Source organism: Salvelinus namaycush, chromosome 12, assembly GCF_016432855.1.
Source record: "Salvelinus namaycush isolate Seneca chromosome 12, SaNama_1.0, whole genome shotgun sequence".
NCBI classification, from domain to species: Eukaryota; Metazoa; Chordata; class Actinopteri; order Salmoniformes; family Salmonidae; genus Salvelinus; species Salvelinus namaycush.
In genome coordinates this window covers 41,128,711-41,258,277 of record NC_052318.1, presented here as the reverse complement: position 1 = coordinate 41,258,277, position 129,567 = coordinate 41,128,711, and the positions used below count along the sequence as shown (strand labels likewise).

The 129,567-nt window shown below is 41.7% G+C and overlaps 4 protein-coding genes across 6 annotated transcripts; 3 read left to right on the top strand and 1 right to left on the bottom strand.

Annotated features, from left to right (window-relative positions):
* The first annotated feature begins 6,074 nt into the window (after positions 1-6,074).
* On the top strand, positions 6,075-35,812 carry LOC120057226 (AMME syndrome candidate gene 1 protein-like). Its single transcript, XM_039005760.1, has 6 exons — positions 6,075-6,799; positions 18,752-18,862; positions 33,137-33,251; positions 34,084-34,174; positions 34,301-34,397; positions 34,704-35,812. The coding sequence occupies exons 1-6, from the start codon at positions 6,354-6,356 to the stop codon at positions 34,816-34,818; spliced, it is 975 nt and encodes a 324-aa protein (XP_038861688.1). The 5' UTR covers positions 6,075-6,353; the 3' UTR covers positions 34,819-35,812.
* A 7,586-nt stretch (positions 35,813-43,398) lies between these two features.
* Positions 43,399-93,266, bottom strand: LOC120057225 (transmembrane protein 164-like). Its single transcript, XM_039005759.1, has 6 exons — positions 92,115-93,266; positions 65,425-65,474; positions 62,864-62,930; positions 50,293-50,371; positions 46,666-46,766; positions 43,399-43,780 (listed from the first exon to the last, which is right to left on the bottom strand). The coding sequence occupies exons 1-6, from the start codon at positions 92,550-92,552 to the stop codon at positions 43,577-43,579; spliced, it is 939 nt and encodes a 312-aa protein (XP_038861687.1). The 5' UTR covers positions 92,553-93,266; the 3' UTR covers positions 43,399-43,576.
* A 12,230-nt stretch (positions 93,267-105,496) lies between these two features.
* On the top strand, positions 105,497-116,786 carry LOC120057224 (FUN14 domain-containing protein 1A-like). The gene is made up of 5 exons (XM_039005758.1): positions 105,497-105,599; positions 108,793-108,943; positions 109,067-109,142; positions 115,052-115,180; positions 115,397-116,786. The coding sequence occupies exons 1-5, from the start codon at positions 105,581-105,583 to the stop codon at positions 115,472-115,474; spliced, it is 453 nt and encodes a 150-aa protein (XP_038861686.1). The 5' UTR covers positions 105,497-105,580; the 3' UTR covers positions 115,475-116,786.
* A 2,304-nt stretch (positions 116,787-119,090) lies between these two features.
* LOC120056589 (lys-63-specific deubiquitinase BRCC36-like) lies at positions 119,091-124,487 on the top strand. 3 transcript variants are annotated; one of them, XM_039004780.1, is made up of 8 exons: positions 119,091-119,309; positions 121,984-122,103; positions 122,284-122,371; positions 122,482-122,570; positions 122,663-122,718; positions 122,911-123,042; positions 124,020-124,063; positions 124,203-124,487. In XM_039004780.1, the coding sequence occupies exons 1-8, from the start codon at positions 119,205-119,207 to the stop codon at positions 124,349-124,351; spliced, it is 783 nt and encodes a 260-aa protein (XP_038860708.1). In that variant the 5' UTR covers positions 119,091-119,204; the 3' UTR covers positions 124,352-124,487. The 3 variants fall into 3 exon arrangements, with proteins under 3 accessions (XP_038860708.1, XP_038860710.1, XP_038860707.1); XM_039004779.1 differs by lacking the exon at positions 119,091-119,309 and adding an exon at positions 119,357-119,692; XM_039004782.1 differs by lacking the exons at positions 119,091-119,309; positions 124,020-124,063; positions 124,203-124,487 and adding exons at positions 119,349-119,692; positions 123,195-124,013.
* The last annotated feature ends 5,080 nt before the right edge of the window (positions 124,488-129,567 follow it).

The window sequence follows — 129,567 nt, the reverse complement described above, 5'->3', positions numbered from 1 at the left end:
ATGCCTACCTAGCCATATGTTCTATCTGATAGGTGACAGAAGGCAATTTATAGTGAGGTTTGTGTTGCATCTGTACATGGCTCTTGGTTGAGCGAATGAGGGAGAGATGATTTTATTATGCAGTCAGTGTTTGCAGAAAATTCAAACGAGTTCTAAGTTCAGGTGTAATTACTTCCCTGACCTGAATATATGAATGCCGATGAGGCTGTGCAGCCAGTCAACCAATGGATTTATCTGGAGATGGCAGGAAGGCATTCCTCTACTGAAGGTTGCCAACAGTGCGAACTGCTGAGGCACATAATTTAGCATCAGACGGTGTCCTTAGAATACTATTGGTTGGTAGTGTCCTATCTGACTGCCAAGCATGCTTGAATTGTGATCTAAATATTTTTAGACGTGCTATTTTATCATGTTTTGTATACACATCAGTATTAATGGAGCTCAATTCAAATATGGAGGTAGTTGTCACCATGATCAGTCTGAATTGGTTGACAGGGTGCCTCTGAGGCTGCGTTTACACAGGCAGCCCAATTCTGATCTTTTTCCAATAATTGGTCTTTACACCAATCAGATCAGCTCTTTTGCCAATAATGGGGCAGCATGTGTAAATGCTGCCAGAGGTTGCCAGATATGGAAATGTTGTAGCCTATTTGTTGCTGAGTAAAACGCTTTAATTTAGTCAGGTGTGGGGGGGGGAAATTTGAATCTAATGACCCGACTGTCTGGGTCTCTATTGTTATTGAGGACCATGCCCCTCTGCCTTTGAAGAGATTAGATGTATGACTCATATCTGTGGAGGCATATGCCTAATGGGGGAAATTAGTTTCAAATTAAGAGTACCTGGAGGCCTGTTGCTCACATCTTCTAGACAGAATCTAGACAGCTAACGTTTCTTGCTGCCTTGTCTTAACCTTTAATGTCAGAAATGTTCACCATTACAACCATATTTGAGGCTGTTACATAGATCACAAGTGCATATTGTAATGTTATTGGAAGTCATTTCTATGAACAACAGCTTACTTTATCCATACTTCTACAAGTGTGGATTAACTCTTTTTCGTATGACAAGTAATGCAGAACAAAATTGTTTACTGTCAGGTAATCCTCTTTCCAATTTGAGGACAATACATGAAATCTGAATGCTATCTGGCACGTTCACAATCTGGTGTTTATCAAACTACCTCTGTGCAGCTGTCCAACTGTTTAAAGATGCCTCAGGCAGGCACCAGAGAATCAACTGTACCTTCCTGGAATGTGGAGAATGCTGCCATTTCAACTGCACGCAAGAGACTGACAATGCCTACAGGAGAATACTTTTAACTGTTTAAATACCATTAAAAAAAAACAACCTATGTCTCCTGGGACAATCATTGTTTTTCGTGATGAAATGCATCACATTAAATCAATATCTGAGAGATGGACAATTTTGGCCACCCTCTAAATCAGTGGTATGGGTCACCAAATGAATTTATATATGGGGGAGATTTTGTTTTGAATGCAGCCTAGTACTGGTGCAATTCACCTATCTTCCACATAGGGAAGAAATTCTAGGTGTAGTACAGATTATTTTATGGGACAATATAAGGTGCCTTCGGAAAATATTCAGACCCCTTGACTTTTTCCATATTTTGTTACGTTACAGCCTTATTCTAAAAAAATTTTTTTTTTAAATCCTCAAATCGATAATACCCCATAATGACAAAGCAAAAACAGGTTTTTAGAAAAGTTTGCAAATGTATTAAAAATAACAAACATACTATATTTACTTAAGTGTTCAGACCCTTTAACTCGAAATTGAGCTCAGGTGCATCCTGTTTCCATTGATCATCCTTGAGATGTTGCTACAACTTGATTGGAGTCCACCTGTGGTAAATTAAATTGACTGGACATGATTTGGAAAGGCACACACCTGCCTATATAAGGACCCACAGTTGACAGTGCATGTCAGCAAAAACCAAGCTTTAAGGTCGAAGGAATTGTCCGTAGAGCTCCGAGACAGGACTTTGGGGAAGGGTACCAAAAAATGTCTGCAGCATTGAAGGTCCTCAAGAACACAGTGGCCTCCATCATTCTTAAATGGAAGAAGTTTGGAACAACCAAAACTTCCTAGAGCTGGCCACCCATCCAAACTGAGCAATCGGGGGAGAAGGACCTTAGTCAGGTTAGTGACCAAGAACCCAATGGTTACTCTGACAGAGCTCCAGAGTTCCTCTTTGGAGATGGTTGTCCTTCTGGAAGGTTCTGCCATCTCTGCAGCACTTCACCAATCAGGCCTTTATGGTAGAGTGGCCAGACCGAAGCCACTCCTCAGTAAAAGACACATGACAGCCCGCTTGGTGTTTGCCAAAAGGCACCTAAAGATTCTACCACCATGAGAAACAAGATTCTCTGGTCTGATGAAACCAAGATTGAACTATTTGGCCTGAATGCCAAGTGTCACATCTGGAGGAAACCTGGCACCATCTTTACGGTAAAGCATGGTGGTGGCAGCATGCTGTGGGGATGTTTTTCAGTGGCAGGATTGAGGGAAAGATGAACGGAACAAAGTACAGAGAGATCCTTGATGAAAACCTGCTCCAGAGCGCTCAAGACATCATAGTGCGGCGAAGGTTCACCTTCCAAATGTGTATATACAGTTGAAGTCGGAAGTTTACATACACCTTAGCCAAATACATTTAAACTCCGTTTTTCACGATTCCTGACATTTAATCCAAGTAAAAATTCCTTGTTTTAGATCAGTTAGGATCATCACTTTTATTTTAAGAATGTGAAAGGTCAGAATAATAGTAGAGAATGATTTATTTCAGCTTTCATTTATTTCATCACATTCCCAGTGGGTCAGAAGTTTACATACACTCAATTAGTATTTGGTAGCATTGCCTTTAAATTGTTTAACTTGGGTCAAACGTGTCGGGTAGCCTTCCACAAGCTTCCCACAATAAGTTGGGTGAATTTTGGCCCATTCCTCCTGACAGCTAGTGTAACTGAGTCGGGTTTGTAGGCCTCCTTGCTTGCACACGCTTTTTTAGTTCTGCCCACAACTTTTCTATGGGATTGAGGTCAGGGCTTTGTGATAGCCACTCCAATACCTTGACTTTGTTGTCCTTAAGCCATTTTGCCACAACTTTGGAAGTATGCCTGGGGTTATTGTCCATTTGGAAGACCCATTTGCGACCAAGCTTTAACTTCCTGACTGATGTCTTGAGATGTTGCTTCAATATATCCACGTAATTTTCCTCATGATGCCATCTATTTTTGGAAGTGCACCAGTCCCTCCTGCAGCAAAGCACCCCCACAACATGACGATGCCACCCCTGTGCTTCACGTTTGGGATGGTGTTCTTCGGCTTGCAACCTCCCCCTTTTTAGATGTTCTTTGGGTGGTGGACCATTCTTGATACAGACGGGAAACTGTTGGGTGTGAAAAACCCAGCAGTGTTGCAGTACTTGACACAAACCGGTGCGCCTGGTATGTACTACCATACCCAGTTCAAAGGCAGTTAAATCTTTTGTCTTGCCCATTCACGCTCTGAATGAAACACATACACAATCCATGTCTCAATTGTATCAAGGCTTCAAATCCTTCTTAACCTGTCTCCTCCCCTTCTTCTCCATTGATTTTAGATTTAACAAATAACATCAATAAGGGATCATAGCTTTCACATGGATTCACCTGGTCAGTCTGTCATGGAAAGACATGTTTTGTAAACTCAGTGTATACTTCATTGAGTACAATTCTACTCCAATCATCTTGCCAATTCATCACTTGTGCATGTAGAAACATTTCATTGGGCTATCACACTGTCATATCAGGATTCTAATCTGACTACAGATGAGACAAACTTCCAAAAATACCAATAACTTCTCAATCAATGATTTGTTCTGGGACCAGGGGGTGGCCAGCTCATTGTAGCAAGTATAGTTTGCTGCTCTCGCAAATAACCATTTGCAATATACAGTAGTTCAAATGAAGATGGGTAATACGGTGCAAAAGGATTGGGGGCTTCAAGCTGATAATTAATTCAGCCTAGCAGTTTAGAGGGCTCTGCATGTGTTCTCTCCAAACCTGCTGCGTCTTTATCTGCTGAGCGCTGAGAAACCTCGCTGTCATCCTCCATTTTAAGGACTGACTCAAGCAGCTAGCCATCTGCAGTGAAGTATACCTATACTTTTAGGGCAAGCATGTCACTGTCTGACCTTGGTATCACTCTCACTTACACTATGATAGAAGGGGTTTTGGGTGTTGTGATCTTACTGTTGTCATCTGTTGAGTAAATTATAAGGACACTTTCCCAATATAAAGCTGATCCGTCCCTGTCCCGCTGACTCTAGTTCGTAACGACACGACACGACTTCAGGTTTAAGGAAGGTGATGTCATTGCATGACGGGCTAGAACTCATTAGATAACTAGTTCACACCTGCTGCAACCCCAACAACTGGCAGAACCGAAAGTATGATTTTCAGCATAACACCGGCACCACTGTAACGCTGGTTCATTTATAGCCTAAAACCAGGCAGGTATGTCTATGTACCACCTTACGTTACACTAAGTATTACACTGTACCTGCCTATAACACCAATGTAATAAAGAGGCACTCTGACATTTTGATTGGTTACTTAAACAGCATGGAGGGGACCAAGCAATATTTGGTGTAGCCTACATTGGTATTTTGATATAGGTCACTTTTCACGCAACTTCGATACAAAGTGATTTTCGTAGCAGATTAGGATATAATTTTCGCTAAACCTTTTCCTAACCTTAACCTCAGTATCCTATCCAACCTGCCACGTTAATTATTCTAACCTGCTGCATAAATTCTCCGAACCCTCTACGAAAAAGACACTTCGATATCGAAGTGGCATGAAAAGAGTGTTTCCCATTTTGATATGGTATTGTGAGAGCAATCGAATCCAATTTCCAAGTCTGCTATTCCAAAATCCCTGGCGCGGCAAGTCGATTCTGGAGGGTAGCAGAGACATTAACTGCAGCTGATGTGACTTCATGGCAGGCGAGAATGGCTGACAGAACATTATCCGACTACAACGACATTTATTTGAAGGGATGCATGTTTTCTTTCTCTTAGAGAAGACGCATACAAATTGTCTAACGAAGCATAAATGGTAAAATATATATCCTTACGCAGTTGAGGCCGAGCTGATTAGAAGCTGAGGTGGATAGCCCACGCAGCAATTTTTTTGCGTAATTCGCAGCAAGAATTCAGATTTGACAGACAGAAGATACTGTGAGACTATACGCATTATGCGTAGGAAACGATTCCAAAACATTTCCTGGATTTTATTTCGGCGTTGAGAATACGAAAGATATTTTTTACTAACCCGTGTTCTATCGCTGTGAATATCAGTGACTACAGATGATCACATTCCCCCCCCCGAACATCACAGAAGCTACCAGGCTAATGGTAGCCGCTGTGAGGAGCTAGAGTAACCAAACCCCGGGGATTTCAGAGTTGGAATAGAATGCTGCTCTATCAAAATGTATTACATTCAACGGATGACAAGGTCCAAAACAAATCTACAGCAAACTTTCAGCGCTGATATGACGCTGGGGTTTAAATAAGATTTTTGAAATTGTCCGAGAACTGACACAAAATACAGGTGCAAACTGATCAGCTGGTTTGTTGAAATTACTTGGTCAGCGCTGACGCTGTCTGATGATGGATCAAACTGCATAGCCAAATGCCATTTTACTTTGCGTCGACTTGACGTTTGGAGCTGCAACACATTGGGTCAGTTGTCTAACAAGAAGTTCGGATGAAAGTAAACATCTGGTGCAATGTTAAGCTACATGGTGCGAAGCGTAATGTACTATTCGTGCTAAAGCGTATGGGTCCTGCGTACTCAAGCTCCCGACTCCCACACAAAAAGGATTCTCTGTGCTGCTGGGGGTGCAGTGCAGTAGCTGTCACAGCTCCACATCTGGCTACTGGCTGTCTAGCTAATTAGCTAGCTAACTGTCTCAAACTCAGTGGTCTCTCTGTTGGGTAGCTAGTGAATTAGTTCCTGTATCATTCGAGAGAAAGATTGCTTTGTGAAATCACTTCGGTGGTTATCGTGTTTCGAAGAGGCCTGCCTGTATTTTGGACAATATCTGAGATCAATCGAAACGTTTGAATTGGTCCAGTGCTGTTTTCTAAAGGAAAACACTTACGGATTTTGCGTAAGGCACGTGTTTTTTAAAGGCAGAGTTAGGGTGACATTGCGGTCTCTTTATATCGAATATAACGTCGCCCGACAAAAAAGGGAAAGTGGGACATTGTCCATCATACGTATTAACGCAGTGGGATTTTTACGTCTGGTCCGCGTTTCCACCCACCCCTCCCGCGTTGACGGTGATGGGTCGGAAGCGGTGTGTCGGTGCAGATTGTTCCAAGATGGCGGCTGGGTGCTGCGGGGTGAAGAAGCAGAAGCTGTCGGGATCCCCCGGGTCGGGGGGTCCTGGCGGAGTGGGGGCGGGTAACGGGGTGGTAGGGACTGGACATTGTGGCTCGGACTTGGGGATTGGTTCCTCCTCGACTGTGGTGGCAGGGAACATGAATCGAGTGAACGGCCTGGGGGGTCCTGGGGGTAGTAGTAGTAGCACCAACGCATTGTCCCCAGCCCCAGGAGGCTACAACTCAACTGGCATCTCCCCGAATCTTAGCCCGGGATGTGGTTCGGGAAGTGGAGGCAGGAAGATGGTTGTTTCAGCGGAGATGTGCTGCTTCTGTTTCGACGTGCTTTATTGCCATCTGTATGGATACCAACCTCCCCGAACACCCAGGTTTACAAACGATCCCTAGTAAGTTATATTATTATGTTGTTAGCCAGCTAGCTTGGTAGTTAACTACCGGTGCTATTGTGAACATTATCATCGACTGTCTAGTTAAGATAACTAGTAGTATCTAATGTTCTTAGCTAGCCAGCCAGTTACATACGATAACGAAACAATTACAATGTGGTAGTTTAATAACACAGTCTGTTATTTGAATTATGCAACGTTGGGAAGTTAATATATTGCTGCTGCTACTTGGATAAATAAGTTATTTTCACTAGGTGGTGTGGTGCTCATGGATGCTAGCTAACGTCTGCTAGCTAGCTAGCTCAACAAAGAAAAAAAGTAGCTAGTTAGCGTTAATGGCTAAGTTAGCTTGGTAGCCAGGAAGGGCGAGCGTTGCAACTTCCCAGTTGAGAAAGTTTGGAACACCCCACACAGCGCGTGGTGTTTTTGTCATTGTATCTATTCTAGATTCTATTCCGTCATCTAACATAGAGATCTAGAACGTTGATAGCGAATGTGTTTGTTAGCTATATGGCTAGCGCGCTAGTTGCCGCTGTCTGAGCAGCCAGCATTCAGGTTAGCGAGCTAGCATACCTCAGCCAGGGAAACTTTAAAGGGGACATCTGCAGTTGCTAAGTAAATTTTTGGACTAATAAATGAATTATGTACCCATTGATTCCTGAAGAATATAACTTAGAAATACCGTATGAGCTTAGATCAACTGTCATACCCCACCAGAACCCAAAATATAAGTTTGTTTTACGGCAATGTTTGTAAACAAAGTAAATCTAAACTAACACTGCATGGCCACAAAACATGCTTAAAACTATACATTTGTTATCATTGATGGTCAGACCTTTTATCAATAGCTGTCTATGAATTTGAGTGGTTACATTTCTCCAGCCCCATCCCTCATCTTTTATTAACCCTATCAGTCCCGAGACCCCAGCAAATATTTGATTTTAATTTATCTGTATGTCCAGCCCATGTTAAAAATTTTCTTCCTTCAGCACAACAAGTATAACACACAAATAGTTGCATTCTTGAGTTTTAGTGAGAAATGTCAATAAAAAAATATGTTCCAGAAAACCTGATTTAAAATGTATTTATAAGAATGCTGTAAGTACAGAAATAGTTTGCTCACCGGGAAATTAATATCCAACTAGTCAGTGACAACTGTGTGGAGTTTGCGACAGCAACTATGTTGGTTTATAGAGCTCGCCAGCTTGCAGTCATAAAACCCGGAAATGAGTTACCTCTGGTTCGTTCGGCCATCCCTATGGGGAAAAAATGAATGGCGAAAGAATAGGGTTTTGTAATAAACACCGAAAATAAGGTTTGAGGTTAACACAGGCTTAGGAGATCTCATACGTATTGCTCTATGAGATAATAGCACTTTTTCCTGGGATTTCCTTTGATCTTCTATGTAGAATAACCCCTAACCTTCTAACGACTGTTGTGTAGCTCGTAGAGCAAAACATTTGTGTGTTTGTGGCAGTCTCTGCTTTTCATAGATATTTTTTAATAGTTTATAGTAAACATCATTCGGACTTTACAGACATTTTTGTAAAAAGACCCGGCCCAGGGCCCCTTCCGGGATCTGCCCTTTTCTCACAAACACAGCTCTAGCTCAGCCCCCGTTAATCACACAGGCTGATGGTTGGTATCTATGGATGCAGAAGAAATTGACTAATCCAATGTTACCCATAAGTCTTTAGCTTAAACACACAATGTTTGAAAGGGGTTGGACTTCCAACACTTTACAGTGGGACTCATTGGGTTAAATGAAACGGGTGGGGAGTATGGTTGGTTTGTTATCGTTTAAACTGCAGGTTTCCTCTTTAAGAAGTTGGCTTGCTAGCTAGTTCAACCGGACACTAGCTATGGTAGTTCGCTTAAAGCGAGTAACCAAGCCAGTAACTCATGCCAACAGATATTTTATTTTGTTAGATTGGGCATACCGTTACTTTATTTGTCAAACCGCTGACACTGAACCCTGGAGCAAGCTGTTGTATTCTCACGCAAAACATAATTATTTTATAAAAGGTATTTTTCCACATATGTGTTAAGTTAAAGCCTCAAAGTACAAATTGACTGTAGGTAGATTTGGCAACCCCAGAGATTTTATTCAAAACTCTAAGAAAATGTGAACCATGTGCACTAGGGCTGGGAATTGCCTGGGACCTCAAGATATCACAATACCTAGGTGCTGATTGCGAATTTTTTATTTTTTATTTTTATTTTATTGTGTTGATAAATTTTATTTTATAGTGAAATTTAATCAATACTGTACATTGCTATACTGTACATTGCTTGTTTACAAAGACATAACACAAACAATGGATTAATAGCCTACAACCTTTGTTTTGGGTTATGATAGTGCAATACAGTTGTCCTAAACTCAAGGCATAAGGTAGGCTAGCTATTAAAAATATTGCCTAGTCAGACCATTATTACTGTTCCAGCTGGCCGCTAAGCATTTTATTAGGTAGGTAATATTAAGTGTAGCACAGAGAATTTTCGACCAACCTTTTTACTTGGCGATACTTCCTCAATTACTGACTTGGAAGACAAAATACGTCTTATGCTATATTTTGCCATGACTTATGCCATCTGAGTGAGTGACGAACAAATACAATAGGGGCCCCCTGGAGGTCAGGGCCTCTAGGCCTTGGGTGCTCGGTCAGTAATTCAGCAATGATTACTACAAGGTTTAGATAGCTGGCTAGACTAACTTACGTAGCGATCTTTAAAATGACATGGGCTAATTAATTGACTGTCAGTGACTGACATAACAAGAGGAGAACTGCTGATGCACAACCACATTTCGAAATTACAGGGTTGGTGCGCCAAAATTGTTTTTGTGGTGTGGGGGACCCTTGGTGTTCCTGGCACCAGTTTAGCCTACACACTTAGTTAGGCCTACGTAATTGGGGCGGCAGATAGCCTAGCAGTTAGGAGCGTTGGGCCAGTAACCGAAAGGTCGCTGGTTAGAATCCCCATGCTGGAAAGGTGGAAAAATCTTCCTTTCTGCCCTTGAGCAAGAACGTCAACGCCCAACAACAACTTCTCCCCAGGCGCTGATGATGTCGATTTAAGGCAGCCCCCTGCATCTCTCTGATTTGAGGGGTTGGGTTAAATGCGGAAGACACGTTTTGGTTGAATGTATTTAGTCGTTGATTTAGGTTTCCCCTTTCCCTTCCATTGTCATCAGTTATTACTGGCAACCTAATAGCCAGTGTGGCTTTAGGGGGCTGTTGTCATGGTGGCCTTGCTCACAGTAAACATTGAGATGCTATTTTTATTGCGATGTGAATGTACTTTTCTCCTCTAAGGCTGTTAAAATGGTAATTGGCCATTACAGATAGATAACTCAGAGGTATTCTCTGCATACTAGTGTGCAAAACCATATTTTAGCAGATAAGTAATTTTCAAACCAAATATGTCTGAGCTGCCTTTTTGCAGTTTAAATGTGTTGGGATGAATACATTCTGTTACGGTAATATCTGAATAAAGGATAGAATATTGTGGTCGCGTCACCACCCCAAATAATACCTTAGTCATTTGTGATAATTTTGTATCTTGTGACATATTGTTTCTTATATGTCCTGCTAGTCAAAAAACACTTTTGACAGCTTTCGCACAAAACCCCGAATGGCCCCAAAATCATTGATGCATTTCAGCATTGTTGCTACCATATACATTTCACGGTGATTCTGTCTACACTCTATTAACTAGAATGCTAGCGCTGCTGTGCCTTCATTTGAAAGTAAAATGAACATGCTGTCCATTATCCTATGTATTTCTAGATGTTTGAAACTTCATAAATGGGAGGCCTGGAGACAAACTATCGATGCCATTTATTTCAACATTGTTTTCTTCTTTATAGAACATCCATACATCAACATGCAGCTCAAAACATTGTTATGCGTCAAGTCTTTTTGAGATATTTTTGTTAGGCGCACAGCATTTGCCATAATATCTCATACAGTGCCTTCAGAAAGTATTCAGACCCCTGGACTTTTCCCACATTTTGTTACGTTACAGCCTTATTCGAAAATGGATTAAATAGTTTTTCCTCATCACTCTGCACACAATACTTTCCTGATGCACTCTAGATACAGGTTTCTGCATCCTACCTTTTATCAGCATTCCTTTTGGAAGTTGCCTGACGTTTCTATAGGTATGTAAGGGAAAGAGTGCATATAACATATTTATCTCTCCTCTCCCTCTCACACAAATGCATATGCCGGATCACATGAAAGTATATGCTTCCCATTTTTGTAATGTTGGATAGAGGAGGAGTAGAGCAATTGGTTGACAGTTGGACACGTGATCTCATTTCTCAGTTTACACTCACAGGGATTTCTTGAATGAGAGTTTAATGTGTGTGTGTACATACATACATACATACATACATACATATTAGTGAGAGTATCCGGGTTGCTATTGGTCTATTGAATTGAAGGGTATTTTCCCTTGATTCTGAAGTCCAGTTTTCAGCTAGTGTGTAATGCTAACCAACATCTTGTGTATGTTGTCATACTCCGTATTCACCCAAGCACGATGCAGAAGAAGAATAGTCTGAATCGGTATGTTCTTTGAGTGTGACATGAAGCAGCTAGTGCTCAGGGCCATGGGGATAATGCACTGTAATCCGTTGATCTGTCTGATGCCCACTGTCTCTGGATTTAGAGGTCAAAGGAAAGTTCTGCCTGATGTCAGGAAATGGGACCGAAAATCCAAGCATGGAGTGGTAGATGAGAGGGGTTGGAGGAGGTTGGAAACCCAGCCTTTTATTTTCCTTCAAAGGGAAATTCCCCCATGAAATGATTATTTTATATCCAGTTCCGCTGTTCTGGAAAGACTAAACAAAACCTGAACAAAAATACACTTGAGTATATAGCATTAGGAACACCTGCTCTTTCCATGACAGACTGACCAGGTGAAAGCTATGATCCTTTATTGATGTCACTTGTTAAACCCACTTCAATCAGTGTAGATGAAGGGGAGGAGACAGGTTAAAGAAGGATGTTTAAGCCTTGAGACAATTGAGGCATGGATTGTGTATGTGTGTCATTCAGAGGGTGAATGGGCAAGGCAAAAGATTTAAGTGCCTTTGAACGGGCTATGGTAGTAGGTGCAGGCATACCGGTTTGTGTTAAGAACTACAACGCAGCTGGGTTTTTCACGCTCAACAATTTCCCGTTTGTATCAAAAATGGTCCACCACCCAAAGGACATCCAGCGAACTGTTGGAAGCATTGGAGTCGACATTGGCCAGCATCCCAGTGGAACGCTTTAAACAACTTGTAGAATCCGTGTGGCTGTTCTGGGGGCAAAAGGGGGTGGAACTCAATATCAGTAAGGTGTTCCTAATGTTTTGTCCACTCAGCTCAGGTTGGGCTGTTTTTCTTCAGTAGAAGGCATCTCATACATTCATATTTTTTTAAGGTTATATATTCTTAAATGTGAAATTGATCACCCTGAGGTGGTTGTTTGCAGGAGGCAACAGAATACACACGGTTCCAGCCCCTCCAATCGGTGCTGACATTAGTATGGTCCTAATGTAGAGTGCTGTCTGCAGTCTCTGTCCATCTATGAAGACAATGAACTGAAAGCCCCGCTGTTTCTATCTATTTTAACGCAGTTGACATCTTTATGCTAATGTTCGTATTGAATAGCAAGGGCTTTCGCTTTGTTGAGATTGCACTCAGGTCCTCTCCAAATGTACCCCCACTTGCGTTAGCCCGTAAGTCCAAAACGGAGACGCGAGTAGTCTGATCCATCCAGGCGAGTGCGTTTACCACCAGGAGGATTCACCTGATCAGGTGGGCGGGACCAGCTCCAGGAGGAAGAGGGTTGTTGCTGTCTTCTGGGCATGGCCCATAACCATGGTTGTATAATAAAGCTGCTCTGCCGGGGCTTAAATGAACGTTAAATTTACCCTTGTACCTCAAGCCTCCAGCTTGGTTTATTCTAGACTACTAGAATGTGTTAGTTGTACTGGGCCTGGTTGTTTCTGCTTGAGGAACTGATGTGAGGAATATGACACCAGTCCCTCCCATCCCCCATCTGATCTCTGCACACACTCCTGCCCACAACACCAGCTCCTCTTGTGACCCATACATTCGTAGCCAAGGGAGTGTAATATGTGCATGCATGTGACTTACAACTATTTTCTTAACTTGGTAGATACTGAGCCAATACAACAATATTGAATCTCCTGAATAGTCGCGCCCCCCCCCCCCCCCACACACACAGTGTGAAAGCTGGCACTGGGCCTGGGATTGTAGTGTAATGTACAATTGTGACTGATGTCATCAGGACTGATTAGTAGTCGGTCTGCAGTGTGAAGGTGGCTGTGTGAACTGGGCTCCAGATGTAGCAATGCGCATGAAAACGCCCCTGCAGCTTTTTCTACTGATTCCACTGTTTGGGATGGCACGGGCCTTCTTTTTATGGGCTGATTGGTACAGAGCAAAGGATTTGAATCAACTCTTAAAACAGGATGTGATGACATAAAACCTATTTATCTGAACTAATGTGTAGGCTTTCCCTTTGTTTGACTTACTGCTTTAAATTAAGACTGAGTGACTAACTGGGCACAGTTAAATATGCTTGACAACGCTTTTTAAAAGCATCCTTTGTTTGATGTACTTTGCAGAGACATAGCGTGTCCTCAGAGTTTGACCTCTGCAGTGCAGAAAGTTGGTTCTCCGACTGGATTCCATCCCAATGTGTTTGTGTGCCCGAGTTGGCAATGGATGAATACCAAATGGGAAGTGACGGATCACCCTTTTACACGTCATTTAATTGAAACCGTTGAGGATGTCTGCTCTTCACTCTTCAGACATAAAGAACAGTCGGGGTGGGGGTTGGTATGGTATGTGAGGATAGCGTTGGCTGTGGGTGTGTGGGGAATGGGTGATGAGTGGAACCGTCAAGGTCACAGTATGGCACGTGATGCGATAGGACAACCCTTTAGTATGTGGCCGGCAGGCTGGGATTACTGTTCAGAATTGGCACACTGAACCGAGTGGGACATCTGGGAGAGTAGAGCGAGAGGAAAAAGAGCCTGAATAGCGCGATGAGCACCTTTTTATAGGTGCCCAGAGAATAGCGTTACAGCATCTGAATGTACATCTTCAGTGGACAGAAAGACCATCATGCTGCTCGGTTGATACCTGCCTGAACATTGAAGACAATTTTCTGGTTTCTAGCCGATTAAACACAGGCCAACTTCGCAGTCTCCCTTTCATATCTGCCCTATTGTCCTTTTTTAAAAAAAAATCATCGCTCCACCATGGGGTTTTAGACAGATTTTCGTTTGCTTAGACCTCATGGTGTGATTTGATTCATCAGCAGTTTATTAATAGAAATCAATGTTTACTCGCACGAGTCTGGCTTTTTTTAATACACTGAACCCATCAACCCTGGCTGCATGTCAAAAATGTACTCCGTCGACCCATCCCTCCAGAACACACACCATAGAAGAAGGTTTACTTAGCAGGCACAACTGACCGACCGCTCACTCATGAGACCCATCATGGATTCTTGTCAGGAAAATATCTGATAGACAAATGTTCTAACTGAAAAAATTATTTCAGTTTTGAAATGGAACTCCTGCTTTTGTCAGACCAGTGGAAGACTATTGATAAATGTGTTCTTTCACCCCTCAGAGTGGTGCTTGGGGCAACAACTGAAGCTCTTGTTGGCTGTCCTTGCCTCTGCCTTCGTTTTCCCATTTGGCTCACACCACGGCCTCTCTCAGGCTGCTGCTCACCTTGTTTGCCAAGGGGTTCCTCGGCCAGATTAAAAGCGATTCATCTTGAGGGAGCTGCAGGCTAGCCTGACTGACTCACTGACTGGCTGTCTGGAGGAACTTGTCTCTCTGAAGTCATCCCATTACATCAGAGCTAAAGTTGTCTGTCTGCCTCTCCAGAGATCACTTCTTATTAGGATCGACTGACATCAATCTGTCTTTCGTTTCCCCCTCTCTCAAGCATGTTTATGCGACGCATCCGTCTCTCACACACACTCACTCTGACAGATTTTTCTGTTGTGCAGTCTCTCGCTCTCTCTCCTACCTATCTCCAGTCTTCTTTCAGACTGAAGGTCACTGTGAAGTGGTTGTCCACCGTTCTGTTTTTTTTCAGACACTTATCGAGTGCTGTCTGTGCAGTCCAGAGAGGAGTGGATTTAAATGTAGATTGGCTGATCCTCAGTTTTGATTATTCGGATCCCCGTTAGCCGACGCCAATGGCGACAGCTAGTCCTCTCTCTAAACAGATCTTGCTGATAAAAATGTTGATTAGTAAGCAACACCTCCTTTCCTCACTCTGTATAATTTTCTCTCCCAAGACCATCTTTCCTCCCTCCCCCATGCATTGCCCTGGCTTTTAAATATACACTATATATATATACAAAAGTATGTGGACACCCTTTCAAATTAGTGGATTTGGCTTTTTCAGACACACCTGTTGCGGACAGGTGTATAAAATCGAGCACACAGCCATGCAATCTCCACAGACAATACATTGTCAGTAGAATGGCCTTACTGAAGAGCTCAGTGACTTTCAACGTGGTACCATCACAGGATGCCACCATTACAACAAGTCAGTTTGTCAAATTTCTGCCCTGCTAGAGCTTCCCCGGTCAACTGTAAGGGCTGTTATTGTGAAGTGGAAACGTGTAGAAGCAACAACAGCTCAGCTGTGAAGTGGTAAGCCACACAAGCTCACAGAACGGGACAGACGAGGGCTGAAGCGCGTAGTGCGTAAAAATCATCTGTTATCGTTCTCTGGAGTGATGAATCACGCTTCACCATCTGGCAGTCCAACGGAAGAATCTGGATTTGGCAAATGCAAGGAAAACGCTACCTGCCCCAATGCATAGTGTCAACTGTAAAGTTTGGTGGAAGAGGAATAATGGTCTGGGGTTGTTTTCCATGGTTCGGGCTAGGCCCCTTAGTTCAATTGAAGTGAAATCTTAACGCTACGGCATACATTCTAGACGATTCTGTGGTTCCAACGACAATGCCCCGTGCACAAAGCAAGGTCCATACAGATATGGTTTGTTGAGATCAGTGTGGAAGAACTTGACTGTTCTTGTGGCTAAATGAAAGCAAGTCCCTCAGCAATGTTCCAACATCTAGTAGAAAGCCTTCCCAGAAGAGTGGAGGCTGTTATAGCAGTAAAGGGGGGACCAACTCCATATTAATGCCCATGATTTTGGAATGAGGTGTTTGACGAGCAGGTGTCCACATACTTCTGGTCATGTACATGAAGTCATGAACCTCAAAGGCGTTGATATTAAGAATAGTTCTATTTCATTTTTCTGGCCCTCTCTTTACAATGGTCATCATGAAATATATATCTACCTCTACAAGTTGCTCTGTTCAACAGCTGTATCTTCTTCTGGAGAACTAAGTTGATACTGTAGACTGGAGATGCCTATTTATACTCAGCTCTGATCATAGACATCTGCTTAGCTGTGAATGAGGCTGGAACCCTTTCATCGTCTTCCTATCTGCCCAGATTGTGACTTAGTAATGTCTGTACAAACATAGTGTATTAACCTAGGCAAGGGTCTGCCTTTTGTGTTGGGCTATATATTTCTTTTGATATGCTGTGTGTATATATACTTAGCTAGCGACAGTAATCCTGGGGTTTATTGAGAAAAGGTCTTGTGATTTTAGGGCAAAGAGGTGGAGCTGCTGCCAGGCTTTTAGTGGATTAGTTGGACACCCTAATCTGCAGTATTTCCTGCATATGAGGATCTTGTGTCGATGTGTTAAACATGTATGTTTTAGTGTTTTGTTGGCAAGAGACTAACCATAACAAGGCGATCAGTTTACAGAAAAGGCAAAGTAGTATATCGGTTGGTGCAAGGAAATGTTCTTGACTGCTGCCTCATTTGTCTGTCTGTCTCAAATGGATTTTGTCTCCCAATGGGCAGTCGAGCTCGAAATGTGGTGCTGACTAAGTCCAAATGGCCGTAATTAGAGGACAGAGTAAACTGGACAGGTTTTCACAGCCACAGAGCTGCTTTGAAGGAAAATTTTAACTTTTTTTTATCCAGAGAACACCTGAATGTAAAACAGAGATGATCTCTCTAACAGCAAAATACACTGAACAAAAATGTAAATACAACACGTGTTGGTACCATGTTTCATGAGCTGAAATAAAATATCCCAGAAGTGTTCCATACACACAAAGCTTATTTCTCAAAAATGTGGTACACAAATGTGTTTATATCCCTGTTAGTGAGCATTTTTCCTTTGCCAAGAGAATCCATCCACCTGAAAGGTGTGCCATATCAAGAAGCTGATGAAACAGCATGATCAGTACACAGGTGCACCGTGTGATAGGGACAATAAAAGGCCACACTAAAAGGTGCAATTTTGTCACACAACACAGTGCCACAGATGTCGCAAGTTGAGGGAGTGCGCAATTGGCATGCTGACTGCAGGAATGTCCACCAGAGCTGTTGCCCGAGAATTGAATGTTAATTTCTTTTACCATAAGCCGCCTCCGTCATTTTAGAGAATTTGGCAGTACGTCCAACCGGCCTCAACCGCAGACCACGTGTATGGCTAGTGGTTTGCTGATGTCAACGTTGTGAACAGAGTGCTCCATGGTGGCGGTGGGGTTATGGTATGGACTGGCATTAGCTACGGACAACGAACACAATTGCATTTCATCTTTAGCAATTTGAATGCACATAGATATTGTAATGAGATCCTGAGGCCCATTGTTGTGCCATTCATCCGCCACCATCACCTCATGTTTCAGCATGATAATGCACGGCCCCATGTCGCAAGGTTCTGTATATAATTCCTGGAAGCTGAAAATATTCCAGTTCTTCCATGGCCTGCATACTCACCAGACATGTTACCAATTGAACATGTTTAGGATGCTCAGGATTGACGTGTACAACAGCGTGTTCCAGTTTCTGCAAATATCCAGCAACTTCGCACAGCCATTGAAGAGGAGTGGGACAACATTCCACAGGCCGCAATCAACAGCCTGATCAACTCTTTGGAGGAGATGTGTCACGCTGCATGAGGCAAATAGAAATAGGCCATAGAAACCCATTTCATGAAGCTCCCGACGAACACTTCTTGTGCAGACGTTGCTTCCAGAGGTAGTGAGTGTTGCAACCGAGGACAAACGATTTTTACACACTTCAGCCCTCGGTGGTCCTGTTCTCTGAGCTTGTGTGGCCTACCACTTTGCGGCTGAGCTGTTGTTGCTCCTAGACGTTTCCACTTCACAGTAACCGCACATACAATTGACCGGGCAGCTCTAGCAGGGCAGAAATTTGAACTGACTTATGAAGGTGGCATCCTATGACAGTGCCACGTTGAAAGTCACTGAGCTCTTCAGTAAGGCCATTCTACTGCCAGTGTTTGTCTATGGAGATTGCATGGCGGTGTGCTCGGTTGTATACACCGGTCAGCAACGGGTGTGGCTGAAAAAGCCGAATCCACTAATTTCAAGGGGTGTCCATATATTTTTGTATGTATAGTGTATCTGTGACCAACAGATGCATATTTGTTTTGCCGGTCATGTGAAATCCATAGATTACGGCCTAATACATTTATTTCAACTGACTGATTTCCTTAATTTAACTAACTCAGTAAAATCTTTGGATTTGTTCCATGTTGCATTTATTTTTGTTCAGTATATAACAGAATGTAGCCATCTTATTTTTAGTACTTGCTACACGTTGTCAATCAATATGTGTCAGTGAAATGTTAGGTGAGGAAAACCCTTTGTCGGTGTCCAATATCACCACTAGGAATGTGAGAAATCAATGTAAATATTGTCTCAATTGTTTTTCTCAACCCTAAGTGGGTCCTGAATCTTCAAATTAACACCCAATAGAGGGTAGGCCTAGTTTTTACATGATGTTCTAATGTGTTCAACTCTAAAGGTCCCAACATTATCTTCCCTTCTTTCTCTTTCAGCCCGCTGTTCGTCACATGGAAAATAGGCAGAGACAAGCGGTTGAGGGGATGTATAGGTACATTTTCTGCCATGAACCTGCACTCAGGACTCAGGGAGTACACCCTTACCAGGTAAGCCTCTCTCTTGATCATCATGCCCAGAGGTCCAAGCCTGTACTGCTCTTTCCTTTAGGCTAAACCACTGCAGTCAGGCTTTTTCTCCAAACAAAAGTCTCCCTCAGTGGAAGTTAAAAGTAGAGCAGCTGGTTCCGACCCGTCAAGCGCTATGAGGCGGAGGGTGGTGAGCAGTGACGGGGGAGACGAGTGTAGGCGCTAGCAGACGCACCGTGTCTGTGTTATCTCCCTGTAGTCTGCTGGGATATCTCCGGAGGGACTGGCTGACTGTCACACTTTTGCCTCATAGGCATGAACAACAACATAGAGGAAGGGAATGAGGGATGATGACAAATCCTTTTTGTGGTATTGAAGTAAAAAAATAAATATCTGGGTGTGAAGTGGATTTATCTTTTGTGTTTGTTCTTATTATTCCGTCACTGAAAGACCCCCGCCATCAGAGTAACAATTCTGCTTTGTTGGATTATGTAAGGAAAGGGCTCATTGATCGGGGACAAACGGCATACCAGCTGGACAGGAAAAAATGACTGTTTGAATGGGCAGGGGAGGGGGTGCACATAAGGCTGAGCTGTAGCTCTCTATTGCTTTCTCACACACATATAGTGACATACACACTCACTCACAGACACACACTGACATCTGGAACTGGGCTCCTATTGGCTACAAGTTAAGACTCCTGCCAGCCTCCTATTGGCCAGCGCTGTTGCTAGGATGATTCCACACTGAGGCCTACAGAGGAGGTGATGCACTGCAACAGAGAGATCAATCTTTCTGCTGTTACAGCAAATGTCAAGTTGGACTCGACAAAATCAATTCATTTATTTGATCTGATAACATAGAAGCCCTTACAATAGCATTTCAGCAACAAAACTTTTTTTTAGTTGACATGCAGAGTTTCCTGTAGCTTTTGTTTTTTAAGTTCATCGTAGGTAGTCAAGGTTCAAGGATAATGCTTTTTAAAGTTTCTTCTGTGGACTGAACTGTACCTAGGTACCACAAATTTCAGCCCTCCCGTTTTCTTTTTAGTTTTTAGAGGGGGAGAGCAGCGTGTTGTCAGGGGGAACCAAAAAACAGGGCGAAGCGTCCAGATGAGGATGCCAGTAAAGCTGAGGGTTTTCTTCACTCAGTATGAATGCCTTCGCACGAATGTCATTAGTGAGGCTTGGGTTTCTTCTGGGGAAAAAGGGGGCCTTTTTATATTCAACTCTAACAGTAATGTTATAAATATTACTGTCTTCTTTGATCAAAAGAAGGATAATCCTTCATGTTTTACATTTACATTTAAGTCATTTAGCAGACGCTCTTATCCAGAGCGACTTACAAATTGGTGCATTCACCTTATGATATCCAGTGGAACAGCCACTTTACAATAGTGCATCTAAATCTTTTAAGGGGGGGGGGGGGGGGGGGGGGTTAGAAGGATTACTTTATCCTATCCTAGGTATTCCTTAAAGAGGTACTTTTACATGCAAAAGTAATTATGCTATGATTTTCTAGCTTGTTTGTCTGAAAATAGCTGTATCTGATCATGTATTTTGCTGAGCCGAACAGACAGGGCAGCTTTAGTTTCTGTCTCAGAGCTCATGCTAACTTAACCCATGGTCGTTTTTTGTTTTCAGACACTTTTCCCTCCAGCTGCATTCCAGGGAGATCTCATTATTATTCTCATTATTCAAATTTGAAGATCTCATAATGCCATAATCTCACCAGGCAGAACAGAATGCATGCTTAGGAAGATGTTATTGTGTCAAACACACAGTTCGTTTCTGACTGTGCCTTTTCAATCCTCCCAACAAACAATTGTGGTTCGCCTCTGCTGCTGATACCTTTTTGAAACCAATGTTTTAAATAATGTTTTCAAAGAGGAGAATGTCCATGGCTGAGGGAGAGAATGATTATTATACAGTTGCCTGGAAGCCGCTATTGTACCAAGTAAGCCATGTCCTATAATTATCCAGTTAATGTTTCGGGAATTTAGGCTATACCTCAGCAATTCTACAGAACACCCCTCCCACTCTTACCATATACAAAACTATAACAAGGAGCTTGTGTGTGTGTGTTTTCAGTTATGTGTACGTCAAAGGACATTTGGTGCTGAATAAATCATGCAACACATGCACATCCAGAGGAGGAACAGCCCCAGGGACTTCCAGGAAGGTTTTACCTCCCTGAGAGATGCTGCTCAGTGCTCAGCCTGGCTCTCAGACATGTATGTAACTCATTTACACTGTCATGGCCAGTTCAGATGCAGCTTTGCCTGTTTAAAGGGCCCCAACAGTCATTCTGATTGACATGTAAAATAGCCTTTTGTGTGACTAAAACATCACACACACAATTTGTCTGATTTAAAATGTTCAACATTTGAGAAAAAGTACTTATTCTCTCATGTCAAACTACCAGGAAGTCTGAAAAGACAGACTGGGCTAATGTGGCGGGGGAGCTCACCTTGACTTGGTTATTATCAAGCAACAGCCACTTTACAATAGTGTATCTAAATCTGCAGTGTTGCTGCGAGATTATCTCAAGGAAATCTGCTGATACACAAAGCAGCTCACATTGTTTTCGCAAATTATTAGTTTATCGTGTTTGGTTAACAGCATCAATATAGACAATGTTGACCATATAATTTAGCTAACTAGCCCAAATAGAATTGTCAGCAGTGTTTATCAAGCTAACTAGGTAGTTCATCTTGGACAATTTTACTTTCAAATCAAATTTTATTTGTCACATGCTTTGTGAAAGAAAGGTGTAGACTTAAAGTGAAATGCTTACTTCACAACAATAAAAGAAAAAGAAAAAAAGAAGTTGAAATGTAAAAAAAAAAAAATCATAACACATAGAATAAATACACAATAAGTAATGATAACTTGGCTATATATGCAGGGGTACGAGGTAGAGGTAGATATGTACATATAGGTAGGGATAAAGTGACTAGGCACCGGGATAGATAATAATCAGTAACAGCAGCTTATGTGATGAGTCAAAAGACTTAGTGCAGATATTCCGGGTAGCTAATAGTTTGCTAAATAACTGTCTTATAGCTTGGGGGTAGAAGCTGTTCAGGGTCCTGTTAGTTCTGGGAACCGCTTGCTGTACAGGTGAGCGTCTGGGTACATTTCCAGGATGAAGCTCCCGATCAACAGTCATTGTGCTGATGTTGCTTCCAGAGGCAGTTTGGAACTCGGTAGTGAGTGTTGCAACTGAGGACAGACGGTTTTACATGCTTCAGCACTTGTCAGTCCCGTTCTGTGCACTTGTGTGGCCTACCACACAAGCGGGCAGAAATTTGACCGACTGACTTGTTGGAAAGGTGTCATCCTATGACAGTGCCACGTTGAAAGCTATTGAGCTCTTCAGTACGGCCATTCTATTGCCAGTGTTTGTCTATGGAGATTGCATGGCTGTGTGCACGATTTTTATACACCTCTCAGCAACGGGTGTGACTGAAATAGCCGAATCCACTAATTTGAAGGGGTGTCCACATACTTTCACATATACAGTACCAGTCAAAAGTTCAGACCCACCTACTCATTCAAGGGTTTTTCTTTGTTTTTACTAAACTCAGCAAAAAAAAGAAACGTCCCTTTTTCAGGACCCTTTCAAAGATAATTCGTAAAAATCCAAATAACTTCTCAGATCTTCATTGTAAAGGGTTTAAACACTGTTTCCCATGCTTGTTCAATGAACCATAAACAATTAATGAACATGCACTTGTGGAACGGTCGTTAAGACACTAACAGCTTACAGACGGTAGGCAATTAAGGTCACAGTTATGAAAACTTAGGACACTAAAGCTGACTTTGAAAAAGAAAGATGCCCAGGGTCCCTGCTCATCTGCGTGAATGTGCCTTAGGCATGCTGCAAGGAGGCATGAGGACTGCAGATGTGGCCATGGCAATAAATTGCAATGTCCGTACTGTGAGACGCCTAAGACAGCGTTACAGGGAGACAGGACGGACAGCTGATCATCCTCGCAGTGGCAGACCACGTGTAACAACACCTGCACAGGATCGGTACATCCGAACATCACACCTGCGGGACAGGTCAGGATGGCAACAACTGCCCGAGTTACACCAGGAACGTACAATCCATCAGTGCTCAGACTGTCCGCAATAGGCTGAGAGAGGCTGGACTGAGGCTTGTAGGCCTGTTGTAAGGCAGGTCCTCACCAGACATCACCGGCAACAACGTCGCCAATGGCCACAAACCCACCGTCGCTGGACCAGACAGGACTGGCAAAAAGTGCTCTTCACTGACAAGTCGCGGTTTTGTCTCACCAGGGGTGATGGTCGGATTCGCGTTTATCGTCGAAGGAATGAGCGTTACACCGAGGCCTGTAATCTGGAGCGGGATTGATTTGGAGATGGAGGGTCTGTCATGGTCTGGGGCGGTGTGTCACAGCATCATCGGACTGAGCTTGTTCTCATTGCCTGCAATCTCAACGCTGTGCGTTACAGGGAAGACATCCTCCTCCCTCATGTGGTACCCTTCCTGCAGGTTCATCCTGACATGACCCTCCAGCATGACAATGCCACTAGCCATACTGCTCGTTCTGTGCGTGATTTCCTGCAAGACAGGAATGTCAGTGTTCTGCCATGGCCAGCGAAGACCCCGGATCTCAATCCCATTGAGCACGTCTGGGACCTGTTGGATCGGCGGGTGAGGGCTAGGGCCATTCCTCCCAGAAATGTCTGGGAACTTGCAGGTGCCTTGGTGGAAGAGTGGGGTAACATCTCACAGCAAGAACTGGCAAATCTGGTGCAGTCCATGAGGAGGAGATGCACTGCAGCACTTAATGCAGCTGGTGGCCACACCATATACTGACTTACTTTTGATTTTGACCCCCCCCCCCTTTGTTCAGGGACACATTATTCCATTTCTGTTAGTCACATGTCTGTGGAACTTGTCCAGTTTATGTCTCAGTTGATGAATCTTATGTTCACACAAATATTTACACAAATATTTATACAATATATACAATATTTACGCAGTTGACAGTGAGAGGACATTTCTTTTTTTGCTGAGTTTATTTTCTGCATTGTAGAATAATAGTGAAGACATCAAAACTATGAAATAACACACATGGAATCATGTAGTAACCAAGAAAGTGTTAAACAAATAAAAATATATTTGAGATTCTTCAAAGTATCCATCCTTTGCCTTGATGATAGCTTTGCACACGCAAAGCTGTCATCAATGAACAATCTAAAATAAACAAATCCAAATATATTTTTTATAACACTTTTTTGGTTACTACATGATTCCATATGTGTTATTCCATAGTTTTGATATCTTCACTATTATTCTACAATGTAGAAAATAGTACAAATAAAGAAAAACCCTTGAATGAGTAGGTTGGTCTTGACTTTTGACTTGTAGTGTGTGTGTGTGACAATCAATGATGTCAATCAATGATGCCGGGGCGGCAGGGTAGCCTAGTGGTTAGAGCGTTGGACTAGTAACCGAAAGGTTGCAAGTTCAAATCCCCGAGCTGACAAGGTACAAATCTGTCGTTCTGTCACTGTTCCTAGTCCGTCATTGAAAATAAGAATTTGTTCTTAACTGACTTGCCTAATTAAATAAAGGTAAAACAAATAAAAAAGAAGTTTGTATGATTCTCCCGTTTGGCATGTCTCTTGATGTAATGACACTACAACAGTGTCAGAGTATCGGGCAACTATCCACCATGCTTTTGTTCCATGCTGGCTAAAGACCAAATAACTAGCTTACTGCAGGGGGGAGGGGAGAACCAGTAACTTTATGATCAAACTTTATCATTGTACAAGCAACAGTAAAAGGAAATAAGGCGGTATCTAATTTTATGCAAAGTGTATTACATTTGGTTATTGTTTTAGTCATATTATATCTTAAACATCTTTGTCAGGGTTAGCGAGCGTTAACCATTCTGATGGCCTCAGAATGGTTAAACAATTCATTAAAGAATGCATTCATGTTATAGTGGCTGGGTACAAGCGGTTTCAATGTTTCTCTGTCTATGTGTGTTCCTCACGTGATCTGCTTTTGTGCCAAAAGGGCCTTGCTGCAAAGCTTCACCCGCCCAATGATCTGTCATGCACCGTAGGAATGTCATACATTAGTGTGTGTTTGCTGTACTGTTTTATATATACTATGAAGTAACTGACCACGTTTGGGAGGTCAAGCTCATCAATTCTCTCATCACTTCCATCATTTATCTTTGGGACCATAGATCCATTCATTGTAGCAACCGGTATTAAACATATTCAAATATTTAGTTGATAGATGACAATCGGATCACTGTTTGGCATCCATCTGGTATTATACTGTGTTTTATGGATGAGCCTCAGCAGTGTAGGTCTGTAGAGAATAAACTGCTTAGTATCCTGCTCCACCTCTCACTGTTAGAGGATCTTACAAAGCATGTTGTGTCTCTGTAATGTGTTATGCGTGCTGTCCAGAGCAGCCATTTTGTAGAGAGTTAGATCATCGGTTTGTTTTAGTAGACGGCCCTCGTGCTCTGAAACTACCAGCCAGGCAGACTTGTCACGTCCCTGTTGTACTCCCCTCTCTCTCTGCTAGTACTGGAACTGGTGATGACTGCACCAGCAAAGGAATGTGGACACATCAACTTAGTGGATGCAGTGTTGTTTGTATTCAGCTATAGGCCTAAATGTAGCTTAGAAACGTGAACATGTGTGAAACACAGGCTTGGCTTAATACTATTTGGATAAAAGGGTCAGCTCAGGAAAACTACAGGTTTATTTGTATAATGACTCATCTGATACTGAGGGTAAGCCTCACTACTCTCCTGTAGTTCCAGAGGTATGTGGGCAATGTTTGTGTGTGCATCCATATTGAGTCTACTGTCTGAGGAATATTTGCCAACCCTGCCCCTCTAATCAATCAGTTTGATCTGCTGCTCTGCCACCAGCAGCACGAAGCATTCCCCTCTCTCCCATGGAATCTTTCAAGGGAGCTGCAGAGAATGGATGCAACACGGGCATTAGAATAATTTCTCCAGCCATGGCTGTTGTTTAGCCACTGAGACTCTTAGAGCCGATGTCATAGCTGGTCAGGACATTATAGAATGTGGGTGGACTGTCTATAATCCTGTTTATCGTGACGAAAATGATCATGTTTTCCACCCACCTCGCCATGAACCATGTTGTTAACACAGGAAATGGCAGGACCAGTGAAACACGAGAAAGGACAGATATTGGGAGGGCCTGACTCGTAGGGGATGTGTAATTTGTTGCTAAGGGCCTCTGGGTAATGAAGGATGACCAGCTGAATGCTCTAGAGTTTAGATTGTAGCCTCAAGTGTTTTAGTTGAGGCTTAGCTGTTTGTTCTGTAGTTGGGTGCTGTGTTGTCTTTCTCAATAGACGAAATGATACTCACATATACACAGAAATGGGTTCCCTGGACTCCGCCTTAGCTGACCCTGTAATCGAATCAAATTGTATTTGTCACATGCGCCGAATGCCTCAGGTATTATCGTGAAATGCTTACTTACGAGCCCTTAACCAAGAATGCAGAGTTTTTAAAAAGTAAGAATTTGCTGAATAACCTAAAGGAAAAATTTTAATAAAATAGCGATAACAAGGCTATATACAAGATAATGGGTACGAGCTTGTCGAGGTAATTGATTTATGTACATGTAGGTAGGGGTAAAGTGACAAGGCATAAATAGTAAACAGAGTAGCAGCAGTGGAGTGTCAGTGTGAGTTTGTGGATAGAGTCCAGTGAGTGTACATCGAGCCTGTGCAAGAGCGTCAGTACAAAAACGAAGCTATGTATAAGAATAAAATAAGGGGGTCAATGCAAATAGTCCTTTTGGCCTTATGGCTTTGGGGTAGAAGCGCTATGGTGCCGCTTGTAGCAGAGAACAGTCTGACATTTTTAGGGCCTTCCTCTGACACCGCCTGGTATAGACGTCCTGGATGGCAGGAAGCTTGGCCCCAGTGATGTACTGGGCCGTACGCACTACCCTCTGTATGCCGAGTAGTTGCCATACCAAGCGGGGATGCAACCAGTCAGTATTCTCTCGATGGTGCAGCTGTAAAAGTTTTTGAGGAGCTGAGGTCCCTTGCCAAATCTCTTCAGCCTCCTGAGGGGGAATAGGTGTTGTCGTGCCGTCTTCAGCCTCCTGAGGGGGAATAGGCGTTGTCGTGCCCCCTTCATGACTGCTTGGGTGTGTTTGGACCATGATAGTTCCTTAGTGATGCGGACACCAAGGAACATGAAGCTCTCGACCTGCTCCATTACAGCCCTGTCGACGTGAATGGGGGTGCACTCGGCCCTCCTTTTCCTGTAGTCCACGATCAGCTCCTTTGTCTTGCTCACGTTGTGGAAGAGGATGACCTGGCACCACACTGCCAGGTCTCTGACCTCCTCCCTTTTGGCTGTCTCGTCGAAGTTGATCAGGCCTACCACCGTTGTGTCGTTGGCAAACTTAATGATGGTGTTGGAGTCGTGCATGGCCACGCAGTCATGGGTGAACAGGGAGCCAGGAAGGGACTAAGCACGCACCCCTGAGGGGCCCCTGTGTTGAGGGTCAGCGTGGCAAATGTGTTGTTGCCAATCCTCACCACCTGGGGGTGTCCCGCCAGGAAGTCCAGGATCCAGTTGTGGAGGGAGGTGTTCAGTTCCAGGGTCCTTAGCTTAGTGATGAGCTTGGAGGGCACTATGATGTTGAAAGCTGAGCTGTAGTCAATGAACAGCATTCTCACGTAGGTGTTCCTTTTGTCCAGATGGGAAAAGGCAGTGTTGGAGTGCAATAGAGATTGCGTCAATCCTTGGATATGTTGGGGCGGTATGCATATTGGAGTGCGTCCAGGGTTTCTGGGATGATGGTGTTGATGTGAGCCATGACCAGCCTTTCAAAGCATTTCATGGCTACAGATGTGAGTGCTACGGGCGGTAGTCATCTAGGAAGTTTACCTTGGCGTTTTTGGGCACAGGGACTATGGTGTTCTCTTTGAAACATGTTGGTATTACAGACTGGGTCAGGGAGAGGTTAAAAATGTGAAGTGAAGACACTTGCCAGCTGGTCAGCGCATGTTCTGAATACGTGTCCTGGTAATCCGTCGGACCCTGCGGTCTTGTGAATATTAACTTGTTAAAAAAGTCTTACTGTCAGACAATGTGTGATCATGCTACGGAGAGCACAGTTGCCCAGAACAGCTGGTGCTCTCATGCATAGTTCAGTGTTGCTTGCCTCAAAGTGAGCATAGAAGGCATTTAGCTTGTGTGGTAGGCTTGCGTCACTGGGCAGCTCGGGGCTGGGTTTCCCTTTTGTAATCCGTGATAGTTTGCAAGCTCTGCCACATCCGACTAGCGTCAATCGGTGTAGTAAGAGTCGATCTTAGTCCTGTATTGATGCTTTGCCTGTTTGATGGTTCGTCGGAGGGCGTAGCGGGATTTCTTACAAGCATCCGGATTAGTGTCCCAGTCCTTGAAACTGCCAGCTCTAGTCTTTAGCTCATTGCGGATGTTGCCTGTAATCAATGGCTTCTGGTTGGGATATGTATGTACGGTCACTGTGGGGACTACGTCGTCGATGCACTTATTAATGAAGCCGGTGACGGATGTGGTAAACTCCTCAATGCTATCGGATAAATCCCGGAACATATTCCAGTCTGTGCTAGTGAAACAGTTCTGTAGCTTAGCATCCGCTTCTTCGGACCACTTCCATATTGAGCGTGTCACTAGTACTTCCTGTTTTGAGTATTTACTTGTAAGCAGGAATCAGGAGGATCGAATTATGGTCAGATTTGCCAAATGGAGGGTAAGGGAGAGCTTTGTACGTGTGTCTGGAGTAAAGGTGGTCCAGAGGTTTTTTCCCCTCTAGTTGCAAATGTGACATGCTGGTAGAAATCAAGGAAAACGGATTTCAATTTTCCTACATTAAAGTCCCACTGCTGTCTTGTCAGGTCCTCTCTGCTCATCATGCCATCAGCGTGCTCTCGGATCCTGAAAAGTCAATTACTCTGAGAGTTCACTTGCTGTGTGATGTCAGCCACAGACAGTGAGCTGGCCTGTTTTATGTCTTCATTATGTTGCTTCTCTCCGGCGTCTCCCACTAGTAAGAAAAATATCCGGGCCGGTTTCTGCTGAGCTCAGCTTGTCACTCCCAATCCCGGACTGGAAGAAGCAGAGTCCTATTTAACACACTATGGAGGTAAAAGGGATGCTGTTCAGTGTTTTAGTTTGTTGTTACCAAGTGAGTGTTAGTGAAAGCATGTAGAAGAGACAGACCCCTGACAATGCCATCACCACATGGTTATTTCACACTTATGGTTGAATTAGGCAAAGGGTGTGGTATGTTATGGCACATGGACTGTAAGTACGAACTGACTCCATGAATCTGTCTTGTCTGCTGTCATGACACGGGCAGGAAGATGCTGTCTTCATGTGCAGGAACGGTTGCAACTTGCAGCAGTCTTTTGTTAGGGTGGAGTGGGGGAGAGGGAGGAAAAATTAGAATCCCAGGTGGGGGTGGAAATGAAGTCTGTGGGTCCAGCCAATATGGAGACGCACCTACCAACAAGTCATTTATATTTTACATCCCCACAGATGGGCTGTTTCTGAAGCTGTTTTATTTTTACTGCTGTACACACATTTTCTATACATATACTGTCTATACACACCATTATACACTGAGTGTACAAAACATTAAAGACACCTGCTATTTCCATGACATACTGGCCAGGGGAATCCAGGTGAAGGCTATACTCACTTATTGATGTCAGGAGACAGGTTAAAGAAAGATTTTTAAGCCTTGAGACAATTGAGACATTGATTGTGTATATGTGCCATTCGGGTGGTGAATGGGGAAAACAAAATATTTAAGTGCCTTTGAATGAGGTATGGTAGTAGGTGCCAGGTGCACCGATTTGTGTCAAGAACTGCAACGCTGCTGGGTTTGTCACGCTCAAGTTTCCCGTATGTATCAAGAATGGTCCACCACCAAAAGGACATCCAGCCAACTTGACACTGTGGGAAGCACTGGAGTCAACATGAGCCAGCATCCCAGTGGAATGCGTTCAAAACCTTGCCCAACAAATCGAGGCTGTTCTGAGGGCAAAAGGGGGGTGCAACTCAATGTTAGGAAGGTGTTCTTAATGTTTTGTACATAGTGTGTGTATATACAGTACCAGTCAAAAGCTTGGACACACCTACTCATTCAAGGGTTTGTTTAATATATTCTACATTGTAAAATAATTGTAAAGAAATCAAAACTATGAAATAACACATGGAATCATGTAGTAACCAAAAAAGTGTTAAACAAATCAAAATATATTTTAGATTCTTCAAAGTAGCCACCCTTTGTCTTGATGACAGCTTTGCACACTCTTGGCATTCTTTCAACCATCTTCACCTGGTATGCTTTCCAACAGTTTTTGAAGGAGTTCCCACATGCTGAGCACTTGTTGGCTGCTTTTCCTTCACTCTGCAGTCCAACTCATCCCAAACAATCACAATTGGTTTGAGGTCGGGTGATTTTGGAGGCCAGGTCATCTGATGCAGCACTCGGCATCACTCTTCTTCTTGGTCGAATAGCCCTTACACAGCCTGGAGGTGTGCTGGGTCATTGTCCTGTTGAAAAATGATAGTCCCACTAAGCGCAAACCAGATGGGATGGCGTATCGCTGCAGAATGCTGTGGTATCCATGCTGGTTAAGTGTGCCTTGAATTCTAAATAACTCACTGACAGTGTCACCAGCAAAGCACCATCACACCACCTCCATGCTTCACGGTGGGAACCACACATGCATAGTTCATCCGTTCATTTACTCTGTGTCTCACAATGACACAGCGGTAGGAACCAAAACTCTCATATGGACTCATCAGACATATTTCCACCTGTCTCATGTCCATTGCTTGTGTTTCTTGGCCCAGGCAAGTCTCTTCTTCTTATTGGTGTCCTTTAGTAGTGGGTTCTTTGCAGCAATTCGACCATGAAGGCCTGATTCACACAGTCTCCTCTGAACAGTTGATGTTGAGATGTTATTTGGGTTGCAATTTCTGAGGCTGGTAACTCTAATGAACTCATCCTCTGCAGCAGAGGTAACTCTGGGTCTTCCTTTCCTGTGGCGGTCCTCATGAGATATAGTTTCATCATAGCTCTTGATGGTTTTTGCGACTGCACTTGAAGGAACTTTCAAAGTTCTTGAAATGTTCCATATTGATTGACCTTTAGGTCTTAAAGTAATGGGCTGTCGTTTCTCTTTGCTTATTTGAGCTGTTCTTGCCATAATATGGACTTGGTCTTTTACCAAATAGGGCTATCTTCTGTAAACCCCCCCTACCTTGTCACAGCACAACTGATTGGCTCAAACGCATTAAGACAGAAAGAAATTCCACAAATTGACTTTTAACAAGGCACACGTATTCATTGAAATGCACTACCTCATGAAGCTGGTTGAGAGAATGGTAAAAGTGCAAAGCTGTCATCAAGGCAAAGGGTGGCTACTTTGAAGACTCTCATATTTTCATTTGTTTAACAGTTTTTATTATTTTTGGTTACTACATGATTCATAGGGGTGGCAGGTAGCCTAGTGGTTAGAGCATTGGGCCAGTAACCAAAAGGTTGCTAGATCGAATCCCCGAGCTGACAAGGTCAAAATCTGTCGTTCTGCCCCTGAACATTGCAGGGGCATCTGATACAGCAACCTTTCTTATGTGTTATTTTATAGTTTTGTTGTCTTCACTATTATTTTACAATGTAGAAAATTGTAAAAATAAAGAAAAATCCTGGAATGAGGTGTGTTCAAACACACTATTTATATTGTGTGTACTATATGTACACTGTGTGTGTGTGTATGTATGCAGCTCTTCAAATTACTGGATTCGGCAATTTCAGCAACCCCCGTTGCTGATAGATGTATAAAATGTAGCATACAGCGATGGAATCTCCATAGACAAACACTGGCAGTAGAATGGCCTTACTGAAGAGCTCAGTGACTTTCAACCTGGCACCGTCAAAGGATGCCACCTTTCCAACAAGTCACTTAGTCAAATATCTGTCCTGGTCAACTGTAAGTGCTGTTATTGTGAAGTGGAATCTTCTAGCAGCAAAAACGGCTCAGCCACAAAGTGGTAGGCCGCACAAGCTCACAGAATCGGACTGCCGAGTGCTGAAATGCGTAGCGCGTAAAAATTGTCGTCCCTCGGTTGCAACACCCACTACCGATTTCCAAACTGACTCTGGAGGCAACGTCAGCACAATGACTATTCGTTGGGAGCTTCGTGAAATGGGTTTCCATGGCCGAGCACCCGTACACAAGCCTTAGATCGCCATGCCAATGCCAAGCGCCGGCTGGAGAGGTGTAAAGCTCGCCACCATTGGACTCTGGAGCAGTGGAAACGCCTTCTCTGGCGTGACGAATCACGCTTCACCATCTGGCAGTTTTGACGAACGAATCTGGATTTGGCGGGTGCCAGGAGACCACTATCTGTGGCTGAATGGAGCAAATCCCCGCAGAAATGTTCTAACATCTAGTGGAAATCCTTCCCAGAAGAGTGGAGGCTGTTATAGCAGCAAAGGGGGAACCAACTCCATATTAATGCCCATGATTTTGCAATGAGATGTTCAACAAGCAGGTGTCCATATACTTTTGGTCGTGTGTGTAACCTGGGTGGTTCGAGCCCTGAATGCTGATTGGCTGAAAGCTGTGGTATATCAGACCGTACGGGTATGACAAAATATATATATTTTTTTACTGCTCTAATTATGTTGGTAACCAGTTTATAATAGCAATAAGGCACCTCGGGTTTGTGGTATATGGCTGCATTGCGTCGTGCCAAATAACAGCCCTTAGCCGTGGTATATTGGCCAAATACCACACCCACTCTGGCCTTATTACTTAAATATATTCCGGACTCTGACATTGCTCGTGATATTTATTTTTTCTTTTTGGATTATGTGCGTATTATTACTGCACTGTTGGCGCTAGAAACACAAGCGTTTCGCTGCATCTGTGACCAATAAACATAGTTTATTTGATTTGAATTATGGAAGATGTCACTTAATGGCTAATGCCATCTGTCTTCTGAAAGGATAAAGAAATATGCTTGCATGGTTTCCTTATTTAAATGTTCTCTTACCAAAGAGATTTGATCTTTATTTTCATTATAACCATAATGCCCTCGGCTTAGTGTGAGATGAAATGCAAATATAACTTTGGGTAGACATTGTCCTTGATAATCTGTTGGTCTTCCAGTTGGAACTGGTTCAAAGTAATGATGCTTATTTTCGCCCTAAACGTCCCGTGCCTTTGTCTCCACAGTGCCCTTAAAGACAGCCGCTTTCCTCCCATGACGAGGGACGAGCTGCCACGCCTCTTCTGCTCAGTGTCTCTGCTCACCAACTTCGAGGACGTCGGTGATTACCTTGACTGGGAGGTAAGAGACTGAAACAAGACAGGTAGCTATTAATTCATCTTATGCAATACTCTTCAGTCATTGATTTTTAAATTGAAATGAAATAGCCTTCACATATGTGAATCCAGCAGTTTAGATTGCCTGTGCCTCGGAGAGCAGTACACTCCCCACACAGAGCACACTGTAAAAGACAATTTCCAGTGTGAAGTAGAGATGAGAATTGGATACGTCGAGGGCTCTGCTGCAGTGGCACCTTCATGTCCTGAATGAACTGGACCCCATTGCAGCCTTGAGATTCACACTGCAAGGATGATTTAGGCAGACAATCAGCATACACACACACACACACACACACACAGACACAGGCAATATGTGGTGAGGACATAAGCAGTCACCTTGTTGACCCAGAGGGGCTATACTGCAGGTAGTGGGCCCCAGGGGGGTAGGGTGGAACAAGGGTTGTGACATGGGTTGGTGAATTGTGTATCACCTACCGGTTTGGATTATAATGGGAACAATCCTCTGAGCTACCTTGACTGGATCGTGGCCCTGTGCCGAGTGTGCTGGTTTACAGGGACACATCCTGTCTCCTCCATCCATTCACTCTCCTATTACCATGGCCCTCCCCTTCATTCCTCACCCTAAACCTCCAATTCCCTCGCAGCCTCTCACCTCCCCCCCTTTCACACAATATAATCCAGTATGTTAGGCTTAGTGCAGCAAGACATATTTAAACACTCTAGTAGGTTGGACAGTGTGGCCGAAGACATGTAGTTCGCATAGATATTTCTCTCTGTTGGTCCTGTCATTAAAGTGATGTCTCTTCTCTCTCTTGCCTTTCTCTGGTCTGTAGGTGGGTGTTCATGGCATTAGGATAGAGTTTTTCAATGAAAAAGGATCAAAGCGCACCGCCACCTACCTACCAGAGGTCGCAAAAGAGCAAGGTAAGTGGAATCCTGTGTCCACCTTTATGATCTCTGAATGACTGGAGGTGTTTGTTGTAGAGAGAAGTGGTATTCAAGGGGGACATGAAGGGGGATATTCAAGAGGAATCAACCTTCTCTGTGCAGGATGGGACCACATTCAGACCATAGATTCCTTACTACGAAAGGGAGGCTACAAAGCTCCCATCACAAATGACTTCAGGAAGACCATTAAGTTGACCAGGTAAGAGGCTGCTCTCCTTTCACACCGGATGCTGTCTGACTTCCACTGCTGGCTTGGGTTTTGCCTTAAGTGTAAATTCTGGAAGTGGAAGTGTTGCTCACTGCTGGGAATATGTGACTGGTGCATAATTACTGTAGGTGACCCTCCCAAAGCCCACCATGGTCCTGTTTGCCACTGTTCCTACAGGGAGATCAGTGACCGATTACTGCTAGAGCATAGCAGCATTAGGAAGTAGAGATTGTAGTGCCGCTGCCAGGTAAGTTGGGGTAACTGTGCCTTCTCTAACTTCTCTCTCCTCCTGCTCAGGTACCGTAGCGAGAAGATGACGATGAGCTATGCGGAGTACATCGCCCACCGCCAGCACCATCACTATCAGAACGGCACCGGGCATCCTCTACCCCCATACAACCATTATTCCTGACAGCGAGCCGCATGACCAATCACTGAACCTCTCTGCGGACCTTTTCCCAGGAGAGCCCGCCCCCTCCTGGTCTAGCTATCTCTACTACTGTACCATTTTATGATGATAGTTTCCGTTGCCATGCTGACGCTCTCCCAGACGTTGACGTGGCAACGGGTGGCAAAATAAGCATAAATTGATAATGACGAGAAAAAACAAAACTTTTTTTCCTTTTTATCCTCCTATTGATTTAGTTTTTGCAGCATATATATTCATATCTATAACCCCTTTCGTTCATATTTTTGACAAGTAAACGAATACTAGATTTTCTTAAACTTTGATTATTTTCAAAGAATCCTAATCAGGTTTTTGATTCTGTGGATGGAAGCAAGTCATATATGGTGGACTAGTCTTGCATAATGGTATATGCTCATATTTTGTGTAGGCTTTTCTACAGTGTTCCCTTCTATTAGGAAAATGTGTTTTTCTGTTGAATCCCTTCTTAGTAGCCTGATTGACATTGTGTGTATCATGTAGCAAGCCATCAGCAGTTCTGGAATGTTGCATCATTTCCTCAATTTTGCGATTCCTCTCAAAAAAGTATTGACTGTTAAGGTTGGTTTGGCCTTTGTAAACCGTTGTAGTGATGTAATTGAATAGGTGTTGGGACTTGTATACCCAAGATTTTACATTGTGGGGTTGTGATGCCACACAAACAATATTAGCTGGTCTTTATTGCGTTACCCTACAAACCTGTTTGCTTTTCTGTGTGTGGTTAGCTGTTTGTTAAGTGCACATCTGACAGGACATTGACAGTGCTAGATTAAATTAGGAATAGGATCTTGTCAAAATATTTCCCACGATGCTTGACAGAGCCTTTCATTTCCACCCGGTTGTTCATGGTGTTTTTGATAAACACTTCTAGACTTTATTATTATTATTATTATTTTTTAAATTTAACCTTTATTTAACTTGGCAAGTCAGTTAAGAACAAATTCTTATTTACAATGACGGCCTACACGGGCCAATTGTGCGCTGCCCTATGGGGACTCCCAATCATGGCCGGTTGTGATACAGCCTGGATTCGAACCAGGGTGTCTAGTGACGCCTCAAGCACTGAGATGCAGTGGCTTAGACCGCTGCGCCACTCTGTAACTTTAATTGAATTTGTCCGGCTACAGTTATTATTTTCCCTCTCATTAAAACTTGAGAAATGTATGGAGGAAGCCATTTTAGCTTCAAATTAGGTTCTGTTCTTTGTCATTTTGAATCGGGCGAGGAACGAATGTGATCTACAGGGCTGGAGGATGTGGTTGGGTTGGAGAGTTGACTGCAGAGTGCAGATAAATAATGATCCAAGTCATTGACCTCTGAGAAAAAGGCCTTCATCCTGTTATTCCATGCCAGTTGGTTTGAGAGGAAAAACCAATGAATGAGACTTGAGTCTAGTGACGGGCACATGCTAAAACTACTAAAAGCCATATTCTCTTTTTAATGCATGCTTTGTAAGAGTGGTCGGCTTTTGCTGTTTGCTTTTCTCCCCTCTAAGTAACTTCTCTGTGTTTACTTCCTCTACGAGTCAACTTTATTCTGGTGGCTTTGGTCCCAAAAGTTGTTTCCCCTCCGATTGTGCTCTGTGCTTGGTCCTGGTTAGGAATCTGGGCCGTGAGACATTATCTGGCCTTCCTCTAGTTACTCTGTAGACATGGGTTAGCATCAAGGTTTGAACTCCTTTGTCCTGTTTGTGGCCTCCTCACCTCCACTGGTTCGATACCATTTTAACTGAAGCTCGTGGCCACAATGACACTTAATTCTGCTTGATGTAATCAATGTTTACATCCACATATGTTACATGCTTGATGGCTGCCCGGTTGCCATAGATGTGCACTTTCATGTGCTCTCGTCAAACGTTAGGAGCTGCTGTGGAGGCTACTGGACTGAGTAGCTAGCTAACGTTAAACCCCTGGCTCAGATCGTCGTCGGTTGAGTTGTTCAAATCACCCCTCCGTTATTTCCTCTTCATGACATGCTGCTGTTGAGGTGCTTGCTGGTTTCAGGACAAGTTACTCTCCATCTCTGTGCCACTAGAAACCATGCATAGGTTGTTGGTCTGTTGTCAGCTGGTTTGCAGCAGCTTTTGGCTGAGTTGGTGGGGACCGATGCAGAGGGAACAAGTAAAGGGTGGATCAAGCTGCATTTAATCAAACTCTACATAAAGAGCCAGGGCTTTTAAAAGAGCAGGGAATACATTTCCCCTCCCCCTCCAAGTATTCTTCATTGTCAGTCACATCCACGTCCAGTAGTTGGTATGTTTTAACAAGTGTCGTTGAGGGTTATCTCGTGACCTCTGTGTAGTGTACAGGATTTGATTTGTGTTTTTTGTGGTGACTGACAGTTTTGAGGGGTGCTTGTAAAAAAAATATTAAAAAAATATATAAAAAACACATTTTCGTAACAGCCTTTACCAACTGACAGTAGGGTAAATAATTTTATTTAATTTTTATATGCAAAATGTTAAGGGCTTTTGGCACTCCATCCACAGTAACCCGAAATGACCCAGATTTCAGTTGTGTTGCCTTAAAAAATGATTAAATAAATGTGGACCGGTAAAATGGTGCCCTGAGTGTTCCTCTGTCCCGTACTGTACTGTCGTCTAACCCTGACCTCAACCTACAGGGCAGTGAAGGTGAACCGGATTCACCCATTCACCCTCGGATAGACACGTTATCGTAGTGGGAGGCAGATGGGAAACTTTTGTGGTCAGACAGGCTACTTCATTAATATAGCCTAGTGTAGAAGTGGTTCAGATGTGCAAATAAGCTAATCTCACCTGTTCACTGTGGTTCCCTGCTCAGAGATTGGATGGCCTTTCCATCATATCCTCTTGGGGTCAGGGAACTGATGCCTCAGACCATGCTGCTTAGTAATATTGACAGGACAAATTGGCATACTTAAAGAGAGATTTTGGCCTTGTAGTTTGTCACCAAAACAGTTTTCAGAGAACTGTGGGAAAAGCTGTCCTTGCTGCTGAACAGTCAGGTACCCATTTTTTGGTCCATTAAATACAGCACAACCTGAACTTTTTCTGGTCATGCTGCAAAACCAAGTCCACCGCTGTCTTTTACATGCTTGCTGATTTATATGTATACACAAATGCAATCCATTCTGTTGCATGTGTGTATGTGTATAAAACATGCAGAATGGTTTAATCCATGACATGCTTGATCTACGACGTAGAGACTCATAACTCGTAAAAAAAGAGAAAAAATAAATAAAATGGTGCTATTGGACCTCGTGTTGGGGCGGTCGCGGGTTTCGTGACTGGTCATGCGGACTCATCGATCAAATCCGACTTATTATCCTTGATATATGCAGATCTGTTCAACAGGTGTTTTTCCCTACCAGTGTAAGTCAACACCCTGCAGGTTTGAAAGGACAAGAAGTCCCAACTAACCCCCCTCTACCCCCAACTCCCTGCCTCATGGCCTTGGGGTTGAAGGTGAAATCTGTCGTTCAGTAGATGGTGTCATCAGAAGGGAACATTCTCTCCTGCGCTGGGACAATAAAGAGTTGGAGTGAACAGGGCTGTCACCCCTGACACTCCATCGTAGGCCCTTTCCTTGCCAAGCCCACGACTGGATGTTCCAACAACACTTCATGTTTTACCTCTGTGTTAAATTGTTGTTACAGCTGTCCTGTACCCTATACTCATCCATGGGGTTGATTAACAGCTTAAAGGAAAGGTTCTGACTGAAGGCTCTCAACTCTGGCTCTTACGAACTGCCTCAAAGGAAGTCCAGCGTTTTTAGCCTTCTTGAATATTGTCATGCATGTACAGTAAGTCTCTATAACAGTGGTTTCTTTAAGCTAAAGGCCATGTTGCGACTTGGCTGGACACGAGGGTGGGTTTAACTGGCAGGTTTAGTGACAGCCGGACGAGTGATTGCTGACGTCATCAGGATGCTCACATAATTATTGTATAATGTTTGACTGAGACCATTTGTTATCATTAATGTATATCAGAGGAGCCTGGTGGGAGGAGCTATTGGAAGATGTGCTCATTGCAATAAATGTAATGCTATCAAACATATAAAAAACAAGTTTGACCATGAGCCCGTCCTCCTATAGCTCCTCCCACCAGCCTCCTCTGAAGTACGTTACTTTCACATGGAAATATGGAAATGACTGAACGTTGTCATTTTTTTAAACTTCAAGTCAAGATTCATGAATACCAGTCAAATGTGATTCTGACTGCTCATTTGCAGCGCACCTCTGCCCATTGTTCATACTGACACAACTAGGATAATGTTAAAGACAGAATGTCATTTGGTTCCATACCGGGGTTAGGGTTTAGTCCCAGCATTCCTTGTATGTGTATGCATATATCTTTGTTGAATGCTTAAGCTCATATTACCTTTTGTATGTTCGACCGAACCAAAGATGCCTCTGGCCACGTCCACATGCTGCTCTTCAGGCCTGGCTTCCTGTCCTTCCAAAAAACACCCCTGCAAGAGACAAAATAACTTTTTTTCTGTCTGTTTTTCTTTTTTTGTACGATTTCTAACTTTCTTTCGGAACTGCTTATTCAATGAATTTTTGATTCTGTTTGAAGCCTTACCAGGCATCAAGGATAGTGAAATTACCTGGTTGCACAGTTTATTTTGTCACAGATTTTTTCATTATTTGTGCAACAAAAAATAAAACCCCATAGCGTGCCTCCTAGATTTATGGGTTTCTATGTGTTTTTTCCTAAAGACCAGCAGTTATACTTCATATATAAAAGATGAGTTTCTCTTTTTTTATGCCATTAAAGATGAAAAAGCCTCTTTTCTTTACTCTGGACCCAGTAGCTGCACTGGAATACAATCGCACTGATATACAAATGAATAAAACTTTTATAAGAAAATGTACTTTAAGAAAAAAAAACTTTTGTACATCAATTATTTTCAAAAACATATTTTGGATCTAGTTTCTAAATTAATTGTGGTTTTCTATGTTCAGAAAATTTCAGACACCAAGTTGAGACATGTTGCTGTGCAGAGTGACAGTCTCTGCTGTGGTGGGATAACCGGATGTGGGGTTGCCTGGTGTAACCCCTCACACCCACCTTTTATTTCTTCTACTTTTAATTTTTGGTTCACTTTCTCAACTTTAGTAACTTGAAAATGTTGATGGAATAATATGAACTGGGAAATAAACTACTTACCTTTAGAGCTAGATCCCCCTTCCCCATTGAATTGCTGTTAGTGTGATGAGACTTAATGGGCATTTATGATAGTATGGCAAAGAAAAAAACTACCCACCCCCAAAAAGTGTGGGGGGAAAAAAACATATATATTGATGGGTTATCAGTGGGTATGTGAGCAATGGCTGTGGAGATAATGTAGTTAAACATTTATTACCTTTAAATCATTTATCCAATAAAAAATTTAAAACCAAGTGAAAATATACAAAATTGTGTGTGCATGTTTTGTGTAATGGGTGTTTTATTACAATCCAACATGGAGTTGGAGCTTGATTGAATGTTATACAATACACAAGGTTATATTTACAGCTTGGATAAGAATATTGGTGGTAGAGATGTTCCCACTTACTATTTTGAGCACTATATAAACCCAATGAAATGTTATTAGTTCCTGAGCTATTCACTGAGATGACCATTTAAGGGCAGAAATCACATGTATTGTCAATACATCACATTGCACATCCACCCAGAAAAGTGTAAAAAAGTATACCATATCCCTTGTTTGGGCACAACAATCCCTCATTACAAAATGGGATCAATCGAAGTGATAGGGAATAGGAAATTGTATTTAAAAACAGATACTTCCCTTAAAACAGGGGTTCCCAAAGTAGAGCTATACAGGTAATTTGCAGGTAATCAAACAGATATTGTTTAATGTATGTGATTGGTTATATAGAATATGTCTATATTTGGGTAGATATATGACCTGAAATTGGGCTGCCCCTTAAAAATAACCAACACTCAGAATGTAGATTGAAGTGTAATGTATAGAACAGGCATTTGATAGAGAACTGACATTACACATACATTTCATCCGCAACCTTGATAGCAAACCACTGAATATGCCCCATGATCAATAAAGGCTCTATTCAATCTGTATCACTGAAGTCAACATATGTAGCGTTTACCGCTAACTCAGGAACATTGCCTTTACATTTAAATCACGCTGTAATGCCGAACTTCTGCAATACGGATTTAATAGAGCCCTAAATCTCTTTAATGAATCATCTCTGAAGGCCATCTCTACCTTTCAGATCCCCTCAACAGGCACAGGACATCGCTCCTCTCACCCTTTTGACAACTGTGCTGTATCCAAATACAGCGCATTCAGAAAGTATCCAGACCCCTTGACTTTTTCCACATTTTGTTATGTTACAGCCTTATTTTAAAATGGATTAAATAAAACAAATCCTCAGCAATCTATACAAAATACCCCATAAAGACAAAGCAAAAATGTTTGCACATTTAAAATAAAAAACAGAAATAACTTATTTACATAAGAATTCAGACCTTTTGCTATGAGACTCTAAATTGAGCTCAGGTGCATCCTGTTTCCATTGCTCATCCTTGAGATGTTTCTTCAACTTGGAGTCCACCTGTGGTAAATTCAATTGATTGGACATGATTTGGAAAGGCACACACTTGTCTATATAAAAAGGTCCCACATTGCATGTCAGAGCAAAAACCAAGCCATGAGGTTGAAGGAATTGTCTGTAGAGCTCAGAGACAGGATTGTGGCGAGGCACAGATCTGGGTAAGAGTACCAAAACATTTCTGCAGCATTGAAGGTCCCCAAGAACACAGTGGCCTCCATCATTCTTAAATGGAAGAGATTTGGAACCACCAAGACCCTTCCTAGAGCTGGCCACCTGGCCAAACTGAGCAATCAGGGGAGAAGGGCCTTGGTCAGGGAGGTGACCAAGAACCCAATGGTTACTCTTACAGAGCTCCAGAGTTCCTCTGTGGAGATGGGGGAACCTTCCAGAAGGACAACCATCTCTGCAGCACTCTACCAAATCAGGCTTTCACGGTAGAGTGGCCAGACGGAAGCCACTCCTCAGTAAAAGGCACATGACAGCCCGCTTGGAGTTTGCCAAAAGACACCTAAAGGACACTCAGACCATGAGAAACAACATTCTCTGGTCTGATGAAAACAAGATTGAACTCTTTGGCCTGAATGCCAAGCGTCACATCTGGAGGAAACCCGGCACCCTCCCTACAGTGAAGCATGGTAGTGGCAGCAGCATGCTGTGGGGATGTTTTTCAGCAGTAGGGTCTGGGAGACTAGCCAGGATCGAGGGAAAGATGAACGGAGCAAAGTACAGAGAGATCTTTGATGACAACCTGCTCCAGAGCGCTCAGGACCTCAGACTGGGGCGAAGGTTCACCTTCCAACAGGACAACAACCTTAAGCACACAGCCAAGACAACACAGGAGTAGCTTCGGGGCAAGTCTCAGAATGTCCTTGAGTGGCCCAGACAGAGCCCAGATTTTTACCCGATCAAACATCTCTGGAGAGATCTGAAAATAGCTCCCCAGCCAACCTGACAGAGCTTGAGAGGATCTGCAGAGAAGAATGGAGAAAAACTCCCCAAATACAGGTATGCCTAGCTTGTAGCGATATACCCATGAAGACTTGAGGCTGTAATTGCTGCCAAAGGTGCTTCAACAAAGTACTGAGTTAAGGGTTTGAATGTAAGGGGTCTGAATACTTTCAGAAGGCACTGTAGATATTTGGATACAGCACAGTTGTGTTATTTGTTTATTTCATACTTTTGCAAGAATTTCTAACAACCTGTTTTTGCTTGGTCATTGTGTATAGATGTATTAAATTGTTTTTTCCCATCAATTTTAGAATAAGGCTGTAAGCTAACAATTTGGAAAAAGTCAAGGGGTCTGAATACTTTACAAAGGCACTGTACATCAAGCTACCTTCCTGTAATTTCCCCTCATCCATAATGATCCGACAGGACAGACACTAGTCTGCATTGTCTGTAAAAAGGCCCCTTACATTCTATCTTTCACCTCTGCAGTAAAACCAGTGATGGAGAGATGGGCCAAAGATGCAGGAGCCCTCTCATTTATACCACTTGATCCAGCAAAGACGTGAGGAACAGGTTTCTCCTTGTCAGCAGAGGCTGTGACCACAGATATGACAGAGACAGCTGCTTCACAACTGTTACTCTTCTAACAAACAAAATATCACAAAGTGATGGCTTTTACAATGGATTAAACATGTCAAAGATATTATCTTAAATACAAACACAAAATGGCAACTTGACCCATGCCTGGGCCAACTGTCATGGCAAGCACAAATTAAGAGTTTGAAGTGTACAGTAACAATGACAATTCCGTGATATGTGGACTAGCCCCATTTTTTGGAACATAACTACAAAAGGCAACTTTAGAAAAAAAAAAAAAAAAGAGTAACTTTTAGAAACATGAGTAACTCAGGTTCAGGAAATCTGACCAAAAGAAAAAGCAAATTTCCCCTGGCCAGCTACACACCAATTACTACCAACTGCAGCAGTCTTCCCATCATATGTGCATGCATACAATGCAAGCCATCCCTAACACAAAAATAATAACTTTGTTTAATTTACCCTGAAATGCCTAATTCTTTACAGTAAAAAAATAAAAATAAAAAGGTAAGTGGTACAAGATGCATTAAAAATGTTGATAGAAAATCCCAACGTAAGAACAGGCATTGGATTTAAAAAGGCTACGTCCGTGTGAGTCTGTCTGTCGGTCTGTTCAGTCGACCTTGCTGCGCAGTCTGGCGGTGTCCAGCAGGTACCTGCAGGTGGGGCCGGTGTGGTAAGAGAAGAGGGTCAGGGCCTTCCCATGGACCAGGGTCAGCAGGGTCTGGTGACCCGCAGCCCAAACCCGGTACCAAGGCCCGTAAAATGGGTCAGACACCGCTGGACACAACATGTTATTCAGGTTGACCTCGGTCATCTGGGAAGATGGAGAGAAAAATACAGAAGTGAGAGACAAGCTAGCAGAAACAGAGGCCTTGCTTGGTGTTTGTTTCATTCGTGACTTCAGTCAGGCTATAAGAGAGAAGAGCAGTCAGCTGTGTCACGCAGCTCATTAGTCATGCTAGTGTGTCATGTACAGTGCCTTCAGAAATATGTACACCCCTTGACTTACTCCACTTTGTTGTGTGACAGACTGAATTCAAAATAGATTAAATAGATTTCTAACCCATCTACACACAATACCCCATAATGACAAAAATGTTTTAGAAATGTAAACAAGTATTCACACCTCTGAGTCAATACATGTTTGAATCACCTTTGACAGCGATTACAGCTGTGAGTCTTCTGGGTAAATCTAAGAGCTTTGCACACCTGGATTGTACAATATTTGCACATTCTTTTTAAAATTATTCAAGCTCTTTGAAGTTGGTTGTTGATCATTGCTAGACAGCCATTTTCAAGCCTTGCCATAGATTTAAACCGATTTAAATCAAAACTGTAACTAGAGCACTCAGGAACATTCAATGCCGTCTTGGTAAGTAACTCCAGTATATTTGGCCTTGTGTTTTAGGTTATTGTCCTGCTGAAAGGTGAATTTGTCTCCCAGTGTCTGTTTGAAAGCAGACTGAACAAGGTTTTCCTCTAGGATTGTGTATGTGCTTAGCTCTATTCCGTTTATTTTTATCCTAAAAAACTCCCTAGTCCTTGCCAATGACATGCATACCCATAACATGATGCAGCCACCACCATGACTGAAAATATGAAGAGCGGTACTCAGTGATGTGGCTCCTATCACAGAGTCACCGTTGGCCTCATGTTGAAATCCCTGAGTGGTTTCCTTCCTCTTTGGCAACTGAGTTAGGAAGGACGCCTGTATCTTTGTAGTGACTGGGTGTATTGATACACCATCCAAAGTGTAATTAATATTAACACCATTAATTTAATTAATTAACACCATGCTCAAATGGATATTCAATGTATGTTTTGTTTTTGTACCCATCTATCAATAGGTGCCCTTCTTTGCGAGGCATTGGAAAACCTCTCAGGTCTTTGTGGTTGAATCTGTGCTTGAAATGCACTGCTCAACTGAGGCACCATACAGATAATTGTATGTGTGGGGTAAAGAGATGAGGTAGTCATTCAAAAATGATGTTAAACAGTATTATTGCACACAGAGTAAGTCCATGCAACTTATTATGTGACTTGTTAAGCACATTTTTACTCCTGAACTTATTTAGACTTGCCATGACAACAGGGCTGAATAGTTATTGACTCAAGACATTTCAGCTTTTCAGTCTTTATTAATTTGTAAAAATGTCTAAAAACATAATTCCACTTTCACATTATGGGGTATTGTGTTTAGGCCAGTGACAAATCTCAATTTAATCCATTTTAAATTCAGGCTGTGTAACATTTTTGGGAGGAAAAAGTCTGTAAATACTTTCTGAAGGCACTGTATCTTTACTCAAGTACATCACGCAAACTCTCTATCCAGATCCTGTATCCATCCAGCATCATGTTGAATCCTATTAAATCACATTCTATGTTTCATCTTACTTTACTGCCTGTGTCCTGTACAATGCTGTTTCAATTCGGGATGCACATTTTGGTCGATTCTGCTGCCGACTAACCGACCCTAATAAACTTGTCAACAAACGGTATAAAAATGTCCAAAGAGTAAAATGACGTGACCAACAGGAAAGACTATGGATGTATACAAGGAATAGACATTTTTCCATTAAGAGCTTTAAGCTTTGTTTTGCCTTCAATAGACTGAACTGCTGTTTGTGGTGCACCAGCGGTTTGCGGATCTTGCATGTTAATGGTAACATGCAACAATAGCAAGCCTATCGTCTTACAGTCAAAAGGCTATTTATAGCCTGTTATTGAACATGAAACGGCTGTAACAAAGCAGCTAATAACACGTAATTTTCAAACATTTACCAAAATGCAATTAGCGGGAAACACAGTTCTAAACAGCGCATCTTATTATTATTATTTTTTAATTTAACCTTTATTTAACTAATGCGAGCGGTTCCATATGTGACAGATAGAAAATAAATAACTAGGATGGTAATATGACTAGGATTGTGGCTTTCGCTTCTGGACAACGGAAGAAAGTTGATATGAAAACCAATAGAACATAAGAGAAAAGCTGGTTAAATGGCATAAGGAAGTCTTTATAAAATAATTGCTTCCAAATTTCTATGGTTGGATTTTGGCTAGGTTACTTTGAAGCAAGGTAAGACATTCCTCATTATTTGAAGTAAATTAAAACGTTCAGGTTCCAAACAATTAGACTGCCAGAAGCTCCCATTGTAAAGTGGTGGGTGACGCGCTGATAGCCTGCCTACCGTTGACTATAGCCTATGCACTCAAATGGAGAATGGGAGGCGCGCTTTAATTACGAGTTGAGATTGAGCAATAGTAGCTCTTAAAATTGTGACCATCAAAATAGTTAACATGCGATTGCATTTAGAATTGTTATGTCTTGTGCAGAAGACGTCTGTGGTACTTCAGACAAGTGATGGGCCAATTCAATCCTCAAACTAAACTCTGTATGCTGTGATGTGATAAAATACATGACGACTAACGACAATACACACGCGTTAATTTAATCACTAAATTATGCAAATGTCCCTATTAAGGTAAACACGACCAGTCAAATCTACTTTCGGCAGCTACACATTTAATGGTTAACCTCCCTAGCATCAATATATGATCTATGTCTGGAGGGTACAAATCTTGTCAACATCCTGTATTTCTGTGTCATGTGCCTCATGTTACTGGCCTCTCCTTTAAGAGCAAGGGGAGCCGTTTCACCGAGTGTCCAGTAGAGGGCTCCCTCAATTAGTCTCTTACCAGGCCCAGGCCCTGCAGGAACAGGAAGTGATAGAGGAACAAGATGCCAGTGGAGAGGATAGCCCACCACATGTCCCCTAAGGGCTCCGGCTTGTACACACCTGCAGTGGGAGAGAATAGACAATGTATGAACATTATACAAAAAACAGAGCTGAAGATCCAGTTATGGATCGCTTTCAGTTTATTGGCTGGGAGATTAATCACTATTGGTATTCTTACTCCCCCTTCAAAGAATGCAGCGGATCTTTTTCTTCAAGAGACCATGCTTTCCCACTTTGTTCAAAACCAGTGCTGACTAGGGATGGTGGTGTCTAGCTTGTTTGCTGTTTCACAAGCATAATCACATGGAGCCTTTGCATTCATGAGGCCCTTCCTACCCCTAGATCCCCATGTACCCCTCCTCTCTCTGAGCCTGTGGGTGTCTCTCCAACAGAGGATTGATTGAAAACAGGTCCATGTGTTGAGGCATTTTTCCACCCCTGTGCTCTAGTCGAGACAGAGTCAATGAAGTCCGGGCCAGAGAGAGACAGCCCAGCAGCACAGAGCCAGGAACAGAGTGGAGGGGTGGAGAGGGGAGGGGGAGCTGAGGGAACAAGCCCTCTATTCATTGTTCCCTCGCTTGCTCTCAACCCAAAGCCCAGTGGACTAGATAGCACTCTGCCATCACAATGCACAGAGAGCCAGTACAGACACCCAGATACACAGAGATTCCTTATCACCAAGTCATCATGAGCTTGGCTAGGACTCTGAGCTCTCTCTTTGTCTCACTGCCATTTCACATCAGCCATTGGAGCAGAATGCATAGACATGGAGTTCCCCTCCCCGCTTTTGGGACTCGGGGCAGAGTGACTCACAAATTCCACTGTATAATTGACAGAGCAGTATCCTATCAAATACAGATGTTGCCACCAGGAAACATGAAGGCATAACTTACTGTGAACTCCTCTACAGTACAGCTATGGGCTTGGTTGTACTGTAGTTGTGTTTAGCTCACCTCCACCCAGCTCTTTGGAAAGAAACTTTTCATTTATACATCTAGTACACATTGAAACTGCTATGACAGCCCCTATTGTTTAGGGATATGAATCCTTCCTTATGTTCAAAGATATGTTACACGTGTATGATACGGACTTGGTTGTTCCAAATTGGTGTGAATGTGTTAGGAGCCAGGGTGTTCGTGATCTTACCGATTTTCTTTCAAGCGGTCACATTTTAAGCAGTTTAGCTTCTTAACTGTATTGGAGAGAAATAGTAAATCACAGATCGAGAGCTCATTCAATTCTCTTTGTTCAAATTGTAGTCCAGACTTTTGTCGTCAGTTGGGGAGCTAATTTGAACAACATAGGCCACCATAGTCTTTTCTTCTGAATTGTTGTCAGGTAAATGATTACTCTTTTTCATAACCATATTATATGTTCTGCTTTGATGTTAAACATCAAAAAAAAAAAAAATGGAATGTCAACACTGGTGTTGAGGCCATGCACAGAACAGCTAGCTGGCAGGCATATTCACTGTCATTTCAACCTCTCCTTGTTCCAGTCTAACCCCCACATGTTTTAAGATGACCACCATCGTTCCTGTTCTCAAGAACTCTAAGGCTTCATGCCACAATGACTACCGCCCTGTAGCACTCACATCTGTAATCATGAAGTGCTTTGAGAGGCTGGTTATGGCACACAACTCCATCATCCCAGACCCACTCCAGGGAGTAGTGCGTACAACCCAGTGCATCACTGGGGCCAAGCTTCCTGCCATCCAGGATCTCTATACCAGGCGGTGTCAGAGGAAGGCCCTACAAATTGTCAAAAGACTCCAGTCACCCTAGTCATAGACTGTTCTCTCTCCTACCGCACGGCAAGCGTTACCGGAGCGCCAAGTCTAGGTCCAAAAGGCTTCTTAACAGCTTCTACCCCCAAGCCATAAGACTACTGAACAGATCATCAAATGGCTACCCAGACTATTTGCATTGCCCCCCCTTCCTTTACACTGCTGCTACTCTCTGTTTATTATCCATGCATAGTCACTTTACCTACATGCACATATTAATACCTCAATTACCTCGACTAACCGGTGCCCCCGCGCAATGACTCTGTACTGGTACCCCCTGTATATAGCCTCGTTACTGTTATTTTACTGCTGCTCTTTAATTATTTGTTACTTTTATTTTTGACTTCTCTATTTTTTACTTAACACTTATTTTTCTTAACTGCATTGTTGGTTAAGGGCTTGTAAGTAAGCATTTCACTAAGGTATACACCTGTTGTATTTGGCGCATGTGACAAATACAATTTGATTTGAATTTGCATACCGCCCAAACAGATCCAATTGCACTTCCACGGCACTCACCCACATAGATAAGAGGAATACCTATGAGAGAATGCTGTTCATTGACTACAGCTTAGCGTTCAACACCATTGTCCCCTCCAAGCTCATCACCAAGCTTAAGACCCTAGGACTAAACACCTCCCTCTGCAACTGGATCCTGGACTTCCTGACGGGCCGACCCCAGGTGGTGAAGGTAGGCAACAACATCTCCGCCACGCTGATCCTCAACACGTGGGGCCCCACAGGGGTGTGTGCTTAGTCCCCTCCTGTACTCCCCGTTCACCCACGATTGCGTGGCCACACATGACTCCAACATCAAGTTTGCTGACTATACAAGTGGTAGGCCTGATCACCAGCGACGATGACACAGCCTACAGAGAGGGAGGTCAGTGACCTGCCAGTGTGGTGTTGGAACAACAACCTCTCCCTCAGTAAGACCGAGGAGCTGACACACGCACGGTCGTGCGTCAAAAAAGTTCTACAGCTGTACCATTGAGAGCATCTTGACTGGCTGCATCACTGCTTGGTATGGCGGTATCACCGCCCTCGATTACATGGTGCTACAGAGGGTGGTGCGGCAAGTCCAGTACATCACTGGGACAAAGCTCCCTGCCATCCAGGACCTCTATATCAGGCGGTGTGAAAGGAATGTCGGGAAAATCTCCAGCCAGACTCCAGCCACAGACTGTTCTCTCTGCTTCAGCACAGCAAACGATACCGGTATATCAAGTCTGACACTAACAGGCTCCTCAACAGTTTCTATCCACAAGCCATAAGACTGCTAAATGGCTAACTAAATAGCTACACAGACTGAGTTGACCCTTTTTTTAAATTTATTTTTATTTTGCACTGCACACTCACAGGGCCCTACACACGTACGCAACTGACACACACAGTCACTGGAACTGACCCTGTATAAAGTATGCTTAATTACTTTCTCGTGTTCTATTTTTATTTGTGTGTTTTTGTTCTACCTTGTTAATATATAGTATTACATTGTTATTGATTACTGCATTGTTGGGTTTGCAAGAAAGGCATTTCAATGTACTTATGCATGTGACCATAAAACTTGAAACTGGTTGAAAGAATGGCATCTCTACACTAGATGGCAGTCTGTCAGTTTCCCCCAGGTCTCCGCCTCTGTCAGTGCAACAATCTCACAACTGGGAGAAGGGTTTCGATTGGTTGAGTTTAGGTAGCAGTGATGAATAACTCGAGATGGTTTAATTTCTAGTGAAGCACCCATGGAATGGAGACAACAGAGCACAGAATTTCATAAGTGCAAAAGAAGATGGAACGTACCTCCTTTCCTGAAGAGGTATACCGGCACCAGGTAGAGCATGGAATGCTGAATGTAGTAGACCTCCTTCTCAAACGGAAGCTGAACACAGACAAAGAGAACAGATAAGTGTTCAGCATCTACATGAACATCATCAGCTTCATTTCAGCATATACATGAATGTTCGCCTTACTACATTGAATGTTAAACAATGTCCTGCTCCTGCAATTGACATTGTTTGGCTATGGAAATGTTTGAAAGCACAATTGGATCAAAACATGGCTGGTGTTTAGTCTGAATAAAAGTGGCGTTCTGGTTTCAGTTAGGCAAATTTCCGTTTTAAAACAAACAAGAGAACCATTCCCATAGGCATCAGAGTGTAACAGCTCTGTAAAATGGCCAGCTAGCCTTAACAGTAAAAAGATATGTGAGTGAGATTGTGGCTGGAGAGGAAAGGTGGTGTCTGTGTAAAGCACAGTAAACCCACAGGGTACACACTCTCTAGACCAGGGGTAATAATCCATGCTGCTGCAGGGCTGCATGGTCTTAGAGTTAATCACATAACAAAGCTATTCTTTACACTGAACGCAATCAATTCCTGTCCATATGGTGACTTCTCTTAATGCATTACCTCGAGGAGGAGATAAAGGAAACACTACATCAGCACTATTTAAAATCGGGGAAACTTTACTATGATTTTTTTTTGTAAACAAATAATTAAAAAGCACAGATTATTGTATGGAACAATATACAAAGGTTTTTGAGAAAGATAGAAAAAAAATAAGAGTACACGTATTTATTGGTTTCTTTTCATTTTGATAAAAGATTAAAATGTAATGAATTGAAGGTTATTTGTTGATGTAAAAATCGAAATTTGTCATTAGATTTGGGGTGGGGTCGGGAGAAATTCTTGAGGAAAAAAAATGGGGTCCCTGCTAAAAAAAAAAAGTTATAATACCTTAGGTGCCTTAGGTGATCGGTTATGACCTTATAGATGACTGTGTCTGTAGCGTAGACACAGAACTCTCCTCCAGCCTGCACAGACAGACGGGTGTGTGTGTGGAGCCTCAGTGTTGGTCAGGGGTTCCTGAGAGTTGCCGGTCACGTGCTGCTGTGGTTACTGGGCCAACAACACAAACCCTGCCTGCCTGCCAGACAGCAATACAAGGAGGTAGGAATTGGTGGCCACAGACCAAGAGCAGGTTAAGGGAACTCAAGTGTACTAAACAAGGCCAAAGTCACATAATGAGGCCTTAGTTACGTACGTAGCCTTTGTCTTTACTGTTCAATTCCCCCTCCTATACATGAATTACAGTTGACAGCATGGCTGGAATTCTTGCCTTGAGACTTTCAAAGGGTGCATCTACTTTCTAATAAGAGAAATCTTCTGAATAAACTAAAACTCGGTCCAAACTGGACGCCACAGATTAACAACAAACTACATTTCATTCGGGTATTGTGAACTGGACTAGCAGAATGTGTTGTACGGTCTGGTTATATACCACCATGTTTGCTTTATTTCTAACAAGTTATTAATAGTTAAATAAAGTATGCAGTGCCTTCAGAAAGTATTCACACCACTTGACTTTTTCCACATTTTGTGTTACAGAATGAATTTAAAATGGATTCAATTGAGATTGTCACTGGCCTACACACACATACAACCCCATAATATCAAAGTGGAATTAAGTTTAGAAACTTTTACAAATGTATTAAAAATGAAATGCTGAAATGTCTCGAGTCAGTAAGTATTCAACCCTGTCGTTATGGCATGCCTAAATAAATTCAGGAGTACAAATTTACTTAAGTCACTTAATAAGTAGTGTGGCGACCCTCCCACTGTCTGCCGAATTCTCTCTTCGCTCTTGTTTTCCTTATTAGGATCAGCGAAATGGGACACACCTTTCCCTCATTCATTGAGGAGACTCTCCACACAGACATACTGTTGGATTTTGGTTATGGCATTTTTGTAGCTGTTTTGTGTGTTTGCTTTGGCACCTCTCATTATCACATCAATGCACGTAACCACTGACTACACACCCCATTGTTACTTGTTTATAGTTAACTTTAGTTAATAAATACATTTGTTATTTGTTTATCTCCACGTTGTCTCCTTTTTGTTACGGGCTACAAGCCGGTTTGTGACAGTAGCATGGACTCACTGTGTGCAATAGTGTTTAACACATTTTTATTGACTACCTATTCTCTGTACCCCACACATACAGAAAACTTTAAGGTCCCTTAGTCGAGCAGTGAACTTCAAACAGATTCAACCACAAAGACCAGGGAGGTTTTCAATGCCTCGCAAAGAAGAGTACCTATTGGAAGATGGGTAAACAAATAAATAAAAAAAGCAGACATTGAATATCCCTTTCATCATAGTGAAGTTAATAAATATACTTTGGATTGTGTATCAGTACACCGGGTCACTACAAAGATGCAGTTGTCCTTCCTAACTCAGTTGCCGGAGAGGAAGGAAACCGCTCAGGGATTTCACCATGAGGCCAATGGTGACTTTAAAACAGTTACAGTTTAATGGCTGTGACAGGAAGAAACAGGATGGATCAACATTGTAGTTACTCCACAATACTAACCTAAACAGAGTAAAAAGGAAGCCTGTACAGAATAAAAAAATATTCCAAAACATGCATTCTGTTTGCAATAAGGCACTATACAGCTCCTGAGTGGCGCAGTGGTCTAAGGCGCTGCATCTCAGTGCTAGAGGCATCACTACAGACTCTGGTTTGATTCTAGGCTGTATCACAACCGGCCGTGATTGGGAGTCCCATAGGGCAGCGCACATTTGGCCCAACGTCGTTAGGGCTTAAATAAGAATTTGTTCTTAACTGACTTACATTTTTTTATTTAACTTTGGGATTGGGAGGCTGCATCATGTTGTTGGTATGCTCGTCATCGGCAAGGACTAGGACATTTTTTAATGATAAAAAGAAACGGAATAGAGCTAAGCACATACAAAATCCTAGAGGAAAACCTTATTCAGTCTGCTTTCAAACAGACACTGGGAGACAAATTCACCTTTCAGCAGGACAATAACCTAAAACACAAGGCCAAATATACTGGAGTTACTTACCAAGACGGCATTGGATGTTCCTGAGTGCCCTAGTTACAGTTTTGATTTAAATCGTCTTGAAAATCTAATGGCAAGGCTTGAAAATGGCTGTCTAGCAACGTTCAACAACCAACTTGACAGAGCTTGAAGAATTTTCAAAAGAATGGGCAAATATAGTACAATCCAGGTGTGCAAAGCTCTTAAGAGACTTACCCAAAAAGACTCAGCTGTAATCAAATTTATTTATAAAGCCTTTCTTACATCAGCTGATATCTCAAAGTGCTGTACAGAAACCCAGCCTAAAACCCCAAACAGCAAGCAATGCAGGCGTAGAAGCACAGTGGCTAGGAAAAACTCCCTAGAAAGGCTGGAACCTAGGAAAAAACCAAGAGAGGAACAACCATATGAAGGGTGGCCAGTCCTCTTCTGGCTGTGCCGGGTGGAAATTATAACAGAACATGGCCAAGATGTTCAAATGTTCATAGAGCAGGGTCAAATAATAATAATAATAATCATTGCCAAGGTGATTCTAATTCTAACATGTATTGACTCAGGAGTGTGAACAGTGGTGTAAAGTACTTAAGTAGTTTTTTGGGGGGGTATCTGTACTTTACTATTTGACAAATTTTACTTCACTACATTCCTAAAGAAAATGTACTTTTCACTCCAGACATTTTCCCTGACACCCAAAAGTACTCGCTACATTTTGAATGCTTAGCAGGACAGGAAAATGTGGTCTAATTCACACACTTATAAGGAGAACATCCCTGGTCATCTCTACTGCCTCTGATCTGGCAGACTCACTAAACACATGCTTCATTTGTAAATAATGTCTGAATGTTGGAGTGTGCCCCTGGCTATCTGTAAATAGAAACAAACCTAGAAAATGGTGCCGTCTGCTTTGCTTAATATAAGGAATTTGATGATTGATTTATACTTGTACTTTTAATACTTAACTATATTTTGGCGATTACATTTACTTTTGATACTTAAGTATATTTTAAACCAAATACTTTTACTCAAGTAGTATTTCACTGGGTGACACTTTTACTTGAGTCATTTTCTATTAAGGTATCTTTACTTTTACTCAAGTATGAAAATTGGGTACTTTTTCCACCACTGGGTGTGAATACTTAAGTAGATAGTGTTTCCTTTTCAATAAATGTGAGGAAGGGTACAAAAACATTCCTGCAGCAATTAAGGTCCTCAAGAACACAGTGGCCATCATTATTAAAATGGAAGCGGTTTGGAACCACCAAGACTCTCCCTACAGCTGGCTACCCAGCCAAACTGAGCAATCCTAGGAAGAAGAGCCTTGGTCAGGGAGGTGACCAAGAACCCAATGGAACCTGATAGAGCTCCAGAGCTCCTCTGTGGAGATGGGAGAACCTTCCAGATGGACAACCACCTCTGCAGCACTCCTCCAAATCTGGCCTTTATGGTAGAGTGGCCAGACGGAAGCCACTCCTCAGTAAAAGGCACATGACAGGCCGCTTGGACTTTGTCAAAAGGCATCTAAAGGACACTCAGACCATGAGAAACAAGATTCTCTGGTCTGATGAAACCAAGATTGAACTCTTTGTCCTGAATGCCAAGCGTCAGGTCTGCAGGAAACCTGGCACCATCCCTATGGTGAAGCATGGTGGTGGCAGCATCATGCTGTGGGGATGTTTTTCAGCGACAGGGACTGAACTAGTCAGGATCGAGGGAAAGATGAACGGAGCAAAGTACAGAGAGATCCTTGATGATCTGCTCCAGAGCGCTCAGGACCTCAGACTGGGGCGAAGGTTTACCTTCCAAAAGAACAACAACCCTAAGCTCACAGCCAAGACGGTGAAGACCAAGACAACGCACAAGTAGCTTTGGGACAAGTCTCTGAATGTTCTTGAGTGGCCCAACCAGAGCCCGGACTTGAACCCGATCAAACATCTCTGGAGAGACCTGAAAATAGATGTTCAGCGACACTCCCCATCCAACCTGACAGGGAATCTGCAGAGAAGAATGGGAGAAACTCCCCAAATACAGATGTGCCAAGCTTGTAGTGTCCTACCCAAGAAGACTCAAGGCTGTAATCGCTGCCAAAGGTGCTTCAACAAAGCACTGAGTAAAGGGTTGGAATCGTTTTTTTCTCTCATCAATTTCATCCATTTTAGAATAATAATAATGTCACAAAATGTGGCAAAAGTAAAGACATCTGAATACTTTCTGAAGGCACTGTAAATCCTTATGGACACGATGACTGATGACACTAAAACAAACCCCAGAACGTCTAGATATGTGTGAGTGAGACCATGCCCCATATAGTCCATGGGGAGGAGAGAGAGACCATGGGTGTTTCTCAATATGCATATTACAGTACTCCACACTCACGCGCCGAGTGCATTCTCCGAGGACGTTCTTGTGAGGATGAGAGTGTGGAGAACGCATCAAACTTTAAATTTGAGAAGCATGCCCACTCCTCCTACCGTATTACCTCACGCTGCACCTCCCATTCACTGTACCTTCTTCCAGCCAGGACAATGGCAATAGAGACAAACCAAGGTATACACAAAGCAAAAGTTATTTCAGAATGATCAGCTAGCCTTTGCCTTGATGACAGCTTTGCACACTTTTGGCATTCTCTCAACCAGCTTCACCTGGAATGCTTTCCCAACAGTCTTGAAGGAGTTCCCACATAAGCTGAGCGCTTGTTGGCTGCTTTTCCTTCCCTCTGCGGTCCAACTCATCCATCTCAATTGGGTTGAGGTCGGGTGATTGTGGAGCCCAGGTCATATGATGCAGCACTCCGTCACTCTCCTTCTTGGTCAAATAGCCCTTACACAGCCTGGAGGTGTGTTGGGTCATTGTCCTGTTGAAAAACAAATGATAGTGGGACTAAGCACAAACCAGATGGGATGGCATATCGCTGCAGAATGCAATGGTAGCCATGCTGGTTAAGTGTGCCTTGAATTCTAAATAAATCACTGACAGTGTCACCAGCAAAGCACCCCCACACGTCCTCCTCCAAGCTTCGTGGTGGGAACCGCACATGCGGATATCATCCGTTCACCTACTCTGCGTCTCACAAAGACACGGCGGTTTGAACGAAAAATCACACATTTGGATTCATCAGACCAAAAGGACATATTTCCACCTGTCTAATGTCCATTGCTTGTGTTCCTTGGCCCAAGCAAGTCTCTTCTTATTATTGGTGTCCTTTAGTAGTGGTTTCTTTGCAGCAATTCGACCATAAACGCCTGATTCACGCAATCTCCTCTGAACAGTTGATGTTGAGATGTGTCTGTTATTTGAACTCTGTGAAGCATTTATTTGGACTGCAGTCTGAGGTGCGGTTAACTCTAATGAACTTATCCTCTGCAGCAGAGGTAACTCTGAGTCTTCCATTCCGGTGGCTGTCCTCATGAGATCCAGTTTCATCATCGCACTTGATGGTTTTTGCGACTGCACTTGAAACTTTCAAAGTTCTTGAAATATTCTGGATTGACTGACCAGGTCCTAAAGTAATAATGGACTGTCGTTTGCCTTTGCTTATTTGAGCTGCTAAGGAAAGAAATTCAACAAATGTACATTTAACAAGACAGACCTGTTAATTGAAATGCATTCCAGGTGACTACCTCATTAAGCTGGTTGAGAGAATGCCAAGAGTGTGGAAAGCTGTCATCAAAGCAAAGGGTGGCTACTTTGAAGAACCTCAAATATAAAATATATTGTGATTTGTTTAACACTGTTTTGGCTACTACATGATTCCATATGTGTTATTTCATAGTTTTGATGTCTTCACTATTATTCTACAATGTAGAAAATAGTCAAAATAAAGAAAAACCCTGGAATGAGTAGGTGTCCAAACTTTTGACTGGTACTGTATTTCTCTGCACACTTTCCGTTGAAGCAATGCATGCTTCAACATATATGTACAAATGGAGTACGCATTTGAGAAGAGCCCTCCGTGCTCCGTTTTGCACGGTAGTATGTATTTTGAGAAACACCCAGTGTGTACCTCACTGTGACGACACTCCCTCTGTCTGCTGTCTCTTTGCTCGTTTTCCTTAATAGGATGTCGGTGGGCGGAGCCGGGAGGGTCGTCAGCGAAATGGGACACACCTGGGCTTGGGTGTGTCCCGGGATAAATACACCACTTCCCCATTGATTGAGGAGACTCTCTCCATGCAGACACACTGTTAGAGTTTGGTTGTGTAATTTTTGTGGCAGTTTGGTTTGTTTGCTTTGGCACCTTTCAACACCCCTCATTATCACATTTATGCACGCAACCACTCACTTACACTACTGATTACACACGCCATTGTTAATTGTATTTAGTTTACTTCTGTTAATAAATATATTATGTTATTCCTTATCTCCACGTTGTCTCCCTTTTTGTTACGAACTTCGAGCTGGTTCGTGACACTCACCAAAATTGGACAGGAACCAAGCGACTGAGTAATGAATCTGAGACACCTTCATAACCATCTGACCTGATGGTATTCTAAATCAATAGCATCATGTACAAGTTAAAATCCTCAAACCTACAGGAACTGATCACAACACCACTAAAAACAAATGATAATAATACAGAAAAGGCAGAATTCTTGAGGAAGACAAAATAATCCTTGCATACTGTGTTGTTAGAGCCTGTTCGGGGGCTGGGGCAGCCAACACCATTGAATTTAGTCTTGTGCAAGAGAAACCAAAGCCCTTTTGAGTCGTCAATGGATAAATGTAACAAAATGGGTCTATTAAGGGAACTAGAACAGGCCTAATAAAATCTGGGCTTGGTTTCCATTGCTGATGTGTGAGTAGTAGCAAGAGAGACACAATTCCAGAGCAGGGAAGGGAAAGTGAAGGGAAAGTGAAATGCAGCAATGAGAAAAGCCTGAGGACAGAGCGAAGAGGAAGTGGGGGTTGAGGCAGTTTAACAGCTATTCAGTAAGCAGTAGCCAAGTACAGATACTGTAGGGCTCTGCTTTCACTTTGTCACATTCAATCACATAGTCCGGAAGGCTCATAAAAATGATCTTCTACGTCACCAGGGTTACATTGGGTTGAGACAAGTTGATATTTGCTGAGATGCTTTACAGGGTCTGCAATTGTCAACTAGACAGTTACTTTTGGTTGTCCTCTGGACAAAAGGACCGTTGTTAAATTCCTATCCCACAAGTCAAGAAGATCCAGCATATTCTTTGACCTTAAAATGCTTCTTTCAAATAAATATGGCGCTTTAACCATAAGCAATGCAAGATGTGTTTTTCTGTGTATGTATGCATGCACGCACACAGTACAAAAAGAAACGCAACATTTCAAAGATTTTACTGAGTTACAGTTCATAAAAGGAAATCAGTCAATTTAAATAAATGAATTAGGCCCTTATCTATGGATTTCACATGAATGGGAATACAGATATGCATCTGTTGGTCACAGATCTCGTCATGGTATCTCTGTGCATTCAAATTGCCATCGATAAAATGCAATTGTGTTCGTTGTCAGTAGCTTATGCCTGCCCATACCATAACCCCACCGCAGTCGTGTAAAGTACTTAAGTAAAAATACTTGAAAGTAGTACACTGGTGAGGGCCCAAAAAGGTGACACTTTTTTTTTGTTGCATTGAAACATGCAAAATAATCCCTGCTAGGGGGAAATGCAGGTTAACTAATTAAACAAAAGAATATGATCAGTCTCTGTGTGTAAAATAAGTGATTAATGTGAACCTAATTCACAGCTATAAAATGTAAAGAAAGCAATCAAATGTTAATTGTTTTCTAGACTTTACTGCAAATGACACTCAAGTCTTGAGAAAAAACAACACACTAATATTGCAGTTAGCCAAGACAGCCTTTATAATAGAACGCTTGTGACCACACACATCTAAATATTGCACCTGGGGAAAAAACATCTTAAAGTAGAAATAGAATGAAACAAACAGGCATTCTATTTTTGCTCTATTATAGTGTCTATAGTAGACGTCGATCAAGTGCACAAAGCTACATGTGTGCAAAATAACGTTCACTGAGTAAAACATTAAATAATCCCCCCTCACTCACACACAGGTGTTACTGTCAAGTTCAAGACAACAAAAACAATATCTTTGGGCTACACATTATTACATTGTACACGTTTTGCCTGTGGACATCTGTTTTACTGTACAATGTGCCAGCAGAGCATGATACCCTTTGCTGGCATAATTGATCTCTTTCAGGCAGAGTGTACACCTGGCATACCCCTTTTTATACACTGTATTGAAGAAGTGAGAAAGAGGGAAAGTGTGTGGTGTTCCTTCCACCTCTATAGTGGCATCCAGCTTAAGCCAGGCCCAGCTCCAGCTACACTTGATCCCTGAATCCACTTGTTTTAACAAGCAACGCCTCACTTTCACCTAATTCTCTCATTCCGAAAATTAATCACATACTGTAGAGGGAAAACATTAGTTCACAGATAGTAGTTAGTTCGTTAGCTAGTTAACGAGTTAACATTTCACACAGATTGCCAGGGTCCAGTAAGCAACTAATGCGTTATAACTTAAGGAACGTCAAGGAGTCGTATAACATTACCAGTTAATACTATAGAGAATTGGTTAAGTTACTAAATGTTAACTCATCTGATGTAACATTAGCTAGCTAACTTTAGCTGTCTGACTTTATTAGCCAACTAATTTTCACACTATAAACTAAATTATTTGATCAGTTAAGTTGGCTAATGTTGCTCAACATTTCTCTGGCTAGCTAACGGATAATTCGATCCAGCTAGCAAGATACTGAACAATGCTAACAATCCTTGTTCCACCACACTTTCTCCCTCACTTCAAACTTACCAAATGCCAGTTGTTTTTTCGGTTACAGTTCATGAAGTACGCTTCATCACCTTCTCACCCCAGTCTACGTGGTCAGGCTTCTCACCTACCTCTTCGTTCAGGTGACATTCTGTTGTAAGTTAATTGGCAAACTGCCTTTCCACTCTCCACTGTCTTTCCAGAGCGCGCGCTGATGCTGTAACTAGCAAATTGGTTGTCTTTTCTCTTTTCAGTCATGTGCTGCATTCTGTTGTGTGAACGATTGGGTTTGAGCCTTGGATACAGACAGTGTTGCTCCAAACGCATATCACTTGTTCGCATACAGCGAGTAGTCATCCATTGGAGCGTGCCCCTAACTATCCGTAAAAAAATAAAGGTGCCGTCTGCTTTGCTGAATATAAGGAACTTGAAATGATTTATACTTTAACTTTATCTTTTGATACGTAAGTATATTTTAGCAATTACATTTACTTTTGATACTTAAGTATATTTAAAACCAAATACTTTTACTCAAGTAGTATTTTACTGGGTGACTATCACTTTTAATTGAGTCATTTTCTATTAAGGTATCTTTACTTTTACTCAAGTATGACAATTGTGTACTTTTTCTACCACTGCCCCAGCGGCACAACTCTGACATCAGCAAACCGCTCGCCCATACAACATACACGTGGTCTGCGGTTGTGAGGCCGGTTGGACGTACTGCTAAATTCTTTAAAACGATGTTGGAGGCAGCTTATGGTAGAGAAATTAAATTATCTTCCAACAGCTTTGGTGGACATTCCTGCAATTCTAGATTTTGTTCAGTGTGATATGCATCATGAAATCTTTGAAACTATGAAGGAGTGACAGTCTAACTGTGAGTGACTGCAAAGCACACTATTACAGTGAATTTAACTTCTTGTCAATATGGGGGCGCCGTTTCCACTTTGGAAAAAATCGTGCCCAAATTAAACTGCCTCGTACTCTATTCTAGATCGTACAATATGCATATTATTATTACTATTGGATAGAAAACACTCAAGTTTCTAAAACTGTTTGAATTATATCTGTGAGTAAAACAGAACTTATTTTGCAGCAAACTTCCAGATAGGAAGTGAAAAATCTGAAAACGATGCTCTGTTCCAGGGCCTGCCTTGAATTGCCTTATATTTATGGATATGCATGCACTGCATACGCCTTCCACTAGATGTCAACAGGCAGTGGAAGGTGGAATGGGGTGTCTAGCTTGATCTGAGGTCGAACAAGAGCTCTTGGAATGACGTGTCCAGAATTTCCTTTCTCTACCTAGGCGCGGGAAGCACCTCCCTATTGTCTTATGATAAGCGTTCGGTATACACGGATAATATCTCCGGCTTTGTTTTTATTTGATACATATTAGAAAAACATCATAAAGTAGGTTTTTTCAACCGAGTTTCATCAGTTTATTCAACGTTTAAAATGGGACTTTGAGTTTTCCGTTCTCTGCGTCGAGAGAAATTGGGAACGTCATCAACATTGGCTAGCCTTGTGGAGCGAATTCGACAGGAGAGAAGGACATTCTAAAACCAAACAACGATTTATTCTGGACAAAGGACTCCTTGTACAAGATTCTGATGGAAGCTCAGCAAAAGTAAGAACAATTTATGATGTTATTTCGTATTTCTGTGGAAAATGTTGAGTCCTATTATTCGCGTTTTGGCGGGCACTGTCTCGCTATAACGTAAGCTGTTTGTTATGGTCAAGTTATTTTAAAAAATCTAACACCGCGGTTGCATTAAGAACTAGTGTATCTTTCATTTGCTGTCCAACATGTATTTTTTAGTAAAGTTTATGATGAGTTCTTTGGTCAGATTAGGTGAGTGTCCAAAATAGCTCCGGACAATTTGGTGAATCGATGCTACATATTCACAATGTATAACCACGGTTTGCAGCTCTAAATATGCACATTTTCGAACAAACCATAAGTGTATTGTATAACCTGATGTTATAAGACTGTCATCTGATGAAGTTGGTCAAGGTTAGTGATTAATTTTATATCTTTTGCTGGTTTTTGCGATCGCTACCTTTTGCTGCTAATAAATGCATTTGTGTGTTTGGCTATTGTGGTAAGCTAATATAATGCTATATTGTGTTTTCGCTGTAAAACACTTAAAAATCGGAAATATTGGCTGGATTCACAAGATGTTTATCTTTCATTTGCTGTACACCATGTATTTTTCATAAATGTTTTATGATGAGTATTTAGGTATTTCACGTTGCTCTCTGTAATTATTCTGGCTGCTTTGGTGATATTTTTGATGGTAGCTGCAATGTAAAACTATGATTTATACCTCAAATATGCACATTTTCGAACAAAACATAAATTTATTGTGTAACATGTTATAAGACTGTCATCTGATGAAGTTGTTTCTTGGTTAGTGACTAATTATATCTCTATTTGTTCGGTTTTGTGATAGCTACCTATGCGGTAGAAAAATTGTGAAAATATGCGGTTGAGTCTTTTGCTATTGTGGTTAGCTAATAGAAATACATAGTGTTTTCGCTGTAAAACATTTTAAAAATCGGAAATGATGGCTGGATTCACAAGATGTTTATCTTTCATTTGCTGTATTGGACTTGTGATTTCATTAAAATTATATTATATGATATCCCTGTCGCGTAAGGCTAGGCTATGCTAGTTAGCTTTTTTGATGAGGATGCTCCCGGATCTGGGATGGGTAGCAATGAAAGGTTAACTGATGCTAGATGATGGTTACTTACCAGTCTAGTGTTGACCACAGGGAAGACGAGGGCCAGTAAAGCACCGTTCAGCATATGGACCTGAAGCCTGTTGACAGAAAGAGCACACATCAGAAAATGTTTTGCATGTCAGCAAAAGTCTAAGATACATAACATTTAAAAAACAGAAATACAGCTGGTCTGATGCAAAAAGCAGTATCATATGATGCTAAATGCATTATACTGGCTGTATTTCTGTATTTTTAAAGTTAGCTATTTAGAAAACTTAATTGCTGACATCCAAAACATGTTGGGACTAAATCAACAATGGACTAAAGAAACAAATACCAAAAGATGGTTTGAAAAACTCCACTCAAATTAAGTTTGCTTAAGTTTGGTGAAGATTGGTGCATATGGCTTGCAGCCATACCATATCATACCATCTGCACTTGTCAGCGTCACAGTGCTAAGCTATAGAAACATGTGCTACACCGGTTTAACACCGGACTGGCGGTTTAATGCAATGACCTTGCATTTGATTGCTGACCATCTTCAGCACGACATATGTGACATGCCATATTCCTGAAGCTTGTGTTACATCACATTCCCTTTCCTCATGGAACTGTAATTAGCCTACATACCAAATCAAATTGTATTTATTTATTTTTCTTCACCTTTATTTAACCCTGTAGGCCAGTGGAGAACAAGTTCTCATTTACAACTGCGATTTGTCACATGCGCCGAATACCACAGGTTTAGACCTTACCGTGAAATGCTTACTTACAAGCCCCTAACCAACAACGCAATTTTAAGAAAGTAGAAAATATTAACGAAATAAACTTAAGTAAAAAATAAAAAACGAACACAATAAAATAACAATAACTTGTGTAACTGGAGTCGTACAATTTTTTGGGCCTTCCTTTGACACCGCCTAGTATATAGGTCCTGAATGTCAGGAAGCTTGGCCCCAGTGATGTACTAGGCAATACTCACTACTCTCTGTAGCGCCTTACGGTCAGATGCCGAGCAGTTCCCATTCCAGGCGGTGATGCAACCAGTCAGGATGCTCGATGGTGCAGCTGTATAACTTTGAGGATCTGGAGACCCATGCCAAATCTTTTCAGTCTCCTGAGGGGGAAAAGGCATTGTCGTGCCCTCTTCACGACCTTCTTGATGTGTTTGGACCATGGATAGTTTGTTGGTGATGTGATCACCAAGGAACTTGAAACTCTCAACACGCTCCACTACAGCCCCATCGATGTGAATGGGGGCCATGTTCGGCCCTCCTTTTCCTATAGTTCATGATCATCTTTTGTTCTATGCAGACTCGTTCAGCTACATTTCAATTATCTTCTGACTGCGTGGCAGAAGGACAAAGCAGGGCCCTGATTGAAACAGGGAGGGTTGTGGAGGTCACCATGGCTGAGCTCCAGCCCCAGTCTTCCTAATGAGAGTAGAGGCCAGAACAGGGCCCAGGTGTCCTGCAGTGATCCCCACCGTGGGTTTTCTCCCCCTGCGATAAGACCTTAACAGAGCATGACATTTGAAACCAGTGCCATGCAAATGTAGTTTCATCATCTGGCGGTCAGGCTGAGGTTCCTTCTCAGGACATTTGATAATCACAGCCGAGGTGTGTAATGTTGCAAATAAGTGTTTTATTTTGCACCGAAACTTCAAAACATAAGTGGACTCTCATTATTGAAGCTCATGTTGAAAAAAAAAAGCTGCCATCATAGGAATCTCATGTTACAGTGTTTTGGCTTCCCCCTGTATGTTAGCTAGGCTAGGGGTTAGGTTTAGGGAAGAGTTAGCTGACATGAACATTAATTAATTAATTACATACTATGCTGTTACTTAAATAATTGTCCTTTGTTATATGCTAGTATGTTTTACTGACACAAACTTGTCTTGTGTGACTTAGTAAAAAATCTGAGCGTACAGATTTATGAGTCGTTTGGGTGCCACCGCAATATGTGACCTCCTGTGTTTACAATTGGCAGGAATTTAGCTACAGTATGTGGGAATTGCAGGGAGGAACAGAGAATGGTGGCGATATCAGCTATCTAAATTACTTTCTACAACTCCGTTCCCCGGCCCCGTTTCTGCACATCTGCTAACTGTCACACAGATAAGAGGATGTACTTTCTATAAAAAGGAGAGAGACAGCTCTGTTCGTTGGCCTCCAAACTATTTGAGTGATTGATGAATTGCAACATTTTTGCAAATCTTATAATAAAGTTGCTGTTTGAACAATCTACAGTCTCTCCCCTTTTGGTTAGAATTTCCACCACACATGCTACGTAGTTGCAAAGTAGCTAAAAAGTACTGAGTAGTTGCAAAATAGAAAGTAGTTGAAAAGTTGCTAATTAGCTAAAATTGTCCGTGATGAGATTCGAACACGCAACCTTTGGGTTGCTAGACATTCACGTTACACACACACCCATCCTGAAGTAATCTTCACTCTTACGTAACCATACCAAGCATAACATACTAATTTAGGTGTCTCAGATTAACGTTTACTATGTTACTTCTAGTCTGTAAGACTAGTTAAGGTGGGGTTGAGATTTCATGACAGTGGGAGTGTGTAGAATGGAGGTACTCACCTAAAGATGACCATGGCTGTTTTACATGGCGGACAGGCCAGCAGGAAGATCTGTGGAAAAATAACGCTCGTCAACAATGTTTTACTGATCTGGTGTTAAAAACTCCAAACCTTGTCATCTACATGTTGCTGTAGAGCATACTGGATATGCTGTCATGCTACATGAGTTATAAAAGCTGCTTCCAAAATGGTCATAGAATGTGCATAGAATGATTTCAGTGACACCCAACATCTACAGGGGGAAGAAAAAAAAATATATATAATCTGAGCTGTTCTTTTACCAAATAGGGCTATCTTCTGTATACCACCCCTACCTTGTCACAACACAACTGATTGGCTCAAACGCATTAAGGAAAGAATTTCCACAAATTAATGTTTAACAAGGCACACCTGTTAATTGAGATGCATTCCAGGTGACTACCTCATGAAGCTGGATGAGAGAATGCCAAGAGTGTGCAAAGCTGTCAAGAAGGCAAAGGGTGGCTACTTTGAAGAATCTCAAATATAAAAAACATTTTGATTTGTTTAACACTTTTTTGGTTACTGCATGATTTCATATGTGTAATATCATAGTTTTGATGTCTTCAATATTATTCTACAATGTAGAAAATAGTATATATATATAAAAAAAAGAGAGAAAAACCCTGGAATGAGTAGGTGTGTCCAAATCTTAGACTGGTACTATATATATACCAGTCTAAGGTTTGGACAGCCTCACCCGTTTGTGACCGGTGTATAAAATTGAGCACACAGCCATGCAACCTCCATAGACAAACATTGGTAGTAGAATGGCCTTACTGAAGAGCTCAGTGACTTTTAACGTGGCACTGTCATATGATGCTACTTTTCCAACAAGTCAGTTTGTCAAATTTCTGCCCTGCTAGAGCTTCCCCAGTCAACTGTAAGGGCTGTTATTGTGAAGTGGAAATGTCTAGGAGTAACAACGGCTTAGCCGTGAAGTGGTTGACCACACAAGCTCACAGAGCAGGACCGCTGAAGCACGCAGCACGTAAAACTCATCTGTCCTCGGTTGCAATACTCACTACCGAGTTCCAAACTGCCTCTGGAAACAACGTCAGCACAATAACTGTTCATCCGAAGCTTAATGAAATGGGTTTCCATGGACGAGCAGCCGCACACAAGCTTAAGACCACCATGTGCAATGTGAAGCGTCGGCTGGAGTGGTGTGAAGCTCGCCGCCATTGTCATAAATCACGTTTCACCATCTGGCAGTCCGACGGATGAATCTGGGTTTGGCGGATGCCAGGAGAATGCTACCTGCCTCATACATAGTGCCAACTGTAATGTTTGGTGGAGGAGGAATAATTGTCTGGGGCTGTTTTTCATGGTTCGGGCTGGACCCCTTAACACAACAGCATAAAATTACATTCTAGACGATTCTGTGCTTCCAACTGCCCCCATGCACAAAGCGAGGTCCATACAGAAATGGTTTGTCGAGATCAGTATGGAAGAACATGACTGGCCTGCACAGAGCCCTGAGCTCAACCCTATTGAACACCTTTGGGATGAATTGGAACGCCAACTGCGAGCCAGGAAGCGAGTCCCCGCAGCAATGTTCCAACATCTAGAGGAAAGCCTTCCCAGAAGAGTGCAGGCTGTTATCGCAGCAAAGGTGGTACCAATTCCATATTAACACCCATGCTTTTGAAATTAGATGTTTGACGAGCAGGTGTCTACATACTTTTGGTCATGTAGTGTGTGTACTGGCTTCCTTCATGAGATGCTTTTTGTCCAACTATAATCATTACAATATCAAATAAGTCAGGGAAGTTCTTACATGACTTATAGTCAAAAAAACATGAACACAGACTTCCAAGCAAAAGATACTTCTCAACCATTTACGTCACAGTAACTCGGCAGTAAGATTGTTATTGCACCCATTCAAACATGAGTCATTTAACCTGTAACCCGAGACGATAGAATTACAAGTAGAACTGACTTATACGACCTCTGTGTCTGAGAACTGCAGTACTGTCCTGTCTCAATCTGTTGATCGCAGGTTGACTGAGGAAGACGAGGAGCCTATTGAAGGCCAGGCTGCCACTAGTGAACTAGTCCTACATGGAGAGGAAAGACCCTGCATATTGTAACCCTAGTTTTTGTTTTATTTTCCTCCAGTGAAACGAAGTGGGCAGATGAGGACCATCTGTCCTTAAACACATTTGCTGACAGAGCCAGAGAAGGCTAATAACAGCCTGTGGGCTGAGGAGGAGGAGCAGGAGGACCTCTCCCAGCCAGTTTGTCAGCAGGAATAAGATCCCACGTGACGTGAGACACAAGTGGAACAGGATCTGATTTGGAATGTTAAGTAATGGGATGACATCAGCACCCCCTTCCACTCTGCTCCATTCTAATGTGTTGTAAGTAGGCTGAGACAACCACAAGAAAAACAGCATCTATCCACCAGCTCCCACTAGGGCTGGGCGGTATCCTGTATTTTACAATATACTGATATTGATGCACGAACCGGTTCTGGTTTTTACGTTACATTCTATAACGTTATTTTGAATAATAATACCAGTGATGGTGTAGACATAAATCAGTAGGTTGTTTGTGCAACAGTATCTTCTAAATGAAAGAGGAATACGTGAAGCATGAATATATTAGCTACATGAAGTAGCTAAGAGAAGACATTCAATGTAGCCAAAGATGATAGGGTCCCCTAAAAAACACAACACCTTGGTTCCTACCCTGTCACAACAAAAACTATTGCCATTTTCATGCATTGTCATGTCAAATATCACCTTATTCAAAGTGCCCACTATTATATCCTAACTATAGAATTAGAATAATCATTATATGTACATGATTCCAACAGTTCAACCAAGTGTTGAGCTCTAAATCGCAAGTCAAATCCCAATTGCAAAATTTTGTTAAAAATAAGGCCTAGTTTGCTGGCCCATATCATGCAGCCCCGCATGGCATAAAATACCAAGAAATACCGTCAAAATGTTTTAAAATACTGTGATATAATATTTCCGCCATATCGCCCAGCCCTAGCTCCCATGTGTAATGGCTGCAGAATTGATTTTAATTGCTTCACCTCAGAGTGAGAATGATAGATAAAGTGAACACTTAAACCCTTCTAAACTGCAATTCACTGCATAGGCTACTAACTCAAAGTAGATGCCCTCTAAAATATTTTTCACTCCCTGAAGCATTTCAAAAACACATCCAGACAAACACTTCCTGTGGTAGAGAGGTGGACACTGGGCAGGCAACTCTGTGGCTGGAGCAGGATGAGTGTGTAAAGCGGCCTATCCTTCCTGAGGGACAAAACTTCTTCCTGTCTGACTGTGGAGCAGTGAGGAGCATGGGAGCACAGGGTTCAGGGGGCGAGCTCTGGCCTTGACAGAACAAGATAACCATGAGAATGACATCTGCCTGAATGACACAATGACCTCTGAGCATTACAAAACAGAAACACTACTAGCAGTCTAGCACAACACTCACTAATATGAAGTAGGGTTTAATATTTTCCCGGTATTTTACAAAATGTTCCAAGCCGATAATAAATAATTTCTCCCCTAGATAACCCGGTATTTCAGGCAAAAAACAGAAGTGTCATTCAAAAGCATATAAATAGGCCTATGTCTGGATTTGATTAGAGCTTTGATCAAAAATTCAAGTCACAACGTTACAAGTATAGGCTAACAAATTAATTTTTAAAAATATAATAGGGCCTATTTGTGTAATTAGTAGGCTGATGCATATACACACACACCTTTCATAATATTTCCCCTAATGTTATTAGACTACCTCCTCTATTGTTGCTTCATTCCTTCCTCGCTTTCAACAGTTAAATACGTTTAGTTGTCCTTGTCTTGATCATTCTCATGACATCGTTGAATAATATAAAACTAGAATTAGATGCAGAAGGCTTTCACTTCTCTTCACGAAGATTAAATGGTTACGGGTCTGAATAAATAACTGCTATAGCCTACCACCATCGCACGTTCGCTCTTCTTTCAAACTAGATGTGAGTTTTATTGGCTGCTGTATTTAACATTCAGGCAAACAAAAGATTGAGTCTCTCTTCGAATAGTCTATAAGTAATGCAAAAAAATAATGTCCAGCAAGCTATTCTAGTCTAGCTTTTCCGGCATGGGACTCCAAGAGCTAAGGAGCAGTTTGTAAGGAGAGAGGCCAGCGGCGCAAAGGCGAGTGCGTATTGAGCAAGAGGCTATAAGTTAAGTTAAAAGCTTATTATGCATAACCAATCATTAATTAGCTAAATATAACACTAAAACTGCATTGAATGTATTACCTGAAAGAGGTAGGCTAGGACGTAAACTACTGTTCAAAAGGTTGGGGTCAATTAGAAATTCCTGTTTTTGAAAGAAAAGAAAATTGTTTGTCCATTAAAATAACATCAAATTGATCAGAAATACAGTGTAGACATTGTTAATATTGTAACTGACTATTGTAGCTGGAAATGGCAGATTTTTTATGGAATATCTACATAGGCGTACAGGGGCCCATTATCAGCAACCATCACTCCTGTGTTCCAATGGCACGTTGTGTTAGCTAATCCAAGTTTATCATTTTAAAAAGGCTAATTGATCATTAGAAAACCCTTTTGCAAATATGTTAGTACAGCTGAAAACTGTTGTTCTGATTAAAGAAGCAATAAAACAGGCCTTCTTTAGAATAGTTGAGTATCTGGAGCATCAGCATTTGTGGGTTCGATTACAGGCTCAAAATGGCCTGAAACAAATATCTTTCTTCTGAACCTCGTCAGTCTATTCTTGTTTTGAGAAATGAAGGCTATTCCATGCGAGAAATTTCCAAGAAACTGAAGATCTCGTACAACGTTGTATACTACTCCCTTCACAGAACAGTGCAAACTGGCTCTAACCAGAATAGAAGGAGTGGGAGGCCCCGGTGCACAACTGAGCAAGAGGACAAGTACATTAGTGTCTAGCTTGAGAAACAGACACCTCACAAGTCCTCAACTGGCAGCTTCATTAAATAGTACCCGCAAAACCCCAGTCTCAACGTCAAACATTGAAGAGGCGACTCCGGGATGCGGGCCTTCTAGGCAGTTGCAAAGAAAAAGCCATCTCAGACTGGCCAATAAATATAAAAAATTAAGATGGGAAAAAGAACACAGACATTGGACAGAGGAAGATTGGGAAAAAAAGTGTTATGGACAGACAAATCTAAGTTTGAGGTGTTCGGATCACAAAGAACATTTGTGAGACGCAGAAAAAAAGATGCTGGAGGAGTGCTTTACGCCATCTGTCAAGCATGGTGGAGGTAAAGTGATGGTCTGGGGGTGCTTTAGTGGTGGTAAAGTGGAAGACTTGTACAGGGTAAAAGGGATCTGAAGAAGGAAGGCTATCATTCCAGTTTGCAACGCCATGCCATACCCTGTGGACGGTGCTTAATTGGAGCCAATTTCCTCCCACAACAGGACAATGACCCAAAGCACAGCTCCAAATTATGCAAGAACTATTTAGGGAAGAAGCAGTCAGCTGGTATTCTGTCTATAACGGAGTGGCCAACACAGTCACCGGATCTCAAACCTATTGAGCTGTTGTGGGAGCAGCTTGACCGTATGGTACGTAAGAAGTGCCCATCAAGCTAATCCAATTTGTGGGAGGTGCTTCAGGAAGCATGGGGTGAAATCTCTTCGATTACCTCAACAAATTGATAACTAGAATGCCAAAGTTCTGCAAGGCTGTAATTGCTGCAAATGGAGGATTCTTTGACAAAAGCAAAGTTTGAAGGACATTATTTACAACCTGGTCAACATCTTGACTATATTTCCTAGTCATTTCATGCATGCATGTATGTGTATATACATGCACATACATGTATATACATAGAGAACTTGATTATCTATTTTGGATGCAATTTGAATGGAGTTGATGTGGAGAGAAAGACAGAATTTGCAAGTGCACTGATTTAAAGCAATACTATTCGAGTGATAGGCTGTTTTAAAACTCTGCAGCTGCAATAAAAAAATGTGTTCTATTCACTATTTAAAAAATAAGGTGACCTCTGAAAGCCAGATGGAGATGGGTAAATTAGACACGCATTCAGTCTTTATATTAATGTAGCACAGACAATGCTGCAGAAAATGTAGGCCTACCTGTCACAAGAAAAAAAGTTTCCATGAGACAGATGATAGGTCTACATCATTGTGGACTGCGCTCCATACTGAGATGGGCCGTCTTTCCCCACACTGAGCGATGATGATTCATCATGCAGAGGTCATAGAGAAGCCACATTTAGACATAGCATATAATTTAACAGTTCCCTTTCAAGCCATGCTGTTCAGTCATTTATCCCGGGAAAAGGGAGAAGTTTTGGGCGGTAAATTGCCATTCAACCCTAATATGAAGGCACACTCACACAAGTGCAATGACAAATATTTGCAAACTGGTAATATAATATTCATATGACCTTTTCTTTTAGGCTCCATTATTGAGCTTTTTTTGTAATTTAAATTAGAGAACGACCGATATTGGCATTTTCTAGTTTTTAGGCCCTTCTCTATTAGCTTCACAAATAGTCCCTCTACATAGCAAAACTGATGCTATGCCAGCCGCCACTCGCCACCTGAGCCACGAGCACTGCACAATGCCGAGGAATGTTTAGCTGGGAAAAATCATAAGCTAGCTCATTCTCCAACATAAAAGTGCCGTATTGAGAAATTGATGAATTTACAGTGACCAAAAATCAATCTCCTGTTGCAACTATTAGTTTAATTAACTAATATTAAGGCTCGTGTTGACGTGCCCGACATGCATGCATTAAGCTAGCTATGTGACCTGTTTGCAAAGATTCCGATAACCAACCCTTTCATCTGTGGTGTTAGCTAGCTAGCTGTATTAGCTACTATGCTAGCTGGCAGGCTAGATAAACATGGTGCTAAGATATCAGATAGGAGCTAACAGCTAACGTAGATAGCTAACATTAGCAGGTTATCATTTTGAAAATGCACCATTTTCAGCAATGAGCCATCTGACTTGCGGTGTAACCACCGAGTTTCTAAACCTCTTTGGTGTAACGTAAGCTATGTACTGATCTGATCAGCTGCAACCGTGTCCATACAGTAAATTGACAGTTGATAGTCGGGTTCGATGATTGTCGTAACAAGGAAAGGAGGAAGCGTTTTAAAATGCCTGAATAAAATGGTTGGCAATAGGTTTAGCTATTTAAGAATCTACCTGCATGTTTATAGACCAAGAAAGCTGTAGAGCAGCGTGTGTGTGTGCATTCTTACTTCTCAAACTACGGACAGATTTGAGTCAGACAGAATGTGCATTGTCGCTTCATATTTTTTCCTACTCTTGCTGTCGTTGTTATATTACGCACATTCATGGCTTGGTAGCATATGTCATCGCCATTCAGCTAGTTATCGTAGTAGCAATAAACCGCAGCTAGCAAGTAATATGAGCCACGGAGAGACATTTGAAAGGGAGTGGAGTTACAGCCTCGCTCTATCCAATAGTAGCAGTAGGATCAAGTTACAACCTGCCAATTTCTTGACAGATAGCTGAACTAGCCAACGGAGTAGTTATGAATTTTGTCCTGGCAGCTGAGTTGTTTAGAGATGCGTCCTGACAGCTGAAAAAAAAGACTATATATAGTAGTTTCATAAGCATCCGTGATCACAAATTACTTTAGGTTGGACCATTTGCATTGAATATACAGTCGAAGTCGGAAGTTTAAAAACACTTAAGGTTGGAGTCATTAAAACTTGTTTTTCAACCAATCCACAAATTTCTTGTTAACAAACTATAGTTTTGGCAAGTCGGTTAGGACAACTACTTTGTGCATGACAAGTCATTTTTCCAACAATTGTTTGCAGACAGATAATTGACAATGAGTCAATTGGAGGTGTACCTGTGGATGTATTTCAAGGCCTACCTTCAAACTCCGTGCCTCTTTGCATGACATCATGGGAAAATCAAAAGAAATCAGCCAAGACCTCAGAAAGAAAATTGTAGACCTTCACAAGTCTGGTTCATCATTGGGAGCAAATTCCACACGCCTGAAGGTACCACGTTCATCTGTACAAACAATTGTACGCAAGTATAAACACCATAGGACCACGCAGCCATCATACCGCTCAGGAAGGAGACGGGTTCTGTCTCCTAGAGATGAACATACTTGTGTGAAAAGTGCAAATCAATCCCAGAACAACAGCAAAGGACCTTGTGAAGATGCTGGAGGAAACAGGTACAAAAGTATCTATATCCACAGTAAAACAAGTCCTATATCGACATAACCTGAAAGGCCGCTCCGCAAGGAAGAAGCCACTGCTCCAAAACTGCCATAAAAAAGCCAGACTACGGTTTGCAACTGCACATGGGGACAAATATCGTACTTTTTGGAGAATTGTCCTCTGGTCTGATGAAACAAAAATTAGAACTGTTTGGCCATAATGACCATCGTTATGTTTGAAGGAAAAAGGGGGAGACTTGCAAGCCGAAGAACACCATCCCAAACGTGAAGCATGGCGGTGGCAGCATCATGTTGTGGGGGTGCTTTGATGCAGGAGGGACTGGTGCACTTCACAAAATAGATGGCTTCATCAGAAGGAAAATTCTGTGGATATATTGAAGCAACATCAAGACATCAGTCAGGAAGTTAAAGCTTGGTCGCAAATGGGTCTTCCAAATGGACAATGACTCCAAGCATACTTCCAAAGTTGTGGCAAAATGGCTTAAGGACAACAAAGTCAAGGAATTGGAGTGGCCATCACAAAGCCCTGACCTCAATCCTATAGAAAATTTGTGGGCAGAACTGAAAAAGCGTGTGCGAGCAAGGAGGCCTACAAACCTGACTCAGTTACACCAGCTCTGTCAGGAGGAATGGGACAAAATTCACCCAACTTATTGTGGGAGCTTGAGGAAGGCTACCCAAAACATTTGACCCAAGTTAAACAATTTAAAGGCAATGCTACCATATACTAATTGAGTGTATGTAAACTTCTGACCCACTGGGAATGTGATGAAAGAAATAAAAGCTTAAAAAAATCATTCTCTCTACTATTATTCTGACATTTGATATTCTTAAAATAAAGTGGTGATCCTAACTGACCTAAGACATACATTTTTACTAGGATTAAATGTCAGGAACTGTGAAAAACTGAGTTTAAATGTATTTGGCTAGGGTGTATGTAAACTTCCGACTAACAGTGTTATTTTATATTCTCAAACTAACAGCAGTGCCTAAATGATGTCCTTCTATACAGATGTGGCATGCTTCTATGCAAATATTGTTGCTCAGTAGGCTAATATCAAACCAAATGTTTTGTCACATGCGCCAAATACAACAGGTCCTTAGCTTAGTGATGAGCTTTAGAGGGCAATATGGCATTGAACGCTGAGCTGTAGTCAATGAAGAGCATTCTCACGTAGGTGTTCCTTTTGTCCAGGTGGGAAAGGGTAGTGTAGAGTGCAATAGAGATTGCATCATCTGTGGATCTGTTGAGGCGGTATGCAAATTGGAGTGGGTCTAGGGTTTCTGGGATAATGGTGTTGATGTGAGCCATGACCAGCCTTGCAAAGCACGTCATGGCTACAGACGTTAGTGCTACGGGGCGGTAGTCATTTAGGCAGGTTACCTTAGTGTTCTTGAGCACAGGGACTATGGTGGTCTGCTTGAAACATGTTGGTATTAGTTTTTTATATTTTTATTTTTTTCACCTTTATTTAACCAGGTAGGCTAGTTGAGAACAAGTTCTCATTTACAACTGCGACCTGGCCAAGATAAAGCATAGTAGTGTGAACAGACAACACAGAGTTACACATGGAGTAAACAATAAACAAGTCAATAACACAGTAGGGGGAAAAAATGAGTCTATATACATTGTGTGCAAAAGGCATGAGGTAGGCAATAAATAGGCCATAGGAGCGAATAATTACAATTTAGCAGATTAACACTGGAGTGATAAATCATCAGATTTAGACTTGCCAATTGGTCAGTGAATGCTCGGAGTACAGGTCCAGGTAATTTGTCTGGCCCTGCGGCCTTGTGAATGTTGACCTGTTTAAAAGAAGGTCTTACTCACGTCGGCTATGGAGAGCGTGATCACACAGTCGTCTGGAACAGCTGGTGCATGCTTCAGTGTTGCTTGCCTCGAAGCGCGCATAGAAGTCATTTAGCTCGACTGGTAGGCTCCTGTCACTGGGCAGCTCGCAGCTGTGCTTCCCTTTGTAGTCCGTAATAGTTTGCAAGCCCTTCCACATTTGACGAGCGTCGGAGCCGGTGTAGCAGGATTCAATCTTAGTCCTATATTGATGCTTTGCCTGTTTGATGGTTCATCTGAGGGCATAGCGGGATTTCCAATAAGCTTCCGGGTTAGAGTCCCTCTCCTTGAAAGCGGCAGCTCTACCCTTTAGCTCAGTGCGGATGTTGCCTGTAATCCATGGCTTCTGGTTGGGGTATGTACGTACGGTCACTGTGGGGAAGACGTCGTCGATGCAATTATTGATGAAGCCAGTGACTGTTGTGGTGTACTCCGCAATGCCATTGGAAGAATCCCGGAACATATTCAAGTCTCTGCTAGCAAAACAATCCTGTAGCTTAGCATCTGCGTCATCTGACCACTTCCGTATTGAGCGAGTCACTGGTACTTCCTGTTGTAGTTTTTGCTTGTAAGCAGGAAATCAGCAGGATAGAGTTATGGTTCGATTTGCCAAAAGGAGGACGAGGGAGAGCTTTGTACGTGTCTCTGTGTGTGGAGTAAAGGTGGTATAGAGTTGTTTCCCCCCCTCTGGTTGCACATGTGACATGCTGGTAGAAATTAGGTAAAACGGATTTAAGATTCCCAGCATTAATGTCCCCGGCCACTAGGAGCGGCATCTCTGGATGAGCATTTTCTTTGCTTATGGCCTTACACAGCTTGTTGAGTGCGGTCTTAGTGCCAGCATGTGGTTTGTGGTGGTAAATAGACAGCTACGGAAAATATAAAAACTCTTGGTAAATAGTGTGGTCTACAGCTTATCATGAGATACTCTACCTCAGGCAAGCAAAACCTCAAGACTTAATATGACATTTCTTGCACCAGCTGTTATTGAGAAATAGACAGACCGCCACCCCTTGTCTAATTGGAGGCAGCTGTTCTATCTTGCCGATGCACGGAAAACCCAGCCAGCTGTATGTTATCCATGTTGTCGTTCAGCCACAACTCGGTGAAACATAAGATATTAGTTTTGAATGTCCCATTGGTAGGATAGTCTTGATCGGAGCTCATCCATTTTGTTATCCAATGATTGCACGTTGGCTAATAGGACTGATAGTAGAGGCAGATTACCCACTCGCTGTCGGATCCTTACAAGGCACCCCGACATCTCGTCTCTTCTTCATGCGAATGACGGAGATTTGGGCCTTTTCCGGTGTCTGAAGAAAATCCTTTGCATCCGACTCGTTAAAGAAAAATCTTCATCCAGTACGAGGTGAGTAATGGCTGTCCTGATATCCAGAAGCTCTTTTCGGTCATAAGAGACGCTGGTAGAAACTGGCAGAAATTATGTACAAAATAAGTTACAAATAACGCAAAAAAATAACACACACACAATAGGTTAGGAGCCCGTAAAACGGCAGCCATCTCCCTCAGGTGCCATATAAAGTCTCACATGGAAAGGCAAACAAATTTGTCCTCTGTAGCACCATTGACTCCATTGATCAGCCAAAATAAACTTAATACATCAATGCATGCACACACTCCTATTGAATATGCATTCACTTGTATTGTGAGTAGGCCTATGCCATCTTAATTTACCCAGTTTATCAAGAGATTTAGCATTCAAATACAAGTATTACCATTATGTTGGTATGGTGCTACAGATGACAATCTGTTTTCCTTCCATGTGGGACTTATATTTGGCTACAGATCAACATTTGCATAGAAGCATCACCCCAGCATATCACGCATGTATGGAAGGACATAATAGGCATTAGAGGTCGACCGATTAATCGGAATGGCCGATTAATTAGGGCCGATTTCAAGTTTGGTTAATTGGCCATAATCGGTGTCCAAAAATGCCGATTACATTGCACTCAACGAGGAGATTGCGTGGCAGGCTGACTACCTGTTATGCGAGTGCAGCAAGGAGCCAAGGTAAGTTGCTAGCTAGCATTAAACTTATCTTAACATAATCACTAGTTAACTACACATGGTTGATGATATTACTAGTTCATCTAGCTTGTCCTGCGTTGCATATAATCGTTGCGGTGCCTGTTAATTTATCATCGAATCACAGCCTACTTCGCCAAACGGGTGATGATTTAACAAGCGCATTCGTGAAAAAAGCACTGTCGTTGCACCAATGTACCTAACCATAAACATCAATGCCTTTCTTAAAATCAATACACAAGTATATATTTTTAAACCTGTATATTTAGTTAATATTGCCTGCTAACATGAATTTATTTTAACTGGGGGAATTGTGTCACTTCTCTTGCGTTCTGTGCAAGCAGTCAGGGTATATGCAGCAGTTTGGGCTGCCTGGCTCGTTGCGAACTGTGTGAAGACCATTTCTTCCTAACAAAGACCCTAATTAATTTGCCAGAACTGTACATAGTTATGACATAACACTGAAGGTTGTGCAATGTAACAGCCATATTTAGACTTAGGGATGCCACCTGTTAGATAAAATACGGAACGGTTCCGTATTTCACTGAAAGAATACATTTTGTTTTCGAAATGATAGTTTCCGGATTTGACCATATTAAATGACCTAAGGCTCATATTTCTGTGTGTTATTATATTATAATTAAGTCATTTGCCAGCAGCTCTTCACTGTGCTTCAAGCATTGTGCTTCCTGACGGGCCGCCCCCAGGTGGTGAGGGTAGGTAGCAACAGATCTGCCACGCTGATCCTCAACACTAGAGCTCCCCAGGGGTGCGTGCTCAGTCCCCTCCTGTACTCCCTGTTCACCCACGACTGCATGGCCAGGCACGACTCCAACACCATCATTAAGTTTGCAGACGACACAACAGTGGTAGGCCTGATCACCAACAACGACGAGACAGCCTATAGGGAGGAAGTCAGAGACCTGGCCGGGTGGTGGCAGAATAACAACCTATCCCTCAATGTAACCAAGACTAAGGAGATGATTGTGGACTACAGGAAAAGGACTGAGCACGCCCCCATTCTCATCGACGGGGCTGTAGTGGAGCAGGTTGAGAGCTTCAAGTTCCTTGGTGTCCACATCACCAACAAACTAGAATGGTCCAAATACACCAAGACAGTCGTGAAGAGGGCACGACAAAGCCTATTCCCCCTCAGGAAACGAAAAAGATTTGGCATGTGTCCTGAGATCCTCAAAAGGTTCTACAGCTGCAACATCGAGAGCATCCTGACTGGTTGCATCACTGCCTGGTACGGCAATTGCTCGGCCTCTGACGCAAGGCACTACAGAGGGTAGTGCGTACGGCCCAGTACATCACTGGGGCTAAGCTGCCTGCCATCCAGGACCTCTACACCAGGCAGTGTCAGAGGAAGGCTCTAAAAATTGTCAAAGACCCCAGCCACCCCAGACAGACTGTTCTCTCTCCTACTGCATGGCAAGCGGTACCAGAGTGCCAAGTCTAGGACAAAAAGGATTCTCAACAGTTTTTACCCCCAAGCCATAAGACTCCTGAACAGGTAATCAAATGGCTACCCGGACTATTTGCATTGTGTGCCACACCCCCAACTCCTCTTTTACGCTGCTGCTACTCTCCATTTATCATATATGCATAGTCACTTTAACTATACATTCATGTACATACTACCTCAAATTGGGCCGACCAACCAGTGCTCCCGCACATTGGCTAACCGGGCTATCTGCATTGTGTACCACCCACCAACCCCTCTTTTACGCTACTGCTACTCTCTGTTCATCATATATGCATAGTCACTTTAACCATATCTACATGTAACATACTACCTCAAATCAGCCTGACTAACCGGTGTCTGTATGTAGCCTCGCTACTTTTATAGCCTCGCTACTGTATTCTAGCCTGTCTTTATACTGTTGTTTTATTTCTTTACCTACCTATTGTTCACCTAATACCTTTTTTGCACTATTGGTTAGAGCCTGTAAGTAAGCATTTCACTGTTGTATTCGGCGCACGTGACAAATAAACATTGATTTGATTTATGACTTCAAGCCTATCAACTCCCGAGATTAGGCTGGCAATACTATAGTGCCTATAAGAACATCCAATAGTCAAAGGTATATGAAATACAAATGGTAGAGAGAGAAATTGTCCTATAATTCCTATAACTACAACCTAAAACTTCTTACCTGGGAATATTGAAGACTCATGTTAAAATGAACCACCAGCTTTCATATGTTCTCATGTTCTGAGCAAGGAACTTAAACGTTAGCTTTTTTACATGGCAAATATTGCACTTTGTTTTTGCATTATTTAAACCAAATTGAACATGTTTCATTATATATTTGAGACTAAATTAATTTCATTGATGTATTATATTAAGTTCAAATAAAAGTGTTCATTCAATATTGTTGTAATTGTCATTATTACAAATATATATATAAAAATCGACATCGGCTTTTTTTGGTCCTCCAATAAATCAGTATCGGTGTTGAAAAATCATAAATCGGTTGACCTTTAATAGGCACTGCTGTTAATTTGAGAATATAAAATAACATATTCAATCCAAATGGCCCAACGGTCATGATTTGTGATCAAGGATGCTTATGAATTATTATTATTTTCTCCAGCTGTCAGGACGCATCTCTAAACAACTCAGCTGCCAGGACAAAATTCTAAATGACTCAGTTGGCTAGTTCAGCTATCTGTCAAGAAATGGGAGGGATGTAACACTGAGCACTGATGGAGGGATTGTGCGTTCCTGGTGTAATTCGGGCAGTTGTTGTTGCCATTCTGTACCTGTAGGTGTGATGTTCGGATGTACCGATCCTGTGCAGGTGTTGTTACACGTGGTCTGCCACTGCGAGGATGATCAGCTGTCCGTCCTGTCTCCCTGTCTTAGGCGTCTCACAGTCCGGACATTGCAATTTATTGCCATGGCCACATCTGCAGTCCTCAAGCCTCCTTGCAGCATGCCTAAGGCACGTTCACGCATATGAGCAGGGACCCTGGGCATCTTTCTTTTGGTGTTTTTCAGAGTCAGTAGAAAGGTCTCTTCAGTGTCCTAAGTTTTCTTAACTGTGACCTTAATTGCCTACCATCTGTAAGCTGGTATTGTCTTAACGACCGTTCCACAGTTGCATGTTCATTAATTGTTTAGGGTTCATTGAACAAGCATGGGAGGCAGTGTTTAAACCCTTTACAATTAAGATCTGAGAAGTTATTTGGGTCCTGAAAAAGGGACATTTATATCCAGTCCCCCCATTTGAAGATAGTGCCCGCTCTAGCCGTAAACAAGATTTGCAGCAAAACATTTGAATGACCCCCCTTTCTTGATGCCGGAGAGAAAAATAGAATTGAAAAAAAAAAAGTTAATTTCCTGCAATTCTACACATTTTGCCACTGGGCAGAGAGAAAATGTGGCAGTTTAAAAGCTAATTTCCAGCCATTTTAAAAGTTTTACTACGAGTTATGCCATGTTAATATGACATCCAAGTGAGAATAACTAACCAAATCAATGGCGACCCCCTGGGGGTCAGGGCCCTGGGCATGTGCCCTGCGAGCCCAGACAGCATTCGGCCATGATTACTACAAGAGTATGTGGACACCTGCTCGTCACACATCTCATTCCAAAATCATGGGCATTAAAATAGAGTTGGTCCCCCCTCTGCTGCCATAGCAGCCTTCACTCTTCTGGGAAGGCTTTCCACTAATGTTGGAACATTGCTGCGGCTTCCATTCAGCCACAGGAGCACGAGTGAGGTTGGGCACTGATGTTGGGCAATTAGATCTGGCTCGCAGTTGGCGCTGCAATTCATCCCAAAGGTGTTTGATGGGGTTGCGGTCAGGGCAGTCAAGTTCTTCCACACCGGTCAACAAACCTTTTCTGTATGGACTTTGTGCACGGGGGCATTGTTATACTGAAACAGGAAAGGACCTTTCCCAAACTGTTGCCACAAAGTTGGAAGCTTAGAATCATCTAGAATGTTATTGCATGCTGTTGCGTTAAGACTTCCCTTCACCTACCACTTTGCGGCTGAGCTGTTGTTGCTCCTATACATTTCCACTTCACAATAACATCACTTACAGTTGACCGGGGCAGCTGTAGCAGGGCAGAAATTTGACAAACTGACTTGTTGAAAAGGTAGCATCCTATGACGGTGCCATGTCGAAAGTCATTGAGCTTTTCGGTCAAGGCCATTCTACTGCCATTGTTTGTCTATGGAGATTGCATGGCTGTGTGCTCGATATTATACACCTGTCAGCAATGGCTGAGGCTGAAATAGCCAAATCCACTAATTTGAATGTGTGTCCACATAATTGTGTGTATATAGTATATATACTGTATCTGACGGCAAACATTTAGTAATAAATTGCCTACAAGTGTAACGTTCTGATGTTCGTCGCACAACAGACTTGCTGATAGATATAGAACGCTATGGACTCACCAGTGCCCGCTTTCTCCCGTTGTGCTATTTACAAACACACACACGTGACTGGCACAACCGTTCCGGGGATCTACACGGTAAGCTTCCTAATGTAAAATACTGTGACAGGTGAAATGAAGAACGCAATCAGATTTTTCTCCTAGCGTATTGCACAAGTTGACTGAATGTAGTATCTTAAACGTTCTACAAATATTAAAATGTATTGACAAACTTCAAAGAAATAGTTTTGGCAGTATTGAAAAACCACCCCGTGGCTTTTTCCAAATAGCCAGGTACACCGCCCAATCCTAGATTTTGCCATACAAATTGGCAGGTTCTCACTGATATGGTATCTACAGCAGCGGTGTGTGTAAAATCACCAGGGATGCCAAGACAAAAAAAAAAGAGGCATATTACAACCCGTGTTGTGATAGTTGTATTGTTTGCTCTATAACCTGTTAGTTCATATGCCTTGCCACAGTGATATATTAGGCCTAAGGCCAAGACAAGTCATCAGTGGCAAAATAAATTCAACCACACCTTTGTTTCATTACAAAACCGTAGAGCAACATCTGTCCAGTGAAGTCCACAAACAGTTACATGGCCTACAGCATGGCAAAGCAAGGTAAATGTGTCCGACAATTTCGGACTACTAAACGATTGATTTAGAACCACAGTTACCGCAAGTCGCAAAGAAAAACAGGAGCGGCCTCCACTATTCCAGCACCATTTCAACATCTACTCACCTATGCTAAGTCTAATACAGTGACAACTAAAAGACACCAAAAATGATTTAGTCCAGTCAAGCTAAATATATTATGGCTGTCCATGGTACTGATTTCTGTGTGCAAGTAGAAAAAAACATGTTGACTCACCCTACTTGTAGAGGAGTAATGCCATCCTCTTTCATGTTGCCTAAACTGTCATACAGTACACACTTTTCGTTTATGTTGTCCTAGTCTACCTGGCTAAAATGCTTGCTCGCTAGCCTAACTTACTTTCAAGGACAATGATGCGCCAGGCCAGCTAGTTAACATTAGACTTCTACATTTTCATTTTATTGAACTAGGCAGGCAAGTCAGTTAAGAACAAATTCTTATTTCCAATGACATCTAGCTACATATTGAACTTCCATCCTCTCAGGCCAGGGGCACAATGTATGAATTTATGGTTGGATCAGAATCACTGTTATAATCATTAGCCAGTACGAAGAATTAAGTAAAACCACAAGTCCAAATCCCTATCTTCATCCATGGCTAATTTAGGAAAAGGACAATTTTAGCTAGCTAGCCACTGGAGGACAACACAATGAGATGCAACAATCCAAGTTTTTTTCCCGTCAATGACATTTGGCTTCTGATGTGATCGGTCTGATGCTTTGACACTTTTTTTGGTGCGCCAGGACCATTCACAGCTGAGCTCACTCAGTTGCTTTCTCTGGTGAGATACATTTCCTTCAATTTGCAAGAGGCTGAATGTATGAAAAACAGAGAGAGACGAAAGATACAAATTAATGTCAAAATTCTTTCGTAAATTTTTTGGGGAAGCCTGGCTTCCCTTGACATCCATGAATACACACCACTGGGTATCTAACAAAAACATTTTTTCGCCAAGGCATGGAAGGCTTGGCACATTTGTATTTGCATGTCCAGGCAGGTAACTGAATGTGCAGCACCAAGGGAAGGATCCATTCCAGAATCCGGAGTGCTAAGCCCTGCGGTCATATATTTCCTGTTCTCTGCTGGGTGCTATAGCATAGTGAGCCATGTTGTCATCTGCTTAGTTGTGTTGTTCAGTACAATAGACCCTTATGAATACCACAGCTGGCCCATTCTCCCCCAACACCAATTAAAGAAGCATACATTCTTCTAACCCAGGATAATCAATCTCCAGAGACTGGTTCAGCTCATATTCAATCCAACATCCTGGGACATACACATGGGACAATTCTCTTTCCAGGGATATCATTATGGGTGCTATTTAATGAGATAATGACAGGACAAAGCATTAGTTATTTGAGTGCACGGCTGCACGCTGTGCTTTGGTTCCAGTGAGATGACGGTGTGTAACAATGGGAAGCCTGAGATGAAAATGCAGAATGCAATCCAAACAGATCAATGTCCAGGTGGCAGACTTACAAGATCTAGAAGCCTCTAGGTTACAGCTCAGCTGTGAATAGTCCTGGCGCACCAAAAAAAGTGTCAAGAAAGCATCAGACCGATCACATCAGAAGCCAAACGTCACTCAGTTGCCCTGGGTGTAGGTACCTAACCCCATAGACCTCTCTGGCACTCACCTCTGCATAGCTCATAAGTGACGGCTTTTATTTAACTAGGCAAGTCAGTGTGTGTGTGTGTGTGTATGTATATCTAGCTACCTAGTTTAAATATTAAACAATACTGCCACAGCAGTATAAGATTTGATTAACACTTGATTGAGCCTTCATCATCATCAATATTCGGTCTGGTTGGCTAATACCCGCAGCAGAGAGAGGCAGAAAGACAGTGAGGAGCGGCTACATCAACAACCCTCCGACCCAACTCTATCCCATCTTCAGTCTGGAGTTGCACATGTGTTAGGGCAGCAGCAACACAGGTAGTCTAGCTAACCACCTTATTAGGGCTGGGCAGTATACCCTATTTTACTATACTTATTTTCCACCATAATTTGCAAATAAATTCATTAAAAATCCTACAATGTGATTTTCTGGATTTTTTTTCTTCTCATTTTGTCTGTCATAGTTGAAGTGTACCTATGATGAAAATTACAGGCCTCTCTCATCTTTTTAAGTGGGAGAACTTGCACAATTGGTGGCTGACTAAATACTTTTTTGCCCCACTGTATATATATATAGTATTATTATAGTAGAACTGCATAAGTGTTGCTCTCCACTTTCTGGAGGACTGAGTTTTGAAATCAGTGGAATTAGATTATGATAGCTAGGAGATGGAGAAAACACCTGTCTCTCGATTACATCTTCAAACTAAGGACAACCATGGCATCTGTGAAGAAGAGGGAGAAGCGTCCACCCATGTATACAGGTAAGAATTTAGCCAGCTAAAGTTTCAGATATTACACATTTCTAATTTTGCCAGAAAGTCATTTTCATTTCAAGTTAAAGTGTACTGTTAGCTAGCTAGCTAACGTTACGTGTATGATCTGTGTAGTAGTATTATTCCCATCTAAAACATCAGCTGTCAGAGCAGCTTACCGATCAATGTACCTGTACACACCCAACTACCTCATCCCCATATTATTACTTACCCTCTTGCTCTTTTGCACCCCAGTATCTCTACTTACACATCATCATCTGCACATCTATCACTCCAGTATTAATGCTAAATTGTAATTATTTCGCCTCTATGGCCTATTTATTGCCTACCTCCTTACTCTTCTACATTTGCACACACTGTACATAGATTTTTCTATTTTTCTTTCCTAATGTGTTATTGACTGTACGTTTGTTTATGTGTAACTCTGTGTTGCTGTTTTTGTCGCACTGCTTTGCTTTATCTTGGCCAGGCCGCAGTTGTAAATGAGAACTTGTTCTCAACTGGCCTACCTGGTTAAATAAAGGTGAAATGAAAATAAATCTGAGCCATTTGCTTTGCTAGTTAAAGCCTAATGTTAGCTAGCTAACATTGAACCGGGTTGGTTAGCTCAAGCAGGGTAGTAACGTCATGAGTTGGGATTATGGTTCATTGTTTAGGTAGCTAGCTAGCTACATGTCTTAACAAAAGACTCCACTATGCAAGTAACCATTTCAATAGAATGTTAATGATGTCACTGCAAAAACTGTTGACAGCCAGAGTGAATTTACCAGCTACATCTATCTACTCCGATTTCGGAGCACTTGTCTGAGTGTGCCAGAGCACAGAATAACTGATGAATTTACAAACGCTCAACACCCGTTGATTACGGACGGTGTCAGTAAACTTGGCAAAAATAATAATTGTTGCCAGCAGCACAGTTGCAGTCACCAACGCTCTGGATAACATAAAAACAGCCTAACCAACTCTGCTAGGGCGAGTAAAATGGTCAGAGTGAGTTCTCTCATTTGTGTCTGGAAGTAGCTAGTAAGCTAGTCAATGTTAGCCAGTTAGCTTGGGTGCTTCACTGCTGTTGTTAGGAAAGAAAGCTGGGATCAACCCTTTTCTCAAGTGAGGTTACAAGTTTATCAACTTTCAAAGCAGAATTACTTTCCCATTGTTCCTCAACTTTCTAGCTCTACTAGAAGTCTCTATCCAATGTAAAAAACACAATTTCCAATTTTGCTCCTAAGATCGAAACGAGCAGGTCGGTCACATATTCTGCTATAGAATAATTATATTTCCACGATTCCAACAGTTCACTAATTAACAAGGCCTTTTTTTCCCAGCATTGAGCAAATTCCTAGTCTGCCGAGTGCAAACTTAAACATTGTGAAAATTCTGTGCAACTTCCAGCGTGTTTACTGTGAACACAGGCTTTACCCACTTTAAGATCCAGTTAACAGTGACCAAGTAGGGTACTTTGGCTATTTGATCATACAAGAGTGGCCTGCTAGAGGTCGACCGATTATGATTTTTCAACGCCGATACCGATTATTGGAGGACCAAAAAAAGCCGATAGCGATTATTGGAGGACCAAAAAAAGCCGATAGCGATTAAATCGGCCAATTTTTTTAAACATGTATTTGTAATAATGACAATTACAACAATACTGAATGAACACTTATTTTAACTTAATATAATACATCAATAAAATCAATTTAGTCTCAAATAAAATGAAACATAAATAATGCATGCGTTGGAGAAGAAAGTAAAAGTGCAATATGTGCCATGTAAAAAATCTAACGTTTAAGTTCCTTGCTCAGAACATGAGAACATATGAAAGCTGGTGGTTCCTTTTAACAGGAGTCTTCAATATTCCCAGGTAAGAAGTTTTAGGTTGTAGTTATAGGAATTATAGGACAATTTCTCTCTATACGATTTGTATTTCATATACCTTTGACTATTGGATGTTCTTATAGGCGCTATAGTATTGCCAGTGTAACAGTATAGCTTCCGTCCCTCTCCTCGCCCCTACCTGGGCTCGAACCAGGAACACATCAACAACAGCCACCCTCGAACCAGTTTTACCCATCGCTCCACAAAGGCCGCTGGCCCTTGCAGAGCAATAGGAAAACCACTCCAAGTCTCAGAGCGAGTGACGTTTGAAACACTGTTAGCGCGCACCCCGCTAACTAGCTAGCCATTTCACATCGGTTACACCAGCCTAATCTCGGGAGTTGATAGGCTTGAAGTCATAAACAGCTCAATGCTTGAAGCACAGCGACGAGCTGCTGGCAAAACGCACGAAAGTACTGTTTGAATGAATGCTTACGAGCCTGCTGGTGCCTACCATCGCTCAGTCAGACTGCTCTATCAAATCATAGACTTAATTATAACATAATAACACACAGAAATACGAGCCTTAGGTCATTAATATGGTCGAATCCGGAAACTATCATCTCGAAAACAAGACGTTTATTCTTTCAGTGAAATACGGAACTGTTCCGTATTTTATCTAACGGGTGGCATCCATAAGTCTAAATATTCCTGTTACATTGCACAACCTTCAATGTTATGTCATAATTACATAAAATTCTGGCAAATTAGGCGGCCCAAACTGTTGCATATACACTGACTCTGCGTGCAATGAACGCAAGAGAAATGACACAATTTCACCTGGTTAATATTGCCTGCTAATCTGGATTTCTTTTAGCAAAATATGCAGGCTTAAAAATATATACTTCTGTGTATTGATTTTAAGAAAGGCATTGATGTTTATGGTTAGGTACAGTCATGCAACGATTGTGCTTTATTCGCAAATGCGCTTTTGTTAAATCATCCCCATTTGGCGAAGTTGGCTGTTGGAAGAAATAGTCTTCACAGAGTTCGCAACGAGCCAGGTTAGCAGGCAATATTAACTAAATATGCAGGTTTAAAAATATATACTTGTGTATTGATTTTAAGAAAGGCATTGACGTTTATGGTTAGGTACACATTGGAGCAAGACAGTCCTTTTTTCGCGAATACGCACCGCATCGATTATATGCAAAACAGGACACGCTATATAAACTAGTAATATCATCAACCATGTGTAGTTAACTAGTGATTATGATTGATTGATTGTTTTTATAAGATAAGTTTAATGCTAGCTAGCAACTTACCTTGGCTTCTTACTGCATTCGCGTAACAGGCAGTCTCCTCGTGGAGTGCAATGTAATCAGGTGGTTAGAGCGTTGGACTAGTTAACTCTAAGGTTGCAAGATTGAATCCCCGAGCTGACAAGGTAAAAATCTGTCATTCTGCCCCTGAACAAGACAGTTAACCCACCGTTCCTAGGCCGTCATTGAAAATAAGAATGTGTTCTTAACTGACTTGCCTAGTTAAATAAAGGATAAAGGTGTAAAAAATGTTTTGTTATTGTTATGAAAACTTGAAATCGGCCCTAATTAAATCGGCCATTTTGATTAATCGGTCGACCTCTATGGCCTACCATCAAAAACAATGGAGAAAATGCAGCCCATAGCATTTTAACATGGAAATAGCTATCATTCAGCCTACAGAAGCAGCCAATGTGTGGTGTTCAATGTAGGCCTACAACATTCCATGACACTTTGAAAAAAACATGCAGGGCTTGACATGAACCTGTTTATCCACTTGTCCTTCAGACAAGGAGGTGACTGAAAAGGTTTTGTTTGATGCAAGAAACCATTTTTCAAAATAAACTGCATTATTATTCCCATACCATTATTACAGAGAATAAGACAAATTATGCTACCCTTTGCCTACTTAGGCTATTCAAGCCTGTTTCAAAATACAACACTGCCCCTTTAAAACCCCAAAAAGCTTGACTTGCTTTTCTAAGATGTCTAGAAATGTATACGTTAGTGCTCTTGTAGGAAGCAATCACTCCCCTATTGCTGACTAAAAAGGATCTATAACTGGGCTAATAACTCCCTTACTAGCAACGAATATGAACAAATGTACAAGCGTGGCTACATGCAGCTCTCTCTTTGATCTCAAAACAAGTGCATCTACTCACGATCACTCATGCTGTAAATACAGTCCAGTTCAAAGTAAAACGGCACAGATCCATATATGGCAGTGGTCTATTTGCATATAGGCAATACAATCCTACTCCGATGCATTTTGTCTACAACAAAATCTCTTGCATAGTTTGTTTTGTTTCAGTATGCTGCATTGAAAGTGGCTAATATGGCATTGATTCGATCAGAAGAGCCACAGTAAAGAGAAACGTTGATACTGTTAACTAACAGGGAAAACTCTAGAAAGCTGAGTTAAGTTCAACCTCGTGCTTCTCTCCGTGGGCTGATATTTCTTATGCACGACAGTCTTGGGGCTACTGCACGGCAGTCTTGGGGATACTGCAAGCCCGCGGGTGCAGCTTAGAGGAAACATCGGTTGCTACCCTAGGGTCATGACCTGCTCATAAAGGATATTTAGAACTTTTATAAATCAAAAACATTTTAAAAATATATATATATTGTGATATGATATTTTGGCCATATCACCCAGCCCTACACCAAATACAAAAGCCAGCCATATATCATGAGTTAGATGATGAATAATATGAAGTTACTATTGATAAAACCATCAAAGATAAAGAAATCGAGCTAGCTAACTAGCAGATTTAAAGGAGCTGGGGAGAACTATGTCTTAACCAATATTTGTCTGGTAAATAAGGAGTAAGTGCAAACAAGCTAGATAAATGGTCAAACACTTGGTAGCCTGTGAAAAGGTGTTTTCATATACAGCCGTCAACAGAGTGACTGATTGCAGAGATATGACTGTTGGGGATGGCATTTAATCAGATGTGTAAAAATGTAAAAGATTAGACTGCACCGACTTGCTAACGTTAGCTAGGGTTAGAGGCAATGTTCCCTTCCCTCGAAGGGACTGCCGCGCAGAAGAAATAGCAGCCTGTGCAGAGAAGCACGTGGAGTAGGAGTAGGATTCTAATGCATTGATAGGCCCATACTTGTCACATAACGGTGCGCCATAACCAATCTGAGCTGCAGTATCCCTACATGCAAATAGACCATTGCCAAATATGGATCTGTGCCGTTTACTTCGAACTGGACTGCGTTTACAGCATGTCGCAAGTAGACGTACTCGTTTTGAGCTCAAAGCAAGAGCTGCATGTAGCCACGTGTGTACATTTGATCATATTTGTTGCTAGTAAGTGAGTTATTAGCCCAGTTATAGCTCATTTCTAGTCAGCAATGGGGGAGTGGTTGCTTCCTACAAGAGCACAAAACGTGTACATTTCTTGCCATCTTTGAAAAGCAAAGAGCTTTTTTTCTGTCTTAAAGGGGAAGTGTTGTATTGGAGACATGCTTCAATAAGCTAAGTAGCCAATAGGCAGACGGTAGCATAGTTTGTCTGATTCTCTGTGATAATGGTATGTGAATAATAATTATTGTATTTTGTAAAGTGGTTTCTTGAGTCAAACAACATTGAGTCACCACCTTGTCTGAAGGACAAGTGGATAAACAGCTTAATGTCAATGCCGACATGTTTTTTTCTCCAAAAGTCTCATGGAATGTAGGCCTACATTTAACACCACACATTGGCTGCTACTGTAGGCTGAATGATAGAATAGCCATGTAAAAAATGTTATGGGATGCTTTTTCCCCGATTGTTTTTTTATGGAAGGCAACTCTGATAGGCTACATTTTGATCAAATAGCCACAGTAGCCTACTTGGTCACTGTTATAACTAACTTAAAGCGGGTGCAGCCTCAGTGTTCACAGTAAACATCCACTAGAAGTTGCAGAGAACTTTCACAACGTTCCAGTTTGCACTCAGCAGACCTGAGATTTGCATTTTTTTGAAGGAACATCGGTTAGGGGTTATGGTTAGAGTTAGGGGAAGGGTTAGCTAACATGCTAAGTAGTTGCAAAGTAGCAAAATTGCCAAAGTTGTCAGTTATGAGATTCGAACACGCAACCATTGGGTTGCTAGATGTTTGCATTATACACCCACCCATCCACCCTCCTTTCGTTTTTCACTTTAAGTAACCATACCAAACATAAAATATCATACTAATTTGGGTGTCTTGGATTTACATTTACTATTTTACGTCTAGTCTATGAGACAAGGATGTTTACGTTTAGAGACTTGGGCTCCAGTGCCCAATAAACCGACTTTCTTTATGACTGCAGTATCGTCCTAACATGCCCTTTTTCTGATCAATGATCTGAAACTGGTAACATTGCATATTACATGATTCAACATGATCCTTTCAGTTAATTTGAGTGGGATTAAATCAGACAATTACCGTGCAGTGCACCCCTTTGGGAAGAGGGATACTCATGCATGACATTACAACAGATGAGCCCTACCTCCTCAACATCCTCTGTGTTGGGTGCTCTCCAAATGTTGTTGGCTGTGGTTCAATATACACACACACACACCTTATAGTCAGACTGAGGCTGACTGAACAAACCGCTAGTCATGATATCCTCAAATAATTTCTCCATTTCTATTACTTTTCTTCACCATGTGTCTCTAGTTTTGTCCCCTCTTTGCCATCAAGACTCCCTTAAAGTTTAGGCTACATCAATATAACTCAAGAAATAGGGAGTGAGGTTAGTGAATCGGTTTACCATGTCAGATTGTGCTTGAAGTTTATCGGTTAAGGAATATTTAATCCTAGTAAGGCATTCCTTTGATTTGACAATTTCCTCCATCATTAATGCTGATTACGCAAGTAAAACACAGGGTTGTTGTAATTAAACTACATAATGTATTGCCATATCCACATGAAAGATATTCATAAATCTACATACAATTAGCTAGTTAAAATTCAAGTGGGTGAGTTCTCCAGTCCAGATTGTGAGCTATGTATGCAAAACCTAGAAGTTGAGTGAAAACATGGTAGAACATTTCTACTTAATGTTAGACATGATGGAAAGGCTAAACTGTTTTACAGAGAGGCAGAGGCATGTGCTGAAACAGACACAATGGGCATAATCTTTGTACACAGCATCGGTCTCTACACAGAAATTCACAATGCACATTCAACACTAAAAAAGTAGTGCTGGTAGGCCAATCTTAAATTCAACGTCTGCTAAATGACTTAAATGTCAAATGTAAGTTACAATTTAAACTTGAGATATCTTACCTGCACCATGGTCATAACATGACAAGGATTCAGTAGGTATATCACTGTCTTGGTGGCGAATTTGAATCCGACCTCTACTCCAAACGTCATACACAGAGCAACCAGCAACAGGTTCTTGCCGAAACTGTCCTGTTTCGTCCTTGGCCCATCTTTCGCAATCTCTTTGAGTTCTTTACAAATGTTGATTTTTCTCAGCGCGACGACAACTTCCACGGTGGAAATAAGAACCATGACAAAACTCTCGCTGATACGTTGTTGCGGTGCAAGAAAGGCGGCACATTCTGGGCCCCCGTTGCCTTCAAACTTTGGGTCCACGCCGCCATACAACCAGTCTAAAAGACTGTAAATGTTATATCTAGACATATTCCTCTTCTCGTGTTGGAAAAGGTAGGAACAAGACGGAATAAAAGACAGTACACTGACTTCTTGTCGAAACATGAACTGCGGTATTTCACCTCGGCAGTTATCGCTATAAAGCTGAGGCAGAAATGTCTCCACCAAAACTGCCACCGCCTCCTATTCTTGACAAGTAGTAATAGTAGCAACAAATCAGCTAGCTTGCGTGGACGGGCACTCGGTGGCCAACAGTGCGAGACCAAATTCCAGAGTCTCTAGCAAACTATAGCTGCTTCTCATTGACATGGAAACGTGGACATTCAAATGACAGCTGTGATTACAGTAGCTAACAGCATGTCATGGCCATGTCACCAATTTGCAGTGGAAAATAGCTAACTGCAAGCAATTGCTAACGTTAGCTAGCAGGTGGCAGCAGCATCCGTTTGCCAAATAACGTTATATTGGCTAACCGGTAGGAAGAAAATAGTCAAAAATTCTCTAAAACGTCCAGCTGTAGTTCTTCCGTTGCTATATCTCACCAAGAGAGGTACTTTTCAGCACCCAGTTGCACGATGTGTCACAAACCAGCAGAACTGCAAATATTTTACATCGATCCAGCACAAGTGTGGAAGTAGCTACTGACTGTTAGCTAGCTACTGTATCTAACTAAATGGTTACATTACAACTATATGTCATTTAACGTGCATCGCAAGATACAGTTCTTGCTGCAACGATATTTTATATTAAATAATGTTATAGCTTTGGTCACGAAACCAGTATAGCTCTTTACATCCAGTTAGTCGTAAACCATTTCAATTTGTCTCTACACTAAAATACTTCCTGGATTGGATAGCTGCATTTAACCCCGCCTTCTTCCCAAGGAACGTTCAGTTAACCCCTTGATGCTACACCCTAATGTGTACACATACTGTTACAGCCGATTTGGACATATTTGTATGAAAGACAGAACATACAGAGCTCCATGTACATTTGTGTAAATATATTAAATATTAATGTATATAATGAAATATTAGGTACGTACCTTAATGATTTATATTTACCTGATTGAGATATATTCGTTTGTTGTTAGTGTAACTTAGTTTTTGCCCCCCCCTCCCCTTGCCCATTCATTGTACAGTGTTAAGTGTGTTAGGAGGCAGGAAGTTGGGCCTTCGGGGGGAGGAGTCCTAGCTAGACGCGGGAGCGGTATAGTTTTTTGACCATACAGACAGGTCATATTATGTATTTTCCATGTCAAGTAATCTATGCTTTAAGTTGATTGGAGAATCATTGTTTTGTTAGATATAAGAATAATAAACATTTTTGTTGCACCATATCCCTGGATCTCATTGAATGTTTGGCCGTTTGGAAACCTTGAGTGTGGACTGTATGCGTACGAAACAACCCCGCTTCAGGCTTGGGCAGTGGCTATGGTAAAGAGGAAAGGAAGCCACTACACATACTGTATGTCTATAAATGTACAATATGCTTTATCTGATGTGTAAAAATATATATATAAAAACATTCAATAAGAATAACAACAGTGTTCCAGATTTATGGAACAGTTTCCCCTGTCAGATAAGAGAGAGGCAAACACCATTGAGGTTTTAAAAATTTAATTTGAGATAGAATCTAATGTATTAAGCTGTTCAAATAAAGTTTATAATTATTATTTCAGTCGACAATTTAGCTTAGTGGACCTATGTTGGGTGTAGCCAACTGTCTTTCGCAGTATCCTCATGTAACGGATGTGAAATGGCTAGCTAGTTAGCGGTGGTGCGCGCTAATAGCCTTTCAATCGATGACGTCACTTGCTCTGAGACCTTGGCCTTTGTGGAGCGATGGGTGACGATGGGTGACTGTTGTTGATGTGTGCAGAGGGTCCCTGGTTCGCGCCCGGGTCGGGGCGAGGGACGGACTAAAGTTATCACTGTTACACTCAGCAATCGGCCTATTCGATTATGCTGAGTCATTCCCTTTCACACACAAATGGACTGGGACCCAGTAGAATCTTACTACTACTACCAGTCTCTCAATTCTCCATAATAACATTAATTCCTCCAATAGTAGGTCACTCCTATTAGATTTGCCAGCTGATACACTATTCAATACAGACAGGGAATTTGAGCATGCTATAATTCTGACAGGTTGAACGTCCTCAATCCAGAGTCACTTTACCTCTACCTACATGTACATATTACCTCAATTACCTCGACTAACCGGTGCCCCTGCACATTGACTCTGTACCAGAACCCCCTGTATGTAGCCTCGCTACTGTTATATTATTGTTGCTCCTTCATTATTTTTATTTTTATTTGAGAGCAACTACTATCACCAACAGTTCAACTGAGTATACTGACAGTTAATTTGTTAGTCTTCTATATATCTCCACATCAAATTCAGGAATGTAAATCCTTGCTCTGGTGTGAGAAACTGTAAAAATGCTTTAAAACTTCTTCCAATGTAATTGTCAACCAGTTTCCCTATGTCACTGACTTCTGACAAATCTTTTATTTTCTTTACCAAGGTTAGTGTAACAACAGGATCTGGGACTAACCATGGAGGAACATCCCTTATCACCACAGAAGGGCCAACCTCCAATTCCCTCAAACCACTACAATCAGCAAGCTTTCCAACTGTACAACAAAACCACTGCCTAGTCTAATAGTATATTCCCTACAGTCATCTAGAACAGTAGCAGTGGGATGATCAACCTCACAGCCTTTCAGCCTAACCCAATAAGCGAATGAAAATTTATTACGCTGTATATCCAAAGGAATCTCACCTACCTCTACTAATAAGGCAACTGCTCGGCATCCGACCGTAAGGCGCTACAGTGGGTAGTGCGTACGGCCCAGTACATCACCGTGGCCAAGCTTCCTGCCATCTAGGATCTCTATACTAGGCGATGTCAGAGGAAGGCCCCCCAAAAAATTCAAAGACTCCAGTCACCTAAGACATAGACTGTTCTCTTTGCTACCGCATGGCAAGCGGTACCGGAGCGCCAAGTCTAGGTCCAAAAGGCTCCTTAACAGCTTCTATCTCCAAACCATACGACTGCTGTACAATTAATCAAATGGCCACCCAGACTAATTGCATTGACCCCCCCCCCCCCCCCCCCCTTGTTTTTACACTGCTGCTACTTGCTGTTTATTATTAATGCATGGTCACTTTACCCCTACCTACATGTGCAAATTATATCGACTAACCTGTACCCCCGCACATTGACGCGGTACCAGTACCCCCTGTATATAGCCTCGATATTGTTATTTTATTGTGTTACTTTTGACAATTTTTTATTGAAGTTTATTTGTTAAATCTTTCTTGAAATGCACTGTTGGTTAAGGGCTTATAAGTAGTCATTTCACGGTAAGGTCTACACCTGTTGTATTTGGCGCATGTGACAAATACAATTTGATTTGATACAGATGTTGATTTAAATGAACCAATACATATCCTTAAAGCTATATACTCGATTCTGTTCAGCCTCTGAAGCCAAGTCTTCGTCGCTGTTCCAAAAACTATACACCCGTAATCAATTGTCGCCCTGATCAGAGCTCTATAAATATCCATCAACGATTGTCTGTCAGCACCTCATTCATAACCAGAGACCGAGCGCATAAGATTCACCACCTTCTTACACTTTGTTTCAACATTTATGGCATGATCTTTCCATGTATATCGCTCATTGAACCAAAGACCCAAATATTTGTACTTAAAAACCCTCCCCATAGACTGTCCATAATGAAACAACTGTATATTATCAGCAACTTTCTTCTTTGAGAAGAACATACAGCAAGACTTTGCCACTGACAATTTAAAACCCCAGTCAATCAACCATCTTTCAACATCCTCTATAGCTTGTTGAATAAATTTGGTCACATGAGAGACTTTCCTTCCCCTCTTCCAAATAGCTACATCATCAGCATATAGGGAAGCCCCAATGCCCCTACCTACATTCAAAAATACATTGTTAATCATAATATTGAAGAAAATAGGACTGATAGCCCTGCCTTGAGGAATACCATTGTCATCCCATAGGCATCAGATAAAATGGATCCCATTTTAACTTGAAAAGCTTCTACACCTGCATTGCTTGCTGTTTGAGGTTTTAGGCTGGGTTTCTGTACAGCACTTTGAGATATCAGTTGATGTAAGAAGGGCTATATAAATACATTTGATTTGATTTTGATTTGATTAAATAAGAAGTCCAAAATCCAGTTATATAATCTCCCACCAATACCAAGTCTTTCTATCTTAATCAGTAGGCTTTCTCTCCACATAGTGTCATGTGCCTTTTCAAGGTCAAAAAATACATTAATCATTACTTCTTTCATGACCAGAGTTTTTTCAGCTTCATTGCTCACCTTTACTAATGCATCCAAAGTAGATCTATCTACCTTTACAGAATCCACTTTTACATTGACTCAATAAACCTCTATGTTCCAGGAAATAGGACAATCTGTTAACTATCATCTTTTCCATCAGTTTACACAAGTTAGAGGTCAGTGCTTTTGGTCTGTAACTATCAGCACATGAAGGGTCCTTACCAGGCTTTACAAATGGTAATATTATGGCACGTTTCCAACCAGAAGGTCATTTTTATTAAAAAAAATATTTTCTATTGAACCTTTATTTAACTAGGCAAGTCAGTTAAGAACAAATTCTTATTTACAATGCCGGTCTACATCGACCAAACACGGACGATGCTGGGCCAATTGTGTGCTGCACAATACAACAGGTGTAGAAATTACCGTGAAATGCTTCCTTAACCAACAATGCAGTTCAAGAAATAGAGTTGATAAAATATTTACAAAATAAACTAAAGTTAAAAAAATCTAATCAATCATAAAGTAACAAGAAAATGTACATAACAATAACGAGGCTATATACAGGGGGTACCGGTACCGAGTCAATGTGCGGAGGTACAGGTTAGTCATGTTAATTTGTAAAGGGACTATGCATAGATAATAAACAGCAAGTAGCAGCAGTGTAAAAACTAAGGCGGGGTTTGGACCTAGACTTGGCGCTCCGGTACCGCTTGCCATGCGGTAGCAGAGAGAACAGTCTATGACTTGGGTGACTGGAGTCTTTGACCATTTTTTGTTCATAGGTCCTGGATGTCAGGAAGCTTGTCCCCAGTGATGTATTGGGCCGTACTCACTACCCTCTGTAGCGCCTTGCGGTCAGATGCCGAGCAGTTGCCATACCAGGCGGTAATGCAACCGGTCAGGATGCTCTCGATGGTGGAGTTGTAGAACTTTTTGAGGATCTGGGGACCTATGCCAAATCTTTTCAGTCTCCTGTGGGGGAAAAGGTGTTGTTGTGCCCTCTTGACAACTGTCTTGGTGTGTTTGGACCATGATAGATTGTTGGCGATGTGGACACCAATGAACTTGATGTACACATTAACATGAGCATGTAAAATCTCACACTTGCATTGCCTTATATACTTTGTCCATGTAACCCCACTTTGTACCCATGCAAAAGTCTTCCAACAAATCTGCTTTTTCTTTATCAGTTATGGTAATTTTTTACCCACAAACCCAGGCGAGATTAATCAAACCCCCTCATTATTAGTGTGTGCACGCCCTCTAGTGGTTTTCATTTTTCTTCACAGCTGAAGTGACCCAGGAAATTTCATAGGAGGACATATCATCTGATATCACTCCATGTCTGCACTCCCCTCCCTGAAGCTTGTGCTTTCCCACCTGCCCATGGAGAGAACCTACAGGAGATGGATAATCCATACAATGGACTTGTAGGGTTCATGCAGCAATGGCAGTGGCATATTTTTTGACAAGAATATAATTTTTTGCTCAGAACTTGTATATAATTTGCACTGAAAGTAAGTAGCTAGGATTAGAGAATACAACCACGATGTAAAGGTAAATGTGCCACCCTGTCTTGACTTAATCTGTGCTTTGGTTTTACCAACAAAAGCCAGATGTTTTAGTCTGATCTAATACTGGCTCCCTCCCAGTGAACATCAAAGACAATGTATATACAGACAGAAAAAAGCCCCACCCACCTTCTGGGGTGGGCGGTAGTGATGAGCAGTTACTTGCTGTACTTTGGGCTTCAAAACACTAAAAAGTTTCCCCTCTATGGATGCTGGTGTCAGTATGATTCACCAAAATGTTTATGCAAATGAAAAACTTCTAATGGAGTGCACAGCGAAAATAATGAAATTCTGATTTCTTGAAAAGATTATGAGATCACAGGCAGCACTAAGAGGTCAACTTCACCCCCACCCATCACACTCTCGCTGTTCTAAAAAGGTTTTTATGTCAACACATACAATCCATACTTGGAAATGTCCAGTAATATTAAAGGCATAAACATTTGTAATAAGTGTCTTTATTTTTTATTTTGTATTATTAAACTTTTCATCTACTTACTACTTTGTAGCTACTTTGCAACTACTTAGCATGTTAGCTAACCTTTTCCCTAACCCCTAACCTTAACCCTTAGCCCTGGGGTTCTGAAACTTTTTGGGCCACGGACCCCTTTTGTGATAGCAAATTCATCAGTGACCCACTCATAATCAGAACACAACGCGAGTGAGATAATAAATTGCATACAAGGAGTTTTACCATGACTTCGTGTGCAAGGCCGGAAGTAACAAATCTCGGTTTCTTGGAAGGAACATTTTAAAGGTTCAGCTCTTGGCATTGGAGAGAAAAAAAACAGTTTAAGCTAATTTCCTGCAATTCTAACTTTGGTAAAAAAGTTAATATTAAGATATCCTTCCCATCAATACTGTCCCAGCATCAACCGTTAGGGCCAGTTCTATGACTGTCTGGCAAATGTGTTACGAGCCTGTCATCTTGTGGTCATCACACAACACCTGTACTGAACATTCAAGAATAAAGTCATAACAAGTCTGATAATTCTCTGAACTTTTCAGAAAAAGTTGTGATCATAATAACTTTATTTGTTTTTAACAGATCCTTCTGAAAGTCTGTAAAAATGTAAATGTTAATATGAAATGTATTCATGAAATGAAAATGCTCATTTGTGCTGTTTTTTGTTCTTAAAGGAATGTACATAGCCCTGGTCATATGGCCTAATCCTTGTTTATTCTTTTCATGGCCATGATACTGTAGTAGCAAGAGAGAGGACAAAGAACAACACAACTAAAACTTTCACTAACATGATCCATTATCTGTAACAAAGAACATAGTCACTACTGTTGTATTCTGTTCTTATGGGAAAAAAAGACAACAGAACATTTGTAAAAAGCACAAAAATCTGAAGTCATAATACACAATCCATAGACAATGTCAAATAAAACACTGTTCTCTCTTATCCTGACACTAAATATTAACCCAGTAAGTATTATGAAGCAATATTATGAAGCAAGTACTAATCCAGCTGCTAATGTTTCAAAGAAAATGTGGTTATTAAACTCCCTGCTAATAAAGTTCATAATGACACACAAGTTATGTAAATATTGAGCGTAAGTGCGTCAAAGAGCTACAAGAATTGGCTGTGGGGACATTCCCTAAAAGCTGACTAATTCATAATTCCCATCTTGGTGCCGGGAGAGACCCAGGGGAAATTTGATCGAGTGTGACATTACTAAACCATGGTCACTGTCCCCTCCACTGTCACACAAACTTTTCAAGGCAACCCAGAGGAACCTGTCCTCTCAGACAACACAAACATAGGGCAACTCGATGTTTAAACGACTCTCTTCTGCAACCGAGGAAGTAACCTTTTTCTTCTTAGATTCTTAGAATTCGGGGTCTACTGAAGCAGGAAGGATGTGGAGCAATAGGCACTGCTGCAGAGAGGCACCAAATGAGAGATTCAGGTGGAGACAGGTCCACACAAACCAGCGGGTAGGTCTATGAAGAAATTGTTTCATCTTGAATGTTCATACAGTTTTAATGGTGAAATAATATTTATAAAATAACAAGCTGCAGGAGAATAAATGTATTGCAGCCTCTTGTATAGTTTAAGTCTTTAAAAAACAATGAGTTATTGGCTGTTTCACATATCTAGTGGTTGAAAAGGAACCATCATGAAAGTAGATTTTAGATTCTATATAGTTGGAATAAAATGTAGCTAATTTGTATAAAGATGAAAAGATAAGATTCTGACCCTACATTCATTAAATATGGAAGTAAAGGTTGTTCCATTAACAGTAAAAGTCAGATTTGGTAATTGTGACATGTTAACATTAACCATCCAATAAACATAGACATCACCCATCCTTAATGAACAGGACATCACCCATCCTTAATGAACAGGACATTTCCTTGTGAGAAATGAATGTGTGAATGAATGTTGTAAAGGTAGTGTGGACACTCTTTGGAAGTAAATATGTCAACTCTGTGAATGATAACTGGGGCATGGCGTTCCCTTCTCCGTCCTACAAACATATAGACACTTTCACTTTCAAACAGCATGTAAAACACAACATGTGAGATTGGGCTTCTGACAAACCTTGCTGCAATGATATGTACTGTAACTCAAAGTTAATGGAGATGTAAAACTGGGTTCAATTTTAATAAAGAATATATTATTGTATATTTTCCAAGTGTTTCTTGGGGTCAAGAAGTAGTTGTTTGTAATCAATAAGGCAAATAATAAGGCAAACAATTTTTCAATTGCCATTGAGCCGCAGGCGCCTTCAAGACGGATCTGAACTCTCAACATGGGTCACTGACACCAAGATGTCCATGGCTCACCCAGTACTCAGTGTAAGGTCTGTGTGATCAAAGTACAGCTACATCTGATTACTGGGTCAGTAATGACATTATAAGCTGCATGTGCCCAACTGAGCACATCAATAGGTATGGGGACCATTATGCCAACTGTATTCTTGTTTAATAAAACACACCTTTGACTAAGTACAGTATTGGTTATTATTTATTGGTGTCTGCTAGACTTGTGTGATGAAGGGACAGAGATGAGAAGAAGAAGCCACTTTAGACTATTGAGATGCAGCCTTTCTTAGCCAAAAAACTCTGTCTCCTCTGCTCTACTTTCACTTGGAACTTTTCCATCCTTTCTCACTTGGATACATTCAAAATAACAAAAACACAAAAGTACACTGCTCAAAAAAATAAAGGGAACACTTAAACAACACAATGTAACTCCAAGTCAATCACACTTCTGTGAAATCAAACTGTCCACTTAGGAAGCAACACTGATTGACAATAAATTTCACATGCTGTTGTGCAAATGGAATAGACAAAAGGTGGAAATTATAGGCAATTAGCAAGACACCCCCAATAAAGGAGTGATTCTGCAGGTGGTGACCACAGACCACTTCTCAGTTCCTATGCTTCCTGGCTGATGTTTTGGTCACTTTTGAATGCTGGCGGTGCTCTCACTCTAGTGGTAGCATGAGACGGAGTCTACAACCCACACAAGTGGCTCAGGTAGTGCAGTTCATCCAGGATGGCACATCAATGCGAGCTGTGGCAAAAAGGTTTGCTGTGTCTGTCAGCGTAGTGTCCAGAGCATGGAGGCGCTACCAGGAGACAGGCCAGTACATCAGGAGACGTGGAGGAGGCCGTAGGAGGGCAACAACCCAGCAGCAGGACCGCTACCTCCGCCTTTGTGCAAGGAGGTGCACTGCCAGCGCCCTGCAAAATGACCTCCAGCAGGCCAAGTGGTCTGTGATCACCACCTGCAGAATCACTCCTTTTTTGGGGGTGTCTTGCTAATTGCCTATAATTTCCACCTTTTGTCTATTCCATTTGCACAACAGCATGTGAAATTTATTGTCAATCAGTGTTGCTTCCTAAGTGGACAGTTTGATTTCACAGAAGTGTGATTGACTTGGAGTTACGTTGTGTTGTTTAAGTGTTCCCTTTATTTTTTTGAGCAGTGTATATTAGTTGTCTTAACACTTTAATCAAGTTTCCAAACCAGGGTGTCCAACTTTGAAGAAAGCTTGGAGTGAGATTTTTCCCAGATGGCATCTGGGGGTCCTTCACCAGGAAAGTTGCAGTGTTTTAAAGCTAATTTCCTGGAATTCTATGTATTTTGACATGGCTTAGGCCTATGACCAGGATGGAAAAAAAGTGTCAGGTGTATTCAGAATGCTTTGAACATTAAATGAACACTCAAAAGTCCACAACTTTGTTACTTTGGGATTTGGGGGGAATTCAATTTAAGGTATACTAATATTTTTGCTAAAATATTTTTTAGGTGGTTTGACACTTAACTCAGACAGTAATGAAATTAGATAGGAGACAGGCAAATGGGAGAAACAGTGGGAAGGTCAGTGGGAATGCTCTGCACAGGAAATACTAATATTAATGGTTGATGGCAGTGGTTAACCAATCATAGATTGCAGTCTTCTTGTCCATAGACTGCTTTCAAGGTAAGGACACAAACATTTTGTCTTTTGTAATTTTGGTGAACTATATTTTTAAAAGAGGCCTGGAAGAAAATCATGCTGGCTCTCCAGGAGGGTTGGCCACCCCTGAGCTATTTCCCAAGTGATGGGTATTTGAAAATGCTCTTGTTATAACAATACATTTCTCCCCCCAAAAAATCACTCAACTTTCTATCACTCAATCTAATCAATATTCTAGTGGTTTATGCCTACTAGTTGAAGATCCTTGCCATCATCTTACTCTACATAGAAAAAATATGATGCGTTGTGAGTCACCCTACCATCTCTGCCTAGCATGTGCACAGAGCTAAAATGTAAAAAATTATATTCTAGGCCTGGAGCATTTAATATCCAATGCTTATTTGTAGGAATGATTCAAAACTGTCTATGAATGGCAGCAAAAATACATAGCCTCAAATAATTCATTTTCAAATATCAGATTCCAAATCTATGATAACACTGCCAAAATTGGGAAGAAGAGGGATAATAAAATACTGTTAGTGTGGGGAATAACAGTAGTGTTCTTGCTGACAAGCACACTAACTACCCTTTATTTTAGCCCATTGTTAAGAATGAGTATTGTTCAACTGATCAGACTAAATAAAGTACATTGATAATAAAATCTCCTGAAGACAAGATTACATAAATCTTCCCCTACAATTAACCAAATGCAACCTTAAAGGTCCTCAATGATGTCACCATTGCCCTTGATTCTAAATAAGATTGTGCTGCTATTTTTATTGACTTTGCCAAAGCTTTTGATACAGTAGACCATTCCATTCTTGTGGGCCGGCTAAGGAGTATTGGTGCCTCTTCGAGGTCTTTGGCCTGGTTTGCTAACTACCTCTCTCAAAGAGTGCAGTGTATAAAGTCAGAAAATCTGCTGTCTCAGCCACTGCCAAGGCTCAATCCTTGGCCCCACGCTCTTCTCAATTTACATCAACAACATAGCTCAGGCAGTAGGAAGCTCTCTCATCCATTTATATGCAGATGACACAGTCTTATACTCAGCTGGACCCTCCCCGGATTGTGTTAAAGGCTCTACAACAAAGCTTTTTTAGTGTCCAACAAGCATTCTCTACCCTTAACCTTGCTCTGAACGCCTCCAAAACAAAGGTCATGTGGTTTGGTAAGAAGAATACCCCTCTTCCCACAGGTGATATTACTACCTCTGATGGTTTAGAGCTTGAGGTAGTCACCTCATATAAATGTACTTGGGAGTATGGCTAGACAGTACACTGTCTTTCTCTCAGCACATATCAAAGCTGCATGCTAAAGTTAAATCTAGACTTGGTTTCCTCTACCGTTTCCTCTTTCACCCCAGCTGCCAAACTAACCCTGATTCAGATGACCATCCTACCCTTGCTAGATTACGGAGACATAATTTATAGATCGGCAGGTAAGGGTGCTCTCAAGCGGCTAGATGTTCTTTACCATTCGGCCATCAGATTTTCCACCGATGCGCCTTATAGGACACATCACTGCACTCTATACTCCTCTGTAAACTGGTCATCTCTGTATACCCGTCGCAAGACCCACTGGTTGATGCTTAGGTCTCACTCCCCCCTATCTGAGATATATACTGCAGCCCTCATCCTCCACCCGTTCTACCGTCACATTCTGTTAAAGGTCCCCAAAGCACACACATCCCTGGGTCGCTCCTCTTTTCAGTTCGCTGCAGCTAGCGACTGGAACGAGCTGCAACAAACACTCAAACTGGACAGTTTTATCTCAATCTCTTCATTCAAAGACTCAATCATGGACACTCTTAATGACGGTTGAGGCTGCTTTGTGTGATGTATTGTGGTCTCTACCTTCTTGATCTTTGTGCTGTTGACTGTGCCCAATAATGTTTGTACCATGTTTTGTGTTGCTACCATGTTGTTGTTATGTTGTGTTGCTGCGATGCTGTGTTGTCATGTGTTGCTGCCTTGCAATGTTGTTGTCTTAGGTCTCTCTTTATGTAGTGTTGTGTTGTCTCTCTTGTTGTGATGTGTGTTTTGTCCTATATTTATACTGTATTTTTTATCCCAGGCCCGGTCTCCGCAGGAGGCCTTTTGCCTTTTAGTAGACCATCATTGTAAATAAGAATTTGTTCTTAACTGACTTGCCTAGTTAAATAAAGCTTAAATATATATATATTTTTTTTAATTGCATATTTATAATCAAACTTATTTTCATAGTTACAAATCAGGTCACCCTGCCAAACTTCCCTGCTAAAACTGCGCTACCGTGCTGCTCTTTTGACTGTTTTATAAACTCAGCAGAGAACCTTCTCGAACTCCATTCAGCTACACTCTAATCTTGAGGGGCGTTACTTTAAAATGCAAATCCTTACATTGCTAGACCGCAAGATAGGACAATGATAGAGATTCCGTGCGTGATGTTAAATTGCGGTCTCAGTTGCTCCGATTTCAAAACGATTTGGAGCACAATTGAAAAGTTAACACACTATATACACTATATACAATGGACTGATTAGAAAAATATAATTAGTACTTTCCAATGCATGAGATTTAATATATAAGAGGTGTGGCATGTGAGCGTGAGAAGAGAGTCAATATGTGTAGTGCTAGGGCAAAAACAAAACGTACACCCAGGGGCCCACGACCGAGTTTGGGAAATCCTCAATTGAGCTATGGTCTAATGAACACCAGAAAGGTAGGATGTGTGTAAAGGCCCTATACATCGAAATGGTACTGGGCCAATTTTGTGATGTAACACGTGACATTTCGGATGGGCTGGGTTAACACCAAATGAATTGAGAAAAATGGCCGAGAAGAATAAAGGTGAGAAACAAGTTAGCAATATAAATATTTTAAAAATATTGCCCTTGCTACCTATATCACAAAATGTAGTCTTTAATCTGAGTAGAGGTCAAATACCATCAAACAAACGCAGTTACGTTAATGCACATGAACACGGTTGTCCTTCGGAAGGTTAGCTAGTTAAGGTAGAATGTGTAACGTTTTATGCTAACAATCGCAGTTAGCTAGCAAACGGTAGCGCTCAGTCGAATTGCGGACCAGCGTCCTTTGTTTGCTAGTCCCCACGCCTTCTATTCAGGGTGGGAGTGGTACGTATTTTGTCAAATGGGATGCTTACTAACTCCATGTTGCTAGCTAGCTTCCAGTGCCCTGGGTGTGTTGGTTGGTAGCTAGCTTTGGTAGGCTAACTACTGAACTAGGTAGCTACAACATTTTACAAACTACGACACACATTGGGCTAGTTCAATCACTTCGAAAATGTATTACTCCTTAGCTGTTATGACATTACAGTATGTCTGACTGTTTACTGACAACTGCGGAGGTCTCTTATGGGGGGCTAGTGTGAAGGAAGGCCACGTTATAGGACCCCGCCTACTTGTTTTACACTGAACCAAAATATTAACGCAACATGCAACAATTTCAAAGATTTGACTGAGTTACAGTTAATAAGAAATCAGTCAATTGAAATAAATAAATTAGGCCCTAATCTATGGATTTCATATTACTGGGAATACAGATATGCAAATGTTGGTCACAGATACCTTTTAAAAAAAATGTTAAGTAGGGGCATGCATCAGAAAACCAGTCAGTATCTGGTGTGACCACAATTTGCCTCATGCAGGGTGACATCTCCTTCGCTTAGAGATGATCAGGCTGTTAATTGTGACCTGTGGAATGTTGTCCCACTCCCCTTCAATGGCTGTGCGAAGTTGCTAGATATTGGGGGGAACTGGAACACGCTGTGGTACGTGTCTATCCAGAGCATCTCAAACATGCTCCATGGGTGACATGTCTTGAGTATGCAGGCCATGAAAACCTGACATTTCCAGCTTCCAGGAATTGTGTACAGATCCTTGCGACATGGGGTTGTGCATTATGATGCTGAAACATGAGGTGATGGCGGCGGATGAATGGGCCTCAGGATCTCGTCAGGGTATCAAATTGCCATTGGTTTAAAATGCAATTTGTGTTCGTTGTCAGTAGCTTATGCCTGCCAATACCATGACCCCACTGCTACCATTGGGCACTCTGTTCACAATGTTGACATCAGCAAACCACTCACCCACACATCTGCCATCTGCCCGGTACAGTTGAAACCGGGATTCATTTGTGAAGAGCACACTTCTCCAGCATGATAGCGGCCATCGAAGGTGAGAATTTGCCCACTGAAGTCGGTTACGATGCCAAACTGCAGTCAGGTCAAGACCCTGGTGAGGATGACGAGCACGCAGATGTGCTTCCCTGAGATGGTTTGTGCAGAAATTCTTCGGTTTTGCAAACCCAGTTTCATCAGCTGTCCGGGTGGCTGGTCTCAGACCATCCCGTAGGTGAAGAAGCCTGATGTGGAGGCCCTGGGCTGGTGTGGTTGCAAGTGGTCCGCAGTTGTGAGGCTGGTTGGACGTACTGCTAAATTTTCTAAAATGATGTTGGAGGTGGCTTATGGTATAGAAATGAATGTTAAATTCTCTGGCAACAGCTCTGGTGGACATTCCTGCTGTCAGCATGCCAATTGCACGCTCCATCAAAACTTGAGACATCTGTGATGTTCTGACTACAACTGCACATTTTAGTGCCCTTTTATTGTCCCCAGCACAAGGTAATCATGTTTAATCAGCTTCTTGACATGCCACACCTGTCAGGAGGATGGATTATCTGGGCAAAGGAGAAATGCTCACTAACAGGGATGTAAACACATTTTGTGCACAACATTTGAGAGAAATAAGCTTTTTGTGCATATGGAACTGCTTGTGGATCTTTTATTTCATCTCATGAAACATGGGACCAACACTTTACATGTTGCATTTTATATTTTTTGTTCAGTGTATTTGTAGAATCTTCTAGTATCACTGATAATGCCAAGGGGGGGGGGGGGGGGGGGGGGAAAGGATACTACGGTATTTGAAAGTATTAACAGGACAATTCCATAAAACTGAATGAAAGGGTTTCACTATGTTTTGCAGGATATGTCAAAGATTTGGTGTCTGCCAGGCCAGTGTGTTTGTTCTTGACCCAGACAAAGCTCTTGACTACTGAGCTAATCACAAGTCTGTTTGACTGAATGAGAAATCGATACCCATTAGAAGTCTTTGGGCTGGTCTATTTTAGGCTTGTACTTAATGCAGCTTTTCCCATTCTTGGTCCTCTAGACCCCATGAGGTGCATGTTTTTTTTGTTTTTTGGGGCTTCAAATGATCAAAGCTTGACTAGTAGTTGATAATTTGAATCAGCCGTGTAGTGCTAGGTCAAAAACCAAAAGGTGCACCCCTTGGGGTCCCAAGGACTGAGTTTGGGAAACCCTGACTTAATGGGAAGAGATTTTCGATACACAAAACAATGCTGGATTCAAAACTTAGTTTTTCATTTAAAATTATTATACAAAATTCTTGCAACCAATAGAATGAGATATATATGGGGGATACAGCCATCCCAGCTCAGCAGATTTTGCTGCAACTAGACAGAATCATTAGATCACTTGTTTAGGTACTTCTCATATGTAGCTTGTTTTTGAAGAATTGCAACATTTACTTGGAGCTAACTCTGTAAATAGCACTGCTGGGTGATTTGAAAAGTCAGTCAATCGAACAATAATATAATACTCTTAGCAAACATTTGCATCTTTAATTTGCCATCTGTAGACTGACAATAGAAAGGTTCAGAACTTTGGTGAAATAGCACAGTTGAAAATGTATATAGCAAATGGAAATCAAAACTGGATGGTGGGACTAAAAATAACAAAAGATAACTAATATATAATGTCTGTAAAATGTATGTATAAGCTGGAAGTATATGTGGGGATTGGAAATTATGCAGATCTACCCCCTAAAAAAACAACCTAACTTAACTGTCTGGCATCCGACGTGGCGTAAGATACACAATGCACACATTATTTCTACTGTTGAGGCCATCCAACATGCATTTCAATGTCTTGCAAGGTCATGTGAGCCAAGGACGATTAAGCGTATGACACATTTTTAATTATGACTTGTTCTTCTAGATAAGAGTGAGGAGACCTTTGAAGTCATGGACGTAGTAGAGTATGCCAAGAAACAGAGATGGTGGAACAAAATATTTGGCGAAAACTCTGGGCCCGTAGCAGAGAAGTATAATGTTGCCACCCAGCTTGCCATTGGTGGAGTGTCTGGCTGGTGAGTCGATCAGTCCTGAATGTGTTAATATTAAACAGAACTAAGCCATGTGAATCTGGTGGTACAATTTAACCAGTTAAATTACTTGGCTGTTCTCTGTTTGGCTGCTGTGTTTCCTCTTAGGTGTGCAGGGTATTTGTTCCAGAAAGTTGGGAAGCTGGCCGCTTCGGCAGTGGGTGGAGGCTTCTTTTTTCTTCAGGTAGGGCTGGACTTCTTTACGTCAATTTATTTTCTTGTGTTGATAATCCTTAGTTCTAAATGACACCTGACCAATTTATTGAGCCACATTTAACACAGATTCTGACACTCATGTTTCATGAGGACACATGGAGGTGTGTTATGACCATAGACTATGGCCGTGTCCGAAATCTGGCTTGCCTACTACTTATTTAACTACATACTGTGTACTAATCATACTACATACGATTTAGAATGTACTGTTTAGAAAAATAAAAAGGAGTAAGTAGCAAATATTAGCACACTAGGCTCATCCTACTGAGAATGCAACATCTAATGCGCCGTTGCGTTGATTCCTGCCATTCGTTAATTTTGGTACAGCGCCTTAGCTGTTTATCAGCTGTTGTCAAACACACACACACAGGTCTCAAAGACGATTCTCTGGCCTCCTGAGTGCCGCAGCGTTCTAAAGCACTGCATCGCAGTGGACCTGGTTCGATCCCAGGCTGTGTCACAGCCGGCCATGACCGGGAGACCCATGAGGTGGCGCACAATTGGCCCAGCGTCGTCCGGGTTAGGGGAGGGTTTGACCGGCTGGGATTTCCTTGTCCCATCGTGCTCTAGCAACTCCTCGTGTCGGCCGGGCGCCTGCAAGCACCATTTGGTTGCCTGCAAGCACCCTTCGGTCACCAGCTGTACAGTGTTTGCTCCGACACATTGGTGCGGCTGGCTTCTGGGTTAAGCGAGCAGTGTGTCAAGAAGCAGTGCGGCTTGGCAGGATCGTGTTTCGGAGGACACATGGCTCTCGACCTTTGCCTCTCCCGAGTCCGTAGGGGAGTTGCAGTGATGGGACAAGCCTGTAACTGACCGGCTGGGATTTCCTTGTCCCATCGTGCTCTAGCGACTCCTCGTGTCGGCCGGGCGCCTGCAAGCACCATTTGGTTGCCTGCAAGCACCCTTCGGTCACCAGCTGTACAGTGTATGCTCCGACACATTGGTGCGGCTGGCTTCTGGGTTAAGCGAGCAGTGTGTCAAGAAGCAGTGCGGCGTTTCGGAGGTCACATGGCTCTCGACATTTGCCTCTCCTGAGTCCGTAGGGGAGTTGAAGTGATGGGACAAGCCTGTAACTGCCAATTTGGATATCACGAAAAAGGGGTAAAATGAATAACAAAAAAATACTTCTCTTCCTCAAGTGTACAGCGAATTCAACTAGATGAAAATACAAAATGAGTATGACATCCTGGCATTTAAAGTATCCAACATTTTAGAATGTCACAAACGACTATGGACAATTATGAATGTAATACATGGAAGATATCAATAGCCCTTTGTATGGAACATATGGGATGACAAATACACTGATAGAAATTAGTTTGCTCTAATTATTTCTCCAATGTTCGTTATTCTCCTCAATGCAACCCTTGCCCAAGTACTTAGCATTAAGAAAGTGTAAAATGTGCTGTCAAAAGCTTTAATAGTATTTTTCACAATATTTTGTTACAAGCAAAATGTATCATTTTGGGAGAAGTAATCAAGTGAATTGTCTTTTAGAATGATTTTGCTTGTGAGAGCTTTGCGTGCGTGAGCATAGCAAAATAAATCTACACATGTCGATAATTTCATCCAAACTGCTTGCGCGCGTCAACGAGCGTCTGCGTAGCCAGGCACTAAAATAGAACTTGGTTCTATTTTTGATGCTTGAAGCGCTGCAAGTCCCGCCTCTCCAATCTCCTCATTGGTTTTCAGGAGCATATACTAGAGTTCAACCGATTATGATTTTTCAACGCCGATACTGATTATTGGAGGACCAACACAGCCGATACCGATTTAATCAGACAATTTTTATATATATTTGTAATAATAACAATTACAACAATACTGAATTAACACTTTTATTTTAACTTAATATAATACATAAATAAGATCAATTTAGTCTCAAATAAATAATGGAAACATGTTCAATTTTGGTTTAAATAATGCAAAAACAGGGTTGGAGAAGAAAGTAAAAGTACCATGTAAAAAAAAAAAGCTAACGTTTAAGTTCCTTGCTCAGAACATGAGAACATATGAAAGCTGGTGGTACCTTTTAACATGAGTCTTCAATATTCCCAGTTAAGAAGTTTTAGGTTGTAGTTATTATAGGACTATTTCTCTCTCTACCATTTGTATTTCATAGACCTTTGATTATTGGATGTTCTTATAGGCACTATAGTATTGCCAGCGTAATCTCGGTAGTTGATAGGCTAGAAGTAAGTCATAAACAGCGCTGTGCTTCAAGTATTGCTAAGAGCTGCTGGAAAAACACAGGAAAGTGCTGTTTGAATGAATGCTTACGAGCCTGCTGCTGCCTACCACCGCTCAGACTGCTATATCAAATCATAGACTTAATTATAATATAATAAACACACAGAAATACAAGCCGTAGGTCATTAATATGGTCAAATCCGGAAACTATCATTTCGAAAACAAAAAGTTTATTATTTCAGTGAAATACGGAACCGTTCCGTATTTTATCAAACGGCTGGCATACCTAAGTCTAAATATTGCTGTTACATTGCACAACCTTCAATGTTATGTCATCATTATGTAAAATTCTGGCAAATTAATAACGGTCTTTGCTAGGAAGAAATGGTCTTCACACAGTTCGCAACGAGCCAGGCGGCCCAAACTGATGCATATACCCTGACTCTGCTTGCACAGAACGCAAGAGAAGTGACACAATTTCCCTAGTTAATTTTGCCTGCTAACATGAATTTCTTATAACTAAATATGCAGGTTAAAAATATATACTTGTGTATTTGATTTTAAGAAAGGCATTGATGTTTATGGTTAGGTTCATTGGTGCAACGAATGAGCTTGTTAAATCATCACCCGTTTGGCGAAGTAGGCTGGGATTTGATGATAAATTAACAGGCACCGCATTGATTATTTGCGTCGCTGGACAAGCTAGTTAAACTAGTAATATCATCAAGCATGTGTAGTTAACTAGTGATTATGTTAAGATTGATTTTTTTTTTATACGATAAGTTTAATGCTAGCTAGCAACTTACCTTGGCTCATTGCTGCACTCGCGTAACAGGTGGTCAGCCGATCGGCCATGCCGATTAATCGGTCGACCTCTAGCATATACCTAGGTGGGTGATTGAACGCTGAACTGAGGTCCACACTCCAGTCGGTGATGGTAATGCACCTTAAAGTTGGTTTTCAACCGACATATATAAAGTTCAAAGAAGATGAAGACTGAAGGAGGAAAGATTACAAGAATCTGTGGCTTAATTCCCGGAGTTGAGGACCTTGTGCATTTCAGATAAAATAACAGCCCAATGTTTATTTCCCCGAACAAATTATCTAGCAACAGCAAGCTAGCTAGCTAGCTAAATGGCCATGAATGTTTCATGTGTTTCGACCTGTCCTCAAATTAATATAGGTGGTTGAGTTTGTTTTGATATTTCAACCTGCGTGTCCTCATCGCGTCTGGTGTGGAAGGACAAAATCAACATGCGCGCGGGATGGCGCACGAGGACACATCTGGTCTAGTCAACATTGCATTTATGCCTTGTATCATATACAGTGGGGCAAAAAAGTATTTAGTCAGTCACCAATTGTGCAAGTTCTCCCACTTAAAAAGATGAGAGAGGCCTGTTATTTTCATCATAGATACACTTCAACTATGACAGACAAAATGCGAGAAAAAAATCCAGAAAATCACATTGTAGGATTTTTAATTAATTAATTTGCAAATTATGGTGGAAAATAAGTATTTGGTCACCTACAAACAAGCAAGATTTCTGGCTCTCACAGACCTGTAACTTCTTCTTTAAGAGGCTCCTCTGTCCTCCACTCGTTACCTGTATTAATGGCACCTGTTTGAACTTGTTATCAGTATAAAAGACACCTGTCCACAACCTCAAACAGTCACACTCCAAACTCCACTATGGCCAAGACCAAAGAGCTGTCAAAGGACACCAGAAACAAAATTGTAGACCTGCACCAGGCTGGGAAGACTGAATCTGCAATAGGTAAGCAGCTTGGTTTGAAGAAATCAACTGTGGGAGCAATTATTAGGAAATGGAAGACATACAAGACCACTGATAATCTCCCTCGATCTGGGGCTCCACGCAAGATCTCACCCCGTGGGGTCAAAATGATCACAAGAACGGTGAGCAAAAATCCCAGAACCACACGGGGGGACCTAGTGAATGACCTGCAGAGAGCTGGGACCAAAGTAACAAAGCCTACCATCAGTAACACACTACGCCGCCAGGGACTCAAATCCTGCAGTGCCAGATGTGTCCCCCTGCTTAAACCAGTACATGTCCAGGCCCGTCTGAAGTTTGCTAGAGAGCATTTGGATGATCCAGAAGAAGATTGGGAGAATGTCATATGGTCAGATGAAACCAAAATATAACTTTTTGGTAAAAACTCAACTCGTCGTGTTTGGAGGACAAAGAATGCTGAGTTGCATCCAAAGAACACCATACCTACTGTGAAGCATGGGGGTGGAAACATCATGCTTTGGGGCTGTTTTTCTGCAAAGGGACCAGGACGACTGATCCGTGTAAAGGAAAGAATGAATGGGGCCATGTATCGTGAGATTTTGAGTGAAAACCTCCTTCCATCAGCAAGGGCATTGAAGATGAAACGTGGCTGGGTCTTTCAGCATGACAATGATCCCAAACACACCGCCTGGGCAATGAAGGAGTGGCTTCGTAAGAAGCATTTCAAGGTCCTGGAGTAGCTTAGCCAGTCTCCAGATCTCAACCCCATAGAAAATCTTTGGAGGGAGTTGAAAGTCCGTGTTGCCCAGCAACAGCCCCAAAACATCACTGCTCTAGAGGAGATCTGCATGGAGGAATGGGCCAAAATACCAGCAACAGTGTGTGAAAACCTTGTGAAGACTTACAGAAAACGTTTGACCTCTGTCATTGCCAACAAAGGGTATATAACAAAGTATTGAGAAACTTTTGTTATTGACCAAATACTTATTTTCCACCATAATTTGCAAATAAATTCATTAAAAATCCTACAACGTGATTTTCTGGATTTTTTTCTCGCATTTTGTCTGTCATAGTTGGTGTACCTATGATGAAAATTACAGGCCTCTCATCTTTTTAAGTGGCAGAACTTGCACAATTGGTGGCTGACTAAATACTTTTTTGCCCCACTGTACATGTTTTGGAATATTTGTTATCTGTATATTTTTTTCTTATTCTTTTCATTGTCATTTAGGTCATTATTGTGGAGTCACTACAATGTTGTTGATCCATCCTCAGTTTTCTCCCATCACAACCATTTAAAATCATTAAGCAGTTTCCTTACTGTCTTGCAGCTCAGTTCAGAAGGACGACTGCATCTTTGTGTCTGGGTGGTTTTAATACATCATCCACATCATAATTATAAACTTGACCATGCTTAAAGATATAGTAAATGTTTGATTTAGTATTGTAACCGATATAACAATCACTGAGGCTGTTGAAAAGCTCCCTGGTCTTTGTAGTTGAATCTGTGCTTGAAATACTTGACTGAGGGACCTCATAGATGTATTTATGTATGTATGGGGGACAGAGGAAGGGGTAGTCATTCAAACGTCATGGCATCCCCTATTATTTCTCAGAGTCCATAACTTTTGTGATTAGTTAAGCCAAACTAATTTAGGCTTGCCTAAACAAAGGGGGTGAATACTTATGGCACAAATTCATTTTTAAATTTGTAAACATTTGTAGAATTTTCTTTTCACTTTGACATTTTGGCATATTTTGTGTAGATCTTTGACAAAAAATTACAATGAAATTTTTCAATCCCACTTTGTAATGCAACAAAATTGGAAAAAAGTTTGCGGGGGTGCATACTTTATATAGGCACTGTATCTCTATGGTTATGATGACCAAGTCACATTGCCATTATTGGTGGGTGTGATTCATTTCCTTCTAGATTGCCAATCACACAGGATACATCAAAGTGGACTGGAAGAGGGTGGAGCGTGATGTAAACAATGCCAAGAAGCAGCTGAAGTTGAATGCAGAAAAGCCCACTAAGGAAGTCAGGACAAAAGTAGATGAGGTAAGGGGTTATCATGGTCTACTACAAAATGCTGGATGTTTCTTCTCTGATTCATGTTTTAATATGCTCGGGACTAAAATGATTTTGAAGTCATCCACACTTTTTTTTTTTTTTTTTTTTTTACTCCAGAGTATAAAAGAGAACAATGTTAAAGAACAATACTCTGCAAAACTTTACCATCGATTTAAAGGTGCTTTTTCTTTTTTGTCTTACCAGGTGCAGACATTTGTGAAGAAGAATATTATCCTCACAGGGGGTTTTGCTGGGGGATTTCTGCTGGGCTTGGCCTCTTAAGAGCCTCTCATTTTGGTCTTTACCTAATATTTTTGTCTCATACAAGGCTGAAAACAGCTTAAACCTAAGCAGCTATCTAGATATGTAAGTAGACTACATTGATATCATATGTCAAGCTAATTCATAGGCTTGGTGGGTTTTTGGGCTTTTGGGCATGTGTCAATTTGAAAACAGCCTTTTAGATACTATGTCTGTGGTTAAAGTTTATGCATGGTCTGTGCACATATGGCAGGAGCATTGGCTTTAATTTTTCTATGGGTTGTTTTGGTATGGTACTTATTTGAGAGATTGTTCAGATCCACTTCAATCGTTTTATCTGTATGCATTCAGATGGAACTCAGGGTTCTCCCCAGGATGTTTTAAAACGAGGTGTTTCTGCTGAGTATGGCTGGGGGGTGGCCCGGAGTGGTGTAGTGCCCCCCTTTGGACGCAGTTTTTTTTTTTACACCAGTAACTGCCATTTCCTGCAATCTAGAGAGAAAAAATGGCCTATGATACATAAAGTGGCGCAGCGCCTCTTACACTCTTTGGGGAGAACCCTGGAACTGGAGCAAAGCCCTTTAACGTGTTTTCCCTAATGTGGGATTTGTTTTGTAATATCCTTCATTTTCTAAGTTAAGTTCAACAAGGTTGTTATGTGTTTAAATGTTACTTCAAACCAAAGGGTTTGAGTTAAAAGCATGTACATGTATGAGTAAATACTGTATGACAGGACTAGGAGGCCACAGTAACTCAAGTTTGAATGGTATTTGAAGTTATATTCTTACCTGAAAATCAGTGACATTTCAAAGTATAACTCAAAGAAAATCATGTGTGCATATTAACCGTCCCCAATAGTATTGACTTATTTACCAGCACAGGAGGTTGCGTGTGAAGTATTTATTTGAGATCAAGGACTGAGAAGGCAAGACTGGACTTATGATTTGGCTTTCTAATTCCCTGCTTAAGAGTGAGGCGTGTCATATTTGTGTGTAAGTACAGGTTGTGTGCATTATCAAAAGCTAGGGTGTATTCATTATTTGGATTCTGTTGTAAAATGTAGTGCAACGGAACCTGTACTCCAAACGGAAAATGTTTTGCAATGAAAACAAGTTTTTTTTTTTTTTTTTCATTGGTAAAATTCAGGTAGTGTCTGTTTGCTTCCTCGTGTAAATGTTTTTTGTTGCAAGAAACCAAACATTTTACAACAATCAAACAGCATACAAGGCTCGTGTTTCACAAACGACTATGGACAATTATGAATGTAATACATGGATGATATCAATAGCCCTTTGTATGGAACATATGGGATGACAAATACACTGATAGAAATGAGTTTGCTCTAATTATTGCTCCAATGTTCGTTATTCTCCTCGATGCAACCCTTGCCCAAGTACTTAGCATTAGGAAAGTGTAAAATGTGCTGTCAAAAGCTTTAATAGTATTTTTCACAGTTAAAATGCTATATTTTGTTACAAGCAAAATGTATTATTATGGAAGAAGTAATCAAGTGAATTGTCTTTTAGAATGATTTTGTTTGTGAGTTTTACTGACTGCATCCTCCTAGGATAATTGACTGTCAATATAAACAACTCTATTACATTACAACACGGATGGGCAACTCCAGTCCTCGGGGCCTGAGTGGTGTCACACATTTGCCCCAGCTAACACGACTGTGACACCAATCAACTAATCATGATCTTCAGTTAAAAATGTAATTAGTTTAATCAGCTGTGTTTGCCAGGGATGGCCCCCAAGGCCCCCAAGGACGGGTGTTGCCCATCCCTGCATTAGAAGCATTGTCATTATATACTACAGTTTCAATTGTCCACAATCATGTCAGAATGCAGCAGGGCTTTTAGGCTCTGTTGACTTCTGTTCCCTCACAAACCCTAAACTATCAAAATAAGAGTGGCACACTCCATATATAAACTCCCAGTAATTTATTGGATATTTACCAACGTTTCGGCATCACTGTGCCTTCGTCAGGGTAATGTCATGAGTACTTGAACCAGGTTATGTATACTGTGTAATTAGTGCAACCAATGACAATAGTGAGGGGTGTGTCATAATGATTAAGTTAATTAGTGAAACTATTAAAAACTGTTTATGGCATATTAAATATTAGGCTATTATCATATAGAAACATAATTGAATATTGTACATAATATTAGCATCAACATACATTGTTTAAATTTCACATGTTTAATTGTTTTGTATTTCATATGTTACATGTAATCTTTTGGTTCGACCTTAATGCATAATAAGCATCAACAGTGGGAACATATTAGGTGTATGCTAATAAGCTGTAGAAAGAATATACATTTATAAGACTTGTTCATAAAAGAAAGAATTGTTCATATGCAAACCCTGAGCAGCAGACTTCTCACCTGCATGCTCACAGCACAAATGCATAGCTCTTATCACATCACTGCACCTGCTCTCTATGTACTTGTTTGCCTGGAAGAAAAACACAGTGGGCTAAGTTAATGTAATACATGAAACCCAATCAGATATCAAAACATTTATTCACATTAGAAATCATATAAATAGGTAGATAATGCTGTGGAAAAAAACATCACCTTGCAAACACTTCTGAATTGTGGATGTTTGCTTCTGACAAGGATCTTTGTGGCATTGTACAACTATAGAGAAAAGGGAAACATTTAAATATTTTTTGAACGTTTATTTAACTAGGCAAGTCAGTTAAGAACAAATTCTAATTTACAATGATGACCTACCAGAAGGCAAAAGGCCACCTGCGGGGCGGGGGCTGGGATTAAAAATAAATAAAAGTATATGACAAAACAAACATCACAAGAGAGACCTAAGCATGGTAGCAACACAACATGGTACAAACATTATTGGGCACAGACAACAGCACAAAGGGCAAGAAGGTAGAGACAATACATCACGCGAAGCAGCCACAACCGTCAGTAAGAGTGTCAATGATTGAGTAATGACGCGATGGAGATAAAACGGTCCAATTTGAGTGTTTATTGCAGCTCGTTCCAGTCACTAGCTGCAGCGAACTGAAAAGAGGAGCGATCCAGGGTGTGTGCTTTGGGGACCTCTAACAGAATGTGACTGGCAGAACGGGTGGAGGATGAGGGCTGCAGTATATATCTCAGATAGGGTGGCGTGAGGCCTAAGAGGGTTTTATAAATAAGCATCAACTAGTGGGTCTTGCGACAGGTATACAGAGATGACCAGTTTACAGAGGAGAATAGAGTGCAGTGTCCTATAAGGGCCATTTTTGGACATTATTAATTAATTACTTGGACAAATATTATGAACCATTAACCACCAGTAGATATTAATTATAGATATTAAACACATGATTTTATACATATTCTTCAAGATTTACACAAAATATTTGCTGCAAACGTACCCGGAATCCCGGGTGCTTACTCAAATGTCGTCCGACTGGATTGGCTGCGCTATGGACTTTGCTGATTAAACTGCAGATAATAATAATATTATTTTGTTTGTCTATCAATGTATTTTGTGGATAACGCACGACTATAAAAATTGTACACTTTTGAGCGCTAAGTGGTAAAATAGTTTGTTACACTAATGTAGGTAGGACCACAGACTTATCAGCCTCCTTGCAACAACGGAATATTGTTTCTGTAACAAGTTTTGATAGAAAAGTCGCTAACAAGCTAGCTTTAGCTTGTGAAGTTTGAGAGATAGCTTGTAGTAATTGATCATATTGTTTTAGAGCCCAAGACAGTTATAGTACTATAACATGGCAGTGAGCGCAGTTCACCTCGAATCAGATGCTTTTTTGGTTTGCATGAATCATGCATTAAGTACGGAGAAGGAGGAAGTAATGGGACTCTGCATCGGGGAGGTAACGTTTGCACGCTAGCTAGCTATTTAGCTAAATAATTTGATAGCAAAGCAATAACTAGCTTACGTTCGCTACCAGTGGCGTGTCCAGAACATTTTCAATGGGGTGGCCAAAGTTGGGCATAGACCCAGTTTAGGAGGGGAGGGCATACCATTTTAATGCAAGGTGGATTTTTTTCAATGTAATTATGATGGTTCGACAACGCATTACAGGTATAATAAGATACCCATATACTCGCGCTAATGCAAGCTAGCATTGGCTCGCGAAACTACCTCTTTAACTTCCTTCATACTGGACACATACAAATGGTATCCAGGCGTTCACCTGACTCTGGGGAAGTGGATAAAGCTATATCCGAAAAACTGGCATTTGGAAAGTTTGAGGTGAGGGAGAAGGTGTGGTGGAACAAGTATTAGCATTGTTATGTATCTTGCTAGTTGAATCGAATTCTCCGTTAACTAGCCAGGGAAATGTTGAGTAACATTAGCCAACGTAACTGATCAAATAATTGAATTCATGGTGTGAAAATTAGCTGGCTAATAAAGTCAGACAGCTTACGTTGATGCGCTAACTTTAGTAACCTAACCAATTCGCTATAGTATTAACTGGTATGCGACTCCTTGCTGTTCCTCAAGTTATAACGCGTTAGTTGCTTACTGGACCCTGGCAATATGTGTGAAATGTTAACTAGCTAACGAACTAACGTTAACTACTATCTGCGAAAGGACTGTTTTCTGGTTAATTTTCAGAATGAGAGAATTAGGTGAAAAATTAGGTGTTGCTTGTTAAACAAGTGGATTCAGGGATGAAGTGTAGCTGGGCCTGGCTTAAGCTGGATGCCACCATAGAGGTGAAAGGAACACCACACACTTTCCCTCACTTTTTAAATATAGTGCGGATAAAAAGGGGTATGCCAGGTGTACTTTCTGCCTGAAAGAGACCCTTTGTTGGCATAATTGATATCATGGTCTGCTGGCACATTGTAGAACAAATGTCCACAGGCAAAACGTGTACAATGTAATAATGTGTAGCCCAAAGATATTGTTTTTGTTGTCTTGAACTTGACAGTAACACTTGTGTGTGAGTGAGGGGGGATTATTTAATGTTTTACTCAGTGAACGTTATTTTGCACACATGTAGCCTTGTGCCCTTGATCGACGTCTACTATAGTGGCCACTATAATAGAGCAAAAATGGAATGCCTGTTTGTTTCATTCTATTTCTACTTTAAGATGTTTTTTCCCCAGGTGCAATATTTAGATGTGTGTGGTCACAAGCGTTCTATTATAAAGGCTGTCTTGGCTAACTGCAATATTAGTGTGCTGTTCTTTCTCAAGACTTGAGTGTCATTTGCAGTAAAGTGTAGGCAACAATTAACATTGAATTGCTTTCTTTACATTTTTTAGCTGTGAGTTAGGTTCACATTAACCATTTTTTATTTTACACACAGAGACTGATCATGTAGATATAATTTTTTTGTTTAATTAGTTAAAACCTGCGTTTCCCCCTCGCACAGATTTTTTTTGCACGTTTCGGGGCAGAAAATACTGTCTGCTTTTTGGGCCCTTGCCAGTTTGCATCCCTGTTCATTTTGTCCCCTGACACTATTATAAATCAATTACTAAAGTCTTGTTACAGTGTTTGCATTCAAAGTCAGGATTGTACATAAGGGTATTAGCATACAGCAGTAAATTCACTTGAAAGTGCCATCCAGAGTGTGAATTATACTGTGACATTCTATTTTTTTTATGGGACATCCTATGTGTGCATGCACACATGGGCTTAATAGTAAAGATGTAATTTAACTGTAAAAATGTATTACCTTTTTTAATGTGTCAAAAACATAATGACTGGTTGTGTTCATATCTGATTGTCATACAAATCACTCGTAAAAAGTAGGTTACCTGTGCATGTTTTTCTACTCCAAAATAAATCTAGCATTTGAACACTGCACTGTGCACCCGCCATTTGAATGGAAAGGGACATCTATTACAAACACCATACGTGTACTGACGCTAAGCCTACAAAGTGGCGTGCATTCATGGATGCCAAGGGAAGCCAGGCATTTTACAATAAGGAAACAAATGTATAAAATTATTACACATTCATGTCTATCTGTGTTTCAGAATTTTCCCTCAATTCACAAGAGGCTGAATCTATTTCACCAGAGAAAGCATCTGAGCGAGGCAAACGGCGCCCCTCTCTCTTAGTATCTGGAGCCCATGTATCTGATGCTGTCTGGCCAAAAATAATGTGACATGCCATACTCTTTTTATCCAGACGGTATCAAATAAATGGGCTACACATACTAAGACAGAGGGGTGCTGTTTCGCTCTCGCGGATGCTTTCTCTGTTGAGATTGACGGGTCTTTCTGTCGGTCCGCGTCTTGGTCAAAATGATCAATATGTTCAGGGACGATCAATCAGAACTCAGAATTTCTGGGAGCCCACTGGGGTGGCCAATCAGATTTCAAGGGGGGCCATGGTCACCCCCTGGACACGCCTCTATCTACATGCATGCATATTATCTACCTTTAATATACCCTTTGTTGTTACATTCATATTCTCAATTGGCCTATACCCCCAACTTGGTATTAGGGGCACCTGATATTGATTCTAGCTAGCTACCCTGTTAATTATTCTGCTTTCTAAAGTCACCTGGTTTGTTTACATAGGTGGACACAAATCGCATCGTCCACATTCATTCTGTTATTATTCTCCGACGCTCGGACAAGAGGAAGGATCGTGTGGAAATTTCGCCTGAGCAGCTGTCTTCAGCGGCAACCGAAGCGGAGATATCCTTTGTGCGATGTCTCATTCAATAACTTAAATCTCTGTCTTCTGGTGGTGCCTTGCAGGTCAGTGTGACATACTCCGTGACAGAGATGTCAGTGTGACAGGTAGCGGTATCATAGAATTCCTGAGGCCATTGCCATTGTCTCATTTTGATAATCAATTTCCTTAGTAAGAGCTACAGGTTGGCTGAAATGACTGGACGGCCGATGCGTGTAGTTGGTTGGTACCACTCTCACCCCCACATCACTGTGTGGCCATCACATGTGGGTAAGAACCAGAGCACCCCTCCACCACATCAATGCCACAACGTTAGTTCTCACTGTCGTGGCAAACTTTATCAGTCGGTGTGTCTGAAAGTCATTCATTTTCTACAACAGATGTGAGGACACAGGCCATGTATCAAATGATGGACCAGGGCTTTGTTGGGCTGATATTCTCCTGCTTCATTGAGGATAAGAACACAAAAGTAAGGGTTAAATGACAGCCATTTTAAAATATATAATGTCATTTTAATTTACAAAGGGGCTTCGAACAAATTCAATTATTCTTTTCTCTTAGACTGGTCGAGTTCTCTACACCTGCTTCCAGTCTGTCCAAGCCCAGAAAGGCTCTGAGTAAGTATGCCCCTGTTTGGAAACCACTGTTTGCAGTGAAATTAATATCCTATCCAGATGTTAGTTAAACATAATTAAGTGTTATTAGATGATTTTATCTTTTCTCCCTCATGACTATTAATCAGACAAAGATTTAATTGATTGTCTTTTGACACAAATACTGAATTACATCCCTGATCTGTGTTGATAAAGGTACGAGAGAATCGAGATCCCAATTCATGTGATTCCACACGAGGCCATTGGGAAAGTGTGCCTTGAATCAGCAGTGGAGCTTCCCAGAATCCTCTGCCAGGAAGAGCAGGACACCTACAGAAAGATTCACAGGTAGGTTGCCTCAGAAGCCCAGGGGAGCATTCAGTTTGGTTCAGAGTTGGCTACGTTGCGTGACTGTTTTTACTGAACGACATGTTTCCCCAAAACAATGTGCACTGTTCTTCAACAGCCTTTGATGAGGTGCGTTTGCTCCTATTTCATAGGTGTGGCGAGCTGTGGCCTGATCAATATGGGTGTGACCATTTGAAATCGCAAAACTTGTGCAGCACACCATACACAATCGCCCTCTGGGCCACCATAATCACACCGTTTTTCAACTGGTCATTCAGTACAGTACCATTTCCGTTGAATTAACCATTCAATACCATTCTGCCGTACTGAATGCACCCCAGGGATCTGACGTTTTGTTCGAAAGCCTGTGGAAGTTTTCCTCAGGGAGACGGTAAAAAGAGGGGGAGTCTAGATGGAAACTAGTGATGCATTGGCACTTTTCAAACCAGTGTGATATTTCGCGTGGGTGGAGCTCTGAACGAAGGTTGTATTTCTGAACATTTGTCTGACTTGCAACAAGTTAGCTAGCGTTAGATGCAACACTAATGTCGCATAGGCTACTAAAACTTTGTCCAACACAGTAGTAAAAGAGAGACAAAACAAGGAAAAGCCTCTCCTGGGGGAAAATGTAATTCTACTCAGTCATTTAAATGGGAGCGTTAACAGCCAGCGCTCCCATTCAAATGCAAAATCCGGTAATAAAATTCTCCAGACTGCCAATAGTCAAGCGAACGAGATGAGATTTGGATGGATGGCCCCGCAAGACTAACTGGTAAGTACCTCTGATTTGGAGTGTGTTGAGCCCCCCCTGCAATTGCCTTTGCCATGCAGAAGATATTTCCCCTTTGTCTACCATAATATACAAAATTGTCTTGCAGCAAAGACTGGTTTCAGAAGAAAATACTATGAACTCAAGGCAGCTCATTGTATATTGCTCATTGTTAATAGAATCATTTCAGGATTTCATTTCTTTGCAGCTTAACTCAACTGGATCCGATCACGAAGATACACAATGGCTCAGGTTGGTCTCTATATATTTGTTGATAACTGATATTTAATTGTGTCAGTATGCATATTAATATCCCCAACGGTGCATCCATGTCTTGACTGTGCTTTCTTGCTCCACTTGGTGTGTGTGTGTGCGCGCGCACACGTTTCAGTCTTCACTAAGAACCTGTGCAGCCAGATGTCTGCTGTGAGTGGTCCCCTGCTGCAGTGGCTGGAGGATCGTCTGGAGCAGAACAAACAGAACATCATTGAGCTGCAGCTGGAGAAAGACAGACTAACTCAGGAGTTGGCAACTATGTGAAAGGGAGAAAGTTAAGAAATAGACACGTGGGCCTACCGAGTGGCGCAGCGGTCTAAGGCACTGCATCGCAGTGCTTGAGGCGTCACTACAGACCCGGGTTTGATCCCGGGCTGTGTCGCAGCCGGCCGCGACCGGGAGACCCATGAGGCGGCTCACAATTGGCCCAGCGTCGTCCGGGTTAGGGGAGGGTTTGGCCGGCCGGTATGTCCTTGTCCCATCGCGTTCTAGCGACTCCTTGTGGTGGCCTGGGGCAGTGCACGCTGACTTTGGTCGCCAGCTGTACGGTGTTTCCTCCGACACATTGGTGCTTCTGGGTTAAGCGAGCAGTGTGTCAAGAAGCAGTGCGGCTTGGCAGAGTCATGTTTCGGAGGACGCATGGCTCTCGACCGTTGCCTCTCCCTAGTCCTTACGGGAGTTGCAGCGATGGGACAAGACTATAACTACCAATTTGGATATCACGAAATTGGGGAGAAAAAGGGGTAATGTTGACATGTTCCTCATAGTGCCATAGACCTTCTAACACGAGAACAAGTGACTAAGTGAATGTCCTCATTGCTAACTGAATGCCACCACACACACCTTAGGGAGTGTTTTCTTGTCATCCTCTGTGTACTATTAAAATCTATACTGTATTTACTAGAACATGTTACTACCACACTAAGATGTTAGATTTCTCTTTATTTTAGTTCCTTGGCACCGAGTATTGGATGTGTTTTTCCATATTGCTGATATATTTTGAATGGATGGTGCAATGCACTGTGAGCATGAAAGGATGTCCCGTGTGAATTGCCAATTCAAAATGTGACAACATAGTATATCCAGGTATTTGCTTATTAGAAAGTATTTTTTTTAAAAGTTTTTCAATTTCTATGTTGCAATATGTCATGCTTTATTTGTGCTCTCCAAGTTAAATCAAAGCCTTCTCCTTTGACAGCTATTGGATTTCTTGTACTTATGAATGTTTTCATAAGTTATTTCATGGAATTTTCCAAACCATTAAATTTGTCCGCTCCTGCAGAGTTTTGAGTCCTGAGTGAGGCATTTTGTCTGAACCTCAAATGTTGGTTCTCATTCTCATAGAAGGGCAGAAGGACAATTTGTAATGAACTATTTTATACGAGGTGGGGGAGATGGGATATTGCTTTATATCCGTTTGGAAAATACAGCGTTGTTAGCTAAACGATGTCTAAATGTGAATGTATGGTGTAATCATCGTAGCTTATTTAGTAGCCATTGCTTAATCATTGTGTGCCTTGTCATGCTTGTATGGGTTCTTTTGTTTTGAGGGATTAAACAGATTTGTCTCTTTATGACTCACCATTTTAAATATTTGTGTCAGTTGACTGAAGCCATACCAGTTCCAAATCTAAGCAATGTTCAAATTGGGTGAGCAGTTTAAATAATGACTAGCTTCATCTATCAGTACACTAAACACAATCAAAAGTAAATGTTGTTTTTAGTACAGGGATAGGTCAGCATGGTACCAACAGCACATTTTGACGTTGATTGGTTAAAATAATCCAACATTTTCAGGTGGCCTGGTTCTGTGTGTACTATAGAAATCATGGAAACAAATAATGTAGACAAGCTTTGAAAATATTATCTTCTGACCATCTCTGTGTGTCTGAGAGTTGCTATAGGAACAGCTTTGCCCATCAGCTGGAGTGGTTCAGTATTCCGGCTGAGTCATGCTGCAGCGCTCACGACAGGGAGATGGAACGAGCAATTTCCTGAACCATCTTCATTATGGTCTTATTGAGTGATACCTCACAATGCTGAAATAGCCTTCTGTGAGGTGAAAAAGTTGCTATGTGAGAGGAACTATAGAAGGCCCTGTTAGCAGTAATTCCAACCAGAAATCAGTGGCAACTACAAGGCGTCATGTACGTCAGATGATGTACACAGTATTAAGGCCTTTAAAAGGTTTTGATAAAATTTGCTTTAATGTCTCTAAAGCTCACTTGAAATCTGGCAATCTGAGTGCTTTGGCTGCCATTCTAATCACTATCACAATAATAATGACCCTCATTACATCCTCATTCATCCACAAACCTTATTTGGTATTCCACTAGGTAGAGGCATTGTTCTCCAGAGATACAAGGCTTTTTGCATCTCAAAAATAAAAGACAACAGATGCGCGATAAAAGATACAGATGCTGAAATGGCCAGATTACCGAAGTAAATATGGGCTGGATTCTTACTTGGTTTTGTGTAATCACATTTTCATCAACAACCCAACACAGATGCTCTCATCAGTGATTCTCTGTGGATGGTGTTTGCCTACGCAGCATAGCATTGCTAATGTGAGATGGCATTGCTTGCATCATTCACTGTGGATCCGAGACTTTCCAATATAGGGGTGGAGGGAAGGGAACCCATGATTCTCGGGAAACGGAGGTTGGGTGACAGGTTGATTACGATAAACTGCTGACCGGGAACTGTGTCTGCACCATTGCTGCCTGCTGTAATTCATGGTGACTTCTGCCTCAGCCCGACCTAGGTTATAGAACTGTAATATATTGCTTCAGAATAGATAAATGGCTAAAGTCATCCTCTGTTAAACCTTTCATATGCCTTTAACATGCCACGTTATAAGGGAATTCTGTTTCAGGTGTCATTCGTTACCAATGTCACAAATTAAGCATTTAGAAGAAATCAGACTAATTTGTTGTAGATTTATCGAAGTATTGCCATTGCAATTTAATCCAGAGGGGAACATCTATTGTCAGTGGACCTATTCCAAGCAATAATTACAATTAAATAGAGACAAGATAAAATATTTAAGCAAATTCTTCCCCATCCTCCTTCACTATTCTGCAATAGAGGCCTCACGTTGAGGACGGAATGTTTTTCAGATTGGATGTTTGGACTGATGACTCCAGTTTTCCAAGTCTTGTTTAGCTTTCCTTTTTTCTCTCTCACAATCTGCTGTTGCTATGGGATCCTTGTGCGAGACCAGTGGCCATGACATCATCCCGTTTACAGTAGACAGCCTCTTTCCATCCCCCAAGGACTCGAGCAAGGGACAGTGGTTTGATGGACACGCTTCAGCTGTAATTCACTCTATGGATGGAAATAGCCATATTGTCGTATCCCATTGTTTGTGCTGGAAAGAACTCTGCTGGTCTTTCTCCGTAAGCACTACAAACTAGGACTATAAATCTGTAAATATGCTGCAAATGTTTATATGAAATAGAGGCATTCGAAACGAAACGTACAGCGCTATTACTGGAGCTGAAACACACATGCAGGTACAGTAGGTTCCTCATTAAGTCTTAGACAGTTTTGGAGGTGACACTGGACAGGAGGGAGAAGTAGAGGAGAGCATTATCGCTTAATGTTACACAAAAATGTGTAATTTGCATAAATGTAGCTTGTTTTTAGACAACTATTATGATCCCTACTATGGAATCGATGTTGATGGAGTTGACGTCATGTCATCATAATTCTCAATCATCATCAAACAATGGTATAACAAACATGTATTTCCACAAGGGGGCAGTGCAAGCCTACTTTTACACATCAAGGGGCCGCCTCTGCTGCTTGCACGACATGTAGGGATACAGCTCTACATTTTCAGCACATATCTAACACAACAGTTAAAAACGTTGATTACTTTATCGTACCAGATCCTGTATATTTACCTATTTACCAACATGTAGGTTGCAATCTGGTTAGTCTTATGGGTAATTGGTCCTATTACTGTGAAGCCCCTCTGGTTGTGGAGGATGAGGCAAACACACAGAGATATAGAGAAAGTGACGCTCCACCGCAATCACAGCAGTTCCCCTCCTATCATTTCTGTGTTTATTAGTTCTGGAAGAAGTGCACCTTTTATTGAGTGAGAGGAGTGAAAAACTGCAAGCCTCTATAAATCAGAGTGTGTATGGAGGTCAGGGTGGGGAATGGGAGTGGGGGTGTAAGGCCAGCCCTTGATGGGACACAACAGGGAGTTGGGTGAGGCGGACACAGAGTACGGCACACAAGTGCATTTCTGGCTTCAGGGTGAGGTCTTGATGAACAGTCACGTCCCAGATAGTGACAGTGCTTAATGACTATCTCTGAAATAGACAGGGGCCCATCGGACACTGTCCTCTGCAAACACACAAACACACACACACTGCTCTTAAGGTGCCTCAGTGAAAACCAGATGCCATTTTACTTGGCCCCTGGGAGAAAAACTGTAAATGTTAATTTTACAGGATGTGCTTTTCTTAATTCCCAAAAGTGTATTTTGTTAATTCCCGGTTGGGAGTTGAGCGTCTAGACAATGATGCTATTTTAAGCTTGGAGTCAGGCAGTAAATGCCCCTCCTCTCTCATTTCATACTCTCTCTCTCTCTGTTGTTCTCTCTTGTTCTCTCGCTCGCTTTCTCTCCCCTTATTTATACAGATCAGTCAACCATTTCCATCACCCCTGTCCCCAGAGATATCACCTGATATGTGGGTCTATGTTGTCACCGTCCCCTCTAGGCTGTGTTGAAGGACATCCCTCACTAACATCACTCCAGAGGCTTCACACTGGGCTCCCTGTTCTTGTCCCAAAGACTAAAATACACTTAATAAAAATGTCTGAATATAACAAGAGAAAAAATATGTTTCCCCCTCAGATTAATTCCAGATATTGCATACATAGATAATATGTTACTGTTAACCCATGTTCTTTTTGCAATTTTTGGGATACGTTTTGGATCCTGATATTTTTGGAGCCTGTGTTCATTTACCATTTCCAGCTCATGGCCTGAAGAGTGTTTAAATCACCACCTCTCCCACCAAGAGGACCTTCATCTTTCAAAGCCCTCGCTGTCTTATGGTTCCCAACCTATAAACTCTAAAAGTATTTACATCTTTGATTTAGTCTGAGATGTATTAATCCATTAGAGGAATGGTTTCCCGTTCGGCGTTAAGTCCTGAAGCAGTTTTTTGCTCATCGTGGGCAGTCAGTAGCAGTGGCTTCCCCCGTTTTATTGACTTATTTCAATTGAATAAACATTCTGTGATGTTATAAATCACAGCACACATAAAGAAAAAAAAAGATGAATGTGGCAGTTACAGGTGAGGCAGGAGTTGAAGTGAATACTAAAATGTGATTGCATTTCCCAGGCCTGAACCATGGCGACATGGCATTCACTCCCAGAGATCTAACCCTATTGCATTTACTGTCTATGTTGCGTTTCCTGGCTGTGAGTTAAAAATAATCTTTAAAAAAAATGCTTT

Bases quoted from the DNA above. Each gene is read 5' to 3' on its own strand.
- LOC120057226 (XM_039005760.1), top strand. From the start codon at position 6,354: ATGGGTCGGAAGCGGTGTGTCGGTGCAGATTGTTCCAAGATGGCGGCT. The intron at 34,175-34,300 runs GTAAGTGGAATC...TTCTCTGTGCAG, and splicing joins AGAGGTCGCAAAAGAGCAAG to GATGGGACCACATTCAGACC. The intron at 34,398-34,703 runs GTAAGAGGCTGC...CCTCCTGCTCAG, and splicing joins AAGACCATTAAGTTGACCAG to GTACCGTAGCGAGAAGATGA.
- LOC120057225 (XM_039005759.1), bottom strand. From the start codon at position 92,552: ATGTTTCGACAAGAAGTCAGTGTACTGTCTTTTATTCCGTCTTGTTCC. The intron at 62,931-65,424 runs GTGAGTACCTCC...TTCTGTCAACAG, and splicing joins ACAGCCATGGTCATCTTTAG to GCTTCAGGTCCATATGCTGA. The intron at 43,781-46,665 runs GTAAGAGACTAA...CCATCTTCCCAG, and splicing joins TCCTGCAGGGCCTGGGCCTG to ATGACCGAGGTCAACCTGAA.
- LOC120057224 (XM_039005758.1), top strand. The intron at 109,143-115,051 runs GTAGGGCTGGAC...ATTTCCTTCTAG, and splicing joins GAGGCTTCTTTTTTCTTCAG to ATTGCCAATCACACAGGATA. The intron at 115,181-115,396 runs GTAAGGGGTTAT...TTGTCTTACCAG, and splicing joins TCAGGACAAAAGTAGATGAG to GTGCAGACATTTGTGAAGAA.
- LOC120056589 (XM_039004779.1), top strand. From the start codon at position 119,552: ATGCAAGCTAGCATTGGCTCGCGAAACTACCTCTTTAACTTCCTTCAT. The intron at 119,693-121,983 runs GTGAGGGAGAAG...TTGTTTACATAG, and splicing joins TGGCATTTGGAAAGTTTGAG to GTGGACACAAATCGCATCGT. The intron at 124,064-124,202 runs GTTGGTCTCTAT...CACACGTTTCAG, and splicing joins GAAGATACACAATGGCTCAG to TCTTCACTAAGAACCTGTGC.